General features: G+C 46.3%; 7 protein-coding genes and 1 long non-coding RNA gene across 16 annotated transcripts; 6 read left to right on the top strand and 2 right to left on the bottom strand.

Annotated features, from left to right (window-relative positions):
- Positions 1-7,258: 7,258 nt before the first annotated feature.
- Positions 7,259-10,182, bottom strand: LOC120684357 (zinc finger BED domain-containing protein RICESLEEPER 2-like). The gene is made up of 3 exons (XM_039966222.1): positions 8,307-10,182; positions 7,484-7,586; positions 7,259-7,381 (listed from the first exon to the last, which is right to left on the bottom strand). Exons 1-3 carry the CDS (start codon positions 8,640-8,642, stop codon positions 7,359-7,361), a joined length of 462 nt encoding a protein of 153 aa, XP_039822156.1. The 5' UTR covers positions 8,643-10,182; the 3' UTR covers positions 7,259-7,358.
- Positions 10,183-32,323: 22,141 nt separating this feature from the next.
- Positions 32,324-52,977, bottom strand: LOC120686489. 5 transcript variants are annotated; one of them, XR_005680210.1, is made up of 6 exons: positions 52,561-52,977; positions 35,301-35,434; positions 35,029-35,116; positions 33,759-33,829; positions 32,799-33,151; positions 32,324-32,610 (listed from the first exon to the last, which is right to left on the bottom strand). It is a non-coding gene; the product is annotated as an uncharacterized LOC120686489 (long non-coding RNA). The 5 variants fall into 5 exon arrangements; XR_005680209.1 differs by having other exon boundaries at positions 35,308-35,434; XR_005680208.1 differs by having other exon boundaries at positions 35,301-35,414.
- A 15,272-nt stretch (positions 52,978-68,249) lies between these two features.
- Positions 68,250-69,693, top strand: LOC120685920. Its single transcript, XM_039968057.1, has 3 exons — positions 68,250-68,817; positions 68,892-69,095; positions 69,171-69,693. The coding sequence occupies exons 1-3, from the start codon at positions 68,289-68,291 to the stop codon at positions 69,368-69,370; spliced, it is 933 nt and encodes a 310-aa protein (XP_039823991.1). The 5' UTR covers positions 68,250-68,288; the 3' UTR covers positions 69,371-69,693.
- Positions 69,694-79,317: 9,624 nt separating this feature from the next.
- Positions 79,318-81,750, top strand: LOC120686208 (UDP-glucosyltransferase UGT13248-like). Its single transcript, XM_039968385.1, has 3 exons — positions 79,318-80,347; positions 80,453-80,837; positions 81,169-81,750. The coding sequence occupies exons 1-3, from the start codon at positions 79,649-79,651 to the stop codon at positions 81,516-81,518; spliced, it is 1,434 nt and encodes a 477-aa protein (XP_039824319.1). The 5' UTR covers positions 79,318-79,648; the 3' UTR covers positions 81,519-81,750.
- Positions 81,751-83,359: 1,609 nt separating this feature from the next.
- LOC120686681 (senescence-specific cysteine protease SAG39-like) lies at positions 83,360-84,480 on the top strand. Its single transcript, XM_039968892.1, has 2 exons — positions 83,360-83,795; positions 83,897-84,480. Exons 1-2 carry the CDS (start codon positions 83,360-83,362, stop codon positions 84,478-84,480), a joined length of 1,020 nt encoding a protein of 339 aa, XP_039824826.1.
- Positions 84,481-88,771: 4,291 nt separating this feature from the next.
- Positions 88,772-93,508, top strand: LOC120686550 (putative protease Do-like 14). The gene is made up of 9 exons (XM_039968763.1): positions 88,772-89,080; positions 89,718-89,897; positions 89,987-90,114; positions 90,687-90,898; positions 91,038-91,119; positions 91,920-92,062; positions 92,437-92,557; positions 92,735-92,827; positions 93,111-93,508. Exons 1-9 carry the CDS (start codon positions 88,864-88,866, stop codon positions 93,225-93,227), a joined length of 1,293 nt encoding a protein of 430 aa, XP_039824697.1. The 5' UTR covers positions 88,772-88,863; the 3' UTR covers positions 93,228-93,508.
- A 4,351-nt stretch (positions 93,509-97,859) lies between these two features.
- Positions 97,860-101,477, top strand: LOC120685411 (cathepsin B-like protease 3). Of its 4 annotated transcripts, none has more exons than XM_039967330.1 (12): positions 97,860-98,025; positions 98,137-98,246; positions 98,743-98,838; positions 98,922-99,002; positions 99,075-99,231; positions 99,368-99,372; positions 99,470-99,544; positions 99,644-99,769; positions 100,155-100,373; positions 100,706-100,819; positions 100,914-100,949; positions 101,034-101,477. In XM_039967330.1, the coding sequence occupies exons 1-12, from the start codon at positions 97,971-97,973 to the stop codon at positions 101,160-101,162; spliced, it is 1,203 nt and encodes a 400-aa protein (XP_039823264.1). In that variant the 5' UTR covers positions 97,860-97,970; the 3' UTR covers positions 101,163-101,477. The 4 variants fall into 4 exon arrangements, with proteins under 4 accessions (XP_039823264.1, XP_039823266.1, XP_039823263.1 ...); XM_039967332.1 differs by having other exon boundaries at positions 97,861-98,025; positions 98,761-98,838; XM_039967329.1 differs by having other exon boundaries at positions 97,867-98,025; positions 98,131-98,246.
- Positions 101,478-111,126: 9,649 nt separating this feature from the next.
- On the top strand, positions 111,127-115,813 carry LOC120686933 (ankyrin repeat protein SKIP35-like). Of its 2 annotated transcripts, none has more exons than XM_039969134.1 (6): positions 111,127-111,460; positions 111,575-111,677; positions 111,769-111,818; positions 111,930-112,585; positions 112,734-113,166; positions 114,585-115,813. In XM_039969134.1, exons 3-6 carry the CDS (start codon positions 111,789-111,791, stop codon positions 115,377-115,379), a joined length of 1,914 nt encoding a protein of 637 aa, XP_039825068.1. In that variant the 5' UTR covers positions 111,127-111,460; positions 111,575-111,677; positions 111,769-111,788; the 3' UTR covers positions 115,380-115,813. The 2 variants fall into 2 exon arrangements, with proteins under 2 accessions (XP_039825068.1, XP_039825067.1); XM_039969133.1 differs by having other exon boundaries at positions 111,151-111,460; positions 111,927-112,585.
- Positions 115,814-143,186: the final 27,373 nt, after the last annotated feature.

Raw genomic sequence — 143,186 nt, 5'->3', positions numbered from 1 at the left:
CACGCAGTGTCCTTTTGTTTCTATACTATACGCTATTGTTTTGTAGCAGCATCGATCTCGTGCATCACCTGCGACGATGCGAGATCTCACTTGATTCTCTAGACTACCGGCACGTTCCCATGTGCGGCCAAGGCGTGGCGTGAGAAGGTTGAGGAAGAACCGGCAAGCCGGCGGCGGCGGTAGGGTAGTGGGCTAGTGGCGCAAGCAGGCCGGCCGTTGGAGTTGACCCTGGATGCCCGGCCGCGCGGACGGAATCCCTCCAAGAATCCGCCGGCCGTGGTGGTTTCTTCCTTGACGGTCGCCTCGCTCGCTCCCCGACTGCATAGGCTCTGTTTGCTTTGTGTTGTGCGAGTGAATAATGATATTTTGATTGTTAATTACGGTGTCAAATAAAGTCAATTTATAAAACCAACTTCAGAACCCTCGCGCTAGTGACCCTGACGAATCTAATGAGATCTTTGACCGCGCGATTAGAAAATGGTTATTGTAGTATCACTGTAGCAAATCATCGATTAATTACCGTCATTAGATTCGTCACGAAAAGTTACACCCATCCCTGAAAAGATTTTGAAAATAAACTTCATTTAATACACCATGCATGCGAGATTCTTTTGTAGAATGGAATAGAATGATGAAACAAAAAAGGCCATAATCTCACTCCACACATCACGCGCACGGCGCAAGGAATCGTATGAGGTTTTTTTTGATGAAACAGGAGGGGGTCCCACTACTGGTTAGATATATATATTAAAATGAGAAAAGTAATAGTTATTACAGCCCTGAATTACGAGACAAAAAAGGAAACAAAGAAAATCAGAGAAATTACAAATGATTGTTTATCCATTCATTCATTCAACTGTTCTTTGATTGAGTTCTTTGCTCTTTGCATAGCCAGAGCCACTCTTTCTTGAGGATGCTTCGACCTCGCTGCACAGAAGGAGATAACTGTCGAAAAATAAAATCATTGCGTGACATCCAAATGCCCCAGCATCCCAGAATTATAACCTCCATAAAGAATGGGATATTGACCTGTCGTCTGAAAGAAGCAACAACCTCTATGTGATCTTGAAACATCGGCACCGTGAACTCCAAGGATGCCGAGAACTGAGTGGCGAAAGGACAGACCAGAAACAGGTGCTCAAGAGTTTCTCTAGAGTTTTGATTGCAGAGGACACAATCATGTGACAGAAGGATCATCCCTTTCCTTTCCAACAAGATCAATAGGCATTGGGGATAAGACTTTTTGAATTGAGACATTCTTCAATTTGGCAAATGAGAAAAATTTAGGATAAACTTGTGCACAAACTTGGCTTTCCCACAAGTCCCACCAAAGTAAACAAGTCTTCCATCAGATGCACCCAAGGAATGTCCAGTCTATTGAAAAATTTATGTAGGTTCTTAAGTAGGAGGGCCTCATTCTGAGTTGTCAAGTTGATGACCCCAAAGCCACCTTGAGATTTTGGAAGACACACCATATGCCAGACAGCCTTTGGGGGTGTTCTAGCATTTAAATCAGCCCCTGTCCACAGACAATGTTTTCTGAATTTATCAATTTGCTTGATTTTTGTTTTATGCAGCTTGAAAGTGCACATATAAAATGTTGGCAAGGCAGAAAAAACTGCATTTATGAGTTGTAACTTTCCTGCCTGAGATAAAAAAAATTAAAGTGCTGGCCAATCTTCTTTCACATTTTGATATCAAAGGCCAAAAATCAGCCACCTTTGGTTTGCTCAGACATAGAGGAAGACCCAAATATGTGAAGGGAAGTGAGCCCAAAGCACATCCAACTGACTGGGCAAGTAGAAGAGCATTTTCTGAAGCCAAGTTTATGGGAACCAGCATTGATTTGGAAAAGTTAACCTTGAGACCAGTGGAAAGAGAGAAATATCTTGGAGAGCTGCCAGCTGATCAAGTTTTGCTTCCATAATAATCAGAGTGTCATCGGCATATTGCAAGATTGGAAAATCCTGAGAATGGTTGAGAGGTATGGGGAGAGAGAGCAAACCATTGTTCTTTGCAACATTTAGTGCAGATTGTAGTAAATCTGCAGCTAAGACAAAGAGGAGAGGTGAGAGTGGGTCCCCTTGCCTTACACCTCTTCTGCAATGAAAGGTTTTACCAGGCACACTGTTGAGAAGAACTGTTGAAGTCCCTGAAGAAAATATGGAATTTATCCAATGCAACCATTTTTCATCAAAACCCAAGTGTTGCATGATCTGAATAATAGCTGGATGCTCTACTTTATCAAATGCTTTTTCAAAGTCAAGTTTGAGAATGATTAATTCTTTCTTGGAATGATGACAAAGATGCAGGTATCCAAAAGCACAAGCAACACAATCTTAAATGGTTCTGGTTTGAATAAAGCCATACTGGTTTTTGTGAATAATATTTTGAATCACTGACTGCAACCGATTTGCTAGGAGCTTGGTGATTAATTTCATTGAAGTGTTGAGCAAAGAGATTGGCCTGAAGTCTGAAGCTGTGGAAGCATTATTCACTTTTGGAATAAGAGTTATGTATGAGCCATTGATGCTCTGCAGACAAATATCGCCATTATAAAAAGCTCAACAAAGAGCATAGAAGTCTTGCTTTATGATAGGCCAAGCTCTTTTAATAAAGTCACTATTAAAGCCATCCGGTCCTGGAGATTTGTCAGTTGGCAGATTTTGGACAACTAGGTCAATTTCCGCATGTGTAAAAGGCTTCTCCAAGAAACCCAGAAGATCTGAAGCTGACAAAAGTTCATCTAAGTTCATATGCATACCCTGAAACTCAGTTGTGCTGAGATGATCTTTGAATGCCTCCCAAAGAATATTTGCCTTTTCTGAATGAAGAGATTTTGGAATTCCAGGATTGTCATGGAGAGTAGTGATGAGATTCTTTCTACTCCTTAGTGTGGCATTTGCATGAAAGAATTTAGTACTTTCATCACCAAATTTGACCCACTTAATAGTGCCTCTTTGCTTCTAGTAAATTCTTTGTTGCCTAAGAAGGCTAAGCAGCTTGTCTTCTAGGATATGCTTGAAATTCCATTCCTCAATTGTAAGATCCCTGTGAAACTCTACAAGTTGAAAGAGCCAGAGTACTAATTTAATATTTTCAATGTTGCCTTTCAAATTGGAAAATTGTGCTTGCCAAGCTTTAAGCACTCTTCTCAAATTTTTAAACTTGGCAGTAATGACTTTAGCTGCATCAGAATGCTGAGTGGGGATACTACAACCATGTCGAACAACATCCATGAATACCTCATGTTCCATCCAGTAATTTTCAAAACGAAATTTTTTTCCTTTTGGTATATTAGTGGAAATATTGACAACACATGATGTATGATCAGAAATTTCCATGAGCATGGATGATACTTTTTGTTAGGATATGTGAGCGTCCAGCTGTTGGATGTGAAAAACCAGTCTAGACGTTTCAGAAGGGGCTCAAATTGCTTATTTGACCATGTGAATTGTTGGCCAAAAAGAGGCATTTCCACTAGACCTAATGCACTGATAGCTTCGTCAAACATTAGTATGTGAGTTACATCACCTCCAGGCTTATTCCTATTAGCAGGATTTCTCATTAGATTAAAATCCCCTACTAGGAGCCAATCTATCTCTTCGGGCATTGCAACGTTTTTCAACCACTCCACGAAGGAATGTTTACCATCATCAGGGCAAGGTCCATAAATATTTGTTAGCAACCATTCAGCATTATTGTGAAGAGAACGCAAATCCACCGAAAGGGAGAAAGAGTTATGAAAAGCAAGATGTCCTTCGAAATAGGCTGATTTCCAAATAGTGATCATACCACCTGAAGCCCCAACAGATGGGAGAAACTCAAAAGCATCAAAGGCAGGTGGGCAAATTTTTTGATATATTGTACTCTCTCTGTCCTGAAATGTAAGTCATTCAGGCATTTTACCAGATTCATTGAACATTCTCTGAATCTAAACAAAATGTATATCTAGATTCATTGAACATTCTATGAATCTGGACACAGTAAAACACTTCTATGATGACTTATATTTCAGGACGGAGGGAGTAAGTCAAAGGTTTCTCTCTTTGTTTCCTGAAGGCAAACAATATCACATCCACTTTCCACAACTTTATCTCTGATAGAATACCATTTGCTGACAGAATTAATCCCTCTAACATTCCAGCACAAGATTTTCCAATTCTTAATGTTACTGGTGTGAGCCTTTAATAAACCAAATGATGATGATGATGATACTGTGCTCCTGGTTTAATTGATTGGTCCCCAAGGCAAGGCAAGGCAGCAAGCGGATTCGGATTATTGCTGGCTGCTCGATCTATCGATCGTCTCCGTCAACGTCCGCAGCGAGGGAACCTTATCCGCTGATCCCACGGCCCGGACCGGCCGGTCCGGCAGCGACCCAAGCGACGACGGGGCGAGGGCGGCGAAGTACGTCGTTGACTCGTTGTCGCCGCCGGTTTCTCCGGACCGGCGGCGGTGACAGCAGTATCGGCCGTGAATCCTTATCGGTACCTAGTGGCTCGTTTTTTCGGCTGACTGGGACGGCGGCGGCAGGCAGGCAGGCCATGTTGCACGCCGCTCGCTGGCCGCGGCTGCGGTCTCCTGGATTTGGACGGGCTCGGGGACAAGAGGGCATCCCGGCCGGCCGGCCGCCAGCTTTTCCCGTGGAAAAAACCGGGCTATCCCATCCCGTCCACCGGCGTGGCCAGTCGTGCCACGGTGAGCGTTATCCGCTGTCTCGCTCGCTGGCCGCCTGGACCGTCAGCGCGCGATTGCAGGATGGGGCGACGGTGGCCTGGCAGCCGCGGGTCCGACGGGGCCGGCCGCCGTGTACGTCTACGTCCGTCGGCAGGAAGAGGATAAGGATCGAGGACGAGGGTGGGGTGCTAGCGCGCGGAGGGACAGCGGCGCATGTGGGGGTGGGGTGACCGGGTCCGGGCGAGCAAAGGCGGAGGCGGAGGCGGCGGAGGGAGAGGCGCCTGCCACGTCGTCTTCAGCGGTGGCGTGGCGGGGCGAGGTTGGGCGCCGGTGGCGGACTGGCGGTGGTCACCCATCCGAACGTCGTCGCGGGCAGGGCCTCTCGTACGGAATGCTTTGCAGAACGGGGGAAAGGTCGAAGCCGCCTGCGTGCCTGCTGCGCGACGGGGAGAAAAGAAACCTCGCCTGGGTTCCCATCCGTGGGCCGCGTGCAGGAATCGCTCACCCTGTTGTGCTGTCTGCTCCAAGTTAGCGGCTTGATGGCAAGCACAACTTCCTCTCTCCCTCTCTGTTTTCTTACCGAGAAAAATACCTCGTGCGGCATCTTTCATTTCCGATCCGTTCGTGGTGACCGCCGGAACTAAAATTAAAGTGCAACATGTGCCTCGCTGATCATCGTCGTCCGTTACAGCTGGCGAACGGGCATCCGGCTGCGTGCTCCATCGCGTTGCGCCAGCAGCTGAACAGAGGACGTTGACTCGCCGCAGCCGAGAGCGGAGCCGGCCGCCATGGCACAGGCGCCGCGGATGCAACGGCGCAATCCTGAATCCGTGCGGGGCGGGGTGGTGGCGAAGTAAAATAGCACTGGGTTAGGTGGGTTACCTTTTTTTTATCTTCAACCAAATAAGTACTACCAAGATTTATTAAGATCGTATTTAGATCACTTTGCCAATTTCTTTGATAAGGAATCTTGATAATTTGGAGTATTAAATAAAATCTATTTACAATTTTTTTTGCACGGATGAGTTGTAAATCGCGAGACGAATCTAATAAGTCTAATTAATTCATAATTAGCGGATGGTTAATGTATCATCACTGTTGCAAATCATGAATTAAGTAGAGGCTCGTTAGATTCATCTCGCGGTTTACAACTCAATCGTGCAAAAAATTTATAAATAGATTTTATTTAATACTCCATGCATGTGTCCCATCCTTGACATTGCATGTGTCCCATCCTGACATCTCACCTTACTGTTATCACCAGCTTCTGCTTCGTGATGATGACTCCCTCAGCTGGGGACATATATATATTACTGCTCAAAGATCTCTCTCCCCCTCGTTCGGCTTCTAGAACCATTATTCCAGTAGTAAAGTTGGCATAAAAAACACAGAGTAAAGGATACTGTATAATGGAAACATCTGTCATAGGACCCCGCAACTGACAGTTAAACTAACTATCAATCTAGTGCGCACTAGAAAATCCACAGAGAAAGGTCATCAGTTGGCTCATGAAATCTACAAGACAATGGAATGCCCCCCTAAGTGATTAAAATTTAAAAAAAGGCGACAACTTATTTTTGAAAGCTAAAGAAAAGGGTGACAACTTAGGTAGGCAACACATACAAGAGATACTACAAAATAAACCTAAAGATAGAGTCTTTTGCCGTCGAACAATCTGGTCGAGCTCGCATCACCATCAACGGCGAACTATTATATATGTATAAGTGGCGTCGCCTTGTCTTGTTTCAGGATAAGACAGATAACCCTGGCGATCTTGACTCTTCTTGGATCCATATGTATCCTTCTTAATATGCGGTGTAATCGGCATTGGGCTGACAGTGACGCGCAAGAATTCCATGAGAAGAAAAAGATAAAGATGCACAAGAAGAAAGTGCATCAGGGTGTCATTATGCAAATTTAAATGGTGGTATATTCTCTCACCCTGTTCATGGGTTGGTTATTGCGGGTTTGGCTGGGTTTTGGACCCAAGCCGCGTGAGCATAAATTGGTTTGGCTTGGTCTGGGTTTCACGGGTTGGTGGCTGATTTTTATGTCCGTTGGTTTGGTTTGTCTGGTCTGCCCGGTTTGACACGGGTTAACCCAAGTAGTCCGCATGAGCATAAATTTGAAGATCAGTAGGCCACATAATCTAACAAGATAAAATACATTGGTTTGACAAAGAACAAATAGGTTAAGATAGTTCATCATCATGCATATGAACAAAATGATTGGGTGCTTACTATTATTATTCTTCCCTCTGCAGGTTATGTGCACAGCCCACTCTATTGCTTATGTCTGCACAAAATCACATACCCAACACACAAATACAGCTAGGACTAACCCACACGTTTACTAAATAATTGAAGTATTTTTTATGAACCTTTACAAAATAACTGAAGTATTCAGTTCAGTATTTTTTATGACCCTTTACAAAATAACTGAAGTATTTCTCTGGTTGTTGCAACACTTGCGAAGTGAATCACACGTTTGTTGCAACACAAGTTACTCGAGAATCAGAAATGTGCCCTAAACTCAGGTTGCAAGTGTTCTGGTTGCAAGTGTTCAGGTTGCAAGTGCTAATTTAAAGATGCAAAACTATGTAACAGATGCAAAGGCAAGCAAAACTAAATAATCACCTAATTTCTCTGGTCTCTTTTCTTCATACTTCCATGAAATGACTATGCTTCAAACGTAGTGAAATCTGCAGCAAATAGGAAACACAGTTTCTTGTGGGACTTTTAAAGATAAATGAAAATAGATAGCAACATTCCTTTGAATGAAACATAGGGTGAAATGCACATACCGTGGTGTTGGCTATCTATACCTTCTCTAATCTCCTCGTATGCCTGGACCTCTTCAGCGGCTCCTCTTTCACTTAATTTGCTTTGTGATGTTCGAAGCCAACTCTGCGAACAAATTAAAGCTTCAACTATATCAGTTGATAGACTGCATCGGAGGAGATCGATAATCCTTCCATCTGTGCTAAAAGCAGACTCTGAAGGCACTGTAAAAGCAGGAACAGCAAGCACGTCCTTTGCTAAAAGCGATAATATTGGATACTTATTGGAGTTCACTTTCCAATATTCCAATATATCAAATTCTTTAGTTATCTTCTCACGTTTATCAGCGAGATACCTTGATAATTCTGACTGACTTGATTCATTTTCAATCTCCTCCATATGTTGTTCAAATTGAGCTGCTAGCATATCCCACGGATTCTCTTCGTACTCTTCATTTACATTCATCTGAATTGGAACTTGATTTGAACCTCTATTGATAGAAGAAGAAGAGGCATTGACAATTTTCACATAGAAACCAAATAATTCATTCAGAACTGATTCAATTTTCTCAGCAAATTTTTTGCCCCCAGTTGATCCATACAAAAGTTCTAAGCAATATGCCAAATATTTAAGCTTGTATCTCAGATCCAATATGAACAATAAGTAGTTCAGATTGCCTTCTGTTTCCCAATACTTTTCAAATTTTAGTTTCATGAGATATGCCATCGAAGATAATGTTGGATCTTCTCCACCAGCAAATTCACTTAATTTTGCACGCATCAACATTATGTCATGAAAAACTATACTTGACGTTACATGTAAAGAAGCTGAGAGGCGAGTTGTGACCTTTTCAAATAGTTTCAAGAAACACAATATGTGCCTTGCAGTTTGCCAATCATCTGCAGTGGGAGGATCGTTGTTGGCAAAATAAGCTCTGAAAGGTCTGTGAACTTTATCCAGTCTTGCAAAAGCCTTCTCGAACTTTTCTGCATTTTCCAACATAAGGTAGGTAGCATTCGACCTCGTCTCCAGATCTAAGGACAAAAGACTTCTGGTTGATATCTTTTCTAATTCTGCACATTTCTTGAAAATCTTCAATCTTGATGGTGAAGACCTCACAAATTTTACTGCTGTTCTTATTCTTTCGACAGAGTCATTGTGTTCTTCCAGTCCACTCTTCATAACTAGGTTGACTATATGAGCGCAACACCTCACATGAAGAAATTTGTTTTTAACACAACTCCATTCCAATCTTTGTATACTCCCTTCATGTATTCAATTAACTTGTCATTGGAAGATGCATTGTCAACCGTGATCGTGAATATTCGATCAATACCCCAGTCCAACAAACATTCTTCAACCCTTTTCCCTAGAGTTTCTCCTTTATGATCTGCAACCCTTCTTCCTTTGCAAGTCCTGGCCCTTGAGTGGGTCTTGCGGGCATAAGAACCTTAGATGGTGACATAGGGTGCTGGTTCCATGAGTTGATCTATCACAAGCATATACTTGCCCGCAATATTTGCATGTTGCAATAGGATCCTGGCCCCTCAATCCTGTATCAAAATGCTTCCAAACAAGTGATTTTTTGACCCAACTCTTTTGCTTCTCTTTTGAACTGGAGAGATCGGAGTGGGAGAGCTAGTTAACTGCTGAAGTTGATCTGCTGCAGTTGAGATGGCATTAACTGCTGAAGTTGACCTCTTTTGCTTCTCCACTTGGCACGACAATGATGCCTTATTTGCTTCTGATAACATTTTGTGCATGGCAATTAACCTATTGATTCTTTGATTGCTCTCTTCTAAGGACATTGCAGTAGGTACTTGTAAAGATTGCTCTTCACCATCCAGGTTATCCTGAAATAGAGAATGATGACATCATTTGCAATGTTAAACAATGCATATATTTTAAAGGTGCAAATTCAGATAAATTCAGATCAGATGCTGCAACTCCAGATAGCACATTAGTTATGGAATGATGTAGAGGAAATAAACTATTGCTAGAAGCATTGAAAAATGATAAACACCGTCCTGCACTGCTATGCCCATTTAGAACTCAAGCTCAGATTCAGGTTACATGAGATTAGTTCAACAGCTTCTTGCAATCTCCATGGCATGCATTCTGAATGCATTCTGACTTTATCTATTGACTAATCTCTTCACAAGCATGCGACAAACATTTCCATCGATATAAACATGGAGTCACGGTTACAAAATTTTGGGTAATGGAGATGGAGTATGAACACTCTGGCAAGAAAAATGCAGATCAAAATGAAAAGGCGTAACGGAAAGAAAATCCTGCCCGCACCGAGCTACGAGCTCCCAGCACACCATTCTGTAACCTCCATTTCTGAGATTCCCACTAGCCGGACAAGTCTTGGTCCTCTAAAAAACTACAGATAGCTAACTAGCTCCAAGAACACCAGGTGACCATCCGCCAAAAGCGTGGCCGTGGACGCTTGCTGCTGCTGAGTGAGAATCAATAATTGTGCTGCTGCATTCTGAATGCATTCTTGACAGTTGTTTCCTGAATTGAAACTTGCAATTATTCAGAGTTTCAGACTAACAATAACAAGAGACCACTGCAAATGGATTGAAACTTGCAACCATCCCTTTCTTTGCAAACTAAATCTAATCTCGATCTGAGCTAGGGTTTATGGCTGAATACAATCCAAGAAACAAGGAACAAATATGAAAAGAGTAGTCGAACCAGCGACACAGGACGGTTAGAAGGGAAACCTTGTTAGCAGGGGTCTCTACCGGAAGATGCGGCGGCGAGTCCATCTCTAGGCCTTAAACCGACGTCATCCACGGACTGGCCTTAAACGGTCCAAGCGGACTATACCCATGTGACTTCATTCTCTAGGCCCTACCATTCCGCTCGAACCTCGATACTACAAAACCCTTACCACCAAACCGAACCAGTGCGATCAAGGGTAACCGGTAAGTGTAATACTCCAAACTATTCTTTCTAGTAAACAATATGAGTATTCTAAGCAGAGCTAAGTATCTAGTCAAATTAAGTAATTAGCTGTCTAACTGGTGCCAAGGACATGAATAAACGAATCACGGAAGGATAATGCATGAAAATAGGTATAAGAATGCAATACGTACATAGTATATATATATAACCCAACAATACCCAAGTGAGATAACTAAACTAATCAAATTAAATAGGTGCAAGGAATTATACTTAGCTGCTTGCCTTGGTTAACTTCGGGCTCGACCACGAACTGAACTCCGGTTTCAGGCTCAACGGACTCTGCAGGCTCAGCGGACTCGTTCTCCGGCGGTTCAGTCACTATAATGCATGAAGTGATGCGTACGCATTAGTGTGATGCTATGGATTATGCAAGAGTGATATGACATGCCTAATGAATGGCACACATATGATGATGCACAAACGTAACGCACGCGACGACAAACAATCACTATCGTACACGCGAACAGAAAAGCTAGAGCAAGATTTAGCAAATAAACTTATACATCAAGCATAAATCATAAATTAAATTAAGCATGCATAGGATATTACAAGGAACTCACGAAAATTGTATTTGCATCAAAAGCATTTTCCTAGAATTAACTATTAATGTTACAAGTTTCAGCTATCCTATACAAGTAAATTCAGAAAAGACATGCAAACTTAACTGAACAAATCTAGGAAAATTACTACAGATGCTAGAGAAGAACACAAAGCTAACAAAATTAGTTTCACCATTTTATCATTTTTATACAAAGAGTTGTGCAATACACAACATTTCAGACAGAAAACATGAAAACACACTAAAACCTTAACAAACTGTAGGGAAACATATGAGCAAGTTGCACCACTGGAAACTAAACTTCACAAGGAGTCTAGAAAATTTGCTTTGATATTTTTAGAGCAATATACAATTAACTAAGTATTTAACTAACTTTAGAAACAATAAATCATAAATAAATCTACAGCAAGCTAACATGCAAAACAATATTTTTCAAGAGTAGATCTAATCTAGGGGAAGATAACAAAACAAGTTTCATATTTTTCGGAGCTATACACAAATTTACACACATTTTACAAATTTACAGACATATAAAATATCACAAAAGCCTAGCAAAATGCTAGATCCACTCGGATCTGGCCAGCCCACTGCTGACGAGCAGGCCCCACAGGCAGTGGCCCTCCCAGGCCGGGTCAAGGCATGGCCAAGGGCCTTGACTTGCGCGGGAGCGCAGCCATGGTGCGCTTGGCGTGCTAGCGTGCGCGCGCACGCGTCGCGTTGTGTGCGGCGGCGACGGGCGGCAGCGGACGCGAGGCGGCGCGGTGAGGCAGGGCTAGAGAGGGGCAGGGGGCGCGCGCATGGCATATCCCACGGGGCGGCGAAGCTCACTGGTGGCTTGGGCAGCGCAGAACGGCGACGAGACAGCGGCGCGACGGTGGCGGGCGGCGGCGGCACAGAGCTCCGCCGGGGTGCCCTGCAGAGGGGAAGAAGGGAGGGGGTGAGCTGTAGGAATATGGGGTAGCAAAAACAAAAATTTTCTACCGCATAAACCAGGATTATTGCAGTTATAGATCACGGGGTTACCACTAGACGCGCGGTTGCGGAACTTCTGCAGCGCGTCGGTGTAGTGCAGATGGAAGCCGGCAGTGCAGTTGCGTGAATCACCTCACGAACGGCTCGTCCATGTGCAGCAAGCGTAGCACCTCCACGAAGTCCACACGTACGGGAAAAAGCGCTGCAATCCGGACTGCTAGGTCTGCGAGGGCGACCTAGGGCTTGGCGCACAGGAGGGGCGGCCAGAAAAGGGGACGGCTACTGTAGCAGGGACTATTCACGTGCGTGAACAGTAGCTAGGGTTAGGGTTTTTAGGCGCCCCCTCTGTTTATATAGCCCCTTAGGTGGGCTGCCTTGGGCCCCACCTTGGGCGCCCCCTTTTGGGCCTAAAAGGATCATTAGTGCACTTAAACCCAGTCTAATTCGGATCTCATCCTTATCAGACTTCTTTCCCTTAAGTGTGTGACCCTATGGGCTCACATGCGAATAGACATGGCCCGAGTACTCTTACTCGGCCCAATAGTAGACAGTGGCCTCTAGCAAGACATGTCAACTCCTATATGCACACAAAGATCATATCCGATGAGCCGCCATAATATCATATACATGTTGTTCCCTTTGCCTCACGATATTTGGTCTAGCTTAAAGCCAACCACTCTTTCTCGATCCTGTGATTCGGAATCCTTGGTTAACTTTTAACCCCAGCATAGCCATGCATTTCCTGATCCAAATCACTCGAGGGGCCCAGAGATATCTCTCTCTTGTAGAGAGGGGCAAATCCCATCTTGACCGACTATGTCTCATAGCATGCTTCTTGACAGACCCGAAAGTCACCTTTATGACTACCCTATTATGGTGCAGCGTTTGATGGCTCCTAAGTAAGTCGGTTCACATCTTGAGTACATACGATGATCTCAGGTCTTAGGACACAACGTACATATTGTGTAATGAGAAGTCATCATCTCGTGTTGGGTCAGTTCAATCTCATGTCTCACATGAGCCCACATTATTAGTTTGACATCACCATGTCCATGACTTGTGAAACGTAGTCAATCAACTAATACATCTGCTAGTCTAATATTCATGTGTGTCCTCACATGAACTCCGACTAGGAACACTTTAGAATATTCATACAAGTAAAGAGTTTCACAAATACTTCACATAAGTATTAATCAATGCAAGTTGTCATCCATGAATATTCAAGGAACACTTTATTAACCATGAATACAAGGAAATATGATTGCCTCTAGGGCATATTTCCAATATGAGCGCCCAAACCAGTCGAGGAGGGGGAGGGCTAGGTGGCACGCGCGCTAGATTAGGGAGGACCTCACCGGCGGCGGTGAGTCGGCGGCGGCGACGAAGCTCCCGGCAGCGGCAATGGAGATGGGGGAAGCTAGGGTTTGGAGGAAGAAGGAGACCGGTCAGTCTAGAAGGACGGGGAAAGGGCGAGCGGGTGAATGAGGACGCACGCAAAATGAGGATTGCCGGCATGTGGCACGAGGTTGGTCAGCGATGAGGCTGACACGCGGCACCCGCGATGCATGCACTGCCCACCAGAAAGGGGAACGGCGAACCGTCCGGGCATGAAACCGGACCGTCCGGTTTAAACTTGGGGTCGTGACAGCCGCGGGCCTGAAGGGCGGCGGTAGCTGCGGCCGCAGCGAGCATGAAGCTTGGTAGGTCAGGCGACACGTCGTGGATGGCTCTCTGGTCGGCCACTGCCTCGAGAACGGCTCCATCACGTGGGTGAAGAAATACCATGCTCGAGCGGCACAAAGAGGCTCTGATTGTGGATCCCACAAATCCGTCACATGGGGGAAGAAACAGCGTCCCCTCCCAGTGCGGGTCTCACGCGGTGTTTTAGTTCAGTATTGGTGGAGTGTCATCGCACGGTTATTTAGACCATCCCATGACACTCCCCCTTCTCTCTCTTCTGCCACATCAGCAAATTTAATGCTCATGACACTCTCATGACCCTTCCACTGAGATTGGCCTTACTCGTTGGAGATCGAGCTAAAACTGAGTCGAGCATGAGAAACCGTTTATACCAAATTTACCTTCTCTACTCATTAACTCTCATGCCATATCAATATTTTGTTTATGTGGCAGATAATTTAATGCTATAGAAACTATCTGAGCTGGAGGCACTACCGAAAACCCCAACAATGCCGATTGTTTACATGTTTGCCGAGTGTTTTATTTCGAGCACTCGGCAAAGAGCTCTTTGCCGTGTGTTTTTTTGCACTCGGCAAAGAGCTCTTTGCCGAGTGTATTATTTTTGGCACTCGGCAAAGATGAGAGTTTGCCGAGTGTTTTTTTGACACTCGGCAAAGAATTAAGATTTTTCCCTCTAACAACCTCAAAACTTTTCCTACTCTCCACATACATGTGTTACTCCATGTTAAAATTTGGTACATTTTTTTATTAGTTTGCTATAATTAATTAATTAATTAATTACATTTCAAGTATTTCTTGAATAAAGTCAAATTTAAACCGCAAGTTATTCAAATAATATAATACAATGAGTAGGAAATTTATATTTATGTTATTTAGCCCATTTTAAGGCCTTACTTGTGAAATGAAAATAAATTTCGAACATCTTGTTCAAGAAATATGACCACTAACATGTCCCAATAAATTTGAAATTTTAAAAAAAGTAAATAAAGTCTGAAAACTATAAGATTTGTTATGATGTAATGGTTTCACACATGAAGGCTGTGAAAAAAATTTGAGAAGGGTTTGCACATTTTGTCATAATAATGTTTAAAAAATTGAAACATCTCTCAAGAAGTATATGTGTGATTATATGTGAGAGAGTTAGTGCATGTATTTTTTGAATACAACTTTTTTTTGTATGATCCCATATGAAAAAAAACTTTATACCAAAGTCGTACACCTCGATGAAATATCAAACTTTGTTGTTGACAACTTTTGTAATTGAGATTGTTTAATATTTCAAAATATCTTTATAAGTTATCTAATTTGAAATCATAAATTTTAATACTTTAAATTGGCCTTGGGTGCAAATAAGTTATGTACCAAAGTTGTAGAGCTCGACGAGATTTAAGACTTTGTAGTTATACACTTTTTTATTTGACATTGTTTTATACTTCAAAATATAATTATAAGCTATTTGATGTCAAATTTTAAATTTTTAAAAAAATTTAATGACCTCAGATGTAAATAAATTCTATATCAAAGTTGTAGGGCTCGACGAGATCTAAAACTTGTAGTTGAGCATTTTTTACATTTTAGCTCATTAAGATGCCCAAAAATGAGTTAGAAACGTGTCATACAACACGTCATCAATCCAAACCACTAAAATAGAGCTCTCCCATTGGTCCAATCTCTATCACATGGATCCCTCTCTCCCTTCCCCGTTGGATAAGGCAGCCTCTCCCTCCCTCCGTCTCTCTCAATCCCCCCCTCTCTCTCTCACCGGGGAGCACAGCGAGCTCAGGCGCCGGCGGGGCGGTGCGCCAAGCTCGGCCTGCGGGACGGCCAATGGCGGCGAGCGGGCCACAGGCGGCGCGGCCTTGGGCTCCGGCCAGCGAGGCCACCTGCGGCGGCCGGTGGGGCCACCCGTGGCGCGGCCTTTGGCCGCGGCCGGCGAGCCCCCCCGCGGCGGCCGGCGGGGCCACCCGTGGTGCAGCCTTGGGCTGCGGCTGGCGAGGCCCCCTGCGGCGGCAGGTGGGCCACCGGCAGCGCGGCCTTGGGCTGCGGTCGGCGTGTCCACCTGCGGCGGCAGCGCGGAATCGGGCGGCCACGAGCGGTGGCGGGGGCGGCGAGCGGTGCGGCTGTAGGGTCGAGATGGCGGACTAGAGGGGGGTGAATAGTCCTTACTAAAACTAATTGCGCCAGCTAACTGAAACTTATACGGAATTGAAACTATTCGCTTAGCCAAGACTTCACCCCTCTAACTATGACTCTAAGGCACCTCCAAAAAGATCCTACACAGAGCAAATGGAGTGCCAAGCTAGTAAGAGCTCTCCTAACAATTCTAATGCCAAGTCACACAAGCCTAAGCACTAGTACTTCACAAACTGGGGGAGCTCCTACACAATTCTAATGAGCAAAAGTACAAAACCAAACGTAAGCTCACTAGATGCTCAAGGACAAGGATACACAATCCAAATCCAAGAGCTCAACATGCTTAGCTACACAATCTAAGCACGAGCAACTAATTAAGCTACACAAGCTAACTAGTGACACTAGAATCTCTACTTCTAGCTACACAAGCAAGAAGATGATTAGCAAGCTACACAAGCTAACTAATCACTAGAGAGCAACTACACAAGCACAAGATATAGATGAATGTAAATACAAGGCTTATGATTTGGAGAATGCAAACCACCGAGAAGAGTAGACAAGATTGACACGGTGATTTTTATCCCGAGGTTCACTTGGTTGCCACCAAGCTAATCCCCGTTGAGACAAGCTCCAAGGTTGCCGCCGATCCTCTTGCTAGTGGTGACTCTCAAGTCACACTCTCCCATGTGGAGTGCTCACACCTAGCTCTAGCACATGATCCAGCCGGACCACTTGTTGCTCTTCACGTCTCGCTCAACTAGAGTTGCTCTTCGCGGCTCCCGTAGGGTGTGCACAATACCCCTCACAATCTCTTCTCCGGAGCACCGCACAAACTTCTTGCGGGCTTCAACGGAGCCTCTTGCCACCAAGCCATATAGGAGGTGGCAACCTCCAAGAGTAACAAGCACACCGGCTTGCAACATGATCACCTAGTGCCACTCGATGCAATCTCTCAAAGCAATGGCACTAGAATCGCTCTCTCACTCGATCAGATGATTACTATCAAGTTATAGTGAGTAGAGGGCTCTCAAGCACTCTCACACATGGACACCAAGTCCCCAAGGTGCTCAGCCACCTCAAATGGCCGGCCACACCCTCTATTTATAGAGGGAGGCCCCAAACTAGCCGTTACACTCAAATCCCGTGAAAACAGAGTTTTCGCGGACTGTCCGCCTAACAGAGACCGGACCGTCCGCCATTCAAAACCAACGGCTAGAACTGCAATGATTATGTGTCAGAGTCGACCGTTAGAGCCCCGGGCGGACTGTCCGCACCCCTGGGGCGGGCCGTCCGCGGTTCAAAACTTCGAACCAACCGAATTGCAAACGTCTCTGACTAAATCTGGAAGTGACCGGCGTACTGTCCGCTCCCTAGGGGCGGACCGTCCGCCGTTCAATTTGGATACCCACGACAGAACAACCAAGTTTCTGCGCCCGTTTCAGCTTTTAAAGGCGGACCGTCCGCCCCCATGGACCGGACGGTCCGCAGTTCATTTTGGACCACCAACAGAGCCAAAAATGGTTCTGTTCGAGCACATTCGAGATAACGGCGGACCGTCCGCCCCCCAGGAGCAGACCGTCCGCAGGTCTCTTTCCAGCAGAAATGTACCTCGGTAAAATGGCCATAACTCTTAGCTCCAAAGTCCAAATTTAGTGATCTTGGACTCTATGGAAAGCTTATTCAGAGGGCTACACAACCCAACTGAATATTTGATCCAAAACACAATGGATCAAAGTAGTACTTCACTCCAAGAGCCAACCTAATCTCCGAAGAACACCGAAAAGCCTTTCTTGCTTCCCCAAGTTGATAAACATCAACTCCAACTCTTTCTCCTTTGCAAATGTGCCAACAACACCACGTGAACAACACCATGTGCATGTGTGTTAGCATTTCACAATCATTTTCAAATGATTTTCACTTGATCTCAACACGCTATTCGATCCTAGCAACATCGCAATGTTAGATCGCTCAAGTGGCACTAGATGACCGATATGCAAATAAGTTTGCCCCTCTTGATAGTACGGCCATCTATCCTAAATCCGGTCATGCACTTCTCTACACAACCTTTGACCGGTGAAATGAAATGCCCAACAAGTCATACCTTTGCCTTGCGCATTCCATTTCATCTTCCCAAATATTGATGCCACACAAGCACTAAACTCCATCAAGCCTTTTGATCATCATTATGAGTCAACACTTGGCTTGATCTTTCTTAAATGATATGATCCACTCCATATCATCACATGACCTCTTTGGTCCATCGATCTTGACCTTGCTCGCTCTTTTCCGTTGCCTCAGTCCATCGGCACCAAATCTTGCCCAAGCTTCACCGCCTCGCGGTCCCTCGCTTCAAAGCCTTGACTTGCCCTTCTCCATTGCAATCGGTCCATCAAGCCAAGTCTTGTCTTGATCTTCTCCACTTTGGTCACATAACTCCATGTCATGTCTCATATGCAATGAGCTCCTCGATTACACTATATGAGCATAGCATCAACCCTTAGCCATTTCTCCTACATGGCACATGTTGCTCATACTAGTGTCTTTTGTGTGGACTAATCTCCTGTGTATCTCAACATAAACACTTATTAGTCCACCTAAGTTGTCACTCAATTACCAAAACCAAACAAGAGTCTTTCAATCTCCCCCTTTTTGGTAATTGATGACAAGTCTACAAAGATATGGAAATTAAGCATATTCCAAGCTAGCACTTCACACACGTGTAAATAGCTAACTTGGTTTGGATTTTATGTTTCTTATCCACCATTAAGACCACTTGTAAAAGATTGGATAAGCACCATAAAAATCCAACTTGGTAGTGATAACTCCCCCTACATGTGTGCTCAAGAGATTTGGTTTTAAACTCACACACATGCATAAATATGAAATTTGTGGGATTGTTATCACTACTAAGTGATGCTAAGATATATAGGATAAACCTTTGAAGCGTGATACCAATTTGAGTTGCATCCTTGAAGTTCATTCCTTAGCATCAATGAGTAACTAGACATTCATCAAAAACTCAAGATACCTCAAGAGATCAAGAATATTAGCAAGGCTCTTGATTCACTTGAAAAAAATGTCTAGCTACAATCTATGCAAGCTAGTTATCAAATCATCAATCAATTTCTATGACTAGCATACATCACACACAAGCAATGCATATATAAATTTTAAAACTTATGCAAATGCAAGCAAGCACATGAATATACACATATCAAATGCAAACAACTAAGTTCATGAGCTTGCTCCCCCTACTTGTGTGCTCCTCTTGTCCAAGAATATTGATCCTTCTCAGTATTGCTCCTCTTGATCCATGTCCATGATCGCACTCTCATCTCATCTCCCCCTTTGTCATCCAAGGATAATTCATATCTTTGTTCATTCCTGTCCAAGAATATTGATCCTCCTCAATATTGCTCCGCTTGATCCATGTCCATGATCGCACTCTCATCTCATATCCCCTTTGTCATCCAAGGATAATTCATATCTTTGTTCATTCCTCTCTCCCTTTGTCATCAATGACCATAAAAAGGGCCGAAACCACATGAAATTTTCCATGTGAAGATCAATGGCTACCACTTGAAGTTGTACCTCTTGTATTTGTAGGGTTACCACTTGAATACCCTTTGTAGGCAATCATATGAAGCACTTGTGTTTTGATACAAATAGTTGGACTTGGATAGATGGTTGAGTCTTAAATCTTCATTTTTGATGGATACTTTCAAATTGATTGGAATTGACACCACTTGTAACAACAACATGTGGAAGCATGAAGACCACCTTGAAATGCCACATGTAGGACACTAGTAGGATTCTTGACCTTGATACCTTGTAGTGGGGCTCCTCCCCCTATGTCAAAGTGTTTGTCAATCTACTTGAATCTTGAGCTCTTCTTGATGAGGGTAGCTTTCTTGATTTGAATTGATCACTTAAAATTGAGGTTCACTTGTGGAACCACCATTGTTGCACTAGATCTGCTTGAATGAATACCACTTGTATGACCATGTATATCACTTGTAAAGACACAATGATATACCTTCTGTTGAATCTAGTATCACTTGTAAAATCATGATGGACCACTTTGTTGAATTTGACATTGATAACCAATTCTTGAACTAGATTGTTTCCATGAGCTTCTTTCTCTTTTGACTTGATTTAGACTACTTGCCCAAATAATTTAACTCGGTTTGAACCAATGACAAGCTTCTTCACACCTCATTCTAAGGGTTATCTTGACAATATTGAGTTAAACACTTGAAAGCTCATTTTCTAGATCAACTACTTGGGTTTACTAGCTCATGAACATGTCATATGTTACCACTAGATCATATCTAGCATAGAAGCAATATTGACATCATAAAATATTTAAAATTATTTTATTTTTCATGAATGATCACTATATATGACTATATGCACTAATCATGTCCGTAGCATCGTATGAATGCATATGTCAAGCAATTTCACTTTGCTATGTTGGAGTAGAGGATAGTCATTAGATTCCAATTTAGCTCTCCAACTAGCATCATGAAGTCCAATTATAATAGCTTGGTGAAGACAATGAATACCAATATGAAAACCATTCTTCACACATATGAAATGAATATCACTTATCATCAAATGCACTATCTTGTTGTGGTTGGCTTGCTTCATCTCTTTAATCCTTGCTTGCATGAGAGAAAACCATTTGAATATTTCTTGAATTTTCATGAATCTCTCTACTTTGGGTGTTGCTTTCTTTTCTTAATCAACCCATTTGATATCTTCAACTAAGCATCTCCAATGACTCTAGATCACCACTTCCATGTTGGCCTTCCAAGCACCTTGCTTGTCAATCCCACTCTTGGGCGGCTCGCCCCTCTCCAAAGAGAAGTGATCTCTCCAAGAACCATTCTTGACACTCACTTGAAATGAATTTAGTTGATTGATCAATAAATGGACTTGTCATGATGAGTAATTTTGGAGTCTGCTCTAAGTCCTTTTCTTTCTACTTGAGGTTGGTCTTGATTCTCAACTTGAATACCAAAAGTGTGCCAAAAATACTTCTCAATCAAATGGCCTTGTACCCAATACTCGTCATGCTTCTAGATCATTTCAAAACCAAACCTAGTTTCCTCAACCACTTGTAAAGATGATTCCAATTTGAGGACCTTTAAATTTAAGTGCTTCAAGATCAATCTAATATTTGTCACATTTCTGAGCAGATTCAACTTATCTCAGGCGAACAGTCCGTGGATACTTGGCGGACCGTCCGCGCTTGCATAGTGGACACATCATCGATGTAACCGAAACTTACCGGTGCATCTGGCGGACTGTCCGCGGTCCATGGGCGGACTGTCCGCGCTGCAATTTTCTGCTGATCAGAGCCTCTAGTGAAAAACTTCATGAATAGCGGACCGTCCGCCTCTTACACGCGGACCGTCCGCACTACCAAATTTCAGGCAGTCCAGAATTTTGCCAACTTTCACAATTTCAACTCTGAATTGGGATCATTGCTCAAATAAAAATCCAAAAATCTTAAAACTAGCATGAACACCATCCAAAGACTCATATGAGTGAGTAAGAACGAGAAATCAAAAATAAAACAAGTAAAATCAAGGAAACTCATAAATAGCCCTTAAAAGCTTTGAAAAAACAAAAATTTGAAGCAAAGAGTGCACATAAGAACCAAATGTCATATGTACTAGTTTTCAAGCCACATTTGAGAAGTAAATGACATTTAGCTCATTTTTTAATTTGTAAAAAGATTTTTCATCCAAAAGAAAGATTTAACACAAATAAGTTTGCAAGCCAATAAATATTTCCAATGAATTTCTCACAACTAGAATAAGATACTTGTATGTTGTAGCACTTGGACTTTATTATTTTGACTTGGCATTGGGTTGTATATATGCAAAGAAAACTTCAATTCCTTGATTCAATCATAAGATCAAAAATCTGAATTTTATTTGAATCAAGCCTCCAATGCCTTTGGTACCTACACACATTCATCCATGTTTTGATGGTACCCAAACTAGGTTGGGTCCTCTCAAGTTAGGAGCAACATACTTTGGCAATGCCTTAGTATGAATAGTGGGATGTTTTGCAATAGTAAGAAATGAGGTAACATTATCATTCTTTCTAAGCATAATATTTGCATCAATTGAAATAGGCTTAGAATTGTTACCTAAGGGACATGAATAAACCATGTGTCCCCTTTCCCGGCATAAGTAGCATCTTCTCTTTTGTTGAGCCTTTTTTTCCTTACTCATTTGATGCTTCTCATTGCCTTACTTCTCATAGTTTGCTTGAGCCTTCTTCTCAAGCATGTTTGGGCAACCCGAAGCTAGGTGACCCAATATTGCACAACTATGGCACTTGATATGAGCATGTGGATTCTTTTCTTGAATCTTGTTCTTGCTCAACATCTTGGCATCTTGAATGTGAGTTGGATGCCTTGCTCTTGCCTTGCCACCCCTTCTTATTCTCTTTTTCATCATCTTCAAGTCATCAACTTGATCATCATGGTTGATCTTGACTTAAGGTTGGGGTACCTTCTCTTGCTCAACTTGTGGCTTTGATTGAGGTTCTTGTTGCTTCACCAATTGCTTGGTTGGGCACATTGAGGTGAGGTGACCCCAAGTGCGGCACTTGAAGCATTTGATATGTTTAAACTTCTCTTCTTCCTTCTTCAACTTGAGCTTTTCTTTGTTGGGGCAACCATTTGCAAGATGTCCCATCTCATGGCATTGAAAGCACATGAAATGAGATAGCTTCATTTCTTCTTGCTTCTTCATCTTCCTATTATATTTATTTTTGCCCCATTTCTTGCCTTTGGCTTTGCTCTTGTTGGAACCAATGTCACTCATGTCACCGAAGCTTCTTTGATTTTTGATTATGCTCAAATACTTCACTTGACTTTGGAGCTCTTTGTTTTCTTCTACAAGGTTAGTCTCATATTGCATAGTAGAAGAAGAACAAGCATCTATATGTGAAGTACATGGCATAGACAATAAATCATCACATGAGGTGGATACATGTTTCTTGCCTACATCACAAGGGTTAGCAACATTTTGCAATTGATCCTTTGACCCATGTGATGAGCTCTCACTAGTTTTAATTACTTTACTAGAAAGCTTGTTAGTGAGTAATGTATGGTCTAGTACCAAATTCTCATGAGTAACACTAAGCTCCTCATGAGTCAATTTTAGCGTCTCATGTGAACAACTTATGACATAAAGTAGATGCTTTTGTTGTTCACATGTGTCTTTGAGAAAAGAGTTTTCTTTTTCAAATTTGATTGTTTTGGCTAACACTTCCTAAAATAATTTGGTCAAGCTAGCATATCTACTCAAGAGCTCATTATATGAATTAAGATCAATCACATTGCAATTTGATACCTTTGTGTCTCCTTGTGACATGAAGCAATGTGGAGATGGAGATGAGCTTGACGTAGCAATATCATCCGTACATGAGCCAACTTGATCATCAAGTATGCTTGGAGTATAATTATAATTTGCAACACTTGAATCATCATCATCAATCATGTCAAGTGAACTTGTTATAGATTGATTATCATCGTCATCACTTGACCATGAGGTGGAGCAATCTTCCACAACCACCATGTCATGGATGTGCTCATCATCCTCATCCACTTCCTCCTTGGTCTTATAATCATCATGATCATCGGAGGCCGCCCCATATTTCTCATTTAGATAACTCCAAATCTCATGGGCGGTTTCCTTGTCCATGATCTCACCAAGAATGCAATTATACAAAAATCTAAACAAGATGTTAGTAGCTTGGATGTCTAGATCTAGGCATTTCTCTTGTGTTGGAGTTATATTTCCTTCATCTAACACATGAGAAAAATCTACATCCACCATCCACAACATTCGAGGGCAAATAAATTTAAAATTGCATATCATTCAATTTTTCCACCGTGCAAAGTGTGTACCATCAAAAATATGTGGACACTCAAAATCTAGCACATAACTCGCCATCCTCTCGGGTCGGTAAGAACCACAAATGAGAGACCTCGGCTCTGATACCACTTGTAGGGTCGAGATAGCAGACTAGAGGGGGGTGAATAGTCCTTTCTAAAACTTATTGCGCCGGCTAACTGAAACTTATGCGGAATTTAAACTATTCGCTTAGCCAAGACTTCACCCCTCTAACTATGACTCTAAGGCACCTCCAAAAAAATCCTACACAAAGCAAATGGAGTGCCAAACTAGTAAGAGCTCTCCTAACAATTCTAATGCCAAGTCACACAAGCCTAAGCACTAGTACTTCACAAATCGGGGGAGCTCATACACAATTCTAATGAGCAAAAGCACAAAACCAAACATAAGCTCACTAGATGCTCAAGGACAAGGATACACAATCCAAATCCAAGAGCTCAACTTGCTTAGCTACACAATCTAAGCACGAGCAACTAATTAAGCTACACAAGCTAACTAGTTACACTAGAATCTCTACTTCTAGCTACACAAGCAAGAAGATGATTAGCAAGCTACACAAGCTAACTAATCACTAGAGAGCAACTACACAAGCACAAGATATAGATGAATGTAAATACAAGGCTTATGATTTGGGGAATGCAAACCACCGAGAAGAGTAGACAAGATTGACACGGTGATTTTTATCCCGAGGTTCACTTGGTTGCCACCAAGCTAATCCCCATTGAGACAAGCTCCAAGGTTGCCACCGATCCTCTTGCTAGTGGTGACTCTCAAGTCACACTCTCCCACGTGGAGTGCTCACACCGAGCTCTAGCACATGATCCGGCCGGACCACTTGTTGCTCTTCACGTCTCGCTCAACTAGAGTTGCTCTTCGCAGCTCCCGCGGGGTGAGCACAATACCCCTCACAATCTCTTCTCCGGAGCACCGTACAAACTTCTTGCGGGCTTCAACGGAGCCTCTTGCCACCAAGTCGTCTAGGAGGAGGCAACCTCCAAGAGTAACAAGCACACCGGCTTGCAACACGATCACCTAGTGCCACTCGATGCAATCTCTCAAAGCAATCGCACTAGAATCACTCTCTCACTCTATCGGATGATTACTATCAAGTTAGAGTGAGTAGAGGGCTCTCAAGCACTCTCACACATGGTCACCAAGTCCCCAAGGTGCTCAGCCACCTCAAATGGCCGGCCACACCCTCTATTTATATAGGGAGGCCCCAAACTAGCCGTTACACTCAAATCCCGTGAAAATAGAGTCTTCGCGGACTGTCCGCCTCACAGAGACCGGACCGTCCGCCATTCAAAACCAACGGCTAGAACTGCAATGATTATGTGCCAGAGTCGATCGTTAGAGCCCCGGGCGGACTGTCTGCACCCCTGGGGCGGACCGTCCGCGGTTCAAAACTTCGAACCAACCGAATTGCAAACGTCTATGACTAAATCTGGAAGTGACCGGCGGACTGTCCGCTCCCCAAGGGTGGACCGTCCGCCGTTCAATTTGGATACCCAAAACAGAACAACCAAGTTTTTGCGCCCGTTTCAGCTTTTAAAGACGGACCGTCCGCCCCCATGGACCGGATGGTCCGCAGTTCATTTTGGACCACCAACAGAGCCAAAAACGGTTCTGTTTGAGCACATCCGAGATAACGGCGGACCGTCCGCCCGCCAGGAGCAGACCATCCGCAGGTCTCTTTCGAGCAAAAATGTACCTCGGTAAAACGGTCATAACTCTTAGCTCCAAAGTCCAAATTTGGTGATCTTCGACTCTATGGAAAGCTTATTCAGAGGGCTACAGAACCCAATTGAATATTTGATCCAAAACACAATGGATCAAAGCAGTACTTCACTCCAAGAGCCAACCTAATCTCCGAAGAACACCGAAAAGCCTTTCTTGCTTCCCCAAGTTGATAAACATCAACTCCAACTCTTTCTCCTTTGCAAATGTGCCAACAACACCACGTGAACAACACCATGTGCATGTGTGTTAGCATTTCATAATCATTTTCAAATGATTTTCACTTGATCTCACCACGCCATTCGATCCTAGCAACATCGCAATGTTAGATCGCTCAAGTGGCACTAGATGACCGATATGCAAATAAGTTTGCCCCTCTTGATAGTACGGCCATCTATCCTAAATCCAGTCATGCACTTCTCTACACAACCTTTGACCGGTGAAATGAAATGTCCTACATGTCATACCTTTGCCTTACGCATTCCATTTCATCTTCCCAAATATTAATGCCACACAAGCACCAAACTCCATCAAGCCTTTTGATCATCATTATGAGTCAACACTTGGCTTGATCTTTCTTAAATGATATGATCCACTCCATATCATCACATGACCTCTTTGGTCCATCGATCTTGACCTTGCTCGCTCTTCTCCGTTGCCTCGGTCTATCGGCGCCAAATCTTGTCCAGCCTTGACTTGCCCTTCTCCATTGCAACCGGTCCATCAAGCCAAGACTTGTCTTGATCTTCTCCACTTTGGTCACATAACTCCATGTCATGTCTCATATGCAATGAGCTCCTCGATCACACTATATGAGCATAGCATCAACCCTTAGCCATTTCTCTTCCATGGCACATGTTGCTCATACTAGTGTCTTTTGTGTGGACTAATCTCCTGTGTATCTCAACATAAACACTTATTAGTCCACCTAAATTGTCACTCAATTACTAAAACCAAACAAGGGCCTTTCAGCGGCCACGAGCGGCGAAGGGGGCGGCGGGCGGCGCGGCCAAGAGCGGCGGCGGGGGCGGCCACGGGGGGCGGCGGCAGCACGGCCACGGGCGGCGGCGGCATTGCCACGAGCGGCGGCCAGCGAGGCCATGGGATGGTGCGTGCAGTGGCCGCAGGCTGGTGGCGGCAGCGGCGCGGGCGTGGTGGTGGTGCGACGGCAGCGGCGGCGGCGTGGTGGTTGCCGTGACCAGCGGTGGGGCGGCTTTTTTTATTTCTCGGTTATTTTTTTTGCCGAGTGTCAAAAAAGACACACAGCAAAAGCTTCGCCAAGTGCCTGACAAAAAAACACTCGGCAAAGCCGACTTTGTCGTCACTTTGTTTGCCGAGTACTCTTTGCCGAGTGCGACACTCAGCAAACCTTATGCCGGGTGCAATATGGTCTTTGCCGAGTGACACTCGGCAAACAGCCCGAGTCCGGTAGTGAGGGTGTTGGGATTAGTCTAAGACGCACACGATTGGAACAGGTGGGCCCAGCTGACCGAGAGGTCAATGTTCGCATCTGGCTAGGTGTGCTGCTCTACACCGATTTTTTCACCGATGTAACTATCTTTTGATTATCAGTAAATTAAAGTCATCGTCGCGATGGCTTTGTAAAAGAAAAGTGGTATGCCCGATGCTTCGCTGATTTATCTCGCGTTCGACGGTGACCCACCGTGCGCACACTTTTTTCCAAGCATGCAGCCATCGCATGCGCCATCTTCGGACGGACTGTTCGTCTGCTCGACTGTTCAGGATTGGAGACACCGGACCGGAGCAACGCATGAAGGGGACAACACCATGCGCGTAGCGCGAAAGGATCGATGAACTTTGACTCTTCTGGCCATTAGCGGACAAGCAAGCTTCAAGAGGTAGGCTTGAGTATTCCCCTCGGCACTGCCCATCCCCACACTAACACACCACTGTCCGCATGCGGCACCCCGCACTTTTTATTTTTTAACCTTTTTTTCAAAAAAGTTCTCACATTTAGGATTTTACAGAAACATTTTGCGTTAACACCACAATTCATAGTGCCGAACCCTAGACAGCCGTCCACAACGGATTGCTACGAGGCGCTCATGTGGCAGCCGGCTCGGCGCCACAGAGCTTGGCGCTGAAATCAGCGCCATAGGTCATGGAGCCGAGCTTGGTGCCACAGATCTTGGCGCCGAGCTAGTAGTTTTAACCCCATGCCCAGCTCTCTTTTCCGAGCCTGCTTCTCAAAAATAGATGTTCAGATATCCATATATTACTAACTGAAGTACTAACTAATTTGCTAAATTGATAGCAAAAGTAAATTGGTAACTACAAATCTACCTAAATTGCTAAAGTGCTAACTACATTGCTAAATTGCTAACTACCAGTGATAAATGAATTTCTAACGGCATTGATAAAGTGCTAACTAAATTACTACCGAATTTGCTATTTTACTAAAATTCGAAACTACACTAAATTTACTAACTCAATTGATAACTTTGTACACTAAATTCATAACTACATAACTACGTAACCTAACTATGCTACTAAAACTAAAAACTACCCTAAAATTTTAAATACCTAAAAAAATTATACCTCAATGTGCAGGGCGCAGAAGTTGGGCGTGGCCGGATGCGCCGCCGCAGGTGGAATCGACGCGGTGATGGAGGGGCAGAGACGGAGGCGGCAGCGCGGTCCGTGCTGGGGGAATGGTCGCACGGCCAAGGTCGGGCGGCGGCGGCGGCGCGGGTACGACATCTGAGGCAGGGGAGCCACCTCCGCGCGATGGCTACTTAATCCGAGCTCAGCATCAAGATCTGTAGCGTCGAGCTCGGGCGCCATGACCTGTGGCGCTAACCTTGGCGCAAGATCTTTAGCACCGAGCCGGCTGCCACGTAAGCGCCACATAGCAAGCCGCGGTGGATGGCTGCATAGGGCTCAGCCCACGGATTATGGCATCAAGATGTCTCGGCGTCACAGATTCTGGCGTCAAGATGTATTACCTCGGCATCATGAATTGTGGCGCCGAGGCCCTAGGTCCAGAAATGCAAAACGTTTTTATAAGGGCCTAAATGTAAGAACTTTTCACAAAAACAACTAAAAAGCAAGAAGTGGGGCACCACTGTCCCTCTGCGATGACCAAGTCGTGGATGAAGAAGAGTAGGGATCTTCAGGAGTTTTATTTACTTTTCTAATGAAGCGCCAAATTAACACACAAGGCGACGGCGTTCACCGTCCAGGGAACATCATTTGTGGCCCGCTGCCGGCCGGCTGCCGTCGTCGTTTCGATCACAATTCACATACTGACGATGGCAGATCGAGTTAGTCTCCCGTCGTCCCTGCCATCGATCACGCCCTGGACGACGTGCTCCACCCACCACACAACGCGACGATGGTTCGCCATCAGATGGATCATCACGCGTCGCCGGCCGCTCTCTGATTCAATCCGCACGTCGTTCTCGCGGATTAATCCCGTTTCTTTGACTATTCTGTTGTTCTGCGGCTATGGCAGGAGGGAGCATTGATCTCTGGGCGCGTTTACACAGGAGGTGGCGGAGGAGGTCAGCGACGTCGGTATCCACCATCGGCGGTGGATGTGATGGATCGGATCCTTGAGCGCCCGGCATCTTCGTTCCGAGTGCTTCCATGTGTCTTCTTCACGAGAACGAAGAACTCGATCGGAAGAGCAGCCGCGTCGTCTACTAGTCGAACGTGCCATGGTCGCACTTCGTCGATTCTTTCCACGGAACAAGAAGAATCAATTCCATCCGATCTGCTGCTGCCTTTAATGAGAGGAGCGTCGCCTGTCCAAGCATCTAGCTACGACCTATAGTAGTAGCACTTCGTCGATTCATTATGCATTCCGATGTAACTTTTCAACGGCTAAAAGTAGTAGCAAGCTTCGAGCAGGCAATGCATGGCGCATCCTGAACGGTGCACAGGCCGTACCCCACCACTAAAGCTGAGCTGAGCTGAACCAAACCAAACCAAACAAGCCGATGTAGAGCAGTAGAGCTAATGAAGATTATTAATCATATACTAATGAAAGCAGCCTGCTAGCGTTATCTATATATAAGCAAATGTGGGTTGTTGTAGGACCCTCGATCCAGCACAAGCTCCATCATCTCTCTCGGTCTGCTCTCCTGTCCCTTTCCTGCTGGCATGCATGCGTCTCTTTCAGATCGCTCCATCTCCTGCTTTTATTTGCTTCTAGAACCATATGCTCGATCTCTAGCACTACAGGTGCATCGGAAGTCAATGGCATGTGGACCCGCTGCTTTACGATCCGTGTCAGGGAGCTGCGGCTTGCTTGCTTGCTTTCTTAACTGAACAGAATCCTGTTCAAGAACAGTCGTATAATCGTGCTCTTGACTCAACCGTCCACGTTAGTATTATTAGCTGGTAAAAGGGACCATCAGTTCCTGGATTGCTTGCTTTGCTTCTAGAAGCTAGCACTTCGACGGCAACTTTCTTTTTTTTTAACGAATACTTACTTTGGACATCAAAGTTAGAGCAAATGCATCCTGCTGAAAGGTACGTGCACTGTCTATCTTATCTTGATCCAGACACAAACACAAGGGCCTGCATCACAGCCGAATCAGAGAAGCTACACAATGCATGCATGGGCCACGCACTTGATCAGAGAAAAGGAGAAATGAAAAGCTTTTTTTTTTCCAGACGTACGTACGCTGAGATGTAATCTAAAGCAAAGCAACACTACTCCAAGGGCAGGATCAGGACATGCAGTTTTAAAAAAAAAAGGATCAGGACATGCATATGTAGCAACACAACCAAGTTCCTGATCATCAACCCAGCCAGATTAAGACCTCCCTTTTGTGATGCATGAGCATGACTCCTGATCCAGTGACATCTCAGCAGCTTATTAGCCTTATCCCGAAGCCCCGGTCTTGTGTTCTGCTTCTAGAACCAATTCAGCAGCACAGTTGAAATATCCAAAGAGAAAGATCGATCATCCGTTAGCTCTTATCATGGAATTGTATTCATGCATCACCATCACTCAGGAAAAAAAAAGATCTGCAAATTAAGAAATGAATTATTGTATGTATGAGCAGAGCAGCGTCGTCTCCTTCTTTCACGATAAGCCAAATGACCTGGCAACTTTGATTATTTCTTTCATCTATCCATCAATCCATTATCTTCTTCGGCGGCGTAATTCTTCGACATCTGACAGTGATCCACAGGATGCGCACTTTCTGTTATTTTTACATATATATCCTGTGCAGAACTTGTGTAAATTTCTACTGGTCGCTTTCGTTTTTCAGGCGACGCCAAGGATCGATCACTCAGCTAGCTGCTTGCACTCTCAAAGGGTCGCCTCCTCGCTAGCGGCTAGCTAGCTCCTTGACGATCCTGTGTCTATCACTGCCCATCTATCCAAACATCGACGTCGTCGTGACTACAAGTCTGTGCATTATGGAGTGGCTGATGCAACAAACTCGTTTGCCTGCCCTGCCCTATGCAGAGACTGCGCATTATATGATACTGTACATTTCTGATGAAGCATCAGGTTCTTCAGACTTTAAGAGGACGGATATAGAACACAGCATCGCTGAGAGAGGATCTGATCATTTCCAGTTCTTTTTTTAGAGGAATCCGATTTCCAGCTTAGAGACCCTAATTTTTCTCTCTCTTTATTTTTTACGATTTTGTAGAATTATACATTGATGTGAAAAATTAGCAGGAATATGCTCGCGCCGTCGGTTGAAATGGCTACAGCCATTTGAACCGGCTGTAGGAGTAAATTCGGCTGGACAATCTGGGGATTTATTTTATCTCCATTTTAACCGGTGGTAGGACAAAAGTAGCCAATTGAAACGGTGGTAGGGTCTGACCTCACAACTGCCGGCCTGCCACAGCCAATGGGAGGTAGAACAATTGCACCGGAGAGCAAATCGTCCGCTTTCAGCCGGCGTTTGCCGAGACGCTCACCTCCTTTTCTCTCTTCGTTCTCTCACTGCCAGCGATGCTTTTTTTTTTCCTACATGTCCAGCAAACCGCCTTGCTGATGTAGATTTATAATGCTTACTCTTAGCGGTAGTACATTCGGCCAATTCGAGTGGCGGTACAGGCCTGCTACTACGATCGAGTCTATCCGGTGGGGTGGGTCCCAGCCCTACAAGAGGCAAAAAAATGGCTGTAAATGCCATTTTAATTCTGAGAAAGGGAGAGGGAGAGGGAGAGGGAGAGGGAGAGGGAGGGGAGGGGAGGCACTAACGAAGCCTTGCCGGATCTAGGCTTGGCTTCAGTGTTTTTTTTCAAAATCTCGATTTTTTTGCACATCTTAGTTGATGTAGATATTTTATTATTTGTGATTTCTGTATATTAATTTTACAATGACACATAATACACTAGATGAGATATAGTAATTTACTTTACACTTAGATAATATTAGTTAGATGATAGTTTATTACATAATATTAGTCAGTACTACGTAATATATTTAATACTAATATGTATATCTTATAAATTGTGGGCATATATCACAACTCAAGATTCAATGTCTCCATAAGTAAATTTGGTATACAAATAATTAGGTTGTGAGGACTAAATAATGTAGTTTTTTTCTAAAAAAATATTTAGTAATTAAGCAGTGCTAATTAAAGTATGGATGTGTCTCCTTGTCAATCGATTGACAAATAGCTTATCCATCAATCACCTATTCCAGTCATCCAACATCCACCTATTGCCCCCTGTGTTCTTCGCTGTTAATGGTCCCGGTAGTTTATTGTTGCATGACTGTTGTTAATTTTTTTTATCAAAGACACACGGGCGCACTAATGGTCTGCTGACAAGTTAGTTTAGGGCTATTTTTTTGTTCTGTTGGAGGCCTGCTAATGTTGCCGGCCCAATACATCACATTTGAGCCAAAGAACTACATATTTTTATCAACTGGAGTGTAAATAAAGCATCCCAGAAAAAATTACAAGTTTTTTTTTGCTAGAAAATAAATTTACACTATTTTTTTTTCAAAACTACTTTGATGTCAACACAAAAGTCAATAATTACAACAAACCAAATAGTTACAATCTTTTTGGGCTTACAAGAAAGTTACAATTACAAATTTCTCCTGATCCATCTTCATACCAAACATGAAAATAAAACCGATGCTCCAGCTATCTAGTCTCACATTCTCTTTGTCCCCACCCTGAGCACATAATAAAAAAACAAACTGATGTGTTAGTGTGGAGAACAAAGAAACCAAATATTTCCAGCTTTATTTTGGTATATTGCATGAATATGCACAGAAATAACAATCTACCCCGAATTAAACATACATTTCTGTTTAAAGAACACATTGAAAAGGGCTCAAGGGGAAAAAACTACACATTGTACCTTGTTTTGTTGTTAAGATATGAGAGACAATCTCTTATCAGCTCTGCCTTGTAGCCGGCGAATGCACTCTGCATATTCACACAATATACCAGAAGAGATTGATCTTGTAGCAAAGTTGTGTTCCCCTAAGAAGTTTAAGACTTTTAATAACCTCATCTGACTCACCAAATTAATGATAAAGGCACATGGTAAGCTCAAAACTGGAATAATATATTTTTTTACACTATAACCATCTTGGTAAAAAGAAAAATAGAATTCCAACTAAAGATATCTTCTTCTATTCAACAGCAGGTGGTGCTTGGTTTCATGCTGTTGGATCTCTCTGGTGGAAATCCTAATTGCCTCCTTTCAGCCTACAAAAGGATAAAAAATATTTGTGAAACTACAGTAGATGTACACAGCAATAAAGTTATATTTTAAGTTTTTAACTAGTTGTCAAATGACTCAAAGCGGTAGTTTTGTCAAATGACCCAATGCATCACATTTGAGCTGAAAAACTGCATATTTCTATCAACTGCAGTGTAAACAAAGCATCCCAAAAAAAAAGTTACAAATTTTTTTTGGCTTGACAATAAATTTACAATAACATTTTTTCAAACCCATTTTGATGCCAACATAAAAGCTAAAAATTACAACAAACCAAACAGTTACAATTTTTTTGGGGGCTTACAAGAAAGTTACAATTTCAAATTTCTCCTGATCCATCTTTACATCAAACATGAAAATAAAATTGATGCTCCAGCTATCTAGTCGTCACATTCTCTTTGTCCCCACCCCGAATACATAATCAAAAAATAAACTGATATGTTGGTGTGGAGAACAAAGAAAGCAAATATTTACTGCTTTATTTCTGTATATTGCATGAAAATACACAGAAATGACAATCTACCCCAAGTTAAACATACATTTCTGGATAAAAAACACATTGAAAAGGGCACAAGGAAAAAATACACATTGTACCTTGTTTGTTGTTTAAGATCTAAGAGACAATCCCTTATTAGCTCTGCCTTTGTAGCTGGCGAATATGCACTCTACATACAGTGGCGGAGCGTGAGATAAAATTAAGGGGGGGCCAATTTGTGAAGGCTCAAGCTCAAAGAGCCAACATGCCGCACCGCAGGCAAGCTTTAAGTGTCACATGTCATGGCGCCCTAGAGCGCAATGGAGAGAAAGCTTGGCGATGGTATTAGATAAGTATGCGTGAGGCATCAAATAATATAAACCTAGCTACCTAAGCTTTTGAGGGTAGCAATTAGCATAAAAATCAAGTTATCACCAAAAACTATGAATCTATGAACTTGCAAGGTTAAGTTTTAGAAAAGAATCAACAAAGGGACTAGTTGTAGCCCCTTAGGAGCCCTGTGCTCTTCTTCCTATGTCCAGGCGACAGTGCCCAGCAAGCTCCGCAGCCGGTGAGGTAGCAACAGCTAGCGAATACAATAAAAAGAGAGCGTCGCGACACATTATCCAGCAATCACAGTCAAACGATGCAAAATGCAAGAAAAGCAATAGACATGATTGCACGTGGTCCTCTCTGGATAGTCCTGCAAGATCCATGAATGAACTCGGATACGTGAGTTGCTTGTAATAAGCGGACTACCAAAATAAACCAAAGCCTCGTAAATTCTTTGGGAGGAAGGGTAGCCGGGGCCCAGGTTGGCCTCCAAGAGGCTCCGCCAGTGCTACATATTCATGTAGAGGTGCAAATGGGTCCCCCTTAGGGTATCCACTGCCCCTCTTTAGTATAAAAATTTGTTATAGTTTCTCAAAATGAACTTCCACTTTGAAAAAACTAGTACAAACTTTTTAACTAAAGAGGGAAGGTGGATACCCATAGGGGCGCCTATTTGCACCCATATATTCATGCAATATACCAGAAAATATTGATCTTATAGCAAAGTTATGTTCCCAAGATTCAAAAAAATGTTATTAAACTTTATTTAGTCGAGATTAAACTCTAAACAAAAGCCTAACGTCTATGTTTAATCTACGTTGACCCTACGTTTAACCTTCCTAGCACTAGTCAAAAGGCTAGCGCCTGCCTGGTGCCTAGCGTTTACTTGAACATTGTATCTTCCCCTAATAAATTTAGTTCTTTTAGTAACCTCATCTCACTCACCAAATTAATGATAAAGACGCATGGTGAGCTCAAAAGTGGAACAAATTATTTTTTTACACTATAGCCATCATGGTAAAGAAAAAAAAATCGAATTCCAACTAAAAAAAAAACCTTCTTCTATTCAATAGAAGGTTGTGCACTTGGTTTGTTGCTACTGGGTCTCTCTGGTAGTAATCCTAGACAGTTTCCTCCTTTCAGCCTACAAAAGGATAAAAAATGTGAAATTACAGTAGATGTTTTCAACAATAAATTTACATTTTAACTGCTTCTTGTCAAATGACTCAAAGCGGTAGTTTTGAATGGGATAACTGAAAGAGAAGATGTATAAATTCATGACACACTAGTATGCAACAGAATGCAAATTTCAAGAGGCAGCCACATACCAATTACCTCTCATAGGAACAGGACTAAGAAGAGCACCGAGAAGAAGGGCTCCATAGCCTTGATGGTCTATGTGAAGGAGACAACCACGTGCCCCAAACTCACATTGGTGAAAACTGAAAACATTTGCCATCATCTGGATCAAAGCAGGATCCGGCTTTGTATTAAACGAAAACAACAGAAGTTCACCATTAATTCACACCAAACTAAAAAAATCCTAGCATCAGTCAAATATAAATCAAGTCTGACACTAACACACCATCAATGCTTGGAACAAACAATTTTTACTGTTCATTTGTGCATAGTGTCGGGTATCACGATTAGGGACACCCTAATCGGGGTACTAAGATCGCCTTAAAACGCAAAACACAAAGGCCCACGGCCTCCTTCCAATCTGAAGGAAAGGATTCAAAGAAGTACAGCGTGCGGCCCATTCGCATCCCCCTCGAACCCGCGGGACGATCTCCGCCTCGCTCGAGGGTCCCCGTCGAGACCCCTCGGCTGCGTCCCGCATCTCCGACTCGCTCGAGGGTAGCGCACCTACCCTCGAGCGGGCAAAACATCTCCGCCTCGCTCGAGGGTAGCAAACCTACCCTCGAGGGTGTAATTCATCTCCGCCTCGCTCGAGGCCACCTCTCGGCATAAGGGACAAACGGCCCCGCCACTCAACCACTCGCCGTACGGAGGCATTAAAAGCCAGCCACTCCTCCACGGCTCCCAGGACGGGCGGCGTCGGGCCGCCATTCCCACAGTGGATGTGACCGGGGTGTCATCCGCCGACTTCAGTCACCGCTCCGCCATCCCGGATGCTATAGCAGCACTGTTGGACCTGCGACGCGAGACAAGACAGGCTCTGCACTGCATCCGTTACTATTCTGCCTACACTGACCAACCGGACCTGCCTCCCGCTGAGGAAGGGGTCCGGCGACGTCACGTGCCCTTCAGAGAGGGGCGCTCAGTACACACGCGCGGAGTCCCGGACCTCCCCCCTTAAGGGGCCCGGGACCTCCACGTGTCCCCCGGACCTTCTAGTGCGCGTGACCGCGCTCCGACCAAGGGGTCCGGGACCGTGCACCCCGCTACCGCTACTGCTGGTGCGTGCAGGACCCAAGTCCGCAGGGCCCACCGAACGCCACCGCGCCGTATAAAGAAGACCATACACCAGCGACGACCACGCCGCCCGCAAGGACGGGCAGGACGCCGGCACGATCTCCGCAAGACCAAGGACGATACGCACGCCCAACGCCATGCCCCACAGTGTACTTTCTACAGTATCCGACCAGTGTACCCCGCGATTCGGGGAAAACGACGACTTCCACGCCCACTCATGTGCGCCGCCCCTCCTTGTGACTATAAAAGGAGGAGGCGGGCCCTCGGACTCTCGCTCTGACGCTCAGAGGCTCAGACACACACTCTCTCTCGAAGGACGCTCAGACGCTCCCAGACGAGATCCATCATTTCCTACGCTCCGGCATCCCTATTCGCCACGTTCAACCCCTCTTCTAGCAGAGACCGGGGAGCCTTCCTCCCTCTCTCGCCTCGCTTGTACCCCCTACTACAAACACATCGGGTGCAAGATAATACAGTGCTCTCGCACACCCCTTTTGCTGGACGTACGGCCCCGCGGCCGGAACCAGGATAAACCGTGCGTTACTGTGTTGCCTCTTGCATCATCATCTGGGACGAGGAAATACGCAGCATTTACTAGTTGGGATCCAGGCCCCCGGATCGGGACACCGACAGTTGGCGCGCCAGGTAGGGGCTCTGCGTGACATTTTCTCTCTTGTTCCCATTTTGATCTCCAGGGATGGCAGGCAGATCCAGCCCATACCCTATGGGCGTTTCGGATCCGCTCCCAGCGGGATTCGTGATCTGGTTCGGGAGTCTCGAGTTCAGAGCGACCGGCAACGGTTACCTCATGCAGCTCCTCTCGCCCAGACGCAACCTCGTCGCTCCGACACCACCAGCCCAGCGCAACGGGCTTTCGGGCCACCGTTCGCGACAAGCACGCGCGGAGCGGCGCCATGCGGCACGCCACAGCTCCCCCACGTGGGTTGAGGCTGGCATGTCGCAACCCAGCATCGTGCCCAACGGGGCCATCGCCTCATCATCACGTGCCTCGGCGTCATCTGCGCCGACACTGTTATCTGCTGCAGCGCCGGCGCCTCCCAGGGGGGGCTCGACCTCGCCTTCGCCCTTCCCCTTTGGGATGCGCAGCACTGCCGCTCACACCTACGCCTCTTCGATCAGCACTATCTTCACCAAGCATGAGGATCTGCCGGGTCATCATCTTCTGTCGATCCGCAGCCTCATCGCATCGTCTCCTGACGAACTCTATCCCGAAACGGCGAGCTCGATCGCCGACGACGTCAACTTCTTCATGAACAACTTCACGGCCAAGGAGGCCGAGGACTACTCCGGGGTTTGCGACCCCGACGCTCTCCCCTCTTTCCAGCTGGTGACGGCTTACTGTCTCGCTTGCTCTGAAGACTCCAGCGAGGGGGATTTCGATCCTTCCCGGGAGTGCTTCATGGTCCAGCTTGCGGACGGGCAGGACGACAACACTCCGGGTGATGACGGGAATGGCGGGGCAGACGCGCAGGCGATCCAACCGGCGGTCCCGCCTGCAGCCCCCTCTTCTTCGTCAAGCTCGGCGGCGCGGCAAGCACAGCTGGCACAGCTCAAGGAGCTTCAAGCCAAGCTTGACGAGCAGCGTCAGCAAACCCAGGAGCTGCGCACCGCACTCGAGCAGCAGCGTACCGCGCGCGGCGCACACGCCCAGGCGGCGGGACGTGTTGCCCGGGAGCGCATCCTGGCCGACGACAACATCGATAAACCCCTAGAACTGAAGACGGCCAGCGAAAAACTCGTCGCTGCGGCCTATCTGCTCCAAGCTATGCCCGAGCCATCGACGCCTTCGGGCCGCAACCTGCACCGTGAGGCACAGGAGCTCATCGAGCAAGCTGCCGTGCAGCAGGCCGAGAGTTCTGCGTCTCGTATGCGCTCGAAAGCCCCGGAGCAGCCTGGCGGGACTGCGCACCAGGACCGCGAGGTTTCTGTGCACACGCCACCAGCAGGGAAGGGCAAGGCAGCCGTGGCGCCCGGTGCGAAGGCACCCTCGGTGCACGAGAGCGTCGGCAGAGTTTCCGTAAGGGAGCAAATCCGTGACACGCGCGGGCATGTCGGTGACAGCGACGCCCGCAACATCATTGACGGTAGGAGGTACACCCCTCGACGGGGTGGACGCTTCGACCCTGAGCACGACAGGGGTGAGTCACCGGAGCCTCCGGGCACCCGGGTGTTCAGCCGGGAAATCCGAATATCTTTTCCCCCGCGTTTTCGACAACCCAACACCCTCGTCAAGTACTCGGGCGAGACTGACCCTGCAATCTGGCTCAACGACTACCGCCTAGCGTGCCAGCTAGGCGCCGCGACGGAGGACGCGGTCATCATCCGCAACCTTCCTCTTCACCTTACTAACGCCACACGAACGTGGCTTGAGCATCTGCCTGCGGATCAGATCCACAACTAGGCCGACTTAGTCCAGATCTTCGTGGGAAATTAATAGGGCACATACGTGCGCCCTGGGAACTCCTTGGACCTCAAAGGGTGCCGCCAAAAGCCCAACGAGTCCCTGCGCAACTACGTGCGGCGCTTCTCCAAGCGATGCACCGAGCTCCCCAGCGTCACCCACGTCGAGGTCATCAACGCCTTCCTCGAGGGTACGACGTGCAGGAACCTGGTGCATGAGCTCGCGAGAAGCCGTCCGACCAACACCAACGAGCTGTTCGACGCTGCCACCAACTACACCGCCGGTGAGGAGGCTGTTGGTGCCATCTTCGACGACAAGTCGAGCAAGCGCAAGGACGATGCGCCCGCGGAGGGCAGCAACGTCAAACCCAACGCCCCCGCCAAGAAACAGAAGTGGGGGAGGAAGGGAAAGAAGTCGGTCCCACCAAACCAGCGCGAGTCGAGGCAGGCAGAGGACTCCGAGGAGGCCTTCGCTGCCGCCCCGGACCGCAAAGGACCTCGAGGCCCCCCTCGAGGCGGTGGTGGCCAGTTCGACGACATGCTTAAGAAGCCGTGCCCTTACCACAAGGGCCTGATCAACCACACTCTTGAGCAGTGCGAGATGCTCAAGAAATACTACAACCGCGTCGCGCATCGTGACGAAGATAAGAAGAAGGATGCGGACGACAAAGGTGGAGATGACGAGTTCCCCCCAGTGGAGAACGTCTTCTTCATCTTTGGAGGAGCAACGACAAACATGACATCTCGGCAACGCAACCGTGAGCGCCGGGAGGTCTTCTCCGTCACCAAAGCCACGCCATCCTACCTCGACTGGTCGAAGGACACTATTTCCTTTGGCCGCGAGGACCACCCCGACTACGTCCCGCATCCGGGACGGTATCCACCCGTTGTCGATCCCATCATCGGCAACACCCGCTTCTCCAAGGTGCTCGTGGACGGAGGAAGCAGCCTCAACATCATGTACGCCCACACCTTGGAGCTCATGGGGATCGGACTGGACAAGCTTCGCCCCAGCAAGTCGCCATTCCATGGCGTTGCACCGGGGAAGCGCGTCCAACCCCTCGGCCAGATCGATCTGCCTGTATGCTTCGGCACAGCAGCCAACTTCCGCAAGGAGTTACTCACTTTTGAGGTGGTGGGGTTTCGAGGATCCTATCATGCCATCCTTGGCCGTCCTTGCTACGCCAAGTTCATGGCCGTCCCCAACTACACCTACCTCAAGCTAAAGATGCTGGGTCCAAAGGGCGTCATTACCATCGGCTCTTCGTTCGAGCACGCCTACGAGTGCGACGTCGAGTGCGTGGAGTGCGCGGAGGCTCAAGCAGAGGACGAGGCCCTCGCAGCCACCCTCGACAAAATGGCAAGCGAGGCCTTGGACTCCACGCACCGACACACCGGGAGCTTCGAACCCGCCGAGGGTATCAAGAAGGTGCCCCTTGACCCGAGCCACCCCAACGACAAGGCGTTGCAGATCAGCGCCACCCTTGACGGCAAATAGGAAGTGGTGCTCGTCGATTTTCTCCGCGCCAACGCTGACATCTTCGCGTGGAGCCCCTCGGATATGCCTGGCATACCGAGGGAGGTCGCCGAGCACTCCCTTGATGTCTGACCAAACTCCAAGCCGGTGAAGCAGCGCCTGCGACGCTTCGACGAGCTCAAGCGCCGTGCGATCGGCGAGGAGTTGCAGAAACTTTTGGCGGCCGGATTCATCAAGGAGGTATTCCATCCCGAATGGCTAGCTAATCCCGTATTAGTATAGAAAAAGACTGGAAACTGGAGGATGTGTGTAGATTACACTAGTTTAAATAAGACATGTCCGAAGGTTCTCTTTGCCACAAATTGATCAGATTGTAGATTCTACTGCGGGATGCAAACTTCTATCATTTCTTGATGCTTACTCCGGTTACCACCAAATCAAGATGAAAGAGTCCGACCAGCTCGCGACTTCTTTTATCACACCTTTCGGCATGTACTGCTACGTTACGATGCCCTTTGGCCTCAGAAACGCCGGAGCCACATACCAGCGATGTATGCTCCACGTTTTCGGAGACCATCTCGGGCGCAGCATAGAGGCATATGTCGACGACATCGTTGTAAAAACTAGGAAGGCGGACGACCTGGTTGCCGATCTCAGGGTCGCATTCGATTGCCTACGGGCCAAGGGGGTAACACTCAACCCCGAGAAGTGCGTGTTCGGGGTGCCTCGAGGCATGCTCTTGGACTTCATCGTCTCCCAGCAGGGCATCAAACCCAACCCTGACAAAGTCTCGGCCATCACTCGGATGGGACCGATCCGAGACCTAAAGGGGGTGTAGAGGGTCATGGGATGCCTAGCGTCCCTTAGCCGGTTCATCTCGCGTCTCGGCGAGAAAGGCTTACCCCTGTATCGACTCTTGAGGAAAACCGAACGCTTCACGTGGACCCCCGAAGCCCAAGAAGCCCTCAAAGGGCTGAAGGCGTCGCTCACTCGCGCCCCCATACTCACGCCACCCACGGACGGCGAGCCCCTCTATTTGTACGTAGCTGCGACTACCCAAGTGGTCAGCGCGGTGATCGTGGTCGAAAGACAAGAGGAGGGCCATGCTCTGCCCGTCCAACGGCCGGTGTACTACATCAGCGAGGTGTTGTCTGAAACTAAGACACGCTATCCGCAGATTCAGAAGCTGCTCTACACAGTGGTTTTGGCTCGGCGTAGGTTACGCCACTACTTCGAGGCCCATCCCGTCACCGTGGTCTCGCCTTTCCCTTTGGGAGAGATAGTCCGCAACCGGGAAGCCGAGGGTAGGATTGCCAAATGGTCCGTGGAGCTGATGGGAGAAACCCTTACCTACGCTCCCCGCAAAGCGATCAAGTCCCAAATTTTGGCCGACTTCGTGGCTAAATGGACGGACATTCAGCTACCCCCACCACAAATCCAGGGCGAATGCTGGACTATGTACTTCGACAGGTCGGTGATGAAAACCGGCGCCAGTGCCGGCCTCCTCTTCATCTCACCCCTCGGAGAACACATGCGGTACGTGATACGCTTGCATTTCCCTGCATCGAACAACATGGCGGAGTACGAGGCCCTCCTCAGCGGCCTCTGCATCGCCATCGAGCTTGGCGTCAAACGCCTCGACGCGCACGGCGACTCTCAACTCGTCGTCGACCAAGTGATGAAAAAATCTAGCTGCCACGACCCAAAGATGGAGGCATACTGCAATGCAGTGCGCCACCTCGAAGACAAGTTCGATTGCCTAGAGCTCAATCATGTCCCGCGCAAGTACAACGAGGACGCCGACGAATTAGCCAAGATCGCGTCGGGGCGAACCACTGTCCCCCCGAACATCTTCGCTCGCGACATCACCAAACCCTCCGTCGAGTTCAAGGATCCGACGGAGCCAGGCCCCTCGTCCGCTGGGCCCTCCGGCGGGAAACCCCCCGGCGGACAAGGTCGAGCCCATGGACATTGACTTCAGGACTACCTCCGCAGACGAGGCCGAGGCAATGGAAGTTGACGAGGCCCCCACTCCGCATGATTGGCGCGTCCAGTATCTCGACTGGATGATTCGAGGGACCCTACCCTCGAACCGTGCTCAGGCACGGCGCCTTGCCAGGAGGGCCAAGTCCTTCGTTCTAATCGACGACGTGCTATACAAGCGCAGTCCCTCGGGCGTCATGCAGCGATGCATCCCCGTCCCCGAGGGTAAGGAGCTGATCCGCGACATCCACGCCGGCATCTGCGGCCATCACGCTGCGCCACGCACCCTCGTGGGTAACGCGTTTCGGCAAGGTTTCTATTGGCCCACCGCGGTCGCCGACGCCACAGACGTCGTGCGGACCTGCGAGGGTTGCCAGTTCTACGCTCGAAAGATACACCTCCCGGCCCATGCACTGCAGACTATCCCTATCACGTGGCCGTTCGCCGTGTGGGGACTGGACCTCGTCGGTCCGCTGCAGAAGGCGCCCGGGGGCTTCACACACTTGCTGGTGGCGGTTGACAAATTCTCCAAGTGGATCGAGGCTCGACCCATCGGCAAGATCAAATCCGAGCAAGCAGTTCTATTCTTCAACGACATCGTCTTCAGGTTCGGGGTCCCGAACTCGATCATCACCGACAACGGCACCCAGTTCACAGGCAAGAAGTTCTTGGTGTTCTGCGACAGTTTCCACATACGCGTGGACTGGTCGGCTGTGGCACACCCACAAACGAACGGGCAAGTGGAGCGTGCCAATGGCATGATCCTCCAAGGATTGAAGCCAAGGATCTTCAACAAGCTGAACAAATTTGGCCGGAGGTGGCTCACGGAGCTACCCTCGGTCATCTGGAGCCTGAGGATGACCCCAAGCAGAGCCATGGGCTTTTCCCCGTTTTTCCTCGTCTATGGTGCCGAGGCCATACTCCCCACTGACTTGGAGTACGGATCGCCAAGGCTCAAGGCATACCAAGATCAACAAAACCAGCGAGCTCGCGAAGACTCGCTGGACCAAGTGGACGAGGCTCGAGACGTGGCGCTCCTCCACTCTGCGCACTACCAGCAGTCTTTGCGAAGGTATCAAGCGCAGAGGGTCCGGCGCCGAGATCTCAACGAAGGGGGCTTGGTGCTGAGGCTTCGACAGGACAATAGGGGCCGCCACAAGCTCTCACCTCCATGGGAAGGACCGTACATAATCGCCGAGGTGTTAAAACCCGGCACGTACAAGCTGGCGAACGACAAAGAAGTCCTCACCAACGCTTGGAACATACAACAGCTACGTCGCTTCTATCCTTAGAATTTCGAACTTTTCGTACATTGTTTGTGTCCGCATTTTCAATTTCCCGAAAATAATAAAGAAGCACGCTTTGCTTGTATATTTTTGGGAACCTTCCGAACCCTCGAGGGCTCAGATGCGCACGAACATTGAGGTACGCTTGGCTTTACCCTCGGCAAAGCCAAACCTCCCTCGGGGGCTACTACGGGGGGAACCCCCGAACGTCCCCAAAAATCGCCAATGTTTTTTCGAAATACTTCCGTCTCGACCCTTAGCTTCTCATATCCTTGGAAAAAATGGACGCGAGGCGTAAGCAATTACGGTACGGGGCTGGCCGAGTCGTGGGGCCGCCAACGCCTCCGGGATACGGCACCCCCCTCACCACCCTACGCCTACGTTGCTTATGAACGTGAAATTCCTCACAGACGTTTATCTAAGTCGCATACGAGAACACGGAAATAAAGTAAAGAAAACATAGGCTCGAACGCACAAGGCCTCGACGGGCCACACAATCGATTTAACGAATTTCTCATATATTCATAAAATGCGATTACAAAAGCGCGACTATGATATGTTCACTAATCTATTTACATGGGCTTCGAGGCCCAAATTTTCTACAGGCTACCATCCCCCCTTGCTGGTCTTCAGTGGCGTCGAATTCGGCGATGGGAGGGATGTCTGCCTCGAGCTTCTCGGTGAGGACGGTGGCGAACTCCTCCGCGGCTGCGTCGGCTTCGTCCATGACGGCCGACGCGGCGTCCGCATCAGCATCATCGGGAACGACGTACCCCGACGACACTCTCTGGAGATCCATGAGGTAGTGTGTCGAGGCCACGGCGAGGGCCCGCAGGACACCGAGACAGAAGGTGCTCTTGGCGTGTTCGGCAATCCGGCCGCCTAGAGCGCACAGGCGGCTGAACACCGAACTACCCGAGACGGCACCCTCCCCCTCGAGCTCTTGACACACGCTCACGGCGATTTGCTCCAGCTCAGCAAACTCCATCTGTGATGCCGTGAGCGCAGTGTGGACTGCTTCCTTTGCCGCGGACTCGTCCGCCACTTTCTGCCTCAGCTCTGGACAAAGGAAATCAATGTAAGCTACGAAAAGAAACAAATCGACGAAAACTCGAAGATACTCACCCGTGATGTTCCTCTGCGGCCTCTTCGAGCGAGGACAAGGAGGTCTCCTTCTCCCTAAGAGCGGCCCCCATGTTCTGGAGGGCCACCTCCTTCCCCTCGAGGGCCTCGCCCATTTCCCGGAGGGTCCCGGTGAGCGCAGCTATGGCCACCTCCTTGTGGAGGAGCTCGGTCTTTTGCGGCTCGAGCGATGTTCCGAGGCGCTGTAGCTCGGCGCTCTGCGCCTCGGCTTCCCGAGCCTTCTCCTCGAGCGCCGTCCGGAGGCGTTGCAGCTCGGCAGCTTGCGCCTCGACCTCCTGGGCCTTCTGCTCCGCTGCCGCCCTCTGGATGTCCCGCTCACCGGCAACCCGCGCTAGATCCTCCTCCAGCGCCTGCTGACGCGCCCCCAGATCCGCCATTTTGGTGTCGGCTTCGATATTCTTGAGCACTAGCTTGGCATTGTGCTGCCCAAGCTGGCTCATCTAGGAGTACATCCGGGTCATCTCGGCGCTCTTCTCGCGCGAGAATTCCCTCAGCCGCTGCAAGAGGAAAGACGTGGGTAAAGACACGTTAAAGTTAGACCGAATCCGAGCAATTTTCGGGGGGAAATATTTACCTGGCTGACCTGGTAATCCGCATTCTGATGGAGCTGGAAGGCGCGGTCGAGGGCTTGCAAGATCTCACGACCAACGCTCATCTGCGCGTTCCAGGCCTCCTCCTCCTCTTGCTCCTTGCGGAGAAACTCCGAGGGGGCCCAAACAGGACGATCGCCCCGTGATGGGGCCCCTCGGATGTCCCTGCCTCGAGCACACTCGCGCTGGCCAATGCGAACTCGGCAATGTGCGCGGCGGCGCTTGCCGCAGCATCGGGGTCGATGTCCATCGAGTCCCCGTACTCCTCGCTGCTGTCCGGCAGCTCCACCACCACCGCCGCGCACCCTTGCGGCGTTGGCGCGGGCACCACCGCGACGGTGCCCTCCTCCCGGGCCTCGGTGGGCTCCGAGACGGGGGCTCCCTCTGCCCCCGGCGCCCTTGGCGCCGTCTCCTCCTCTGTGACGCCCTCGCCCTCGGCCCTCGGGGGCTCGAGGATGAGGGTCTCCTCCTCTGCTTGGTCGGCGGGGCGCTCCTGCGCGCCCCCGCCGGTCTCTCCTCCTGTGTCCGGTCGGGCGGCGCTAACCGCATCGCCCGGACCGGCCTCGACTTCAGTGACTGCCAGGACGGCGTCATCCACGCCGCCCCCGACCAGTCTCCTCGGTGTCGGCAGCCTGAGCGGCTGTTTCGGCACCGCTCTGGCCGTCGTCGCCCTCCTCCTCCTGTGCCCGAGCTTGCTGCGCCGCCTGGGCCCCTCGAGCCATGGCCTCCCGTAGCTTCGCGGCTGCCGCCTCGAGGTCCACGGCAAGCAGGGGCTGCGGCGCCGTGTGCGGCGTGCTGCGTGCCCCGGTCTTGAGGGCCTTAGCCGGGGCGAGCTGCACCGCATCCTTGGGGCCGGCCCCGGGGCTGGAAATCAAGGAACACGAGTTGGGGACAATAGGATCAAGAAATCCACCAAACACACAACAAAAACGAAACCCAAGTTTACTTACCCTGATCGAGCGCTCAGGCTTCGCTTCCTCGTGGCGCTTCTTCGAGCCCGCGGCACCATGCCGCCCCTCGAAGACTGCCCCGAGGGCGCCCCCCTCGTGTCGGCCTGGTGACTCGAGTCTGCCAGCACGGACGGCTCCGCGCCGCTGTAGCCTCGCCGCCACGGATCAGCACCTGGGACGGGGGCGTCTCCTCACCGGCTGCCGGAGGCGACGGCTCCCGCTCCGCACCCTCGAGGGATGGGCCCGCCGATGGCTCCGCCACGACCCTTGTCACCTCCGGCGCCGCCGGCTCCCCCTCGTCATCGTCCCACAGGTAGAACGGTGGGGGACTCGCAACCTCCGCCGCCTCATCGCCCCTCAGAGCATGGTCCTCGGCGCCCGAGGCCTCCTCCTCGTCCTCCTCCGAGGACTCGGGCGTGGCGGGCCGCGTCTTCCCCTCCGCGCGAGCAATCTTGCACGCCTTGTCGTGCTTCGCTTTCCTTTTTCTCCTCCTCTCAACCTTCGCCTCTGACGCGTCCTTCCACCTTTTCATCTTCTCCGCGTGGAGACGGTTGATCAGGCGTTGTTCCAGGACCGGGGGCTTCAAGGTGCCGCACCACAACCCCTGCAAAGCACGTCCGAGATGGAGTCAGGAAAAGGGGGCTACACAACACACAGCGGGCTCGAAATTAAAACTTACTAGAGAAATGTACCCCGTCTCGGGGCGCATCTTGATCCTCCAAAGATCCTCGGGATTTTGGGGGAACTCCGCCACCGCATACTTTGCCCTCCGGGCGGCGGTGGTGCGGGAGAGCAGCTTGAACGATGTCCTCGAGCCCTCCACCTAGCTCCCGGGGGTGAGCTGGAAAATCGGCAGGGCCCTCTCCACGAGAGGGATCACCCTCTGCCGGTGGAAGTTCGCGATGACGGCTGCCGCCGTCAACCCCTTCCTCGCCAGGTGCGCCAGCGCGTTGGTGAGGACTTCGAGCTTGTCCTGTTGCGCTGGGGTGACACCCCCCAATCCCACTTCGCTGGTCGCTCCCGGAGCACCCTGTTGGTGAACGCCGGGAGCGCGCCACGGTAGTTCCAAAGGTAGAACCACCCTCGGCTCCACCCGACGTTGTTTGTCGTCATCTTGCTGTGGATGTAGAGGTTCCTCCGGGAGTGACGCACGTGGAACGTCAGGCCGCCGGCGCGCGCGAACCGCCTCGGTTGGCCCCGCCCGCTCTCGACGAAGAGTTCGCCGCGGAACAGGTGGATCCAGAGATCCCAGTGCACCTCTATCCCAAGGTACCCCTCGCAGACGGCGACGAAGACCGCCGCCTGCGAGATGGCGTTGGGGCTGAAGTTGTGCAGCTCCACTCCGTAATAGTCGCACAACACCCTCATGAATCTGCTGACGGGGACGCCGAAGCCTCGCTCGTGAAGGCGCACGAAGCTCACGACGTAGCCTTGCGGGGGCTTCGGCTCGGTCACGTCCGGATGCGGGGAAATCCACGCCGGCGCCCCCGAGTCGGTGATCCGCGGCAGCAGCCGGTCGGCGACCAACTGCTCCAGGACCGCCACGGTGGCGGAGGACTTCCCCCACGGCAAAGGCTCCTGGATGTCCGACATTCCTTCGATTCGAGGGGGAATGTGGGAGCGAAGGCTCTGGGATGGCTAAGGTGCGCTTTCTCTCCCTCTCCTTCCTCTTCCTCCTTTCGCTCTTGGCTACGGGCTCAGGATGCAGGGGAGGCGGGGAAGGTAAAGTGGGATGGAGGCAAATAGCCAGGTGAGCCCAAACAACCCCCTTCTCTCTTCGTTTTTATCCACCACGACGGGCGGACTTTCCGCCACGACCCAAATCTACCGCATTGAATATGGTAGAGTTCGCTATCGCTGACGGCTGGGCCCCGCGACCGCGGAATCTCCCACGCGCGCACGCAACAATAATTGCGGCACGGTAACCGGCGGGCGCGGCGCGACTGTCGCACTGACCCATCCTCCAGCCGCCACCCATGCCGCTTCACCTACCCGAGGCTGTCGCCTGAACCGGGCCACGCCGCCCACCACCAGCGGGAGACCCGCGCGCGTGACTCGCGACTCTGCGTCGTTTTCGAATCAAGACGGAATATTCCTTCAGGGGTCCCTTTACAATCGAAGGAATCGCATTTCGAGGCCTTACTGATCAGGGGTTCGAAGTTTGGCCTTTCGGAGGTTCGACAGGCGCCCCAGATCACCAGAGTCAGGGACTGCAGGGATGTGCCATACAAGCTACCCTCGAACGCGGAGTTCGAGACATCCTGCGCAGTGTTCAAGGCCAGTCGAGGGTGCCTAGAAGGGGGATCCCATCGAGGGAGAGCATCGAGCCCTCGGACCCTATCGAATGGGTCCGAGCCCTGCCTAGCGAACCCTCGCGAGCGCTCTATGAGACGTGTCCATGGACCACGAGCCGACCCCTATCGAACGGGGCACGGACGTCCGCTTGAACTTCCCGCTAATAGCTCACCGAAGCAGCCAATGCTCGCGGCCCGGGCATGGGTAGCATGGTGCGCTTCACCCCTCCTCCCTACGGAAGGGCGACGAGGGTCGTAATCAAAGCCGATGGTTCCCCTGAACGCCTTCACGTGGGCCTGGGCTCGGGGGCTCCTCGCACACCACGGTTTCGATCGCACCCTCGAATAAGTCGACGACTCCCAACTACGAAGCTCCACGTGTGTAACCAAATCCTCCGCTATTTACGTGCGCTCTCCCGACGGATATGCTGAACGTCGGGTCGTCGTTCCAGCACTGAGAATGCCGAGGCCGGCTGAAAGAGTGCCGATGCCGGCTGAAAAAGACGCTGGACGGCCACCCCGGTGGGGCAACCCAGCGGGACAATGTTTATAGCCCTTGGACGAGCAGAAACTCTCCTACAAGGCCTCGGGGGCTACAACCGCGGGTGCACTGACGCGCCCCCGCGAAGGAGACTTCACACATATTCGAGGGTCGTAACTCTCTGTACTCCCCTATATCCTCGGTCATCCTCCCCGTAGAGGAGAAATGGGACTTTATTGTTCAAATACAAATAAAGATTACAAAGGGTTACCGGCGCGAAGCCATCGAAAGATACAAACACATTGCCACCTACGTGGCAATTTTCCCTGTCTTGGGGAGGAACGAGTGACGAAGAAAGGACACCGAGCCCCTGGCTGACTCAACGGCCAGGCTGCTAGGGATGCGAGGAGTAGCCCCCAGGCCGCACGGGTCCAGCGGGATACTCTCCTCGCAAGCTTTCTTCTAGCGTCTCCTCCATCAAAGACTCCGCGGGGGGTCGAGCTGGCGGACAGCGCCCTCCGCGCCGTCTCCCCAAGAGCAACCTTGTTGCCGGGGGGGACGATGCGAAGAACAGTCGCCGGACCTGGCGCCAGCACCACGGTCAGGCGTCTCCATCCCCCTTCAGGCTAAGGGACATCGCAGAAGCAGGACCCCACGGGCCCAATGCTCTTCTGCTAGTCCCACTGAAGCAGAGGGATGGTGCGCACGCCCTCTCTGGTCTTCCCCCACCGCTCGCAAGCATTCTTCTGGAGCCAAGGCCTGAAAAAGCTAGGCCACCCCATCTAGGGGCCGGCCACGAAAGGCAAAGGAAAACATTAAGACTTGGGTAATGCTAGAAGACAGAGCTGGGAGGTTGGAGAGGAAAGGGAACCCCATGACCCCTATTTATAGCTGCGCCGGGCACCAAGCTTCAAGCCTATCGAAGGGTGGAGGCTTAGATCGCCCGTGACAGCGCGGCACTCCACGAAGGAAAGATGCCTTCGGTCACCACGCCAAGACGCGACCAAACGAAATAAAGCGGAGCTGAGTCCCTGGACGCTTAGCGGAGCAGCATCAGCCTAGGCCGACCGCCCTCGAACGGCGCACCGCCAGGCAACCAGGGAAGGCAGGGCCAAGGCCCTGAGTGCGGGACAGTGCGACGGAAGTGCCAGCTGCCAAGCAGCAGACGCCGTCGTCACCCTGACCCCCCTCAGCACGCGGACACGTCTTGTCCTTGAAACAAACAAACAAAGAGGCGCGCGCCTCAAAGTACTCCCACGGGCGCACTACCCCGACCAGCGTGTTGTCACATCCTCCGGGCTGGCGCTCAGGCGCGTCTGGCGGGTGTGCGACCTTGACTGATCACGTCAAGGGGGGTAGTCGCCGAATCACCCTTTGGCCGAATCCCCTGACTCGACCAAAGCCTCGGGGGTTACTGTCGGGTACCACGATTAGGGACACCCTAATCGGGGTACTAAGATCGCCTTAAAACGCAAAACACAAAGGCCCACGGCCTCCTTCCAATCTGAAGGAAAGGACTCAAAGAAGCACAGCGTGCGGCCCATTCGCATCCCCCTCGAACCCGCGGGACGATCTCCGCCTCGCTCGAGGGTCCCCGTCGAGACCCCTCGGCTGCGTCCCACATCTCCGACTCACTCGAGGGTAGCGCACCTACCCTCGAGCGGGCAAAACATCTCCGCCTCGCTCGAGGGTAGCAAACCTACCCTCGAGGGTGTAATTAATCTCCGCCTCGCTCGAGGCCACCTCTCGGCATAAGGGACAAACGGCCCCGCCACTCAACCACTCGCCGTACGGAGGCATTAAAAGCCAGCCACTCCTCCACGGCTCCCAGGACGGGTGGCGTCGGGCCGCCATTCCCACAGTGGATGTGACCGGGGTCTCATCCGCCGACTTCAGTCACCGCTCTGCCATCTCGGATGCTGTAGCAGCACTGTGGGACCTGCGACGCGAGACAAGACAGGCTCTGCACTGCACCCATTACTATTCTGCCTACACCGACCAACCGGACCCGCCTCCCGCTGAGGAAGGGGTTCGGCGACGTCACGTGCCCTTCAGAGAGGGGCGCTCAGTACACACGCGCGGAGTCCCGGACCTCCCCCCTCAAGGGGCCCGGGACCTCCACATGTCCCCCGGACCTTCTAGTGCGCGTGACCGCGCTCCTACCAGGGGGTCCGGGACCGTGCACCCCACTACCGCTACTGCTGGTGCGTGCAGGACCCAAGTCCGCAGGGCCCACCGAACTCCACCGTGTCGTATATAGAAGACCATACACCAACGACGACCACGCCACCCGCAAGGACGGGCAGGACGCCGGCACGATCTCCGCAAGACCAAGGACGATACGCATGCCCAACGTCATGCCCCACAGTGTACTTTCTACAGTATCCGACCACTGTACCCCGCGATTCGGGAAAAACGACGACTTCCACGCCCACTCATGTGCCCCCCCCTTGTGACTATAAAAGGAGGAGGCGGGCCCTCGGACTCTCGCTCTGATGCTCAGAGGCTCAGACACACTCTCTCTCGAAGGACGCTCAGACGCTCCCAGATGAGATCCATCATTTCCTACGCTCCGGCATCCCTATTTGCCACGTTCAACCCCTCTTCACGCAGAGACCGGGGAGCCTTCCTCCCTCTCTCGCCTCGCTTGTACCCCCTACTACAAGCACATCGGGTGCAAGATAATATAGTGCCCTCGCACACCCCCTTTGCTGGACATACGGCCCCGCGGCCGGAACCAAGATAAACCGTGCGTTACTGTGTTGCCTCTTGCATCATCATCTGGGACGAGGAAACACGCAGCATTTACTAGTTGGGATCCAGGCCCCCGGGTCGGGACACCGACACATAGCGAAAGGCTCCACTAATCCTAAAAGTGACATTATCTTAGCATAGAAAATATTTTAGGACTAACATCTATATCATGTTAAATCCCACACTGTGCAAAAAAGATACAAGCTCGTACAGTAGAATCTACAAGGTCTCTACCCTTGTTTGGTAGAAAAAATTTGTAGTAAGTAGATCTAAATTACACAAGTTTCAATGTTATAATGTTGCCTAAATATTGTAAACAATAATTAATAATTAAGCTAATGACGTGCTACAATCCCAAACGATTACTAATTAAATCACACAACACATGCATCTCTGAACTGGCAAACAGTGAGAAAGACATAAATTCGAGTGTCAGACATATGAAAGGCTAATGTCTTATTGATTTTCTTATTAAAATGAGGGCTGAGGGATCTCACAACCCTATAGTCAATCAAAATTTATCCTTAGCAAAAACATATAAGGTTGCATATCAAGTGAAATCTAGGAATTAAGCTCAACAATGCAAGTAACGTAACTAGGTACCCCGCATGGACAAGACAAAGAATACTGTCAAAAATCATGCAAACAAGATATTGTTAACTAGTAAATTTAGTACAGACAGTTTGTTTCGGTCATGTCATTCCTAATCCCAAAGAGGAGGTACTAATAAAAAAGTATATCAGGTGGTATCATTTCAACAATTGTTAACTTACACAGTGGTCCACAGCAACAGCTACCTCCAAGCACCTTGCGAATGGTTGGATTCCATCAAACACCTGGTGCTAATCTGACACTCTTAGTCACCTCCAGATGCATTTCCTAGCTTTACTAACCGATGACACAAGTAAGAAAACATAGAAATTGATGAACACACAAATACACAAAATTTACACACCCCAAATCGAGAGGAATACCAGGCAACCTATAGAAACATAGTTCAGGCACCTCTCATTAGATCCCCAATTTTTTAGACCCTACAGAACTAGGTCGAACACAAACAAATTCCCTAATCCATCCCCACAAATCTAAACCTGAACACAAACCTACCTCAAATCCTCAAATTCAAACCACGTACTACCCCAATCGAACAATTGCAGACCTCAAATCAGACAAAGACCTACAACGAAGAGCGAACTAGAGAGATTGATGAGGGCAAAATAAACCATGACATGGTTGAATATTTTCATAGGGAGAACGAAGACCACATCAATGTTATGAATGATGACTCCTCAGATGATTAGCAAGAGCAGGGGAAGACTAATTTACGGGCACCCGTTAGTTGGCGTCCGTACGGTCGATTTTCCGACCAGATAAAATATTTCCATTTTTGGTAATTTTTTTGTTCTTTTCTGAAAAAGTTTTCCAGAGAAATTCTTCAGAGAGAGAAAAAATTGATGAGAAAAATTTTGAAAGAGAAATTTTGAGAACAAATTTCAAAAAGAAAATTTCATCCAAAATAAAAAAGTCAGGTAAAAAAACTTATGCATCCCCAGAAAAAATCTCGAGTAAAAAAAGTTTTGTAAAAAAATTTGAGAAAATTTGAAAAAAAATTGCATCCAGAACAAAAAATTTAGTTCGCCACTCGCCGGAGGGGACCGCGCCGCCGCCGTCGCGGAGCTCACCGGCGGAAGGGTCACCACTGCTCCACTCGTGGAGCGCGCCGTCACCGCCGGGGAGGTCGCTGATGCTAGTCGCTGCCCCCTGCAGCGGCGCCGGTTGAGCTCCCCCGCTTGGATCTATTCGGAGGAAAACGAAGGGCAAGGAGAAAGGGGAAGGAGCTCCGCCGCGCACCAGCTCCGCCGCGCCGCCCCTCCCTGCCGCATGCCGCGCTGCTCCTCCCCTTCCGCCGCCATGGAGCCGAGAGAGGTGTGGACAGCGATGAAGGAAAAAAGTAAAGGAAACAGAGATAGAGAAAAAGGAAGATAGTAGAGGGAGATGCGGAGTGAGTGCGGTAGAGTGGGGCCCTCCATGTGCGCATCGACCGCGCCGAGCGCAGCGCACGGTCGACCATAAAAGCAACATTGGGGGAAGAGCATCCTATCCCACATGACAAGACAACCTATGACTTTTCAAACCTTTTGGATATAGTAGTAACAAATGAATAGTAGTAACAATTACCCATGCTCAAGGGCATTTGAAGAAATGACAAGCTCCATCCATCCTCTTAGTGCACATCCGCACTGAGCAGTCTTCACCATACATGCATTTTGACAAATCTTCTTTGGGTTATCATATCTTCTGAGAGGAGACTCATGGGTGAAATCACTCTTACTCTCAACTGGAAACTCATACACCGCTTTCTGAAAAAAAATAGGACTAAGAGATGCCTCCCACACAATGGGAGGTCCCTTCCTTCTCCCCTTTCCTATCCAAGTGCCGAAACTCTTTCCACTAGATGACCCTCCAGACATTACTACTCTAGAGAATTTCTCGTTTTGAAGTTAATTGCAATGCATCCAGCAATGCGTAAATATAAACAGAGGTAGATTTAGTACCCGTTGTGTTGAGGAATAAATGCATCTGAAGAGTCTACGCCCCTATCATTGAAAGACCTATTTCAAAGGACACTGAAAAATCTATTCAAAATCAGACTGCAAAAGGCTATTTTAAATAGGACTGAAAAGCCTATTTGAAATCACTCTGAAAAGGCTAGATTCTTATATCACTAATTTGGTACGTGCAATTAATTCATCTGCAAAAGTCTGCGCACCATACAATGAATGAATCACGAAAAAGAAATTTCAAAATTTTGTTGCTGGATTAGCTTTTGAAAATATGGAAATTTACCATCGTTTCAAACGGCAATAACTTATGTTATTGGATTAGCTTTTGAAAATTATGTTATTGATACATTTTTTGGATAATTTTTGTCAAAGTTCAAACTGTTTTGACTCATCATCAAAAAGTGAGAATTTTTGCGGATGGAAGAAGTATACGCAGACGTGGGTTGGAGTAGGACCCTTGACCCAAGCAAGCTCCATCATGTTTCTCGGTCTACTCTCCTGTCCCTTTCCTGCTGGCATGCATGCATCTCTGTGAGATGAATCCATCCCTTGCTTTGCTTCAAAAACCAAGTCTGTGTGCTAAATGAGCATGTTCACACTTGTCATACTCTATTTTCATTCTCTAAAAGGTACTATATTATATGCTAATCATCGAGATTCTCTTCTCTATACCTAGTTCTAATACTCTATATCTCATCCTCTATACCAACTACCATTGATGGATTCTGTGTGACCAATGTGCTCGATCTATAGCACTATAAGTGCATCTGAAGTCAATGGCATGTGGACCCACTGCTGTACGATCTAAAGTCAATAACAGTTGTGGGTTCATCTCATGCGATTTAGTTTCCTAGCTCATACGGTTTGTGTATCGATGCGTGAGTAAAGAGGTGCCGAGGTCGATACCCGGCGGCCACAATAAATACTTTTTTGCTGCTGGCTACATTTGCATGGCGCGCTGTCATTTTTTTCGCTTGGCGCGGCGGAAGCTGCTACATGGCGCGTTGTCATTTTTTTGCGAGTCCGGCGTCACCACTGAATTAGGCGAGTCCTCCATGCCACGAGCGAGCTTCAAGCCGTCTCCATGGCGTCGTTGTTGGCGTGGGACTGGGAGCTCCAGGTGAGAAACTGGTGCTTGCTGCATGCGTGGGAGATGCAAGAAAGGAACTGCTGGCCTGCTGCATGCGAGTCGCAATTAAGAGAGGCCAGCGGCGCGGACGGGAAACGAAGAAGCGCAGGGCGGGGCGGACGGGAAACGAGGCACGGAGCCGCTGCGTAAATGTGAAGAACGGTGCAGACGGCAATCGAGGCAGGGGCAAACACGTCCAGCTACGCGGCCGCGAGCGCGAAACGACTTACTTTGTGAAAATGGAGTCATCGCCCAGGACGACTTGCTTTCTGGGTACGGAGGGAGTATATACAATTTTGTAGTGAATTATTGTATGTATGACCAGAGCAGCGTCGTCTCCTTTCACGATAAGCCAAATGACCTGGCAATCTTGATCTTTGATCTATCCTTCCATGCATCCATCTATCTTCAGACTTCAGTGGCGTAATTGACATCTGACAGTGATCCACACGGGACGCGCCCTTTCTGTTATTTTTATAAATATGGTGTGCAGAACTTTTGTAAAGTTTTACTGGTCGCTTTCGTACGTTCCAGGCGACACAAAGGATCGATCACTCTCGCTCGCAAGGGTCGCCTCCCCGCTAGCTAGTAGCGAGCTAGCTAGCTCCTTGCTCCCTATAGTTGGCCAAATGGGCCAGACCCGATGGGCCAGCACGGGCACGATCCGAAAAAGCACGACACTAGCACGGCACGGCACGACAACATAGTGCCAGTGCCGGCACGAGGCACGGTCTATATAGTGCCTGGGCCGCAAGTCCAGCCCGCGGCACTAGCACGGGCACGGCACGACTAATGGGCCGGCACGATGCCGGCCCGATAACACTAACAGAGATGGCCCAATTTGCAAATCTAGGTATAAAATCAAATCATTTTTCCTTCCCACATGCCACAGCCCCATCGTCCTCCTTCAGCCGCCGCCTCCCTCCCTCAACCTCCCGACGCCTCTATCCTCCTCTCCGCGCCCCTCTCTCTCGCCCTCTCGCACCGCGCCGCCGGCCAGCCGCCGCGCCTCCCTCTCACACCGCGCCGCCGGCCCGCTGCCGTGCCTCCTCTCGCGCCGCACCGGGCCGCCTCCATCGCCCCCTGTCCTCGCCTCCCCGGCCAGCGGCCACCGCCGCCGCTCCCACGCAGGCCGCCGCCGCCGCCGGCCTGGCGTGCTGGCGTGCCCAACGGCATGGCACGGCACCCCGGCGCCCTCGCCGGGCCGTGCCTGAGCCGGGATGGCGGCACGGCGGCACTGCACAGCACGGCACGGCGGAGCCGCCGTGCCCCGGCGTGCCGTGCCCCGGCGTGCCCGTGCTGGCCGTGCTCGGGCCGTGCCCGTGCCGTGCGGCCGGTTGGCCACCTATATTGATCCCTGTCTCTATCACTGCCCATCCATCCAAACACATCGACGTCGTGACTACAAGTCTCTGCATTATGGAGCGGCTGATGCCATGTGCAGAGACTGCGCATTTCTGATAAAGCATCAGGCAAGGTGCATGCGTGGCATCGGATCGGATCCACGTGGATGGTCAGTTGGTCACGCTAGCTGGACACTCTGCTGGTGTATATATATATAGGTCGTTTTATCTTTCAGGTACATAATATTTCTTGTGTATTTAGATATAGGCATATGGAGGTGCATAGTAAATATCATGCATCTAAAACAATCTAAAACGATCTGATTTGTACTTTTGTTTGTTTGCATGTCTAGCTCTAGCAATAGCCTCTAAATCACAATCCTCATATAGCTTTTGAGGGTTGCTCCTCTTCTCACAGTCTTTTCAAATAATGCATCTAAATCTAGCAAAAGTCCCCATATTTCAACCTCCATCCTCCATCCTCTCTCCACCGCCTCCTCCTCCCTTCTTCTAGGCGGTTGGGACGAGCTGAGTTCGGTGGCGATGGCCGAGCAAGGGAAGCAACAGTGGTGGTACACCTCGATGGGGTTGTTGGGCGGAGGTCGATCAGAGCTCAGTACATGCGGCCGCTCGGCCCCGCCTTCCCCCTCCTCCCCCGGCTCCGGTGCCGCCGCCGCCTCCCTCCGCTGCCGCCGATGCTAATCAGCTCGGATCCACACTCCCAGGCCCGGTGCCTGGCCCACCGCACGTCTTCCCGCCGCCCCCGGCCGGCGGCGTCCCCGCCACCGACTGCCGCCGCCCGCAACCCGCCTCCGCCGCCGGGCTTCCCTGCCCCCCCTCCATTCCTCTTCTAAGGCCGCCAGAGGCCACGGGACCGGCAACCCGAACCCCGAAGAGCCCTAACCCAGCCGGAGCTCACCGGGGAAGATGAACAGGGTGTCGCGGCGCTTCTGCGACGGCTTGACTGCCACTCACGCGCGATGAATAGCTTTCGCGGAGGAAACAGCGTCGTTGAGAGAGATCCAATTTCCAGTTTTTTTTCCAAACAGAGGAATCCGATTTCCAGTTTAGAGCTCGATATTAAAATTATCCGAATCTGCTGCCAAGTTCGACGGGCCGGCCCAGTTCATCATGGCCCGCGGGAACGGCGCTGTGTTTGGGGCGTACATAATTGTGGCGTTTTTTTCATTTTTATATTTTTCAAAATCATTTTTTACAAAAATATATTTTCGGTTTTACAATTTACCGGTTTATACCCCTACTGCCCGGCAGGGGGGCGGCAGGGGGCTTATCGCCCGTCTGCGGGGCGGCGGCCTCCTGCCGCCCCCCTGCCGGGCGGTAGGGGCCTATATGTAATTAAAATTTGTGTTTTATCGCATGGAGGCCCCTACCGCCCGGCAGGGGGCGGCAGGCTCCCCCCAATATAAAAGCCGAGGTCCCCTCCACATACATTTGCAGCAAACAACATCCATAGAGGGAAAAAGAAGAGACATGCACTACTACAGAACAGCTCAATAGTCCCGGTTAGGAAACCTCTTTTATCCCGATTTCTCACCCGGGATCTCCAATCCGGGACAAAAGATAGGGGTCTTTAGTCCCGGGTGTGGCAACCGGGACTAAAGAGTAGTTTTAGTCCCAGGTCATGCTACCAACCAGGACAAATAGAATTTTCACGAATAAAAAAAATGAACCCTGACCGCTCGGCGGCTTCGCCGGCCGGCGGCCGTCGCTGGCCCCAGTGCCCTCTTCTTCTACCTCTGCTTGTTCTAGTTCTACTCAGCATATGTCTCATTTCTCAAATTCCCTAATCAATAACAACATCATGAAATCTCCCGTTCAATTACAACAATGAAACCAGTATCAATCCTCAAATTAAAAATATGTTCAATCTACCCCAAATTTCTCCAATTACAACAATTAAACCAGCAACAATCCTCAAATTAAAAATATATTCAATCTTCCTTTTTCCGAACAACAGCAGCTAGAACAAGTTCATCAATAGAAAAATAAAAATACTATGGATCTCCACCTCCAATCTTGCGCTTGCGCTTGCCGTTGAGCCGGCGCACGCCGGTCCCGCCCCTCGCCGGCCCCGCACTGGGGCCTGGCCGAGCTCCCACCCACGCGGAGGCGCACCGGCTCCGCCCGCACCGGCGGCCCCGGCCTTGACGCGCTGCGGCCGGAGGCGTTCCTCGGCCCGCTCCTCCCGCGCCGGTGCCCGCCGGTCTGGGCGCGCGGCAGGCGGCGGCGGCGCCCCACCCGCGCCGGCGGCCCCCGGCCTGGACGCGCGGCGGCCGGAGGCGTCGCCCGGCCCGCTCCTCCCGCGCTGCTGGGCGCCTGTCCGGACGCGCGGCAGTCGATGGCGGCCGCCCGCGCCGGCGGCCCCCGGCCTCCTCCCGCCTGCGCCTCCCCGGGCCGAGCGCTAGATCTAGTACTCCCCTGAGAGAAAAGATGAGAGTGAGAGGAGTTGAGGTGAGAGACAGCTCGAGGAGTACGAAATGATAAGGCACCGGTACACAGGGATATAAAGAAAAGGATAGCTTCTCGAAATCACCGAGCGAGGGACATGCATTTGTCCTGGTTGGAGACACCAACCGGGATAAAAGGCCACCCTTTTGTCCCGGTTGGTGCCTCCAACCGGGACAAAAGCCACCTATTGTCCCGGGCCCAAAGGCTGCCGGGACAAATGGCCTGGAACAAAGGCATATTCTGTAGTAGTGGTGGGGTGAGGGAGGGAGTTGCAACAGCGAAGCCCTGCCGGATTTTGGATCCGAACTGCAGGTAACCAATATTTCTCAACTTTGTCATTCTAAATTTTTTGTATTTAATTTAACCAATGTAAAGATCACCGGGGTGTCCGACCCTAGAGGGGGAGGGGGTGAATAGGGTCGCTAATCGTTTTCTATCCTAGGGCTCAATCTGTTTGCATAAGATAAACCTAACACGTCCTACACATGCTAGTTATGACTAAGGTTTATCTATGCTACTCTCTATTTACCCCTAAAAGACTTGCAACCTATAGCCAATCCTAATCAAACTAACTAGGAAAGTAAAGGTACGCAAGATAGAGTAAATGCGGAAACGTAATACGATAAGTAAAGAGGTAAGGGAGAGAATATGCAAACTCCCGTGAAGACACCAAGACACACGATTTAACGTGGTTCGGTTAGGACACCAAGTCCCTCCCTACGTCCACGGCCACTTGTCCAACAAGAACAAGTGTGATGCCAAGTCTCTCCGCTTGATCACCGTCTTGCGTTCGCCACCAAGGCTCCCGGCAAGCAAAGGCTAAGCGACCCCAAGTCACCAAGATAAGGCCACCGGCACCGTCTCTCTCGAAGCGTCACCAACGGCACCGTCTTCACTATTTGGAGCTTCTCACCAAGAGGGGTCTCCTTCCCCGCACAAAGTGTCGTTGCCGCTCCACACCAAGTCGGGGGGTCACACGACGAGTACACAAGATGCTTGCCGTAGAAAGACTTTCACTCAAGCTAGTTCTCTCAAGAACTAAGCCTAATCAAGCACTAAGCACTCTCACAAGCGTGCTTAAGCCTATATGATGTACAATGAAACTCTAAGGTGGTTGGAGGTGTTCTTCAAGTGTAGTAAGCTTTCAGCAACTCCAGCACCCTCAAATGACCCGGCCTTGGGGGTATATATAGGCAGCACAAGCAAATATAGCCGTTGGAGAAAAGCTGCCAGAAAAATACTTAACACTGGTTAATCTGACGTACCTCCAATAGCCATCGTCGGTTCAACCGGTGATACTAAACTGCCCGCCTCAAAAACTAGCCGTTGCGTGTACGGGCAATCAACCGATGCTGAGTCGGTTTAACCGGTGAGTGTAGTTGTCCTGTAAACTCTGAAAAACAAACTCTCTGGACAACTGCACCGACGTTCACCAAGACCCGATCGTCGGTTCAATCGGTGTATAGACCTTGCCTCAGCTTCTGGATCCATTGCACCGATGTTCTCAACTTTCCTGACGTCGGTTCAACTGGTGATACTAAACTTCCTGGTGTGCTCCAAGTCAATGCACCGACGTATGTGATTTTCTCAGCGTCGGTTCAACCGGTGATACTAAAGTATCTCTGTCTTGATTTATTTGACTTGGATTTCTTTACGGTCTCTTCAATTCTTGGCATGAGAGGCCATTTTCGCTACAACCAATATTGTAAAGCAATTTAATTTAATTAATGCTATAGTATTAAAATTTCAGTTCAGTATTAAAATTTAAGTTTATTACAGACTTGTTTCTAAATGAATTATAAATTAAAATAGAACTAAGTTTTGAATAGTGAAATATAGTATTAAACTTGTTTCTAAATATTGCAGCATAAGGCAATGGCTGCCTCCAATTTTGGAGGATTTTCATGGACCGAAGAAAAATCTAGTATAATACTTGAGATCATGACACATCTTGTAATCCGTAAGAAGTTGGATGTATTAGCGTATGGTACGATAGAGATTGTGTTGTCAAAATTAGTTCAGTTTAAAGATTTCACATTGTTTCGAAGTATTACAATGCAAGATGTAAAGGAACACCTACTAGAACGTCGGAAGATATACATGAGGGTATGTGAACTAGCGAATCATCCTAATGTTATTGGATTCTTACAAAGTACTTGTAAGATATGGATGCGGTCAGAGGTGTATGAGATGCACATTAAGGTAACTCTTATTCAGTTCTAATCCCGTCCGTCATTTGTAATCCATATTTACGAAATAGTAAAATTATTGTGTAATTATAGGCTAGGATTACCCCGAGGACACGGAGTTGATTAACAAATCGATACCAAATTTCCGTAAATTGGTATGTACCTTCGGTGGAGTTATGCCGCAAACTAGACGAAGGAGGTGGAAAAGATCTTCGAGTGATAGTTCTTGGCCTCCGCAAGAACAGATGACCGGAGATTCGTCAAATCATGCTGCACCACCTCAAGCACCAACTTGTGTTAACTGGGATGACGATATGGATGACTTCATGCCCCCAAAACCATGGCCTCCAACACATAATGTTTGTCCCCCTGTACATGAATCTAGAACCAGAAAAGAGAGAAAGGGAAAGTCGAGAGGTTCGTCAAGTCATGCTACACCACCTGCAGCACCACCATCTGTCAACTGGGATGACGACCTAGATGATTTCATGACATGATCTATAACATATGATGTTCATCGGTTTTAGATTGTGATGTAAATTGTGATGGGACAGCAGACCTCCTGTACCTTTAATTGAAATACTTATATGTTTGCTATGTTTGATTGCAATGATTATATTTATTTATGAATCTTGAACCTCGTGTGGCTCTATGATACAATACCACATAAGATACAATGAACGAAATATAAATAGAATGTTAAACAAAATACTACATAACATATTACATTGAATGTTTCATTCGTTACAACCAAATTCGAGAGAAATACGCACTGCCAACTAATTAAACAAGACATCTAGATAGTATATACATAATATAATTAGTTTCGTACACACAAATACATTGCAAGATGTTACGTGCACAACTAGATGCGGTGAATTCTTGTAGGTGGAGCCGATCCATCCGTCGGATTTCCGGAAGGTCCAGCCTCGGCAGCAGCAGTGGGTACTGAAAGCTGTGGGCACTTCTTGTAAGTGTGACCGTCTGCTCCACACAAGTTGCAACGTTTTTTCTTCTTTCCAACCTCGGATTCGTCCATTCCATTATGGATACGACGCGTCTGCCGTCGGCCTATGCCCCTCTTCATAGATGGATCTGGGATGAGCATTGGATGAGAATTTTTTTGAGTGAATGGTCCTAGAATACCGATGTCGTATATCTCATGACACCAAGTCTGTGCAGCGGCTTTCTTTGTGAAATAGTGAGAAACATACGACGCAGCATCTAACCCAGATACAGAACAAGCCGCGATGACATGGGAGCATGGTAAGTGATGCACCTTTGGCTTCTGACATCTGCAGAACACCCTCCCGTCAATGGTTATCAAAACTTCTTGAACTACCCTTTGTCTGCGGACACCCTGTCCGGTCTTTTCCCTGCATGATACCTCAAGCCTTTGCTCTTTTGTGCCCATCGATATAACTGAGTGAAATCGAGCCTTTTCCATCTTTTTTTCTTTGTACTCATTGACCCTTCCGCAAAAACGTACGCCTGGATCATGAAGTAAGGAAGCGGTTGATGCGTACCGCTCCCTAAAATACCTTACACATCCATACATGATGAACTCAACAATGCCAACAAGAGGAAATCCACGAACACGACGCATTACCATATTGTAACACTCAGCATGGTTGGTCGTCTCGATCCCGTAACGCCTCCCATCTGTGTCATACAAAAGTGACCACTTCTCTTTAGGTGCACCATCAATCCACTGTGTAAATGGTTTGGCACCTCGAACTAATAAATCTGTAGAACATCTCCTGTTGGTTGATGTGGCCTGGCTCTTAAGCAATTCAGCGCTCATGTCATCAATTATACCCCACAAAGCATCGAACTTCCTCTGCCGATTCTGAGTGCACAATCGCTTGAACAAAGTTAGCAGCCATATGCCTCACACACCACCTATTGACAACATCTGGCCATATAGGAGGTGAAAATTGACTACCTTCTTGGAGCTGCCTTATAGCTGCAAGTAGACCTGCATGCCTATCATTGATAAGGCAAACATTAGGCCTTCCAGCAACAACGTGATTCTTCAAACGTTCAAGAAACCAGTACCAGCTTTCTGTGTTCTCATTCTCAACAAAGGCAAAGGCGATGGGAACTATCTTCTTGTTGCAATCAATTCCGATCGCCGTCAATATTGTTCCCTTATATTTCCCTGTCAGAAAAGTGCAGTCAATACACAAAACAGGAAGGGAGTAAATGAAGGCCCTCACACATGCACCAATGCAGAAGAAAGCTCGCAGCAAAATGCTTGGGCCCCCTGACAAGCTCGGTACACTGTATGTATCATAAGCACTTCCAGAATTTCTGTGCACAATTGCTTCAAGCATACGCGGTAGGTTGTCATATGAAGCCTCATAAGTGCCAAACCGCATCTCAAACACTTTTTGTTTAGCCCGCCAAGCCTTTGCATAGCTGATCACATACTGGAAATTCTATTCAATGTCCCTAATTATCAATGCAGTCTCGTAATCCATTTTCTCAAGAATCACCCCATACATCTTTTTGGCCACGAAAGTAGATGTGATATTACGGTGATGTCCCGCAACACCTGTCAATCTACAAGTATGTGGTGTAACAATTGAACATTCACAGTGTGTTTTGAACTTCTCCTTGTAGGCATGCACTCGCCATGTACAGTCTCTATCTGCACACCTCACCTCGTATTCTTTGCTGCTAGACTTCAACACTCTGAATTCCTTCCTCAGAGATATAGCCCAGACCTTCAAAGCATCCTTCACATCTTCAATGGTACGATACTTTGCCCCTTGTATGACCTCATTCACTCTGTATTCAAACTCCGGACATCTAATATCTTGTACCACTGGATTCCCAAAACCCTCTTCACGACATTCACCTAGCACTGGGAAGCGCTCATCGTTCTCATCGTCCGATGAGTCCCCACATTGCTCCATTATTTGTGCATCCTGGTCTTCTTTCTCCATGTCCTCCACAATTCCAGGTATCCGCTCGCCTTCATCTGCTAAACCTTGTGGTTCTGGTTCTATAGCTTGTACGTTCTCTTCTTCTTTATCCTCTTTGAATGTTGTGTGTGTTGATCCTTCATCATATGTTGTGTGTGTTGATCCTTCACCTAAATGACCGACCTTCTGGTGAATCTGAATTACCATTGCGAGAGGCCACCATCTTTGAAGAGCTGCGTGCATGTAATGTTTACATTCTTCCGTACTACTTATAAGCGTCAACTCCCAGAAATCCACATTTGTTTCACAGGAAGTCACGGTATGAACCGTAAGCAAATGAGTCTTTGGATTCACATTGAACTTCCCGTGAAGCCATTTGCGTATGGAACCAAAACTCCTCTCTAGGGGTTTATCTAGACTGCACTGTCTTCGTTCCAACGATGATATATTTACTCCATAGGAATCACGAGTAATTCTATAGAAATCACCATAATGAACTTGAAACGCCACCTTGCTCGACATATCTGGCCATCCAAAGACTTAATTTTAATTAAACCAGTTTCTAAAACCATGGTACGACTTCAATTATAACTACTAATCCGAACCCTAAGCGGTTACAATTATAAAAAACACTAATTATAGAATTAAAAATACAAAAAAATTAGAATGACAAAGTTGAGAAATATTGGTTACCTGCGGTTCAGATCCAAAATCCGGCAGGGCTTCGCTGTTGCAACTCCCTCCCTCACCCCACGTCTCTCCTTTTTCCCTCTATGGATGTTGTTTGCTGCAAATGCAGGTGGAGGGGGGGGGACCTCGGCTTTTATACGGGGGGAGCCTGCCGCCCCCCTACCGGGCGGCCGGCCCCCTGCCGGGCGGTAGGGGTATAAACCTGTAAATTGTGAAACCGAAAATATATTTCTATAAAAAACGATTTTGAAAAATATAAAATTGAAAAAAACGACATGATTGTGGATGGTACGCCGCTGATCCGGATAAGTAGATATGGACGAAAACGGTTGGGAAAATGCCTTAAGCATTGCTGCTCCTGAATTTTTTAGCTAGGAAAGAAACCGAGAACGGAAAAGTCGGACGAGAAAATAAATTTGATATACGGGATATCAGAAACGGAATATTTCGATCGGTAACATGTCAAATACGATTGGGAATCAATAACACGAAACGGGAACATCGACACATGCAACCCCTTAACACGGTTAGCTCGACGCAACAATTGCAACCGTGCACAATTCATATGCAAACAAATGAACAATAGGCATATAAGATCATAAGAATGTAGATCATATAATCTGTTAACAGGTTTCTCCTACTAGGCTACAACACAAGCTCCTCGCTCTGAACGAGGAACGAATCCATGAGCCCTTGGAGCCAATTGCTCCTACGCACAACACTAGATATCAGCACATGCACATACATACCGATAACCAGAAATTCAGAACAACAGAACCGAGAACCAGAAATTCAGAACAGCATAATGGCCTTGTTTGGTTTGTTTCTTGCTAGGGAATAGTAACATTTTGACTGCTAATTACGGTGTCAAACAAAGCCAGTTTACAAAACCAACTTCAGAACTCCCGCGCTAGGAACCCTGAAGAATCTAATGAGGCCTTTGACTGCGCGATTAGAGGACGGTTACTGTAGCATCACCATAGGCAATCACCGATTAATTACCGTCATTAGATTCGTTGCGAAAAGTTACACCCATCTCTGAAAAAGTTTTGCAAATAGACTTCATGTAGACCACCATGCATACAAGATTCTCTTCTCGAAAAACGTGCGCGCTAGGAAAGAGAGATACCAAATAAGACCATTCACGACCAGGGTTTGCGAAACCGTTGGGAACCGGTCCGGTTTGACCGGTTACCGGACCGGCCCGGTTTGTGAACCGGCCGGTATCAAACCGGCTATAATTCAAAATTCAAATTTGAATTCAAAAAAATGAAAAAATCCCAGAAAATTCCTAAAAATACTACACGGTGCAAAGAATCTAATGATGTAAAACATTCTCAAAAATTCGTTCATTTAGACTAGTTTGAGGAATTTTGAAGTAAATTCAAAAAAGAAAAAGAAAAAACACGAAGGCCCATTGTGGTCTGTATGCTTAGATAGGGTTCGGTGTCATCGGGGGGGGGGGGGTCGCGCACCACATTCGGTCCCTATCCGCCCGAAGCCGCTATCTGTCCGCCACCCCACCATCCCCCAGGAGGCGACCGGCGCCGGCGACCAGTTAGCCGTGCTCCGCGCCCGGTTTGGCCGGCTTACCGGCGCCCCCCCCCCCCCCCCCCCGGATCCGGCGCATACCAGTGCGCATGGCCAGCTTACCGGCCGGGCGGAGCGGTTTACCGGTCGGTGTCGCCGGTTACCGACCCGACCGGGAGAGAAGGTAAGAGCTCAAAATATTTGAGTAGAATGCTTGGTTAGGGCATATTTAGGTGTATGATTTAGAATATTAGATGATTTGTTTTAGGATTTAGGTTACATTTCGGTGTATGGCTGAAAAGTTATAGGTTTTAGGTAGGATTTAAGTGTACTAATTTAGGATTTAGGTAAAATTTAGGTGTAGGATTTAGGATTCTATTTATCTGATTGAGATGTTTTTGTTGTCCATTTATGCAGGTAGAAAATGTCTGGGAGAGATAGAGATGTTGTATGGCAACATGGTGAAAATCTTTATCCCAGATGGCGATGCAACTATTGTCGTACGCAGAAAGGAGGAGGTGGTGCAACAAGATTGAAGCAACATTTAGCTCACCGCGGGGCGGAGGTGGTCCATTGCAGGAATGTGCCACCTGATGTGCGGGACTTCTTTCAGCGTGAGTTGGATAGGGCAAAGAAGGCAACTGCTGACCGGGCCCGAGAGAGGTTGAGACGGGAGAAGGCTGCAGCGGAGGGAAACTATCCCGGTGATGAAGAAGATGAGGAGGCTCAGGTGCAACGTGCCATGGATCTATCGAGAGCGGAAGCAGAGTTCCGACGGGGGGTTGAACAGAGAGGAGGTGCATATGAGCGTGGAGGGGGTAGTGGTTCGACGAGGGGGAATGTTATGCAGAGGATGTTTCGAAGGTCCACTTCGCAGAGGGAGAGTCCTGTGGTGGAGGACTATAACTTGGCAGCTGGTGGGAGAAGAGGAATGACGCAACCAAGGATTGATACAGGCTCCTGGACGCAGAAGGGTAAGAACGCAAAGGAAGCTATTGGTAAAGCTTGGTCAAAGTTTTTCCATATTGCAGGAGTACCTAGAAGACAGGCTGACAGTCCATACGTTATCAGCGCGGTCAGGGAGACACAGAAGTGGGGTAAGTTTTCTTTCATTGCAATGATACCTATGAGCTTACATTCTTGTATCTCATGATTTTTATATTGTTACAGGTGAAGGTATCGCATCACCCACTGGACGGGATATTGATGGCAAGTACCTTGATCAGAATGAACAAGACTTGAAGACGAGGTACATAAAGTTTCAGAAAGACTGGCCCTTATTTAGCATCACGTTGATGTGTGATTCAAGGACTGGTCCGACGAGGATGAGTGTTATCAACTTTTTGATATATTGCAATGGGGTCATATGGTTCCATAAGTCTATTGATGCGACTGGAAGAACTCAAGATGCTGCATATTTGTTCAAGGTAGTCCCTAAATATGTTCCATTCACATTGTGTATGTTATGTCATGTTACTAAACAATCTGTCTTCCATTGCAGGAGATTCGAAAGGTGGTGGAAGAGATTGGACCGGAGAATGTCGTGCACGTAGTCACCGACAACGGCTCGAACTACAAAAAAGCATGCAAGGAACTACTAAGTGACGTGTAAGACCACATAGCTTGGACACCTTGTCTAGCACACACCGTCAATTTGATGTTGAAGGATATAGCTCGAAGGCCTGAACATGGTGTTATCATCAAGCAGTGTAAGCGAATTTCAAATTGGTTACACAATCATGGTCAGTTGAATACAATGATGAGGAACGCAATTGGTGGTGAGTTGGTCAAGTGGAATGCCACTCGATTTGGAACCAACTACATGTTCCTAGAGAGCATCTATCGGAAACGTGATCGTTTCATGCAGTGGATGGCATCTACTGAGTTCCAACACAGCAAATGTGCGAATACCGAAGAAGGTAGATATACTCATGCAAGTTTTTCAAGTATGGAGTGGTGGGATGCAATGAAATATATCATCGACACGGTTCAACCAATATACAAGTTCCTTCGCTTCGCTGATCAGGACAAGAAGCCGAACATGTGCGAAGTCGTGATGGCATACCAGACTATGAAACAGGAGTTGCAGTCTTTCTTTGGAACAAATGTTTCCACACTGAAAGAGTATATTGAGGTGGTAGACGAGAGGTTGGGTGACGTGTTCATAGGCACGTATGTGGGTCCAGGTAACCACACACGAGTCGTCTATTTTTAAACTCTATTGACATAATGCTTATTTGAAGTGACTTATATTTTGCAGCTGCTGTCCTAAATCCGAGGTATGCATATACGATGGATCCAACTCAACAAATGTTTTGTGGACTCAAAGATACATTTCAGCGCATGACGGATCTCCAGAGCGCCGTCCAGGCATTGCAGGAGTTTGACGTGTTTCGGCAGAAAGTTGGCGAGTATAGCAGTGAAATGGCAATGCGGATGGCGATGGACCCAAAGACATCCCCATGTAAGAGTTATTCCATATGAAATTGTTGTTTTCTCTATTCGAATATATTGCTTACATACTCGGTTGCACATGCAGCGTCCTGGTGGATGATGTTCGGATCAAGTACTCCAAAACTGCAGTACCTTGCTATGAGGCTTGTTTCACAATGTTGTTCGTCCAGTGGATGCGAGCGGAACTGGAGTACTTTTGCCTTGCTGCATACAAAGGTTCGCAATCGGTTGTCTCACAAGAAACTTAATAAGCTTGTCTATGTCAAGTACAACCTTCGTCTCTGACTTGAGGAGGTCTCCGGCCCACTGATGCGTGAAGAAGGTGATTTCATTGACCAGCTAGCCCATCTTTCTTTCTATGATGAGAAAAATCCGGTGCGGGAATGGATGGAATATGGTAGATCTAACCGGGCTCCAGTTCTGGACGAGGATGATGATGACGGCGACATCCCTCTCCCGTCCCATATTGTCAGAGATCAAATAAACGTGTCAGATCTACGTGAGGCTACGGGGAATGATTCCATCAGCAATTGGGCACGTCAAAATATAGGTGACACTCACCTAGGAAAGAGAAAGTTGCAGAAGGGGCCTAAGAAGGGTGACCCGAAGCGTCGAAAAGGCAAAGAAACAGCAAAACCAGTTAGCAGCGACACCGAGACTGATGATGGCGAAGGTGAGCGTAGTCCTCCGTATCAGGAGTCCGCGGATAGCAGCTCGGCCGATGAAGGTGATGATGGTGACGGTGCTGATCCTGATGCTGGAGGTGGTGGTAGTGGTGCTCATGCTGCTACTGGTAGTGGTGGTGTTCGTTTCACATGTATACATTGCATATATAAATAGACACATATTTCTGACCATGAGTATTCACTACTAATTATGAAATTTGGTTGATTGCAGGGGAGACTCAGTTCACACATGCTACTCAGGACACCGACCATGGAGTACCGCACTCGCAGAGGAGAACAGGTGGACCGACGAACTATGACAGTCCACAGCACTCTTCTTCCTCCTACAGCGATTCCAGGCAATCTTTTCACTACCCCATTTCTGACATCAGCATGCAGCCACCGACGAGATGGGTGTACGAATGGGAAGACCCCCATTTTTATACTATGTTAGTTCAGGAATGGCAGACAACATCGACGTGGACGGGCCAAACTTGCAACACTACAAGGCTGAGCTGCTTAGAGTGCGAGGTATCGCTTTGATGTCCACCGCCGAATACCAAACCGCGTCCCAAATGGGGGTCTTCCCATTCCTACGTTGAACTTTCATTTCATGTGTATATGTGTATGACTCCGTATTTGTATGCACGCTTTATTACTATTGTATTTGTATGCATGATTATAAATTATTGCTTTGGTAAGATCATTTACATTAAAACGTGCATAGCTAATATCGAAATTTCCTTTTATTTCACACTAGGGATCCATTTTTTAAGCGTTGGAAAACTGCTCGAAACCACCGATATACCGGCCAAACCGGCCGGTAAACCGGAATAATCGGCCGTTATGCCGATTATTAACCGGACCGTCCAAGTTGCCGGTATACCGATTAGAACCGTTTCAACGGGGAAATTTGAATTCGAATTTGCGTTTGACCGGTATAAACCGGTTACCGGTCCAACCGGTCCGGTAGACCGGAACCGGAGGCCGGCAGTTTGGGTCAACCGGTCGGGGAAAAAAACCTTAATCACGACACGCATACGCGACATGCTCATGACACATCAACACAGCAGTACATCACACACAGCATGTGCATCCTTCTCCCTACACGCCTTTCCGAGATGCAGAGATCCCATCCAGGGCAGAGTGGACGGGAGCAGCACGCGACGGAAGGGGACGGAGCAGCTTGTGCCGGCCACTGCGGAATGCAGAGGAGGGGAGCCAGGGTTAGAAGAGGAAGCGGATGGGGGACTGATTTTCTGGGGCGGCTGCTAGTGGGTGTGTGTGACGGGCTGCCAGATTGGGCTGAATGCAGATGTAGGCTGAATATGAGGTTTTCGTGTTAAAAAAACAAGAATACCTACGCGAATTTTCTCGATCAAATACAGTAATCGTGAATACCGTCAGGAAACGCCACCAACTGCTTCCGCTTCTGTTTCTGTCGGATTTTCCTGATTTTTTTCCGTTTCCGGTCGAGACGGGATTTTCTCATCCCGCTTTCATCTCTATGAGTAGATGGCCGAGTGGAGTGGCGCGCAAGCTATGCTTAGTCTTCCACTTTGGAGTCAAGGAGGGGAGGGTAGAAGACGACTAGTAGACGAGTCCTGCCGGCGGACTATCAGCCGAGCTGCGAACAGCAAGACAAGTTGGAATTTGGTAGCTTTATTTTGATAATGGGTGCACGTGACCCCTTGGTGGATTAATCATTGGGTTGCTCGATCTGGGGAGTCTAATCTACAGTAATAATTAATCGAAACAGTACAAATAAAGAGTTGGACGTCGTTCAAATTTCAGAAATGCAGGTTTTTCAGACGGTTAGCCCGTTTTCGCAGACTGGATATTCGTGTCAGTCGCCATTCTTGGTTCCTCCCGCTGCTGTTCCAATCCTTGCCATAAATTAGAACAAAAAATTAAAACAGTAAAGGGGCTATTTGGAAGTCCGTTTTTTTAGAAAAAAATTGGTACTAAATACCAAACCTATAATGTACTTACAGGCGCAAATAAAAATTCCACCTTAGTTTGAGTTGAGGACTATATATTTTATTTTCTAACGAACTAGCATGGGTTCATGCCAACTACGTATATACATTAATAAGAAAGGAAAACAGATCGAGCGGCTAACCGGTAAAAGTCTAACAAAAGAAAATAAACAACAAACTCCATAAGAGCATCTCCGATCCAACAGCCTCAGTAAAACTGGTTGACTAGGTAAATATAGCAAAATTGAGCTCAAAATTGGACTCAACAGACTCTCTTTTTCCTCCTCACACTATCTCACTAAACAAATCCCCCCTCCGCTCGCTTTCTTTGTCGAGCAAGCGTGGCTCGCCATCCCTCTTCGCGGGCCCTGCGCTCCCTCCCACCGCTCCGCTCCCTAGCTCGCTGCCCCTGCACCGCTCCCGCCCCTCCGCTCCCTGCATCGCCGCAGCCAACTCCCTTATCTCCAGCGCTGAGGTGAGGAAGAACCGGGAAAGGGATAGGTTCGCACCGGCGCCTGTGAGTCGCAGGAACGAGCAGAGGTCGGCGTAGGAACCGGCACAGGTCGGCGCCTCTTGCTTGCTCCACACTGTTGTTGTGCCGCTGCTCTGCCATGCACTACTTCGTTGCCATCCACTCGCATCGTCGGCCGCCTCCGCCCCCTCCGGCCGTCAGCCACCTCGCGCACCTCGCCGCTGGTGGTCTCCACCTCCCCTCGCGAGGAGGTGCAACCCGGCCTCTCTCCCCGCCCCACCCCGCTGCGCCTCGGCTCCCACCGCCGCCTCCTAGCCTCCTGCAGCCGATGAGGCTGGCCGTGGAGTAGCGGCGGCCGGCCGCTGCGAGAAGGCACAACGTGCGTGAGTGGAGTTGAGGATGAGCAGGATGAGGCAGAGGCCATGCTCGTCGGAGCGGATCTCCCGCAACAACTATGGCGACGGGGAAGGAGGGCATGGAGAGTTAGAATTTACCTAGTCTGATGTATTTCCTATCCTTTAGATGGCTAAATGGCAAGCTAAATAGAATTTAGTAAGTGTGATTTGAAAAAATTCTTGAAGATGCTCTATAAGGACCTCCACCAATCTACCAATCTGGCAACGATAAGCTTAGCTAGCAGCCAACCTAAGGCAGTGGCAGCGATCCCATCGTTGGCTGCGATCTAATCGGTGGTACCCATCACGACTCGTGAACCCGCAAGGGAGGCAAGTGAGGTCGTCCGTGAACCCGTGTGGTCATTTTTGATTTTGCGTTTTTTTTTATGAAACCACTAGAATCTGCAAAAAAAGGCAGCAGCTAAGAGGCAAAGCATCCTTTTAGATTGCTCCGTTGCACATGCTTTGATGGTACATCTTGTGTAATATTGAATCCTGAATTTGTTGTATGCTAGGATGGTCCAGCAGCTCCGGCTATTCTTGCTGACCTTCTAGAGCGCTTTCAATAACCGCTTTGTTTGTATGGTTACTTTCTTCTACCCTAATTATAAAGATGCGCAAATTTTTTGCGTATTCAATAAAAGGACCTGCAATAAAATGATCTACTTACGGGTTCGGAGGCAAGCCCGCACGCATCCTACCAGCCAGCAACAAAGCCATTCTACAATTGCATGGACTTGAAACCAACCGTACTTTGTATGAATTCCCTTCTAATTTTGATGTAAGAACTGTTGGAAATATGCACATTATTCTATTATTAGATTTTAGTTTGAGGCATATTTCATAAACAATTAATTACATAATGCGTACTAGTCCTAGCAACAGATAGACAAACACAATTAAAATTAGATGCAACTTTAGATGTGACCTGGACTCACTGTGGAGTTGATGTTGCTGCAGTGACGATTCGTCGCTGTGCAAGTCGATGATGAGGTAGCGTAGAGAGAAGACGAACGGTTTCTTAGAATATGAAGACATGCACAGTAATTTTAAAATTTCTTAGAAAGCTATTATAGAGACTAGATATGAAACCAAAGCTAACAGAAGTAGTTTTACTATTTTTTTATAAATAAGTTATGAAATAAACAAGCTTTCAGGCAGCTGGCAAGAAATCAGTTTAAATCAGTTGCACCATTTGATGGATCTATTAGCTAGAAACCTATCAAATTAAGTTTGCCATTTTTATAGCAGCAGAGAATTTAGCAAGTATTTAAATCAATTTTAAATAAAATAAAGAATAACTAATTCATTTTAATTTTTGCATGCAACACAATATTTTTACGGTGTACATCAAAATCTCAGGAATCTAACAAAACAAATTTAGTATTTCCAGATATTTGTACAATTTTACATGCATTTTACGAGATCTCAGATTTACAAACTACCCACATTAATGTTCAAAACTACTAGAACCCCACAACAGACACCACCCAAACCGCCAATAGGTGGGCCCAACGGCCAGGCGGCTCCCCTAGGCCTTGTCAAGGCGAACCACCTGCCTTGGCCCACGGCTAGGGCGCGGCACGCACACCCTCGGCGCGACGCTGCCGCGGCCTGGTGCAGCGGCCAGCGGGAAATGTGGCCGGGGAAGCTGGCGAGCGCACATAGGGTGTGGTCCAAGGCAAGGCGAAGCTGATCACAGCAGCTCGGACGGGTAGGGAGCGGCGGTGAGGAGGCAGCCCGACAAGCAACGACAGCGGTTGGCAGAGGCCGATGATGCCGATGATGGGGAGGCTCTGCAGGAGGGGAATAGGCCGGGTGAGCGCACAGGTCAGAGGAGGGAAGAGAGGAGGAGTTGCAGCCACTAGAAATTGGAGTAGCGCTCACCGGAGGAAGCTTGGGGGCGGCGGCAATGGAGGAGCAAGAAATGGGGCTAGGGTTTGGGGGCAAAAGGGAGGCTGACACTTTAAAGGCGAGGAGGAGGTTGATGGGGTGTGGCGCCCCGACTAGCCGCAGATCAATCTGATAACGGTTTGGGTCAAATCCGGTGTGTACAGTTCGGTTTCTTCTTTTGGGCCGTTACGGTTCGGGCTGAAATGCTATTGGGCTGGTTCGGTTTGGGTTTAGGATTAGAATGGGTTAGTCTGGTCCGGTCTGGTTGCCCTCGCCCTTGGCGGCGGAGGCAAGAGCGGCACCGGCGCCCGCTCCCTCCGTGGCTGTCTCCGTTCCCTGCGGCTGCAGGGGATCGACACCAAGCTACAGGGGATCGATACTCCGTGCCCGTCTCCGCTCCCGGCGGCTGCAGGGGATCGACACCAAGCGGCGCCGGCGGCTGCGACGAAGCCCGCGCCGACGCGGGGTCGATCAGCCGCACCGCCACCAGGTTGCAATGCTTCATCCATGGCGGCTGCTGAAAAATGTGATTCTGTTCCGCAACAAAGCTTGAACATGCGGCCTTAAATCACTCCTTTTCTAGGTCGAGTACTGAGGTTTCAAGCCATTAGTGCGGATTCAAAATGCATAACTTCATGCGTTGGTATGGCACAATCGCAAGGTCCTTTTCTTGATCAGGAGCCGCCCAATTTGCTGTTTTCCAACCAACTGAAGTGATCCTTCCTCCAAGAAAATTGGATGCTCTGTAGCCCAGCATCAACGAGCACATTAACTGAAAGTTGCAATCTGAAGCATGGGTAATCTTGACCTCATATCTGACCTGAATTAATCTTGTTGACCTGCATCAATCAGTGAAATTTAAACCTAAGCAGTAAGTGTGCTTCTCAATTCTCATGGCATGGTGGTGGGTCAGTCTCAGTCAAGTCATCCTGTCATGTCCACATTGCATTTCACGCCCATCTTCATGTTTCTGCAACGAAATATGTCAAACATCATAGGCTGCTTTCAGGACCTTGCATATATCTGACAGAAGCACACTTCACATTAGTAATAAGCAGTAAGCACCACAGTTTATGGCAGTAATATTTGTCGAACAAATAGTTTTCTGATGAGCATAGCAGTAAGATTTGAAATTTCGCTGCATGAACAAATGTGTCCAAGCAAGACTAGTAATATTGAACAGGGAAATTCGGAATGGTCCAAGAGACCTTATACAAGTACTACACATCAGTATGAATGTGATCAGCAATTCGGCGTGGCTATTGAATATTAATAGCGCACAAAATGTCTGTTAATACCAACAATAGAAGCGTGTACCCGCTGGCCAGAAATTCTATGAAATCTAGCCATAAATTGTGCCTCTGTAGGGGAATAGTATTTTTGTCATGGTTAATGAACTGACAAACTTTTGGAACAAGTTAACAACCCTATCATGTTGCAAGAACTACTGATCTTATCAAGCTTCTCTTGTTCTTTTGACTTACCCCTTGTTTAGACATAAAATTTAAAATTTCAAAACTATCACATCGAATGAGAATCTTACATGCATGGAGTATTAAATCTAGACGAAATAAAAAACCAATTGCATAGTTTACTTGTAAATTACGAGACGGATCTAATGAGCCTAATTAGGCCATGATTAGACACTAAAGTACTACAGTAACTGATACAGTAGCCATGTACTAATGATATATTAATTAGTCTTAATAAATTTGTCTCGTAGTTTATAGACGAGTTCTGTGATTAGTCTATGTTTAATACTTTAAATGTAAAAAGATTCTCTTTCAAAAAGTTTACTGCATGCATCTAAACGAGGGCTTAATAACAAAGGGACCGATGGAAGGCACACAATGGTTGCCAAGCAGTAATGTACAGTTCAGCATGTTAAATCTGATGTTTATGGCAAAAAGAAAACATTGTCCATCATCATACGCCTAATAGATGATGACATGGCAGAACCGAGGATGTTTGCAATATTATACAATGCCCTACTTTCAATATTATTCTTGTTTGCAATTTTTAGTATGAGTTATTTTATTCTTGCATATTTCTAAGTATTTCTCTAGGAGTAGCTTTCATATATTTGTGCACAGTTTTCATTTTGGTGACAATAATATTTTATTATTAGGTAGGTAGGTAAACATGTCATCCACCGCTTCTGGTAGTTCAATAAGTCATGATTCTATGGAGTTATCCACGTCCCAAACACCACGTCGTACTAGGTCTAGTGTTTGGGAACACTATGAGAAGAACTTAGTCGATGTGGATGGTGATCTGAAGGCTGTTTGCAAGTACTGCGGAATACACTTGAACACTAAGTCTGGAACTAGTAGTCTAAGAGGTCACATTGCTATTGCTTGCCCAGCAATTAGTACTCCTATCAGACAAAAAAATTCAAAGCCGCTCTCAGTAAGCAACCCTCAGCATAACCTTTTTGTATTTGACCCCCAAATTTGTCATAGAGAGATGATTAAGTACATTATTCATGCTGAAATTCCTTTTCTAAAGTTTGAATACCCTTACGTCCATTCATGGATCAAGACCTTGCAACCAACTTTTAAAGTTAGGGATCGTCAAACAATCCGTAATGATTGCTTGAAGAAGTATCTAGAGATGAAAAGAGAGCTTCAAGTTGAACTCCGGAATTTGGATTCTCATGTTTGCTTGACATCGGATATTTGGACATTGTCACAGAACTTAGGATACATGGTAGTGACCGCTCACTACATTGATGCAGAGTTCAGGATTAAGAAAAAAATCATATGGTTCAAAGAACTAGAATATCCTCACTCGGGCTATGCAATTGAAGAGGAGTTGTTGAAATGTCTAGCTGACTGGGAAATTATTTGTACGTTGACTTATGGGAGTTAGTACGATGGGAGTTACGTTGACTGATCTCTCTAAATTTGGATTATTTTAGTTGCCGCTCTTAAACACTGGAGCATACTCACTTGTAGTGAAATATTTTATGTATTATTTACACTGATTTAGTGTTTTTTCCCTTTGGTTTATTGAAAAATTTAGTGACTTGAATTAACTTGTGATAGTAATCATTATATGGTTGATAGAAATGCCTAGAAAGAGATGTCTACAGCTACTGTGACAATATGCATTTTTATGACTATATATATTTTTGGGGAATTTTGATATTTAAATTTATGAAATTTCATAGCATATTGTGAATTTTTTTATTTTCCAACTATTTTTCAAAAACTTCTGAATTTTCTTTGCGTAATTCCCCTCGTCACCCAACACTCGGCGGCCTACCGCATGCCCGAGCTAGGCCAGCGCGAAGGCGCCGAACGGCCCCAACTCCAGCCTAGGCCTAGTGTGCAACCAATTTAGGTCTATTGGGTTCAAACCGTTAGCAACTTTAGTTTTGCCATATGGTTTGGTTTGGGTTGGGTTGCTTTTTGCTCCGGTTTGGATTGGTTCAGCTGGAGAAACATATTAGTGGGTTGAAATTGGTTGGTGTTGAATGCACCATTGCATTAGTTTAAGGTGGGCTTGATTTCGGTTGTTGGCCCATTAACAGGTTGAGCCGCAGACCAGCCGGCCCAGCCACCGGCTGCCGCCCCCACAGCCCACCAACAGCGTGTGAGGAGGTGCAGAGAGACAGGAGATGGGGGCTGACATGTGGGCCCAAGGTGGAAGGGAATAGGTGAAACACTGATTGTAATTCAAAATTTGGAAACAAAGGCTTCCCGGGCTCCAAAAATTACCAAAATAAAACTGGAGCAAGACAAAGGCACCTAGATCACATTGCAATAAAAAACACTCAAAAAGCTATTCGCTGTGTTCGCTTGGTTGTGACTGATGGCTGATGCTGATTTGTTATGAGAGAATAGTACTGCTGACTGGCTGGCTGACAAGCCAAGCGAACACAGCGATTATTGCTCACAGTAAAATAAACAACACAACAACTTTTAAACTTTCCAAGAATTTTGTGCTCGGGTTAGTTGTAGAAACATTATGCAAAAATGTTGCAAAATCATAAATTTTGGTCTAGTATTTGAATACAATTTTTCACCGTACAGTTGCATAACAAAACTAGAACTTCCTACACAAGCATTCATTCACACAAGGCAAAATAATTAAACAAACTTATGCAAACATATGCACATGATGCCTCAATATGCTTTAATGATGTTCATGATGCTGTTATTAAATGTTAATTATGATTATCAAGTTTGGGTCATGACATCCAATTTGGGGTTCAATTTTGATTTAATCCGAAGCGCTCGCAGCATTCATCAACCTTGCTCTGGGACTAATTTTTGAGGTAATAATGCTCCTGATCTTCCGCTGCTGCAGCTTGTTAGCTTTCTTATATTTGTTTCATTTATTTTTTTTCTTTTTGACTCAGTTGAATGAACCATCGCATAGTAGTAACCAAACAACATTTACACAAGGACATTAATTACAAGGTTTTTTTGCACTACAAAGTACACCTAGAAGCTGTTTATAGGTGAAAAAAATACTATTCTTCCAAACAAACCCTGAGGATCTTTTTCGTCCATTCTCGTCCATTTTCATCCGTGGCGCTGCAATAGTCCCCGCATCTACGACAAGAACAAGCCAAAAAAAAGCTAAAGAAAAAACTTGGCCGGGAGGGGGAAACAGCTCACACCCGTTCTTCATTAAGAGGAAGCCTTTCGGCGCCCGATCGAGAAAATCCCCCGAACCATGGCCCATGCCCACTTGGGCCATGACCCTTGCGGGTTGAGCACGGAGAGGGAGATTTTTTTATCCCGCACGGGAAAATTCTCGAAAACTCCGCCAAGAGTGCGCTGACTGGGGCTCGAACTCTGGCTGCGGGGTGCCGCCGGCGCGCTTCGATTATTCTTGTTGGATGGAGAGAGTAGAGCCAAAGAATCTGCATCAAAGTTCTGAATTATGTTGCACAAGGAAATTCATAGTTTTTCTCCTGGAACAAAACTTGCCTGTCACTCAATCACTTGCGGTCAGTTTCTACTCTGCTCCAAAGTCTAGCTAGAGTCTATACATGACGAAAAGCCAGGAGGAACCTTCTTCTGACCACGTAGAGGATCGGAGTGCAGCACTTTATCACTACAGCAACTTCCAAGTCCATAAATGATCAGCAAGCTATCTTCCCCAAAGATAGTACAGCAACCACAGAAAATACAAGAGTGAGGAAGATGGAGAGCTCGAGCTCGGCAACGACCATCACGGCGACCCCCTGCTCCGGCAGCCAACAGCGTGGCGGCGGCGCCCACGTCCTCCTGGTGCCGCTGCCGGCGCAGGGCCACATGAATCCGATGCTCCAGTTCGGGCGCCGCCTGGCCTACCACGGCCTCCGTCCCACGCTGGTCACCACCCGGTACGTGCTGTCCACTTCCCCGACAGCCGGCGAGCCCTTCCCCGTGGCCGCCATCTCCGACGGCTTTGACGATGGCGGCATGGCCGGCACCGACCCCGTGGAGTACTGCCGCCGGCTGGAGGCGGTGGGGTCGGCGACGCTGGCGCGGGTCATCGACGCCGAGGCGCGCGCGGGCCGCCCCGCCGCCGTGGTGGTGTACGACCCGCACATGGCGTGGGCGCGCCGCGTAGCGAGCGCCGCCGGCGTCCCGACCGCGGCGTTCCTGTCGCAGGCGTGCGCCGTGGACCTCGTCTACGGGGAGGTGTGGGCGGGGCGGGCGCCGCTGCCGATGAGGAACGGGAGCGCGCTGCGGCGGCGCGGGCTGACCAGCGTGGACCTCGGAGCGGAGGACCTGCCGCCGTTCGTTGTGGCGCCGGAGCTCTACCCCCAGTACCTCAAGGTCTCGATCGGGCAGTTCGAGGGCATCGAGCACGCCGCCGACGTGTTCATCAACTCATTCCGAGACCTGGAGCCACAGGTGCGCGAATGACCATCAACAGTAATCGATCACGTTCGGCGCGCTTTTCATTAATCCTTTTGAACTCGATCTCATATAATTTTGACCTGCTAACTGATCGAGCAGGAGGCAGAGTACATGGAGGCGACATGGCGGGCAAAGACGATCGGCCCAACCTTGCCGTCGTTCTACCTCGGCGACGGCCGCCTGCCGTCCAACAGGACCTATGGTGTCAGCTTCTTTAGCAGCAGCGCACCATCAATGGAATGGCTGGATAAGCAAACCCCTCGCTCTGTTGTCCTTGCTTCTTACGGGACCGTGTTCAACCTGGACGCCGGGCAGCTGGCTGAGCTTGGCAATGGACTCTGCAATTCCGGCAAGCCTTTCCTCTGGGTCGTGAGACCCAACGAGGCGCAAAAGTTGCCCGGTGATCTTCACGACAAGTGCAGCGAGAAGGGCCTCATTGTGTCCTGGTGCCCCCAGCTTGAAGTCTTGGCACATAAGGCCACAGGTACGAAACATGACAACTTTTTCTGTACCCTGAAATGAATGTGGACCTTTTATTTTACTCCGTTTAACGGTCTAGATTGATCTAATGATACTACTTTTTTTCCACTAGTATCATAGTATCAGTTGAATGTATCATTAGTATCATACTACTAATTAAGTTAATTACAAAACTGCCATAATAAATAAATAATTGAATTTAATCAGTGATCCCCTGGCCAGGCAGTATCAAAAGAAACTCTGTAAAGGCTCTCTTTACCCCTGGCCAGGTAGTATCAAAAGAAACTCTGTAAAGGCTCTCTTAACATTTTTGCACACCTGCTTGAAACATGTAGGATGTTTCTTGACGCACTGCGGATGGAACTCTACAACGGAGGCGATTGTTGCAGGTGTACCAGTAGTGGCAATGCCGCAATCTGCAGACCAGATGACCATAGCAAAATACGTGGAGAGTGCATGGGGAATTGGTGTGCGGATCCGTTTGGATGACAAGGGCGCCCTGTCAAGGGGGGAGGTGGAGAGGTGCATCAGGGAGGTGATGGATGGTGAGAGGAAGGGCGAGTACAGGCGGAATGTGGAAAAATGGATGGACAAGGCCAAGGCGGCTATGCAGGAAGGAGGGAGTTCAGACAAGAACATTGCTGAGTTTGCAGCCAAATATTTATCTAACCTAGAGTTGTTATGATTACATGCTTTATTTTTGGCTGTTGGTGCTGATCGTCAATTTTGTAGTATATATTCTCTTCGTTGTCTTGATCTAGAATTTATATTTTCTCTGGACATGTGACAGCACAACAACAAGAATAAACTAGCATCATAACATCCGCAGACATCAAGAGCATCATGGTTGCACCAACATTCCAAAGTTTATTTGTATTTGAGTTTAAATTCATATTGAAGAATTCTGTTCCGGTGAATCTGTATACATTGTGAAGGAAACAAGAATTTCAACTGAATACACCTGAGGCATGGAATCGATCGAATCAATATCATAACCATATCTTCATGGTTTTTCTCAAAGAACCTTCGAAAAAGGGCAGGAAGTTCCTGCAATTCACTCAAAGAAGAATAGAATTGATCCGGTTTATAAGGAAAACTTGACCTGAAAATCTCACAATTGTACAGTTTAACTAACAGGGAAACCGGCAAAAACCCACCACTCGACAAGCCCAAAACTCCACATGAACTGTGGTGACCGCCTAACATCGTCCTTGCCAAGCTTTATCAAGAAAGACAAAGCAGCTCCGATTTCACACAGCGAACCTTAGCGACTACCGCAAAGTCAACACCAAGCGCACTGCAACTGCCGAAATTCCAAGAGAGATCCTACCGAGAGTCATCGTTGCCGATAGCTTCGTGTCCCCTAGACGAAGCAGCTCCGACTTCGCCATAGCGAGCTCAATCCTAGTGCCTCAACAATTAAAGTGAACACGAGGCGACTCCAGAGCAGGGTAAGGTCTCACCAACCCAGCGCCCACCACCAAGCAGCACAAGCACCATTGACCAAAAACAACTTGTAGACATTGCCATTGTTAGCACCTGCGCCGCTGAGATCAACATTGTTCCACACCGAGCCAACCGCTACCAAGCAGAGGGTTAGTCGCTACAGACCGCTGCATCTCACGGCACACACCGTAGACCCAACAACCACATAGCACAACGAAACCACAAAGTTTGAGCACACAATGTTCAATGTAAACCAATCCTAAACGGAGATAACCATCCTTAAGATGAGAGCAGCAGTAGAAAGGATGTCATGAGAACTCGACAGGCGTCGATTAACTCTTGTCGCTGGTCTTCATGGCGTTGTCATTGAGCCAATTGCTGGAGCCAACAAGTACCAAAAACTATATGTGTGCAACCGTCCACAATTTGGCATATAAGCACATCGAAAGAATAGATGACGGATTGTTTCCGGAAGGTTGCAAAAAGTGTTGTGAAACATTTCATTAATGATCAATTATTTTATTTAGTACTTGAACGAGATCTTTTACAATGCTTGTCAATGGCATAACAAGGAACTGTCATAGGAAGGCCGTCACCAAATAAAGAATTCCTGATACGGTATCAGGAGGAGGCCTACGGCATACGACCCTGGTCCCACATGAACTACTGCTAGCACATTGGACTCTCCATAAAGCTATCAGAATGTTATAAAAAAACTCCACTGGATAACTTGCTTGGCTATTTAATATTAGGTTGCAATAAAGTTTGCCATTTGGTACGAAACATCTTGTGGAAACTCCCAAGAAAGTTCCCTTGAACTAAAAGCTTTTTGTGTACGTATATGATCATCTATCTCAGCTGTGCAGCAAAGGATACGTCTCATGTACAAGAATTTTATACCTTCAGGATGAACTTGATGGCTACGCACACCACCAATTAAACTAATAAGCATGTTGTATAAGCTCCGTTACCTCTTATTTAAATGCACAAAATCAACTATAAATGCACCCATACAGTCCAATACCCAGTCACCAAACTTCAAGCAGCAGCACTATAGTTATTTGTTAAAGCTGATTGATCATGGCCACCCCTAAGGCTTTGCTTCTTGCTGTCCTCGGTTGTGCCTGCTTTTTCAGTGCCATCCTTGCAGCTCGTGAGCTGAGTGATGACTCAGCCATGGTGGTGAAGCATGAGCGGTGGATGGCCCAGTACAACCGTGTTTACATGAACGACGTTGAGAAGGCTCAGCGGTTTGAGGTGTTCAAGGCCAACGTCAAGTTCATTGAGTCGTTCAACGCGGCTAGCAACCGCAAATTCTGGCTTGGCATCAACCAGTTTGCTGACCTCACCAATGATGAGTTCAGGGCAACCAAGACTAACAAGGGCTTCCATCCAAGCATGGCAAGAGGCCCTACTGGATTCAGGTATGAGAATGTCAGCATCGATGCACTTCCAATGACTGTTGATTGGAGGGCAAAGGGCGCCGTTACTCCCATAAAGAACCAAGGCCAGTGTGGTAAGTTCACTGCATTAGAAAATCAAACTTTCATGTGCAAATCTTACGAATGACATTAGTGTATTTACAGCATTTTCAATTCGGAATAAAATTAATTGCAGGCTGTTGTTGGGCATTCTCGGCTGTGGCTGCGATGGAGGGTATTGTCAAGATAAGCACCGGCAAGCTCTTCTCACTTTCTGAGCAAGAGTTGGTGGACTGTGATATCAATGGTGAGTCCCAGGGCTGCGACGGTGGTGAGATGGATGACGCCTTCAAGTTCATCATCAAGAATGGTGGCCTGGCCAATGAGTCCAGCTATCCTTACATAGCACAAGACGGCAAGTGCAAGAGGTACAAGAATGTTGCAACCATCAAGGGCTACGAGGATGTGCCGGCTAATGATGAGGCTGCCCTCATGAAGGCGGTAGCCAACCAGCCAGTCTCGGTGGCAGTAGATGGTGGTGACAGGACATTCCAATTCTACTCCGGTGGTGTCATGTCTGGTTCCTGTGGCACTGACCTTGATCATGGTATTGCAGCCATTGGTTACGGAACAGCCAGTGATGGCACCAAATATTGGCTGATGAAGAACTCCTGGGGCACCACATGGGGTGAGAATGGGTTCTTGAGAATGGAGAAGGGTATTCCGGATAAGAGTGGGATGTGTGGCCTCGCCATGCAGCCATCCTACCCTACTGAGTAGGCGCAACTTCAAAAGCTGCTCCAGATTCGTATCCATATACCATACGCAGCTTGTGATTGTTGTTTCATGACGGGTTTGTATATTGTGTCACAACAGTGTGTTGTATAAATGAATATGTTGTAAATATTCTGGCTAATGTGGAAAGATTTTACTTCAGTATCCATGCTGGTTATTTGCCCTGGAGCTTTAGAGTTCTATTGGAGCGTCTCCAAGAGTCTTTCTAAATTTCACTCTCTAAATTATCATTTGGAGTGTCTTCTGCATAAAATTTTTTTACTATATAATTTTTTTACTATATACTTTCACTCTTCAACATCTTTTCTATATCTTGTGTGTACTCTAGAAAGCTATTTTCATTATATATCTTTGGCTAACGAGAAATGCGGAATGGAGAATGGCTACATTTGGATATTTAGTTTCATTTGCGACCCTCGAAATTTGACAAGGATCTTCCGTTTCATTATACTTTAAGAGGGCAGAGACAGAAAGCAGCATCGTTTAGAGAAGATATGGTTTCCATCTTTTCAGAGAAATCCAGTTTCCAGTTTTTTTTTGAGAGGAAGGTAGAAATTCTTTATTCATGATTCATGACAATGTTTACACTAGCAAATACAGGAGGGGAGCCCAACCATACATGATGACTATATTCTAAAGAACATGCTAACTTTGCTATAACGTTGGCATGGGCGGAGCTAGGGGTATGCCCCTGTATTCCTTGGCATACCCAAGATTTGGGAGAAAATACTAATAATTATACACAGATTTAAAGTATCTCTAAGAGTCTTCCTAAATTACACTCTCTAAATTATTATTTGGATAGTCTTCTGCACAAAAATCGTATTCTATATGTTTTCACTCTCTAAAAGTTTTTCTATATCTTGTGTACACTCTAGAAAGTTATTTTCATTACCTATCTTTGACTAGCGAGAAACGCGGAATGGAGGATGGCTACATTTGGATAACCACTTAGAGAAGCTGTTGGAGGATTTTTTTTTTCCATCAAAATCTCTATTCCTAGCTACGAAGAAAGATATAGAGAGTCTTGCTCTGCGTGTCACGTCCGCCCCTGATGGCCTGACCTCCGTATCCCGTCCATTTAGCGTTCAGTGAGATGGTGGCTCCCCGCTCAGGTGCTACTCCCCCCCACTCCGGCAACCTGACAGCCTCGTGACCTCGGGTCCTTACCCCCATCAGCTATCACTCATGAATCATGTCCTCTCCTCCTAACGCGAGTTGCGGCGAAGGACGGAAGGTGCCGACCACCGGCCCGTTGGGCACTGGGCACTGTCGGCCTTGCAGTGGCGGCCAAGATGCCAGCAAGCGGCGCACCTTCTGCGACCCTTCTTCGACCGGTGGCCCTACTCGGACCACTATTTTATAATATTATTTAATTATTCATGTTTACAACTTATACTTGGATCACTATTGTGAATTTGTTATTATTATTATAACTTTTTGTCCATTATATTTCGTATTTGATTTTGATTTTTTTTACATATGGCATACCCAGTCATAAATTTCTGGCTCCGTCACTGACGTATGGGATTCCCTGTTTGATTTTCTACCTTCATGTGCAAACTGTGCATAGTCAAATAATTTTGTTCTCTCTTGGATATCTTGAAGAATCATCATGTAAGAGCATCTGTGTTTGTCTCTAATATTCTTGATACATAGTCAAATAATTTTGTTCTCTCTTGGATATCTTGAAGAATTATCATGTAAGAGCATCTGGGTTTGTCTAATATTCTTGATAACACATAAGCAATGCGAAGCGACTTTCACCTGTCGAATCCCAGTCCTCAGCAAGCGCTAGAGCCTCAACACATACCATTGCTTCAAGGGTTTCAGTATCAGCCAGTCGGCATGCCGTAGCACTAGCTGCTACAAATACACTTTGATCATTACGGCACACAGCTGCTACCGCACCTATTGATCCTTTCGTGGAAACAGCTGCATCAACATTCAATTTGTGCAAACTTGGTTCAGGGGGATGTTGACAGCCAATTCTGGCAGATCAGAGGCCGACCGGTCTGACCGGTCTGTCCAGTTGTAATCCGAGTAGGCTTCGTTTTATTTTGGAAATTCTTGTATAAATCGACTTGGAGAGGGGTACGACTTCCCCGGCCTATAAATATAAAGGCTAAGGCCGATTGAGGTATTCCCAATCGAATCAATAAAAAATATCGCATTACATTTTGTCTCTCAAACCCTAGCCTTTTCCAACCCTAGATTGCTATCTTCCTTCGTCTCTACAGCGTTTGAAGACGTTCTGAGTGGAACCGGTCAGACCGGTCCGCCAGGGTTCTGCTGGTTCAGATCGTTTTGACGATCTACTGCGCGTTCTAGCGCATTCGAGTGTGTTGGCGCAATTCTGTGTCAACAGGGGAATCCATGTATGAGTCCTCTTTCCGATGTCTCTTTTACTAGAGTTCCATCCCTTCAACTCATTTGAAATTTGCAGCTCATTAATTAGCCGGTTAATTGCTCCCATAGTTGCCAATGGGCTCTGAAATTTTCCTTCATGTATAGCTTTCCTTCTTGCATGCCATATTGCCCAACAAGTAATTAGGATTCTAATGCCATCTTCCTCTGGTATATTGGTACACATATGGAAAGCCCACTGTTTCGAGTCAGAGATGCTTAATTATGATAATAATTCTGTAACATCTGCATCCATCAAGGCCCAAACACAGCTCGACATGGTACAGTACAGTGTAGCAATGCATGCTCCCATGTATCTTCATCAACACCACAAATTTTACATTCAGCTGAGTCTCATATTTCTTCAATTGAGAACACTTGTAGTGGGTACCCTTAATCTTTGATGGCACCTTTAAATTCCACAAACTTTTCCATTCCTTTTTCCTAGAAAGCTCATTTGAACACATTGCCCTTCCCTCAAAGTAATATTCTCGTGCTTTCTTTAACAATACTAACATCCTGTAAGCTGATCGGACTGAAATAATACCATTTTTCTCATGATGCCATGCCCATCAATCATCTTGCATCCTTAAGCTCAGTGGGATCTGTAAGATAGCTTCACTATCCATTTGACTTAAGTAACGTTGTACCACTTCCTTTCTCCTTGTCAGTGTGGTATGGTCAATAAGCTAACATACTAGACTGGGAGCATGGAAACAGAGGTTTAAACATCCCAGTCCTTGGTATCCAGTTACAGCCCCATATGCTTGTGGTTTTTCCATCTCATATGCGCTTTATTAGACCGTGATTAAGAACTTCCACACCATCACAAATTGCTCTCCATGTCTTAGAAGGATTGTTTGCAATTATTGCATTAAGAACATCATTTGTTCGATAGTATCTTGATTTAAGAAGTCGTGCACACAGAGAATTTGGCCTAACTAGTCAGCGCCAAGCGTATCTAGCGAGCAAGGCCAAGTTGAACATCTCAAAGTCTCGAACACCTATGCCACCCAAAAATTTTGGTAGTGTTATTTTCTCCCATGCTACCCAGCTTGTTTTCCTTTTACCATGTTCACTTCCCCACCAGAATTTCCTTATCAAGGAATTGACATGGTCACATAACCCTCTTGGTATTCTAAAACATCCCATTGTGTAAGTAGGTATTGCCTGCCACTGCCTTTATGAAAACTTCCTTCCCTCCAGCTGATAAAGTTTTTTCAAGCCAACCTTGGACTTTGTTCCATACCCTGTCCTTAAGATACTTAAAAGCACCATTAGACATTCTACCAACATCCGTAGGCAATCCCAAATATTTTTCATTCAACGACTCATTTTCCACCTTGGTAATTAGTCTCATCTCATCACAAACAGTCTGCGGGCATGCTTTACAAAAGAAAATTGATGATTTTACAAGATTTACCAATTGCCGGGATGCTTCACAATATTCAGACAATATTTGTTGCGTCACAGTAGCATTGTTTTTTGTTGCTTTCAAGAACAAAATGCTATCATCAGCAAGCAGGAGATGTATGTGAGACTTGGATACCTTGAATATTTCCATTCTTTTCTGCTGCCTTAAGCATACTTTTTTTTTAGCATACATAAAAGACCCTCTGCACAAAGTAAAAAGCCATGTTCGACGGGCCGGCCCGGTTCATCTTGGCACGGCGTTCCCCCTGGGCCGTTTTGTTCTCCTTTCGGTTCCTCTGCTGCACTGCATCATCAATTTTGTTACTAGGGCTGGGCCTAGTTCACGCCACACTCACAAAACAAAGCACAAAGGAAAAAAGCCCAATACTGTACAAGCCAGCGACCTCAAGAAAGAGCGGCCCATTTTCCTCCTTGTCTTCTCCCTTCCCACAGGACGCTTCGCGACTTCTGCTCCAGGGCTCCTCCTGCCTGCTCTCTCCTCGTGTGCGCCACCGCCGAGCCAGCCCACCGCCCCGCGATCCTTCCGGAATGCTCCTCCGCGGCGGCCGCCGCGCCGCGCTCCTCCTCGCCGCCGCCGCCGGCGTCGCGGACGCCGGGGTCCTCACGCGTCGCGACCCCGACACTGCCGTCTACGCCTCGGCCTCCCCGCCGCTCCGCCAGGCCCTCTCCGCCGCCGCCGCCGAGGGGCTCCGCTCCGGCGCCCGCCTCTTCTCCCCGTGGCTGCTTCCTCCTCCTCCTCACCAAGGTCCGTTTATTCCCGCCCCCTCTTCCTTCAGTTCAGCCTGGTGTGCGCGAGAACCTCTTTTGACGCCGGGCACATTTCGGGTCTCATGAGAGGGTTTTCAGGGTTTTTAACGGGTGGACGATTTCGTCTCAGTGAGCGCCCGCCTGTTTGCCTGGGATAGTGTTTCTGGATTGCGGTACGCACTGAAGCGAACAGCATTGTGCGTCAGTGGGGATAGGGTCTTCTCTGGTAGCTCAGTTCAGAAGTAGAGACATGCGGTTGGGTTCTGATTTTTCCTGAGCTTTACTAAATAGTCGACGGACCAATGTATGTCGACATGGGTACGAATCCATATATCATGATGTCTTCCATGGTTGAATCATGAAGGTAGTGGCAAATTTGCACCTATCATCTGCCCTTGCCCTCAGAATATTTGATTTGATTCAGCCAGTCGGGAAATAACCTGTTTTAAAATTATGTTCACAAATGTCTTGTGATTGCTGCAGTTAAGATTTCTAGATTTCTATCATGTCAACAAGAGGCTAGGGAGTGGTTACAGTTAGTAGCTTTAATATGCCCTAATTAACTATTAGAACTTAGAAGCGATGTAGATTCCCCCCCCCCCAATACAGTTCTGAATGTTGGAATGTGTTTGTAGGGTTCCCAATACTAAATTCCTTTGCTTCGGCATCGGTTTCACCTGCTGACTTGAGGGGCCAAGGTTCTGCTGGAAGCTCAGATGATTCAAGATGTTGCCCAGGGTGTCTAGGCAGGAATTCGATTGCCAAAGCAGCATCTGCAGTTGGTCCTGCTGTTGTAAACATTTCTTGTATGCAAGGTGACAACATTCTTGTCTGATGGAATCTGTCGAATTCGTGATTGGTGTTGTAGCTATGTGCAGTAAACTTTTGGACTTGCTTTTTGTAGATGCTCATGGATGGCGCCTAGGGGAGAGCATTGGGTCGGGAACTATAATAGATCCCGATGGGACGATATTGACATGTGCGCATGTTGTTGCAGATTTTCAGAGCACAAAAGCAGTTGTGAGGGGAAAGGTTGCTAACTTGGCACTACCTTATCTGTTTATCTTGAAGTGCCTCCTACATGCTGACTCTGTAAATACTGTCAACCACTAATCTTCAGCACCTGGGGATAATGTCGAGCTTGATTCATGAATTTGGTGCTCAATACCTTGAACAACTAGTTTTCTAAATGTTGTATCTCATACTTAGTAAATTTTGGACACTAGATAAAGTCTGGTTATGTCTAAATTTATCATTGTAGGCAGTAGTGGATCGTACTATTTTCTTATTTATTACCTAGTTAGGACAGTTGTGATCTAAATTTAATTCAAAGTTGTCTTGTGATTGTAATTGAGCTAACTTAATCTCCTTAATCCTTTACCTTTCGTCTTACCATAGATTAATTAGCAATAGTTTATCTACTAAGTACTAGGCTTAGTGTTCTAAAAGCTACAGCAGAATGGATAATTACAGCACTTTCTATTCTTGCAGAATATGATTTGTTTCTGTGCTTGAGATCATTAATTATGATTTGATCCAGGTGATTATTTCTTACATGCATACGTTTCCCCATCTCTTTCTCAAAAGGTTGAATATTGTAACAGGTTAGTGTGACTTTACAAGATGGCCGTGAATTTGAAGGTGTTGTCCTTAATGCTGACCGCCACTCTGACATCGCTGTTGTGAAGATTAAATCTAAGACCCCATTACCGGCTGCCAGGCTTGGATCATCATCAAGACTTCAACCAGGTGATTGGGTTGTTGCTTTGGGCTGTCCACTTTCTCTTCAGAACACAGTTACAGCTGGTATTGTCAGGTTAAGACCTAAATCCTTTTTATTTAACTTAGTCTGGTTACTTATCATAAAGACTGTTAATTTCTCTTTCATTTGCAAGTATAGAGTTTATCTTTATCGACTAATATCCTCTGCATTGACTTTGTTTTCCTTATTTTAGCTGTGTTGACCGGAAAAGCAGTGATCTGGGTCTTGGAGGATTACGAAGGGAGTATCTGCAAACAGATTGCGCCATTAATCAGGCAAAAACATTTTTCTTTGTGTTGCTAAGATGTGAAAGTAGTATGCAAAGTATTTAGCGAGTCCAAGTTCGTGGAGAGTTGCTTGATCATGGCAGCGAGCTCGGCCATGGTGGGTTCGGCCATGGGGGGCGGCGGTGGTGGCGCAGTAGGGTTTTGCGGCGGGCTAGGGTCTGGCGGCGGCGGCGTGGAAGGGTTTGGAGATGGTGTGATCGACGAGGAACGCCTGGAAGCTGATACCAGGTTCTCAAAGGCCTCGGCGCCCAAGACAGCGGGTCCTCGACTACGTAGCTCGTAGTCTCGGCGGGTAGGAGCGCTAGGGTTTTTGCCTAACTGCTCAATGGTGAAGGAGGTGAGATTAAGAGTAGAGAGAGGGAGGTTGGGGATAGGTGTTCATTGCTTGATCCAAAAGAGTGCTGATTACACGATATATGAAGGCCCCATGGGCTGCTAACAAATTGGAAACTAACTCCTCTAATCTAGGAAACCTCTGCATGCGGCTGCATGCCCTTGCCGCAGATCGCGCCTAGCCACTTGTGGCCGTCGGTTGCTGCCCCTGGCCGCGCGGCCTGCGCCGGTACTGGATGCCCCACATGACAGTTTAACTATGCCTCATCAGTTGACACCTTATCATCTCCTGAGAAATTGAAAAGATTACGTAGATTCGAATCCAAAACTATTAAAATTTTGCAGTGATGGCATGCGTACATACATTGTTTATAATTTCTCACTTTTCTTACATCATCTGTTTTGGCTTTTTAATATCTTTCGAACAAGCACTTTGACACATTTGTGTGCTGCAGGGGAATTCTGGAGGCCCTCTTGTGAACCTCGATGGTGAGATTATTGGAGTTAATGTGATGAAAGTCAGGAATGCTGATGGTTTGAGCTTCGCAGTACCAATTGACTCTGTCATTAAAATAGTAGATAACTTCAAGAGAAATGGGTATGCCTTATAGCAATATGTTGCATGTAATTTATTATTATCATGGTTAGCTTGTTTTTTTCTTCTCTTTGAAAATTATCTGTATACTTTGGGTATGATGTCTCTTGGAAAGTTGGACCAGTCAGGTGATTGGAAGTTCAAAACATGTAATTCATTTGCTAAGCTATCTGTTTGAACAAGTGGCAATAAAAAATGCAAGACATGTGGGTTTGCAACTTGTGTTCCATCTGATAAAAAGAATAATTACTTGCGGAAGTAAGCCTGGGTATACTAACCCTCTGTGTGTAGATTTATTTTGGATGTGTTAATTTGCAATATATGTTTCTTACCTTCATATCTGGGAGCTACTTATGCTTGTCTATTATGCAATGCAGGAGAGTTGTGAGGCCATGGCTTGGTTTAAAGATGCTAGACCTGAATCCCATGATCATTTCACAGCTCAAAGAAAAATCAAGTACTTTTCCAGACGTAAGAAAAGGAGTGCTTGTTCCTATGGTAAGTCTAATAAAATAATTTGAAATTGTTTGTTATAGAAGAGATGTTGATTTCTTATGACCTATTGTGCTCTTTGAAGGAATTATGACTCTTTGTTGACATGCTTCTCTTTGTTGAAATGATCCTGATAACTCCTGAACTATGCTGAGTTTGCTGATACTATGAATTTTCAATCAGGTTACACCAGGATCTCCAGCTGAGCAGGCAGGATTTCGACCTGGGGATGTGGTGGTTGAATTTGGTGGCAGACCAGTTGAAAGCATCAAAGAGGTAACTGAGATAACTACTGCTAATGTGTGCTTATACGATTTTCTATACTTGCAACAGTACTTTTCTATTTTCATTTCCCTGAAAGTATTAATCATATAATTAGGTTCTAATATCTTATTTGAATTTTTATTAAAAAAAACTGGTTATGCTGAGTGCTAATAGTGGACTGGCTTTACTTTATTTTTATTTCTTGTTCTTCTCCTTTCAAATCCTTGGTTATAGAGCAAGATTATATACTTTTTCTATATTTGTACAAACATGCTAATAAAGTGTTTACGGGCAGATCATTGATATCATGGGGGACAAGGTGGGAGTGCCATTTAAAGTTCTTGTTAAAAGAGCAAACAATGTGACAGCGACATTAACTGTGATACCAGAGGAGGCAGATGCCAGCAGATGACCCCAAATTGATCTGCTGGGAAGCAGAGATAATACCTAATAGGAGGATTTTTTCCATTGGACCTCCAATTTTCATTACATATACTTTCCATCCGAATTTTGTATGTAACTAAGCATGGGTGACAGGACCACCCAAAAGGAAAGAACAAGAGAATACATGGGAAATAGAGATATTGGCGCAATGTTCAGTCATGGACTCATGGTATGTACTGGCTTTTAATTTGTTCTCTGTAGCATGTCTTCAAATCGATAATCATAGTGCCTCATCTTATTTCTTTGGAATTGCGATGTTGGTAGTTGGTTCATGAGAAATCTCCAGTTCTTTATTTTCTTGAAAGAATCTTAATGTTTCCGCCTATGCAGATGTCCGTTAATTTCCATTCTGTCATAGCTTCCTTACCTATGCAAACTGCATAGTAAACGAACAGCAACTGGATAAGCTCAAACTGTAATTGTCAGTCTACTTCATCGAGGCTAAGAGATTTCATGGCATCTGTGAATTCAGCTAGTCTTGCACTCGACGCAGCGAGGACTTCAACGGCCAAATGATCAGCCTGTATCTGTACGGAGCGCGTTTGCTCGTTGGTTTTCTTCTCTCTTCAGGTTGGTCATTGTTGTGGCCGCACACACTCTGAGGCACACACGGAGATCTGCTGCTTTGTGCTGTGCAGCACCCAAAGCCCTGCCCCCCCCCCCCCCCTACTCAATGGGGTTTTTTTTAAGCCTCGGTACAGTTGTATCAGCCTACTAACGGTCTGGTGTGAACCGGTTTATATGGTTTGGGTTTTTAGTTGGTTTATGTTGGTTTGGTGGATAATAGAGCTGGGATATATAATGGTTTGCTTTGGTTTGGTCTAGTTTGGATTGGTTGAGATTCGTTTGGAGAATCAAAAGATTTAATAATAAAATAATAATTTATGGCTATATAGTATGTTACTAAGTTAAAAGCCGGACCCTAAAATTAACAACTCGAATTCACACCTTAAAATTAAAACGGATTTGACCGAAGTTTATGTTGGTGCTCAAAATGATAGTTAGCAACTTTGTGCAACAAAATTAATGTGGGCCCCACATCACGCTGTAACTAAAAGCTCGCATTCACACTATAAAATTTTAACGAATTTGACTGACTTTGTTGAAGAATAACGATAAGCTATTTTATGCAAATTGGTGCGGCCAGATCTATATATGGACCCCATATTGAAAGTTGGATTCTAGAATTAAAAGCTCGTGTTAACACCTTAAAATGTTAGTGAATCTGAGTGAAATTTGTTGGAGATGTCTCGTAAATAGTTATGTCTAGATTCATATATGGACCATCACATCGGAAGCAATATATTAAAACTGGTTGGACATGATTTGACCTAATAGTTCGAAACCGGTTTTAAGATTTGGGTTAAAACTAGAGGCGGATCCAGCACGAGGTCTAGGGGGGCTCAATGTAGCCCCCCCTTGAGCCCCTACTTCATTTTTTAAAGAAAGGAGGAAGAAGAAAAGTGAAGGGGAGGAAAGAGAAAGATCAACCCCTCCTTTAATTATTTCTGGATCCGCCACTAGTTAAAACTATTGGTTTGGTTTACTTCTGGGATAAAAGAGGAAGCAGTTTGTGATTTGGGTGGAATAGCAAGTGGAGGTGTGTTAATAATAAAATAGTTTGATGTGGTTTTGATTTGGTTTCCAAGCCATTAGTAGAGTTTTGTAGCATTTGTTCATATATGCACGCACGCCCATCCTACATATATACAAACAAATCTACAACTGCACTAAAATAAAAATCGCGTCGGGTGCGTCGCAATACCTCGCAGAACACGTGAGAGGCTGCAGACTTTTATTTATTAAGAGTGAGCACCCAAGCGGTGCTCGAACGCCGGCGAGCTTGCCAACGGAGCTACGGCTCGTTCTCATCACCATTGATTGTTGGATGACAGCATCATGGGTTTTTTTTTTTTTGGACGTCCCTCGTGGGCAGCTATTATATTGTTCTCTAGTCCATGTACACTTTTGCCTACCTGTATGGCGTACCAGCAGCAGCTGATCGGGGCGCTGCGTCTCGCAGGGAATCTCTCTACTATACTACTTGCTATAATAAATATATAAAATACTACCAAAATTTTCTATTAATTGTTTTTGTGCTAATCATGCAGCGCTATTGGTAGACTCGCCTAGTTTTAGGGGCTGTCATGTCAATTGTCATGTGTGGTGTACACGTAAACCCGGAGAGCTTTAATTTGCGTGCTGATGCTGTCCCTTTTTATTTTAATCAGTGCGGTGTGTGTATGTTGTCATGCTAAAGAGTCTAGATGAAGCCAGCGAGCTGAAAACGGCTCGTGGTTGGGATCGCCGTGACGTGCAGGTGCATGATTGGCAGCGACCATTGAGAGAAATAGCTTTAGCAGCACCAGTCGCTGTTGTAGCCGAGCCGAGGTGACATCGGCCAGTTTTCCTTATTTCCCTGAAAAATCATTCAGAAACGAAATCTTCAGCTTAGACCGGCTGATTTCTTCCGAAATCCGAACTCTTTTGGTGCACCTGTTTTCTGACCAAGAACACACCGCACGGCACTGACGACCCGCTGTAATCAAGATCAAGAGTTTTAGTGGGCATCTTTTTCTTTTGCCCACCACAACACAACTCGAGTTGTAACGAAAGGATCTTAGCCTAGTGGCTACAGAAGAGTCTTAGCAGCATCTTTTTCTTTTGCCCACCACAACACAACTCGAGTTGTAGCGTGAGTTCCTATGGAAATTAATATTTTAAGATTTAATAGTGTTGTGCCATGTTAGGGAAGCGTCTGTAGTGAATTCGTTAATCTCGAGGATTTATCGGCTCAGTCTTCGAGAAGTCGCATAAGAGTAGAGTTTGTGTACGTATGTTCATAGTGGTAGGTGTATGCGCGATGTGAGCATCTCAGTTGTACCGTGTAATTGAAAAAACACAACTCGAGTTGTATGTTCGTTCAGCTTCAGCCTTCATCTCACAGGGCAGCGCTAGTTTTCCCACTCAAAGGTCTGAAGCTAAGGCCATGTTTAGTTCGCGAAATTTTTTTGGATTTTGGTACCGTAGCATTTTTGTTGATATTTAGCAATTAATATCTAATTATGGACTAATTAGTCTTAAAAGATTCATCTTGTCATTTACATGCAAACTGTGTAATTAGTTAGTTTTTCTACTACATTTAATGCTCATGAGATTCGATGTGATGGGTACCAAAAAAATTATGAAAACTAAACATGGCCAAAACCAGGGGTTAAGAGAGAAAACCGAAGCTTATTAAGCTATAGTTGGCCATATGGCCCACAGCCCATGGGCCAACCCGAAGCACGAGATAGTGGCATGTTACCGGTACGACCTGACCCGAAGGTGAATCGTGCCCGGGCTGGCCCGAGCACGAGTGGAGTGCGGCCTGGGCCGCCACCTCAGCCCATGGGTCGATGGCGCAGCACAAAATTGTTTTGGCCCGATTGGCCCGAGGTGCGGCACGGCGGCCCATAGACCCGACAGCTCAACAATTGGCCCGTTCCCTCGGCGGCCCACCCCAACGTTCACCTGGACCCCCCGCCCAACGGCTAGTTGCGGCCCAGCCCGACAGCCTTATAAAGCCCGTCGTAGCTCCCTCTTCCATGTAAACCCTAGCCCCTCGCTGCTCCCTCGGCCCCTGGCCGCCGCCGCCCCATCCCGACGACCCCCGACCTGGCGAGTCGCGACCTCCACGCCTACACAGAGCATTGGCGCTGCAGCCCCTCCCATCTCGCCCGCCGGCCGGTGGCCGCCACGCCGCGGTCGCCCCCTCCCCCTCCCTCTCCACTGTAAACCCTACTCTCTCAACCCTGCGCTAGCCGCTGGCCGCCGCCGCCCCATCCCGACAACCCGCTCTCTGCACCTCCACGGCGGAGCACCGACCGCCGCGCCGCGGTCGCAGCCCCCCTCCCATCTCGACCGCACGGCCCTCGTCGGGCTTGTGGGTTGGCGGGCCTGACCAGGCCCAACTGGCCATCGTGCTGGCCCGACACGAGAAAATGGCCGCTGTGCCGTGCTGGGCTCTGATATCTGCCCATGGGCCAGCACGGCACGGTACAAATGCTTCTCGGGCTGGGCCGACTCGTGCCGGGTCGCGGTCGTGCTCGGGCTGTGTCGGGCCGGGCGGCCCACATGGCCAACTATAAATTAAGCTGCCACCGCCGTGGGGCCCACGTGTCGGCGAGCCATGGCGAGTGTGGCTAACTAGCATCAACGGGACAAGGAGGCGGCCGGACAGACCTGACCCGAGGCCTGCGTTTTAATTAGTTTTCTCCCTCACCGCCGTTTCGCCGTCGCGGCGGCGGCGGCGGCGGCCTAGTGCGCAGTTCGTCGGCCGCCGGTCGAGCATCTCCTCGCCTTTTTGCAGAACCAGGGGGGAGAACAGCGGCGCGGGGTGGCACAGGGGTGGAGCTAGGTAGAGTTTGGGGGGTGCCCGGGCACCCACGCCGAAACAAAAACTCAATGGTGCCCGGGCACCCACGCCGAAACGAAAACTCAATGCTAATCATTAAATTTCCACATTATAAATTAGAACCATGGACAAGTCACCCCGCTCGATTCAGCTCTACCTTGGCGGGCAGCGCAGCGCAGCGCGCGGGGGCGTGGCCGTCGTGGGTGACGTCGGGAGGGAGGGCGACGCCGCGACGGCGACGCGGACGGGCGCTAGTAAAAAAAAAAATCCTTCCAGCCTTGCTAGTGATAGTATAAAAATAACCACAGGGCTGAGATGCCGGGGATGAGCAGGAGTCGCGGGGAAGGAGGAGCAGCAAGCAAGCAACAAGGTACTCATCCAAGATGGGATCCCATCCAAGATCCGAGCTCCTCGTCCTGTTTCAATCCGATCCAATTCCTTCCTACAATCCTACTTCATCTCTCGTTTATGCAAGCTGCAGGGAGAGTCGGTCAACTCAAGAGGATGGTCAAGAGCAAGAAGATGGGAAACACACAGCAGCAGCTGTTCGTACTCTTCGTAGTCTTCCTCCTATCTCCGGTCGCCCCGCAGGTCCGAGCCTCTTCCTTTTTCCCTTCCTCGGCTCTCTCCGTGTCTAATCCATCTCCATCTGCAACATACCACTGCACAACACCAGCAAGGCAATAACCGAACGCTAAAAAGCACCCAGTTAGAGACTCTATCCTTTGTTTCTGAAACAGATATGTTTCACATATTGAGGCCCTTTCCCAAAAAATTATCCGACAATACCTATCATATCGAATCTTCGAACACATGCATAGAGCGTTAAATGTAGTTGAAAAAATAATTAATTATACAGTTTAACTGTAAATGACGAGATAAATTTTTTAAGTTTAATTAGTCTATGATTGGACATTAATTGCAAATAACAACGCAAGTGCTACAGTACCCAAATCCAAAACTTTTCGCAAACTAAACACCCCCTGAATAACTGATCGTGCACTGAAATACCAAACCGTACTTTAAGACGACCTGGACTCGCTGCAGCCAGCAAGATCGAAAGTTTTATTTACTTCTGAGATTTCAGGAACTTATGGGCGTGCAGGTAGTCAGAGCAGTGAAACCAATCCCAAATTCCATTCTCGGGGTTGAGGAGGGAGACAATTCCAGAGGAATCATCCAGGTCATTCTGTTAATCCTTCTTCCTCCTCCCCTTGAACCCACCTCATCTTCTCTTGTAGTTGCTCATGGTGTTGCATGTCGCAGAAGGACATCATAGAGACGGTCAACAACCATCCCAATGCTGGGTGGACGGCTGCACACAATCCTTACTTTGCAAACTATACTGTAAGTGAAATAGCATTCATACTTTTATCTTTTTCCCGCTTGTTGACCTTGAAACCATGACTGTTTCTGCAGATTGCACAATTTAAACGTATCCTTGGAGTGAAGCCTACACCACAGAATGTGCTGACTGATGTTCCTACCAAAACTTATTCAAGATCACTGAAACTTCCAAAGGAGTTCGATGCCAGATCTAAGTGGTCTCATTGCAGCACAATTGGGAACATACTTGGTAAGTTTACTTGATAACTTACTGCAAACACCCTTTCAGCCTGAAATCAATTTTGGTTCCCTGGTGAATGTACTGACACACTTCATTTCATCTTTATTAATTTGTAAATCCTGTATGATACTGGTCTTCACGGCAGATCAAGTAAGTTTATCAAAATAACTTATACTGTTAGACACTGTATGGAACAATGCAAAGTGCTCAAGTTTTTTCCTTTCTTGTCTTTGGTGAATGGTGATAGGGTCATTGTGGCTCCTGTTGGGCTTTTGGTGCCGTGGAGTGCCTCCAGGATCGTTTTTGCATTCATATGAACATGGTGACTGATATAACCGTCATGGATATACTCATACTGTTTTTAACTGGCATTGTTGGTCCTTTTCTTGCATGAATAATCTATTGTTTCTTTTCCTTGCAGAACATTTCACTATCAGTCAATGACCTACTGGCATGCTGTGGTTTTATGTGCGGTGATGGTTGTGATGGAGGCTATCCTATCATGGCATGGCGCTACTTTGTTCAAAATGGTGTTGTCACAGAGGAGGTATCAGCCTATTTTCTATAACTTGACTGCCTCTATATGCTCCATCAGTACTTTCAAGAAATTTTCTTTTTGATGGTTCATCAACTGCTAATGCAAGCTTTGACTAAATATCAAATGAGTGTATCTATCATTGAATCGATCATGCTAAAATATTACTGCATAAATTTAAAGTGCGATAACCCTTTTCCTCCCAAGACAGCAAAGCGGTAGTATAAGCAGATTGTCATGATCCATTGTCCATGGTTAATTTAAAATTTTCCCGGCATGGTTGAGTAAAGAACAATTACTCCCTTTGAGTTAAAAAATATAATGATTTAATTTTGAATTCATAGCATCGCATATTAGTATATACACAGAGAAGGCCAACACCTACACTCTTTTGCAGTGCGATCCATATTTCGATCAGGTTGGTTGCAAGCATCCTGGATGCGAACCTGCTTATCCTACACCAGTGTGTGAAAAGAAATGCAAGGTGCAGAACCAAGTTTGGGCGGAAAAAAAGCATTTCAGTGTCAATGCGTACAGAATAAATTCTAACCCAGATGACATAATGGCAGAGGTCTACGAAAATGGCCCTGTAGAAGTTGCTTTCACAGTTTATGAGGTAATGTCTAGTCTTTGTCTCAAGTTTTCCGTGCATTATAACCAGGTTGTCAACAAATTTTGTCCAGCAGTTATCAAGGACTATGGTGTGTATTACATTGGAAGGACAAATACAAAAACTTAAAAAGGCTATCTAAATAAAAGCTCAGGAAGAACAGGACAAAAGCAGAACATGGAAAATAGTACAGACGAAATAAATGAATCGAGTATAGACAGTACTGTGCTTTGAGATCATTTTTATCATTTTTAGTCTTTGAAACTATATCATCTGAGCAAAAAGTGGTTTAGAGTCACTTTTATTTTTCTGATTTGACAATTAAAAAAAATCTCAAGGATTTTGCCCACTACAAATCTGGAGTATACAAGCACATTACTGGTGGCATGATGGGTGGCCATGCCGTCAAGTTGATTGGATGGGGAACCAGTGATGCTGGAGAGGATTACTGGGTATGTTGTTCAATCTCCGTATTATTATATGCATTGTTAAAAGATGAGGCCAGTCCCTAAGTTGTTTTGCTCCATCCTCCTCTCTCCTTTTCAGCTTCTTGCAAATCAGTGGAACAGAGGCTGGGGTGATGTAAGTTTGTGGCAAATACCTAATATACCAACTAATTCTTTGAAATTCAGTATCATGTGCTGAACAATTGGTAATGCTCTGCAGGACGGGTACTTCAAGATCATACGAGGCAGAAACGAATGTGGCATCGAAGAGGACGTTGTTGCTGGAATGCCATCCACAAAGAATATGGTCAGAAACTACGGTGATTCCTTTGGAACAGCTGTAGTTTGATCACTGCCCTAGGCCTGAAATACTATTGGACAGGACAACCATGTACTTGTATCGCTGAATGCTGATGAGCTTTGTAAAGTAGCCTTGATGGTGTATGAATTTTATATACCAGCACGTTGGCAAGGCTGGAAGGTTGCTGAGATATGGCAACTTCTGTTCTGAAACATATATGACAGTGGATCTCGCTCTCAGCCAGCAGATCCGGGTTCGAGCCCTGCCTTCTTCTAAGTGCAATGCCGGGAGGCGGTCTGTCTCTTCCCGTCTCGTTTTTTTTTCTGTTCTGAGACATAAATGACAGTTGTGGCTGTTGCATTCTAAGATTCAGCTATGTAACAGAAAGACAAACACATGATAAGAAGCCTGCTGCATATGTGAGTGCAAATTGATACAGATGTCGTCAGCTTGGAACTCCCAATACATGACATTGCAATGGATGGGGTGGTTTCTCAGAAAGCGGGCAGGGAAGCTCCAACTGCTCCTGCTGCTGCGACCTCTGCCTCCATAGCAGTAGGAGTAGCCTGCGCAACAAGGGTCTGGACAGGGACCTTCAATTCACATCACGGCGGACACCGGTATTCGAGACATAAGGCCGACGCAGTGCATGCCGGTGGTGACAAGGGTGAGGCCGCCGGTGCTAGTGGTGAGGAAACACAGCGGCCAGCGCGCTGAAGGCGGCCGTGAGGGATGCGAGCTGGCTGCTGCGGCCAACATTGAAAGCGGTCTCGACGAGCAGCCCCGTATTGCAGTAGATCCATACCACGACTACAAATATCAACCACTGTCTTTGAACTATCAACTTGCGAGTCTTCCACCAGCTCTTTGTAAAACAACCAATCATCCTCCAATGCAATTGGTATCACCACGTAGTGAGACCTTCTCTCGCCGGCATTAAACCTTCCACGAAGTCTTAACTTCAATTGCTTGATTTCTACTTTGAACAATGAATTTACTCAACGTATTATATCATTAAAAGGTGAAATAGCGAATCTGGCTACTTCTCCCCTGTTGCTTGCAAACTCTATATTTTCATTGACCGTCCCGCCAAAGAATAAATGAACTAAATGATCCATCTACACATGTATATACACAAAATGGCTAAAACAAAAATTGACTAAGGTTACTACACACTTTATTACTTAATATAATAATATGACAATATAACTATAACATAGAACATGAAACATTACCAACAATAAGAAATTGGATTTACTATTATGGATTTTTCCATCTTAGTTCTTTGTGCATATACACTACACAAATCTACACAGCAATATCACATCCAAATCCATAGCAAAAATTTCTACATAATAGAAAGGTGCTAACGACCAATTGCACGATACAACACAACACAACTAATTGTACCTAATTCGTACTCAATCTTCTAATTTCAACTCAAACCCTAACTAAATCCTAACCAACTCAAATCCTAGTGAATCCATGAAATGGAGGAAAACCAATTGGTTAGAATGGAGGAGTTACGTTCAAGGATCGATTTCCCTTCGTTTCCCCATCAAAACGAGGTGGAGGATGGAGTGGATCTAGAGGGGAGGAAGAGGGGTGACGCCATGAAGCTCGGGTCGGGTGGGGAGTCAAGGAAAAAAAGAAAGGGAGGAGGAAAAAGAAAGAGCCGGCTAGGTGGGCCTATATTATGTAGAGTTGCGCCACGCCACATGGCACGACAGAGCTGCGGCAAAGCATGTGCCACACCTAAGTAGCGCGTGTGCGCGTCTTCCTACATAGCCAAAGTATGTGTGTGACACTTTAGGGAGTTGCGGCGTGAGTTCTAACGTGATCAAAAGGGCTGGGTCTTAGAAATTTAGATCTACATAGGTAATTATTAAAATATTTAATTAAAAAAGTTTAATATAGAAAATCCTAAAGTGAACAACAACTGGATAAAGTCACACTGTAATTGTCATTCTACTTCCAGCCCGTTCGGAAGCTCTGGCTGGGCTGGAATCGCTGGGCTGGGCAGCCCAGCCGTTTGGCAGCCAAACAACTGAACGCGGCTGGCAGCCCTTTAGCCTAGCTTCCTTCCCGCATCGCTGGGATGCTGACACCAGCCAGCCACCGCCGTATCCAGCATAAACAGTGAATAGCAGCCCAGCCAGCGCTTTTCAGGTGATCCGAAAAGGCTGTTCATCGAGGTCAAGTGATTTCATGGCATCTGTGAATTCAGCTAGTCTCGCACTCGACACTGCGAGGACTTCAACGGCCAAATGATCAGCTTGTATGTCTGTTTGGGAGAGTGCTGTACGGAGCACGTCTGCTCGTTGGTTTTCTTTTTTCTTCAGGTTGGTCATTGTTGTGGGCGCACACTCTGAGGCACAGACGGAGATGAGATCTGCTGCCTTGCGCTGTGCAGCACCCAAAGCTCTAGGCCCGTGCCCATTGGTTGTTGGATGACAGCATCATGGCCTTGTTGTTGGGACATCCCTCTCCCGCTTCGGCCCTGTTTATCACAACCCGTAAACCCCGTGACCGTAAAAAAAAACATCATATCGAATGTTTGAACACATGCATAGAGTACTAAATGAAGTCTATTTACAAAATTTTTTGCATGGATGAGTTGTAAATCGAGAGACGAATCTAATGAGTCTACTTATTCCATGATTTGCAACAGTGATGCTACAGTAACCATCCACTAATTATGTATTAATCATGGATTAATTAGCATCGTTAGATTCGTCTCGCAATTTACAACTCATCTGTGCAAAAAGTTTTATAAATAGACTTCATTTAATACTTCAAATTAGTAAGATTCTATTGCAAATTTTTTTTGCGTTTCATCTAAACACGGCCTTCATCATTGGGCTAGCTATATTGTTCTCTGGTCGATGTACACTTTTGCCTACCTGTATGGCGTGCCAGCAGGGAATCTCTCTACTACTATACTTGATAGTAAATCTATTTTTTTAAGTACATGATAATAAGTTTATACGATTCTACCAAAAATTTTCCGTCGTTTTTTGTGCTAATGATGCAGCTCTGTTATTTGGTAGACTTAATCACCTAGTTTTATGTTGTGTCATTGTGTGGGGGGCTGTCATGTCATGTCATGTGTGGTGTACACGTAAACGGGAGATTTGTGTGCTGATGAATCAGGAAGGTTATGTTGGTTTTCCCCTTTCATGCTGATGAATCGTGCTAAAGCGTCAAGATGAAGCGAGCTGAAAACGGCTCGTGGTTGGGATCGCCGTGACATGTAGGTAGGTGCATGATTGGCAGCAATGATTGAGAGAAGTAACCAGCAGCACCAGTCGCTGTTGTAACCGAGCCGAGGTGGCATCGGCCAGTTTTCCTTTTTCCCCCCTGAAACATTCATTCAGAAACGAAATCTTCAGCTGGGAACGGCTGAATTGTGCTTACACTTGGTTTCGACTGCATCTGTTTTCTGACCAAGAGCACAGCGCACCGCACACCCGTTGCGATCGAGATCGAGAGTTTGAGAGCAATGGCGTGAGGGTTTTCAGAGCAGGAAGAAAACAATTGCAGTCGAAATCAAGTGTAAGCAGAATTCAGCCTAAACAGTTGCAGGATGAAACCAAGATTTGTCTTGATCGAGAGTTTTTTTTTGTAGGCTGTGAAATTACAGTTGTGAAGAAAGAAAATAGTACTAGACAGGAAATGGTGCGAGAAGGACAGCTGAAAAGTGAAAACACCTGACCTGAGCTCATGGCAGCCTAAACAGTAGTGGCATCGACAGAGGGAACCAGTTCGATCCATTAGCAGGAATGGGATTCTTTTTTTTTTTCGTTTTCTTTTGCCACCACAACACAACTCGATCGAGTGGTATCGTAGCATGGCCTGCTACCCATGGTTTGCTACCCAGGGGGGAGAACAACGGCAGGGAGGCGGGCAGCGCCGCACACAGGGGAGGAGTGGCCGTCGGGAGGGCGACGCTGGATCCTCGGCGCGGCAGGCGGAAGCGCACCGGGAGCAGAGCAGAATCTACAGCGTCGCGCACTCACGCCACCAGCACACACACCACCTGCGCTCCTCTGATTCCCTCCTCTTCCTTTCCTTTTTCTTTTCCCCATCTTCTCCTCCCTTTGTTGCATCACCCCCTTCCGGCCATCCATTTTCACTCTTGCTTCACCCTCTTCCGTCCTTGCAGTCTACACAAAGGAGAAGATGGGAGAGCCAAATGAGGTTTGCAGCTAACCGTGCTTGCTAAAAAAGGACGGCGCGGTACGGACTAACCGCCACTGACGGCCGCGCAAACGCTTGCAAAAGGACGGCCAAGAGCAAGAGTTGTTGCCAACGGGCGTCACACGGGAATCTCGTTCAACACTTCAGTGGATCCGTCCGCCTACCTCCGCTAAAAAGAATACAACTCTCGTTTCCTAATGAGTTAAACAATTTAAAGTTCATCCAAATATATAAATAATAGTAATATTTACGTTACAAAATAACTATTACTACCTTCGTTCTAGAACATAGCTATTTTTAGATTTTGTTGTAGTCAAATCTTTTAAACTTTGATCATAGATGGTAAAAAAATATAAAGATTGGCAACATAAAAATGATATCAATTTATTTATATTGGAACCAACAATTATAACATATAATATTTCTATTTAAAAGTTATTGAAAATATTATATGTTAAAGACGAAAAGGTTTGATCTCGACCAAATAAAAAAATTATTATATTTTTTGGACAGAGAAAAGAGTAAAAGTTCATGCAACTAGTTCGATACCCTTCCTCCTCGTACACACTCTTAACCAACGACTCTCTTGTGTTTACATGGGCTGGGTTCAATACGTGCACGCAGACACATCTAGCAAACTCATTTGTTACCGCGGTCACTAGGGTTTCTGATGTGGCGGCCCATAGTAGTAGATGCTTCCTCCAGTTCATGGGTGCTGATAATGTCCCCCGTTCTCAAATCCAGTAGGGTTCATGATGGCGCGGCGGCGCTCCCCGAACGAGAGGACGATGATCGTCTGCTGCCGAGAGTTGTGAGACTCAGATTGGGCCATTGGAGCATAGGGCAAGAGGACTTCATGACCTCGTGGGCCGTCTGGTCGAGTGGGCCGTGGCCTCTTAAGCGGTTCAACCTAGCCCCCCGAGCCCAGCTCTGCATCTTCTTGCCACCAGACGCTTCTGCCGACTTCGGCAGTTCACCATCCACCCTCCGCTGCAGTCCCGCTCAAGGGGCTCACACCGGTGCGTCGCTGCCATTGCGCGACGGCGCCACGCGCCCCTATGTCCAGCAGTCCCGCCTCGGCAACCGCCGGCCGCGCTAGTAGATGTGTGCTGCCTCGGCGCCTCTCTCCGGCCGTGCAAAAGTTTTATTGTAGAACTCAACCCTAGATTATTTCTTGAGCTGGCTTCGCCACTGGTCGTATTAGATTAACTATGTAATGTATTTTCATACTAAATTTTTTAGAGAAATAAATATTAACGAAAATAATATAATTGTAGTATGCGCCTATTCTGTGTGAGCCACATGCTCCGACAAAAGATGAATCGCGAGGGCCGCTTTAAAATACTAGGCCGAGCTGCGCGCTCCGCTGCGCTCAAAGGGCCAGGCCACACTGCCTCCCGGACAGCGACGGCAGCGGCCTCTCCAGCAACGGCAACAGGAAAAAATAGCAGCAGCACAAAAGAAAAGAAAATGAAAATGAAAAGAAGGGAAAAAAAGAGGCCCAACCCAACATACGGCTCAGCCCATAGAAACCCTACCCACGCCTTCTCCTCCCATCCCCTACGCCCACACGCCGCCGCCACCAGCGCCGCCGAAGCCGCGTAGGACGGGGATGTTCGGGCGCGATGGGTAGGTGAAGTCAACGCTCCTGAGATCCAGGTGCCCCTTCACGGCAAATGGATAGGCACAAGAACACAGTGAGCATCGAAAGAGAAGACCAGGAAGCATAGGGGAAGAAGAATAGTGAGCATCGTAGACCCAGACCCAAGGCAGAATGTAATGAAGGCAGCGCATATTCATGGGAGAAGAAGGGAGCAGGAGTGTGTCATCCCTGTCTAGCTAGCTTCTCTCTGCCGAGTCTTCGAGAGGAAAGGGCGAACGAAAGTGCCAAATTCCATGGAGCGGCGTTGTCGCGTCTGTCGAGGGGATGTGGAAGCGGAGTGGGAGTTGGAGGTACGGTGGAGCCACCGACGGGGACGGGATCGCGGAGCCACCCGCTTTGGGCCGGCCACGCCGCCGCGCCATCAAGTGGAGGGGGAGGGGGAAGTGGAGGGGCAGATTGAGGGGAACATGGAGGTGGAACCAGCTACAGAGAGGGGAGGGAGGGGGAGGGCAGAGGCGGATGGGGAGCGGGGAGGGGAGCTGCGGAGTGGGAGGCTGAGAGGGTTCTTTTTGCAAAAGGACAGGACCGTGGGTTCAATATCTTGAAAAGTGAGGGACTATTTTTTGAAAAACAACCAAAACAGACACGCAGTGACACGGCTCAACGCTCTGCGCCACAAGCGAGGGCCAACGACGCACGGCTCGGCAAAACCAAGGGCCGCGCCGTGCGTCTCTCTCCGAGGGGCACGTGTCACTCTGTGGACAGCCGAGCGCTCCCAGGCTTCCCACCCCACGGCGTATATGATATAGAGTATGCCTCGGCAGCGAGCGGCACGGCAGGCCCCACGCCAGCGCACGCAGAGAATCAGAGTCTGCAGGGTACGAGTAGGCATCAGCAATAGTTCGGGGGAAACAAGATTTTTTATTTACTGAGGCCTTGCATTTTCGCAGATTTCCGGATCCATCCCGCAGCAGACCAAAAGCTAGAGATTTTCGCAGATTTCTCTGTGGCGCCCGGGTGACGCTGCCCAAGTGGACCCAATCCCCCCTTCTCTCTCTAGTTTCTCTGGCCTTATTTAGATCCCAAAACGTAAAATATAAAATTTTTGTAAATCACTTGTATGTTGTATTAAATGTAGTCGAAAAATAAATCGCATTACATAAATGAATTGTAAATCGCGAGGCGAATCTAATGAGCCTAATTAGAACGTGATTAGACACTAAATTGCTATAGTAATGCTACAGTAAACATGCTCTAATGATGAATTAATTAGACTCATTAGATTCGTCTCGTAGCTTATAGACGAGATCTGTAATTAGTTTTGTGATTAGTCTATATTTAATACTTCAAATGTTGAAGATTCCTTTCTAAAAATGCAAAAATGCAAAATGATCTAAACAAGCCCTCTGTCCCGTGTTGCCAGCTCTGCTGATGTTTTGTAGCGTTAGTGTGTAAAAGCATTTATGCAAAATGGAAAACATGTACCAGTATGTAAGGGATAAAAACAACTGTACTGACAATGAAATCGAGAAAATATTGGAAAGGAAAAATACACATGCATTTCTAGGAATTAGATTAGGGTACTTGAAACTTAGTTTTGCTTACAGGGAAAAGGGTGTCTTGTTTAACAGGTATATCATTGTACTAAAAAATAGATTATTTCCAAATAACTTTATCAAGTAAAAAAGTGACACTTTTTGGATGATGGAGTTAAACTTTATCATCTTCCCTATTGATATACTGGAAACATTTGGGTGCATCATATGAAAAAAAAATATGTATGAAGATTGCTCCTGGAAAGTATACTAGAACTTCTATCAAAACCACACAATTTTTGTGTAGGTTATCGACATTACAACATATAAAATAAGATTGCATTAGCATTTCTCCCTCCAAATTATCAAATATCAACTGTTGGCTTGACCGAGAGTTAGTACCAACTTTTAGCAATAGAGTTTTATACAGTACATATTACAAACTGAGAAGACACTTGTAAATACCAAGTTAAGAGTTCTAGGTGATGTGTCCAATTTTGTAACACTTGCATGATGCTAGTTGTTGAAAACATCCCCCCAATTTTGCTTTATTTGCACCCTTTGATTTTGACTGCAGGATGCGCCATTGCAGCTCGGCCGTAGACGATGACAGGCTCTGAAAGAGGGGCCATATAATTATTGGAGTGGGCCCGGAGGGAACCTAAAGAAAGGAGGGCCCCACATGCGAGAGGGACGTATGTTTGGTGCCCGCCTGTGATGGGATGCGACTCTCGCTTTTCTCGAGCCCAATGAGAGTGAAATAAAAAAAAGCAGGAAAACGCCTCCTCCCTCCCATTTCCACTTTTTTTTTCCACTAAAAAACTGCACATTTGTCCATTTAATTTTATTTTTCGTTCTGCTGAAATATTCCACACCCATCACTGCCTCCAAGTCTCTCAATGCCCCCCAAATTGCCAGAGAAATGCAAGCACAAACCGATGGGTCACCACCTCGTGTTATTATGCCATTGGATGCTATTTGGCGACAATACTTTATGAGATTCGTGTATCTAACCACAATATTAAAGTGATGGACACCAGATCTGATGATTGGATGCTTCTGCTTTCCTATGAAAAAAATATTAATATAAGTTGGTAAACACAATTAATTTATATTTTTGTAACCTTGATTTTAATGATTATTTCTTCTAGGTGGAGACTTCGACGGAAAACATACCGCAAATTGCTTAGAACAATGCATACGTTGGTTAACCAAATTGGGAAACTTTAGACGCTGGCCAGTTGCTTTGGAGTATATGGAACCTAGGATTGTGATAGATGCCATTCTTAATTACAACTTAATAATTAACAACAACCACGCTAATGAAAACTTTATATTTTACAGGCGCGCGGAACAACTCGAATCATGGAAAAAGTAAATTATTCCAACCTCCAGCAAAAACAAAAAGGAAGAACAGATGCACCTCAAAATAAGTGTGGCCAAAGTTGCCGTCCGTGTTATAAGAGTAAAGTGCACAACATGTTCTTAGACTTGTCTAGTTGTGTACACAACCAGACAAGTTTATTAAAGGCCAACGATAAACTTTATTTGTGCTATAATACAAGAATTTGTTGTGATAATAAAATGAACAATTGATAATTTTTTGATATGAACTTTTATGGGAAAGTTCAATTTCAGATTTTGTAGTAGAAAACAGTGCCAACCGAGAATAACAAATCGATGCAGATGTGATAGAAACGGTGGTAATTTCAAATAGAATATCAAAATTTGACAGAATGTTAAACCACATAAATAGATTTTTTGTGCCTCAAATCACATGTGTTGGACAACATATATCAATTAAAATAGCACTTTTTTCCTTCTTAATGAAATGCTTCCCCATGCAAGTTTTCGAAAAAATAGCACTTTTTTCTTTGCGAAATACAGTAATTAAAATAGCACTTGAAGTAGCCACACACAAGCAATTGGTAGAAACTAGCAAACAAGTAACAGCAACAAGGACATTCTTGATGCGAATGAAATGGAACAAGCATCCAGTTAGCAACTCCTCAGACAACCTAGGTACCTTGGAAGGGCCGATCTTGATAAAAAATAATATGCATTGTTATTGAGATCAGCATTGATTGATTCAAGCCATGTGAGGGTGAACTCACTCACACCGTCACACACAAAAAACTAATCTTGAATAACCTTCGAAATAGATGCATCTACGCTTGGAGTCTTATGTACACATTCATTTCTGCAATTTAGGTTGACACCATAATTGCAGTATAAGCATAATAATAAGGTGCTGTACCTCTATGATTAAGGGAGCTTTCAACTATCTAGAAAGTACTCCACTTTTCAGTGGGTTTTAAAAAAGTTGAAACCGGGCCTGCAATGCAATGTCACACAAGCTGTGTTTAGATGGAGGGAAAAGGGGATACGAAAAGGCACATCGGACACTGTAGCATACTATAGTATTTTTCGTTTGTTTGTGTTAATTGTTGTCCTACCATGATCTAACTAGGCTCAAAAGATTCGTCTCGTCGTGTACATCAAAATTATGCAATTAGTTTTTTTATTTACCTACATTTAATGCTCCATGCATACGTCATTTGCTATATTTAATGTTTCGATGTGATGGAAAATTTGGAATTGGGGGGAGTTTTTTTTGGAACTAAACACAGCCACAGAAAAAAAATTGCAGAGTAGCCGAATCCAACACCAGGGAGAGGGAGAGGGAGAGGGAGGGAGGGAGCGAGAGAGAGAGTGGTGGTGCTGTGTCTTTGTGCGCGAGCGCGACAGAGAGCTTATTTCTTCCTCCTCCTCCCCCTCAAGGAGAGAGAGGGAGCTCCGGACTCGCAGGGGCTCGAGCGAGGCAGAGGCAGGCAGGCGGGCGGTGGCTCCTCCCCCTCCTTTCGATATCAGCTCGTCAATTCGTCCTATCACACTTGCTATCATCATCATCCCCACACCGCTACCCTTTTCTTTCTCTCCGCTGCTTCTCCTCTAATTCATCTAGAAAAAAAGAACAAAAAAAAAGGTTCTTGGTGTCTCGGTTTCTGGTATGGTTACGAATCCGCGCGGCTTGTTTTCGATTGGTTCTTCCCTTTTCGTTGCCCGCCTGGAATCCAATTCTTCCGCCCGCTAATTCGTTTGGTTTCGATCTGTTCTTGCAGGTGGCGGCTGTTGCTGGGTGGTTCTTGATTCAGGCCGAGACGGATTTGCTTTCCGTTCGGGGTCTCCGCCGCGCGGCGCTGAATCCGCCTGGTGCTCCCTGAAGTGGGTTTGATCTGTTTCGTTCTCATTCATTGGCTCCGACTATTTGGTTTCCTCGATCCGTTTGCGTGATTTTCTGGAGGAATTTCCTCAGGGTTGGATCGGGGGTAGGAGATGGAAGTGGAGAGGAAGAAGAATTCGCAGGTGAGTAGTTATTCGATTCGTAGCTAGATATTCGAGTTATTTCCATTTTCTTCGGTTCCCCAATAATTTTCATTTGGAAGCCTGATGGGTTGGCTTCTTCATTGCAAGAAGATTGGATCCAAGGGCAAGGAGGTTCAGAGCAAGAATCCGAGGAGGGAGGAGCAAGAATCCGGGGTTCAGAGCAAGAATCCGAGGCGGGAGGAGCCACTAACATCTTCAGAGGTGGATGTGGATGAGCCAGCCGTTGCCGAGCAAGGCGCCATGGTTGATGGTGTCAGTAATGGCAGCTCCAAGGAGAGCCCCTTGCAACCCAAGGATTCCAAGAACTCCAAGGGTTGTGTGGGCAAGAAGTCGAGATCGGTGAGCTCCGACTTTGGGGAGGAGTTGGATTTGGAGCTTGGGAACGGTGACAAAGAGAATGAGAGGCAGCAGGAGAGGAAGCTCTCGAGGCAAGACCGCGTTGAGCTTTGCCGATTGTTCCAGCACGCGGTGAGCTCACAAGACTGGGAGAGTGCTGAGGGGCTGGTAGGGAAGGCTGATACACAGGGGCTCAACGACGTGCTCTGTGTGGCAGTGGATGCAATTTGGTTCTTGAGCGACAGAGATGAGCTGTATGCTGTTGTGGGGTTGATCAAGAGGATTGTGTCCGAGGGCGCGAAGGATTTCACACGTGCTGCACTCCGGACTTCGTTCCTCGCATCGTGTGTATCAGCATGCAGGGGACGGTCGACTAGCCTTGCTGATGCTGTGAGCTTCATGGGTCAAAAGTAAGTTTGTCGGAAGCACCTTCAATTGTTACATGTTCACAATAATATCATGCTTTAGAATTACAGGAGACTTGTTGAATTCAATAATTCCACTTGAATTCACACCTTACATGTTTGGGCAACTGTGAAAACTTGTTCTGTGTTGCAGATTGCATGAACGACTTCAAGAATCCCAAGGCGACGAGGTATTGAAGGCAGAAGCTAGTGCAAAGGTGCACAAGTTTACAGAATGGGCTCTAAAGTGCATAGGGCTACATTCACGTGTGCGAGAGAACAAGGGCAAAGGAAACCATGACACTGTCATTGAGGTTCAGCTTCAGTTGTCTGCTTTCAAGACATTTCTGGATCTTGTTGATAATGAGCTTACTGGGAAGGATTTTACAGAGGCGTTTGATGCTGCATGCTTCCCTCTTACACTCTTCTCAACCACCTTTGACCAAGGATGGGCATCAGGAATATCGGCAGCTGCAATACAAGGGCTATTAGAGTTGTTGGTAGAGGGTGGTGCAGACAATGTGAACCAATGCTTTCTTGAAGCTGCGCGCTATGGAAGCACTGAACTCGTGCGGATATTGCTTCAGGTAATAATGAAAGAATACTCATACAGTTTAACATAATACTCCTTCCATCGTGCGGATCTTTCCTGGTCGGAGTTTTGGAATTTTGACCATCAATATATAGTTAATTATACAGATTGAGAGCCTAAAGTCGATATATTTCCAGATTCATCAATTGAAATGAATTTCACAATAACAACTTTACTACTCCCTTTGATTGTAAGTCATGTTTGCATATACTTCTTTAGATTTCAAATAACATAGTTTTATGGACATCACTTGTACAATGAACGACCATGTCAATGTCTTAAACGAATATCGTTTGCAACCAGAGGCACTAATCTTAATCTCTTTTGAACACACAGTATACATGCAGCCTAATAAATGGTTTTAATTGCTTACACCACACAATGGTCCCATGTCACCAGGTCACAGTTGGATAAACTTCTTTGCAGCATATATGTTATATCCTCTACGCTAGTAATTCAGACTTTTTTTTTCTTCTCTTTTATATTGGCTGAAACTACTTTTGGACAACTACGTTGCATCATACATGGCACATAACATGCTCCAGTGTTCATGCATGTTCTATTCTAAACTATGAACCTTCCAAAATCGTGGGAATTTTTTTTACATACATTTATGGGATGCAGGAATAGTTGGTAGGATGCTAAGTAAGGACTGACCTGATCCATATTCTTGGTGACCATCAATATGCTGGTAATCACATTGGGAAATCTGGTGCAGAGTCTTATGCTTACTTCAGAGAACATCTGAAATTTAATGAATAAATGCCATCACCTGTAATCGTGATTCAGGATATTATCACTCTGATTGGAATTTTTTTCGTTGGATAGGTACACCAACCAATTTTTTGTTGTGCAAGCGTATTAGTCCCATGATGGAAGGTGCTCTTGAATGGAGCTGACTACCATTGACACATGATATGGTTCCAAACAAATTAGAATCATGTATTGTTATCCTAAATGCTAAACGTAAACAGACGGCCACCTATCGTTTAGCCAATTATTGGGCTAGAAGGCCATTTGAACGGGCTAAACAGCTGATTAAACGGAAATAGCTAGCTAGTATGTAGTGTTTAAAGACTGTTTAAACAGGCTAAACGACCATTTAGGCGAAGTACAACTAACATAGAAGTGGAGTATCCTTTTCTCTCATCGCATGGCAAATTTAATACACTGATGCACGTGCATTATATGAGAATCTAATAAAACTTTGCAATGCAGTTTAGCGTGGTACATGAAAACCAAAATTTTATATAGTAGGTGATGTCCTCCTTTCCTTTCTTGTGTAAGCATAAGCACTAACATTATGTACGCCCTAATTTAGAAGTTATTTCTACACATTATGTTCTTAATTTCATCCTGTACTTAGTGCAAATATATATTCAAGATGCGTTAACTGTTTGTTTTTCTGTTCAGATTGCTCAAAGGAACAGCTTGGACATTGATGTGGATCTAGCCCTTGGCTTTGCCGCTCACTATGGGAAGATTGAAACCATGGGATGCTTGGTGGAAGAAGGTAATGCTGTTGGCTTTCTTGGCCCTTTAATGCGGGCTGCTGAACGTGGATGCCTCCAAGTTGTGGAATGGTTTGTTAACCACGGGTGTCGAGAAATGGAGCTTTGCTTAGCCCTTACTGCTGCCACCTCAAGTAGCCAGATTGCAGTGGCTGCTTATCTTCTGCCTCTTGTCCCGCAACATGTTCTTGCCCCCCTCAGCATTGAAATCATCAAGGCTGCTGGTGAGAGGACCACAGGTTCCCTGCATGGTGTGGATTTTCTTCTTTGCTCGGACTTCCTCAATGACCCAGCTGCCACATATGCTGTGGCAGATAGTATCGCAAAATCCGCAGATGAGGCTGTGGATGCAAGGCTTAGATCTTTCATGAACGAGCACTGGAGTGAGGCAGCTTTTTCTGCAGGATTCGAATTTGCGCAACAGCACTTTGTTAACTTCACGAGGATAATGGAAAGGGGTGAATCACCAATCTGCCTAAGGGATCTCCCAGTTGAGCTGGTGATAGCCATGGCCTACCTGCCACTCTATAAGGAATGCATCAATTCCAGTGGGCTACTTTTGCCGCAAAGGCTTAGAGGTCAGCTTGTGGAGGCTGCAAGCAGGCTTGAGGGCCGGCAAATGGACAGGGGTAGCCAAAGCAGAGAGCTCTTGGCCATCTTGGAACACCACATCCCACATTTCATGACTCAAACTTGAAGGCAGGCGGGCTTCCTTTCGAACCTCATCTGTTGATGCCAGCAAAAATCAAGTATCAAGGTCAGTGCACCGTCTTAAGTGCCGCCACCATGTTTCTGCTTGGGGACATCTGAAAACGTTAGCACCCTGAGAGATCCTCTTGAGTTGGCTCTCCTGGAGGCGCTCTTCGGAGAGTATATAATTTTGGTAAATGGTGTGTGCACTTTCTTGTCGAGGCATGTTTCGAGTGTTTTACTGGGATTATAATCGTCGATGAAAAATGATATAAGCCTTGAGCAAGTAATCCTGAGTTTTCAATGTTGTACACCACTTGTCTACTCTTATGGCGCCATGCCGCTAGTTTTGACTAACGACTCATTTTTATATCATGGACTGGCCATCTGTCCTGGCTCTATAAACATAAACAAAGAGACAGTAAGTACATTTCTTGTGTGGATGTTGCCTTGGTCGCGTGATGTGAAACTTAGTTCTGATGGACAAGTTTGATAGCTTCAAAATTGTGTCTCTTGTGCGTTCTATTTTTTGTCTTGTTTTTCTTAGAAAATGAAATGGCTTGGCTCGACTATGTTTAAATAGGAGAAATAAGTATCAAGGAATCCGTCTCCCACTTGATTTTTATCTCCTTTCCCCATTCGCTGTTTTAGGAATTCCGTGATACTAAACCTTCCGTGGGTGGATTTGTCTTGAAATCTTGTTTTTGTTTGAGAAAATGTCATGAAATCTTGTTTTGCATCTCGAATTGATAGGCTGGGCTGATCAAAGGTGGGCCGATTGGCACAGGCAACTTGGGCCGGTCGGTCCAAGACCTCTTTTGGCCTTATAAAGCTCCTAGAATGTGGAAATTAATTTGGGTGCAAGTCCATAGAATTAGCTTGTACTCCGTATCAAGTATTACTATAATGATTTTATTATGGCTGGCCGTGTGTTTGCGCTATTGCATGGCGGCCTAAATTTATCCTTCACCCCGTGCGCAGCGGCACGCCAGCACGTGCAAAGCAATTTTAAAACTCAAAAAAGTTTTAGTTTTTAAACCATCCATCAAATTTAAATTCCGATTGTGCAATTGTATTTTCTTTTCAAGAGACCTTCAAAACAACACATCACTTGTATAAATTTCGACAATATTTTTTAAAGACACATAAATTGCTTTTATATATAATTTAAAAATATCAAAATAAGTTAGTTAGAATTCTCAACCGATTTGCTAAAGTTGTTTATTATTGATTATGCAATAACCATTCATCTAAATAGTAGAGTTATTTATCCTTATCCACTAATGACACCAAAAAATCTATGTTCACAATGTGAACTCCAATATCCACTTATTTGGACTTAGGCATGCGAAACACTTTCAAGTGCCAATCTTGAGGTGCTTCACAACGTGCTCTCGAGGTGCTTCAAGTGCTAATCTTGTTCAAAAGAATAATTCCCACAAGAATACGAAAAAACCACTGCTGAACCAATCAAAGGCTAAGCAGACAACCACTTTCAAGAAGAAGAAGAAGGGAGCTTGCTATGTGTGCGCGAGTAAGGAACACTTTGCTGCTGAGTGTCTAGAGCGCAAAGGCAAGAAGTCCGCCAACATGGTAATTAGCGAGCCTAGAGGAACATCTGAGTACGGTAATTCATTACCTACAGTTCTTTCAGTTTTTTGTTCACCCAAGTGGTGGGTTGACACTAGTGCTAATATTCATGTTTGTGCTGATGCTTCTTTATTTCTTCTTACCAGGTCGGAGGGACTTCCTCCTTGCTGATGGGGAACGGATCGCATGCGCTTGTTCTTGGTGTTGGTACGGTAAATCTGAAGTTTACTTCAGGGAAGACCGTGCAGCTGAAGAACGTGCAGCATGTCCCCACCATTAAGAAGAATCTAGTCAGCGGCTCTCTACTGTGTAGAGATGGTTTTAAGTTAGTCTTTGAGTCCAATAAATATATCTTGTCCAAGTTTGGTACTTTCATTAGAAAAGGTTATGAAAGCGGAGGCTTGTTCCGTCTTTTTTTGTCAGATGTTTGTAATAAAATTGCGTACAATGTTATTAACGTTGATGAATCAAATGTTTGACATTCGAGACTTTGTCACATTAATTTTGGTTGTATGATGCGTTTAGCTAATTTGAGTTTAATTCCAAAATTTATTTTTGTTAAAAATTCTAAGTGCCATGTATGTGTTGAATCAAAACAAACTCGCAAGCCTCATAAGGCCGCGGAGGCGAGGAGTTTGGCACCCTTAGAATTAATTCATTCCAATTTGTGCGAAATGAATGGAGTGTTGACAAAAGGTGGTAAATGATATTTCATGATTTTGATCGATGACTGCACTAGATTTTGTTACATCTATTTGTTGAAGTCAAAAGATGAAGCTTTACACTACTTTAAAATCTATAAAGCTGAAGTAGAAAACCAACATGAGAGAAAGATCAAAAGAGTTAGGTCAGACCGTGGTGGCGAGTACTTCTCAAATTTATTCACTTCATTATGCGAGGAACATGGTATCATTCATGAGAGGACGCCTCCCTATTCACCTCAGTTAAATGAGGTTGCCGAAAGAAAGAACCGCACTCTAACTGATTTGGTTAACGCCATGTTAGAAACAGCGGGACTTTCTAAGGAATGGTGGGGTGAGGCTATATTGACTGCATGTCATATCCTAAACCGTGTTCCTACAAAGAATAAAGAGATAACACCATTCGAGGAATAGGAGAAGAAAAGACCAACACTTTTGTAAGCATCTAGACACTCAAGGTATGTTTCGGTGATTAATGACAACCATTATTGTGACTAATGAGTTTGTGCAGCTTAATAGATCATTATCGCTCATTTGGTCATATGTCAAAAGAGGCCCCTCAATTTCGGTCATTCAAAAAGGCGATCTCGGCTTTTAACTTATATTTGTCAAGGCTAAGGATCTTTCTAGTCCTAAGTGTCACAAGGTTGAGAAGGACACTTAGGTTAGTATAGGTTTTATAGTTTTGTAGTGATCGCACTATTAAGAGGGGTTCATGAGTTAGTAGCTTGATCAAACTTGAGTTGGCCCTAGAAATATTACACACTCACTCAAAAACAGCAAAAGATGGTCAATAGAAGTCGACACAACTCTTGGAAGAAGAAACAATCAAAGTCACATTCGAATCCAAGTCAAAACGGCTGAAAACAAAGAAAATCAACAGCACCGGTTGAACCGATGCTATAGCATCGGAGCATCCGATGCATGGTGGAAGGACCGATGCCCTGTCGGTCTATCTTCTCTGGATGAAGGCAGAAATCAAGTTAAGCACCGGTTGAACCGACGGTTCAGAATCAGAGCACCGGTGCAATGAAAGTCCTTTGTTCCAGAGAGCATGTTTTGGTGGACTTCAACATCTCTTCAGCACCGGTTGAACCGACGGTTCAGAATCAAAGCACCGGTGCAATGAAAGTCTTTTGTTCCAGAGAGCATGTTTGGTTGACTCCAATTTCTCTTCAGCACCGGTTGAACCGACGGTTCAGAAACAAAGCACCGGTGCATTGGATGTACTTTGTTCCAGAACGCTTGTTTGAGTTGATCAGCGAACCTCTTCAGCACCGGTTGAACCGATGCCCCTACGGAGCATGCACCGGTGCAATGACGCAAGCGTGGATACTGTGTCAGAACTCCAACGGCTACTTCTTTGACACAGAGAGACCGGTTGAACCGATGCCCATATTTTCTATACCGTCGGTTCTTCCGGTGGTCACGGTTTTTCTGCAGAAAACTTCCAACGGCTATGTGACCTCCTCCACTCTATATAAGGGTATCCCCTGGTTCATTTCAGTTGCCTTTGACACCTTGAAAACCTGATGCCACCCTTGAGAAGAAGAGATAAGAGCTTTGAGCAAAAGAGAGAAGATCTAGTGCTTAGTTTGTGCTTCAACTTTGAAGAACTCATCCTTTGCAAGTGTAGCAAGTGTGCTTGAGCTAGGGCCAACTGAGTGTAGGTCAAGTGAAGGCTTAGAATCTTGTTACTCTTGGTGTTTGGCAGCACCTAGACGATCTTGGTGATCGAAGTGTTTCTCGCGGAGCTTGCCAAGAATTGTGGGAGCCCGGAGAAGAAGATTGTACGTGGCTTGAGCTCCACCACGCCGGGATGCTGAACAGAGACTCTTAGTGAGCGCCCAAGTCTCGGTGACATGGGAGGTGCCAAGACTCTTAGTGAGTGTCACAACGTGGATTAGGGGTGTGTGCCAACACATCGACACCACGGGAAAAAATCCGGTTGTCTCTTGCACTCTCTTTCATTTCGAGCACTTACTTTCATGCTTTCTTTCATGTGCTTGACCTTAGAGATCATAGCTTAGCTCTACCTTGCTTAGTTTCATATCTTTGTTAGCTTGTGTAGTTTGCTTTGTTTAGCCGGTTGGTGAATTGAGCCTTACTAGCTTTGCATAGGTTAAGGTTGTTTTATTGCTTTAGAATTTTGAAAAAGGCCCAATTCACCCCCCCTCTTGGTCCATCGATCCTTACAACTTTCATACTTACGTACATGGAGTTGTTTGGCCAAAATGAGTGTGCCAATAACTAAGAAACGTAAGTTTGGACATAAAACTGTGGATTGTGTCTTTCTAGGTTAGATATTCACATCGTTGGGTATAGATTTTTAATAGTGAAATTTAGAGTACCTGACATGCATGTTGGTACAATAATGGAGTCCAGAGATGCTACATGTTTTGAAAATATTTTTCTCATGAGAGATGAAACAAGTTCATCTAGGCAAGAGTTTATCGAGGATGATAGCTCTGCTGAGCCGATAAAACACAATGAGCCTACACTTGTGGAAAATTCTGAGGAGGATAACAATGATGCTCTTAGATAGAGCAAGATACAAAGGACTATAAAATCTTTTGGTGATAATTTCATTGTATACCTTATGGATGATACACCCAGAACCATTGAAGAGGATATTCATCTCCTGATGCTGACTATTAGAAGGAAACAGTGAGGAGTGAGATGGATTCTATTATGTCTAATGGAACCTGGGAGGTTGTTGAACGTCCTTATGGATGTAAACCTGTTAGATGCAAGTGGGTGTTCAAGAAAAAACTTAGGCCAGATGGTACTATTAAAAAGTACAAGGCTAGGCTTGTGGCCAAGGGTTATACCCAAAAAGAAGGAGAAGATTTCTTTGATACTTATTCACCATGTCCGATTGACCACAATTTGAGTGTTACTTTCCTTGGCAGCCTCTTATGGTCTTCTCGTTCATCAGATGGACGTTAAGACGGCTTTCCTCAATGGAGAGTTGGAAGAGGAGATCTATATAGATCAGCCAGATGTGTTTGTATCAAAAGGTCAAGAAGGAATGATTTATAAGTTGTTAAAATCTTTATATGGTCTCCAGCAAGCGTCTAAGCAGTGGCATGAAAAATTCGACAGAACTTTGACGTCTGCTGGTTTTGTTGTGAACGAAGCTGACAAATGTGTGTACTATTGCTATGGTGGGGGCTGAAGGAGTGATTTTGTGCTTGTATGTGGATGACATACTGATCTTTGACACTAGCCTTAATGTGATTAAAGAAGTCAAAGATTTTTTATCTCAAATTTTTGAGATGAAGGATCTGTGAGAAGCTGATGTTATCCTTAATATAAAGCTGGTAAAAGAAAGCAATGGTGGGGTGATTCTTATACAGTCTCACTATGTAGAGAAGGTGTTAAGTCGCTTTGGTTATAGCGACTATAAACCTATCTCAACACCATATGATGCCCACTTAATTCTAAGGAAGAACAAAAGGATAATGCGAGAATAGCTGAGATATTCTCAGATCATTGGATCATTGATGTATTTAGCTATTGCAACAAGACCTGACATTTCGTTTGCTATGAGCAAACTGAGCCGGTTTGTTTCAAACCCGAGAGATGATCATTGGAAGGCTCTTGAAAGAGTATTGCGCTATCTAAAGGGCACAACGGACTATGGAATTCACTACACCGAATACCCTAGGGTATTGGAAGGGTATAGTGATTCAAATTGGATTTCTGATGCTGATGAGATAAAGGCCACAAGTGGATATGTGTTTACACTTGGTGGTGAAGCTGTTTCCTGAAAGTCTTGCAAGCAGACCATCTTAACGAGGTCAACTATGGAAGCAGAACTCACAGCATTAGATACACTTGTTGAGGCTGAGTGGCTTCGTGAGCTCCTTATGGACTTGCCGATAGTTGAAAAACCGATACCGGCAATTCTAATAAATTGTGACAATCAAACGGTGATTGTCAAGGTGAACAGTTTAAAGGATAACATGAAGTCATCAAGACATGTGAAAAGACCGTTGAAATCTGTCAGAAAATTGAGAAACTCCGGAGTAATAGCCTTGGACTATGTTCAGACGGCTAAAAATCTGGCAGATCAGTTTACAAAGGGTCTTTCACGGAATGTGATAGGTAATGCATCTATGGAATTGGGCTTGAAACCCACGTGAGTCATTCTAAAGTGGTAACCTGTCCTACGTGATCAGAGATCCCGTTAAGTAGGATGGTGAAACCAACTAAATTCTGTCTGAGAGAAGAGAATCTTTGTAAAAAGGCTCATTCCGTGTATAAGGTGCATTTCTCTTCTAATCTGTATGGCAGGTTGGTCTATACCTTAATGTGTTCCAGGTGGTTTCTTTAAAACAAATGAGTTGTTTTCTTGAAACAAATATGTTGTCCTACAGAACATCTGAAAGGAACACACCTATATGAGTCTGACTACTGGTCATAGTCTATGAGAACTGGGTACTCTCTAGAAACTCATGAAAGGCCTGGAGTATGACTTATAAGCTCCAAACCGCGGGGATGCTTATGCAGCCTAGTACCAGTGTAGGGCTCTGGTCAAACTTAGTTGCACAAGACTGGCAATTCAAGGCATAGTCCATTGTACAGTTGTGAATAAGTATAGCCTTTGTCCTAGATGGAAATTCAACTTAACAGTTTCTGTCAAATACTGGTATATCAATGAGGGAATGAGAGCATTTCTAGTATGGCTTGAAATTCTTGGTGGGGATTGTTGGAATTATGGGCTTGGCCCATTTATTTTCATCAATACAATTAAAAGAATTCAAAACCCACTATTAAATGCTAGGGAATCAATTGCTTAATTCCGTATCGGGATTTGAGGAGGATCTCAACCGACTTAAAGGGTGGACTCTGTGTATACCACTTGTGAAGCCGGTAAGAGGAGGTTGGTGAACCACACGCGCACGCGCTCGCTCACCTTGCCGAGCCGGGCCGAGGGCGCGGCGCGGACGGACGGCGGTGCAGTGCTCATGCGTCGGGATGAGCTGAGATGAGAACGTTTTTGCTGTTGAATGCGGACAATAAAACGTTGACAGTTACAGGTGAATGATGACACAGAATAAAACCTTGGCTGTTAATGAGATTCCTGTGATTCAATTGCACCATTAACAGCCGCTCATCAAAGCCCATTGCAGCGTTCAGATTCGTTGAATCTGAGGGACCTCCACACCTATATAAACCAGCCCCACCTGCACTCATCCACACACTACAAGCACTTGATTCAGGTACTCCTCTTAGGAGACCTCTCCCTTCTCCCTCAGCTGCTTTCTGCAATCCCCATCGCTAGCACTGCGCGCACAGTTCTAGCGAGAGCAGGCCTTCGGAACCTCTGCTCGTTGAAGGTCCTGCACGGGATAGCGGACAATCAGGTTTTTGGGGAGCGTCTTGACGCGACTGCTCGCTCCCTGAACGACTATATCGTCTCTCGTCTACTTCCTGACGGCGTGAACGACTACTTCGTCTACATCCCGACGACCAGAACAACTATTTCGTCTACTTTCTGGTGATCATTCGTGGGATTGCACTGCGAACATCATCCTGCATCGACGTCGTTCAGCTACATCAAGCAAGGCCAGTCGAATAGAATGACTATTCCAGCTGGTAACGACGCAACCGGTGCCTCCGGCATTGGTCCCGTCTTGGGGTACAATATGAAACTCATATGTTTCATTTTGTTCAATTTTGTATAAATCTTGAACATTTGCACATGCTTGGTTTCACTCACTATAGTCATGGAAATATTGTTTATTTACATTGTTAATTTTAGAATTAAAATATACCGGAAAATGCCTAGAGTTCTAACAGGAGAACCTATCATCATCTCCCACATCAGATATGTAGAGGCTAAGGTCCCTCAAATCCACATAATCAAAATCACATGAATAAAGCTTTGCTAAGCTCATCAATTTTTTCATATCAAAATCATGAAATGAGTCTTTCTAAAAGCTGCCGAGTAAAGAAGAAAGCTTGTCTCATTGAAACGGCTTTCAAGCTCTTGAAGTAGACAATCAATAACACCACTAAAACAATTGACAATCCGACTGAGCTTACTGCTATTTCCTAGTTGCTTAGTTTAAGAATCAACAATATAAATTTCATAAGCAAAGAGATCGGATGACATGACATACATCTTAAGTTCTTATTAATAGATAAATAAATAGATAAATTGAACAAGATTTAAGCACGTAGTTCCAATCTTGACTGATGCTTGCTGGCTTGCTGCGTGATCACTGCGTGAGGGCTCACAGAAGACAGCAGTCGACGACGAGCGAGAGGACGAGCGATTGAGCAAGGGCGGAGGACTGGCCGCTATAGCTGCGAGCCTGGGACCTGCGGCTTGCCGCTTGCCGTCCTTCGTCGCATCTGTCGTGGCCGGCACCCGACGAGACGGCGACTGAAAAAGTGGAGGGAGACGGCGGAGACGGAACGGCGGCACAAAGCAAACACGAATATGAGTAGTCATCGTACAGAATACGTGAAAATAGATACACTCTAATCTTTTAAGGCTACTGTTGATGGGCTCAATTGGGCTGCCAAGGCTACTTTTTTTTTTTTGTTGAGGGGATGCCAAGGCTACTGCTGGGCTGCCAAGCTCGTGGGGGTGAAGAATATTAGGCCGAGGGGGTGCTTATAAAGCCCAAATATAGGTGCAATAACTGTTTTTTCTTTTCTTGTGGGTGCAGCTGTAGTTTGGTCATTCAGGAAAAGCATTCAGGAAATATTGTAGATCTAGTAGTGAAAGTAGTAGTAAGTGCGCGCTCATCTGGGCTAACCTAAAAATAGTAGTAGAACAAATGACAATCAACTACTCCAAGAAATTAAAATGGATATCTTTTAGGATTTTGTGAATGAAAGATTGATATCTCTGATGGAAAGCCTACCCAATCTGTCATCATAATGGATAGTATATATACTTGCACATTAGGTCATTTACTAAAAAAAGCACTCAGGAAATATTGTAAATCTAGTATAGTAGTGCCTGAAGTAATAAATGTGTGATCATTTTGGCTCCACCTAAATAGTAGTAGTGGGATAAAGGACGAACAATATTCCAAGAAATTAAAAATGGATACTTTTAGGTAGGGATGTAAATAGTATGGATATTTTCCGACCGTATTGGAATTCGATCCGGTTTGAAAGGGTTTTTCTCCGTTCGTATCCGATTCCGGATATTCAATATCTGTAACTGATCCATATCCGGATACTAAAAGTTCACTACTAGAGAAAAGACTTTTGATACCGGATGACAATAGCTTTAGGCACCGGTTCTAGAACCGGTACCTGGAAACCGAGACTAAAAGTTTCAGTCATCAACACCGGGTAAAAGAACCGGTGCCTAAAGCTCTCTTTGGTACCGGGTGAAACCTTCACCCGGTATTTTGTCAAAAATGGTTGGCCGGGATTCAAACTCAGGATCTCTTGCCTCGTGTGTATCTTTCTTACCATCTCACCTACACATCACTTCTGATAGGAAGATAGATATTTTTCTTTTGAAGTAACCCATGGATGAGACTAAGGAACCGGTTGGTAACACCAACTGGTACCTAAAACTCTTAAGGTACCGGTTGATAACATCAACTGGTACATAAGACTCATCCATAGGCACCAGTTGGTGGTACCACCAGACACTATTGTAAAAGTTACACCCGGTACCTATGGAGAACTTTAGCTACCGGTTGGTGTTACGAACCGGTACCTATGGCTCATCCATAGGTTCCATCCACCCAAAAAATATATGTATGAAGATAAACCGGTACCTATGCTAGTAGTGGTTATTTTTTTATGATGTCCGTATCTATTACAATTTTATCCGACAAAAACTAACACTATCCGTATCTAATCCGTATTCGAATAAAAATATAAAAACAAATACGATATCGGTAATATTCATCTGTATTCACTCCGTTTACATCCCTACTTTTAGGATATTTGAGAAATGTAAGATGGATATCTTTGACATAAATAGTAGTTAAAGCCTGTACAATCTGTCATCGTAAATGGTAACATATACTTGCATGTAGTTAGATCATTTTAGAAAAGCAGTTAATTAGAACATATTTATTATATATATAACAAATGAGGGGCAAGAATCCCAAGAAACAAAAATTTTGTATCTTTCAAGATTCTGTGAAATGAGAGATGATGGATATATCTTTGAAATAAACACCAGTCCAACTGTTAAAACCTATATAAAAAAAATCTGATATCATAAATGGCAGCATATATAGCTCCATGCACAGGAGTATCCATCTTGCACTATATCTAGTCAAGGGTTTTTTTAGCATCCCAAGCGTTCAATTTGTGTGTGTGGATTCTCCCTAAGTTCCCTTCCTATATATAAGAGGAGAAACAGTGGAGTTCTTGATAGACCATCACCCGGAGTGTCACCTAGTCGTGTATCACTCACCACCTGCTATCTAGTAGAACCAGCCAAGATGAAGCCCCAGACAGTAGCAGCCCTCCTCTTGCTTCTCGTGTGTGCAATGGTCACTCTCCACCCGGTGGTTAGTGGCAAGAGGCCACGGTGCACCGAAGAGGACAAGGCTCACGTCCTGAAAGAGTGTGGACACTACACCAGGCACGGCCATCCCAAGGAGCTTCCCCACAAGCACAGCCCCTGCTGCAAGGCGGCAGAAGGTCATGACATGCAGTGCATCGTGGATCTGCTCACCAATGACGAGAGGAGGGAATATGAGCAGGCTGCCATCATAGCGCTTGAAGAAGCCTGCGACTAGCATTCTGGTAAAACTCATAAATGAAATGATTACGCATTTCTTGCTCCGACAGCAGTTGAAATTGATTGATCTTTGTATTAACACTAATCGTTTAAACTTTTTCCCTGCCAGGTCATGCATGGTGTAGGGATGGCCGTCTTGCATGTTTAATGAAGCGCATGGCTGCAATAGGGAGTTTGAATAAGATAGACTCTCTGATTAATAAATTGATCATTGCTGTAACATAATAATGACATGGGTATATCTTTCGCAAAAAAAGGAGAAGGCATGTGTCTTCGCCTTTTAATTTTGAGGGGAAGTAGATAAGTTTAAATTAACTTGAACTAATAAATTGTTGGGATATGGTTAACAAAAATAAAATTTTTCTACCACATAAACTAGGATCACTGCTGTAATAGATCACGGGATTACCACTAGATGTGCGGGTGCGGAACTTTTTGCGCATTGGTGTAGTTGATTGAATCCTCACAGCCCGTAGTGGATCCATCCAAGTGCTACAGATGCAACACCTCCAAGGTATCCACACATACAGGGAGAAAGCGTCTGTTGGCATTTCTTAGCGTCGCCACTAGGAGTGGTTAGTTCCTAGCAACGCCGCCAGAAATGCTGGTGTTGGTATGTCTTAACGTTTACAGAAAGATCCGCAAGCGCACGGATATATCGTTGTAGCATTTCACCCGGAAGTATTTAGGGTATCGTTATTTATATTTTCCCAAGGGATGGCTAGGTTGTGTAAAGTGTATTTACTTAGTTGCATAACCATGACACGTATGAAACAAGATGAAGACCACTGACTATACAGGGGTAAGTGACATATAAAGGATAATCAGGGGTAATGTGACACACACAGAACAGCCAACTCTCATGAATAAAGAATAAACAAGCAATTCTAAGGTTAGTGGGAGCATAGGCAAAGATTTCTAGTATACTATTCATGTTAGCAGATTAGTTACGTTAGCCACATTGCTTAGAGCTGCAGGTGCCAGAAAATTAGGGACATCGGGGAGAATGACCCGCACTGGAGGACATCCAGTCCCGTTTCATATTTGCATGAACTCCTACACTGTACTCGAACGTCGGGGAGTACGCTAACCGAGAAGCAGCTTCCCGGCGGATCGACAGGGCTGTCACCACCTGCGGTCTACCCCAGTCACACCGTGGAGCACCATCATATCCGAAGGATCCCGCAGACCCGGGCACCATGCCAGCATATGAGGTCACTACCCTAGCACCCCCGGGTCCCCCACACTTCGGATGGACAGATAAGATGCTAAGGCAAGCCCGAAAGCACAACAAACCGATATCCTTACCCAGATCATCTGGTCTAAGCAAGCAACTACTATAACTTGAGTAAGCACTAATCAAGGCTAAGCAAGCTACGAACATAGCAAGATAACAAAAAATGAACTCAATATGAATAGCATAAAGAAAGTCGGAATACAAAGCCATACCAGAGGCCGAGGATGGCTCGCCGACCCCGAGGACGACTGGATTCGCTAAAAAGATGAAGTACTAGCCTAGCTCCACTACCCTAAGGAGTACAAGTCACAAGAGAGTGTAGAGAGAGAGACCTTCAAGTGGTGTGTGTTTGAGAGAGTGGTGGGAGGCCCCTTATATATTGCTTGAGGTCGGTTCCCGCCAAATCTATACATGGAAACATGCCTAACCGACCTCCAGAGGATAGGATCAAGCTTCCCGCCAAAACTCAGCCTCAGTGGCTGCCAGGTGGGGTCGGCCGACCCCCCCTTGGCACTATTTGCCACCGACCTTCTCTGGTACACTGCCTGGTGGGTCCTGATGTCAGATGGTCGGTGTTGGGGCTTGGTTGGTCGGTTTGGTCTGGTTTGTGGGCCTCCTTTGCTCATGTTACGCAGGACACGATCGTCTATGTCTTCTGTCTGCGTATTCGTCGTGTTTTCGTCTTATTCCGGACTTGTGCTCCTGAAAACATAAATTCTCGAAAACAACTGTAGAGCTAGGTTAGTGATACAAATATGCGAGTAAGAGGTATAATTTTTCTTCTTTAATGAGTATAGTTGACAATCATATTTCGCACTTAATGACCGTCAACAGCGTCCCATGCCAAACTGCTAGGTTCGCGGGTGCAACACGATGAGGGCGTGCGAGGGAGGCGCAACTGCTTGTCGATCGGGATTGGCTTGACCTAATCCGCACGTCTCACCCCTCATTATATAGGCGCCCCTGATGGGCTTCTGGGTCCGAGGCCTATTAGTGCTCCTAAGCCTTATCTAATTCGAATCCAATCCTTATTAGGCTTCCAGCCCTTTAAGTGTGCGATCACATAGGTTCACATGCGCACAGACATGGTCCCAGTACTACTCGACCCAATAGTTGGCAGCGGCCTCTAGTAAGACGTGCCAACTCCTATGCACACATAAAAATTGTATGGGACGAACCATCACAATATCATGTACATGCTATTCCCTTTGCTTCACGATATTTGGTCTAGCTCCAAGCTGACCTCGCTTTCTCGATCCTGTGATCCAGAATCCCTGAGTAGGTTAACTCTTAACCTATGTCACCTGGCCATGCATTCCTGGACTCGATCATTCGAGGGGCCTAAAGATATCTCTGTCATGTAGAGAGGAGAAAATTCCATCTTGATTAACCATACCTCACAGCATGATTCCTAACAAACCTGAAAATTATCTTTATGACTACCCAGTTACGGAGTAGCGTTTGATAGCCTCTAGGTAGGTCGATTCACATCATGAGAACATGCGTCGATCTTAGGTCTAAGAACAAAGCGTACAATTTGTGTAAAGAAAGAACCACGTCTCATGTTAGGTCAGTCCAGCCACATGTCATACATGTGCCCACATTATTGGTTTGATATCTCTACATTCATGACTTTTGAAATATAGTCATCAACCAATACATGTGCTAGTCTAATATTCATGTGTGTCCTCACATGAACTCTGGCTAGAGGCAACTTTTAGAATAACCAAACAAGTAAAGAGTATCACAAACAATTCACATAATTGCCAATCAATACAAGTAGCCACTGTTGGATATTCAACGAACACAATATAAATCATGGATACAATGAAATACAATCATCTCTATGATTGCCTCTAGGGCATATCTCCAACATAAAGAACATAGAGTTACAATAATTTTGGCTATGGTTGCAACATATTTGTTTACCTCTGCCACCCCCTCCCCCCTCCAAACCTTGTAGACCAGGGAAATATCCATCAAGCGACATCCTGGCAGAGGAAATGCAGGAGCCGATACGCTTACTGCTCCTGACATACATAGTATCTACAAAGGATTACAGTGTGAAGATACCTCCTGTCCTTCCTTCATGAGTGCCAAACTGCCAACTAACAAACCACGGAAAGTTCAGGTAACTGATCTGTTTTTTTTAATGAAACAGGAGGGGTGGTAGTTGATCTGGTTCACACACCACAAAAGAAAGATGCTGATCTTAAGAGATGTCGCAAGCATCATCAGTACCTAGATTAGGCCATGCTAGGACGACATGTTGTTCTTTCGCGAGTGCCTATAAACCATAGGAAGGCTGAGCTCACCTTCCAAATAAGAATTAAAGATGATGCAGCCATAGGGCGTGCACCTACCAAATTAAGAGCCAACCATACATGGCACTAAGATTCAGTCTTACGTATTTTCTTACTGTTGGATCATGTGTGAAAGTGTTGACGCAAATCTGGTCAACACACGAAAGCACTAGCACGTGCGGATCGCAAATGATCCTCACCAGCGAGGTCCTGCGCAGGCCAGTCAGACCGGTTCTTCAGACCGGTCAGACCGCTTGAGGCAGAGACGCCGCGAAAACCTAAAACCACGAGCTCGGGAGGGACCCCGTCGGAGCTCGCAGATCTGGGGTTGTCCTGGAGTCGGCATGCCACCCAGAACGCCCTCGAACGCCGTAGAGACGAGCGAAGAACAGTAAAGGGTTGGAAAAGCTAGGGTTTGGAGATAAAAAGTAAAGGGTAAATATGTTGATTTGATTGGGATTACCTCAATCGGCCGTGGCCCTTCATATATATAGAGTGGGGAGGTCTGTACCCATTATGAGTCGTAACTCTAACAAATTCCGTGTCAAAACACAACTCCTAACTCGGATTGGCTGTTTCGGACTGGTCTGACCCGGTCTGACCGCCTTGGACCGGTCAGACCAGGGTGCAGGTCTTCCGGGAGGCATAATTTCCTCATCCGGACTTCAAATTGGACGTTCTATATATGCATTTCGATTGTATCGACGAGATCTACGCAATGGTGTAGTCCAATTGGTATTTTGACAAAGTTACCCAGACCGGTTTGACTGGTTTATAGGACCGGTATGACCGGTTCGCCTAGGTTGACCATCACATTCGGTATTTGCCAATTTTGGATGTCAACAAAAAGATGATATTTCTTTAGGAGCAAAAGTGTGGAAGATGCCATTGATGGCCAGCATCCACGCTAGCATACATGGAACTGCCGTCTCCAGGTTTCCTGTTTCATATGCCGGCAGCGAGGCCCTGCAAAAAAAGGTCCAGTTTCATTTGTGTTGATACTCATTTCTGAACTATTTTGTGTTGATCCATCGTAATCAACCTAAATAGCTTAGCTATGCATATGCTGTCATAGACAAGGCATGTTGTCACGACTGTAATAATTGAAATAGCCATGGACCCTACCCCTGGTGCAAAATTCTGGATGGCCCAACCAAACAGCCAGCAAGCTGGTGAAATAGATTAAAGGAAAAAAGTTCAATTTTTGGCCATAAACTATGGACTGCGTCCAGATTTGACAACGCAACTCTAAAACCAGACATCCACAGTCATCCAACTGTTAATACCGGACACGTTTGACCTTGGAAACCATTTTATCCTGATTTCGGCCCAATCAGCCTGCCACGTCATCACAAGTGACTTACATCGGCCATTTACCTTGACCATGGACAAGTCCTCTGTTCGGTCTCCCGCAGATGAAACCCTCCACCTCCAACTAGGGCTAGGGTTTTGTTCGGCTTCGTTTAGCTGATGGAGTCGTGTAAAGCCTGTAGAAACTGAAGACAAGCAGGTCTTGATTGTGGTGTTGCCTGGCAATGGTAGGATTACTGGAACAAGATAGGGAGGACGAAGCCACTCTATCCGTCCTGATTGACACACCAAATTCAATGTTGAGCCAAGAGGAGGCAAGGAGATTGAGCATCTGTTTTGTGCAGTTGAGGCACACCAACTCAGGCCTGATGCTTAGCGGCAACCACCACGGGGTTATTACCTGACAGCAATTGTTGATGGAGCTTGCAGATCAGGGGACATGAAGGGCGGCTAGGGAGTGATCATCAGAGACTGGAATGGCTAGCTTGTGGCAGCTAAGGTGGAAAGACTTAATATGCAGCAGACCCTGCTGCAAGTGAACTATGGGTTGCCTTTGGAGGCGAATAGGGCTTATACAGATGTCCAATGTTCAATGACGGCATTGTCAAAAGTCCAAGTGTTATCTAAAAAAGGATACCTTATTTTAAAAATAGAAAAATGATACCTTTGTTATGAAATAGCAACTAAAACCTATACAGATCTACTGATGATAAATGATAGCATATATTGGACTATCTATTTTTTACTACATTTCCGGCAGGGACCCTATTTTCATGATGTTGTGTATCAGTCTCTAAAGAATGTATGCTCATATTTCCTTGCCAAAAAAAAAATGTATGCTGATAGATTTTTTATAAGGATGTATGTTGATTGATTGATGTTGATCATCGATACATAGGGCGGAGCTGGCACAGGCCCAGTTGACACTTGAAAGCCCAACACTTCTCTTGGGCCTGCTGCTAACCCATGTAATGCCCAAACTGCATTCCTGCAGGCCTCAGCCCATTGGCGAGGTCAGGAAACCCTGCTATGTTTAGGGTAGCAAAAAATAATTTATACTCTAGCAAAGACAGAAGCTAAAAAGGATTCTAGTTTCTAGTATTGTAGCAGAAAGACTCCTATGAGCCGTCCCCAACTCTGTAGCATGCTGTAGCAAACGACTCTGAAGAGCCCTTTCCGATTTGAAGAAGCATGAGCCCTCCTAAACGGAGCCTTATAATGTGACACTACTAGAAAAAGGCTATTTGTCAACGTTCAATTAATACTGGTTGCTTTTGAGCCGGTACTAATGTCAATTTAGTACCGTTGTATAGCATAGTGCTCTCTGGGACAATTTAGTATCGGTTTGTAACACCACCCGGTACTAAATGCCATCATTTAGTATCGGCTCGTGTTACAACCCGGTACTAAATAGCTCCCGGGCCTCCCTAGCCATTTAGTACCAGACTATAACACCACCCAGTACTAAATGGTGGCATTTAGTACCGGTTGGTATTATGACTCGGTATTAAATGGTTATGGCCCGGTACTAAATGGTCCGTTCTAGTTACTTCAAAAGGATAACATCTACAATACACTCATATGTGCTGTGTGGGTGGGATGGTAGGGGAGACAATACCTGAGGCTACAGGTCACGAGTTCGAACCCTGACACAAGCATATTTATCTACACATAATTTTGCTAAGTGATGGTGCAGTTAGCTGGTACCGCTGTTAGAACCGGTACTAAAGCCACTTTTTGTGGTAGTGTGACCATATCCAATTAATTATCTAGTATCCACACTTACTACCAATATAAATCTGTTAATAAATGTGAACTCATTTGGGATCCACCTACATAGTAGTAGAATAAACTACGAGAAAAATGGAAAATCAATATCTTTTATGATTATGTGAAATAGAAGATGGTTATCTTTGGCATAAATAGTTGTTACAGCTATACAATCTGCCATAATAATGATAGGATATACTTGCATGTAGTTACGCCATTCACGAAAAGCACTCGGGAAATATTGTAGATCTAGTAGTGTCTGAAGTAAATAGTGCGCGCTCATCTGGGCTCAACCTAAATAGTACTCTATCCGTTTTAAATTATTAGTCATTTTGATTTTTCTAGATTTATAAACTTTACTACGCATCTAAATATGTATCATGTCTAGGTACATGGCAAAGTCTATGAATCTAGAAAAACCAAAGCGAATAATATTTTGGCAGGGGGGGAGTAGTACAATAAATGACAAACAACTATTCCAAGAAATTGAAAATGGATATCTTTCACGATTATGTGAAATGAAAGATAGATATCCCTGATGTAAAGCCTACACAATCTGTCGTCCTAATGGATAGTATATACTAGGCAAAAAGCGCGCTGCGCCGCGCCAGGCGGTGCGGGGCTCTAGGTGCAAACGGGCTGTGGAGCCGTTTTTTGAAGACCGCTGCATGCATCGGAGGCCAGCTGCCCCCACCCGGCAGCGAGGCGTGGCGGCGAACCGACGCAGACACCCACTGGACCCGTTGTTGGTCGGCCGAGACGCGACGACCCTAGCGAGGGCCCACGGCAGGGGACGACGCCCAATCCAGGGGCCACGTCGCGCCTCTCGCCGCGGCACAGTAATTTTTTTCGCCAGCCACGCGTCACTCCGCGGAGACACAGTTGCTCCCAGAGGTTCAACTCCAGGGTTTATAGCATATACAGTACTTGCATGTAGTTAGGTCATTTACTAAAAAAGCACTCGGAAAAAATTGTAAATCTAGTAGTGCCGGAAATAATAAATGTGTGCTCATTTTGGTTGTGTGTGTGTGTGTGTATATATATATATAGAGAGAGATAATAAATGAGGGGTTCCCTCGAAGCGAAAAATTTCTATATTTCAAGATTCTGTGAAATAAAAGATGGATATCTTTGATATAAACAAAGTGCAACTGTTAAAGCCTATAGAAAAGATCTGTTATCATAACTGGCAGTATACATAGCCCCATGTACATGAGTATCCATCTTGCCCTATATCAAGTTCAGGTCTTGATCTTCTTAGCATCCCAAGCATTAAATTAATACGTGTGTGCGTTATCCCTAAGTTCCCTTCCTATATATAAGAGGTGATAGCCTCACCTAGTCGTGTATCAATCGCTCACCACCTGCTATGTAGTACTAGTAGAACTAATTAGCCAAGATGAAGCCCCAGACAGTAGCAGCCCTCCTCTTGCTTCTCGTGTGTGCAATGGTCTCTCTCCATCCGGTGGTTGGTGGCAAGAGGCCACGGTGCACCGAAGAGGACAAAGATCACGTCCTGAAAGAGTGTGGACACTACACCAGGCACGGCCATCCCAAGGAGCTTCCCCTAAACACAGTCCCTGCTGCAAGGCGGCGGAAAGCCATGACATGAGTGCATCGTGGATCTGCTCACCAATGACGAGAGGAGGGACTATGAGCAGGCTGCCATCATAGCGCTTAAACAAGCCTGCGACTAGCAATCTGGTAAAATTCATTAATGAAATGATTACTCATTTCATGCTACGACAGCAGTTGAAATTAATTGATCTTTGTATCTAACACTAATCTTTTAACTTTTTTCCCTGCCAGGTCATGTATGGTGTAGCAAGGGTTGGCCGTCTTGCATGTTTAATGAAGCGCATGGCTGTAATAGGGAGTTTGAATAAGATAGGCTCTCGGATTAATAAATTGATCATTGTTGTAACATAATCATGACATGGGTGTCTCTTTCGCAAAAGAGAGAGAGAGAGAGAGAGAGAGAGAGAGAGAGAGAGAGGAGAAGGCATGTGTCTTCTCCTTTCAATATTGGGGGGAAGTAGATAAGTTTAAGTTAATTTGAACAAATAAAGTGTCGGGATATGGCTAACAAAAACAAAAATTTTCTACCGCATAAACTAGGATCACTGCTGTTATAGATCAAAGGATTACCACTCGACGCACGGGTGCGGAACTTCTTGCGCGTCGGTGTAGTCGATCGAATCCTCACAGCCCGTAGTAGATTGACTCCTTGCTGCCTCGTCCCACGAACAGCCTCGTGAGATCCGTTCAAGTGCTACAGATGCAGCACTTCCAAGGTATCCACACGCACAGGGAGCACTACTAGAAAACACGCCAAAGGTCCACCCAAAAATACCGGAATGAAAATGAACCGGTACCTATGCTAGTTTTGGGATTGATGGAACCTATAGATGAGCCTTAGTACCTAAGGCTCTCCATAGGTACCGGGTGGTAATTTTTCCATTAGTACCGGGTGGTACCACCAACCGGTGCCTATGCCTATGGAGAGCCTTAGGTACCGGTTGGTGTTACCAACCGGTACCTTAGGGTCCTTCACAAGCTATTTGAAAAGGAAAATATCTCTCTTTCTATCACATGTGTTGTATAGATGAGATGGTAAGAGAGGTACGTGCGAGGCAAGAGATCGCTGGTTCGAATCCTAGCTACACCGCGTTAATATTTTTGTTTGACAAGAGCCTTAGGCACCAGTTGTTTTACCTGATGCCTAAGGCCCAGACTTTTGGTCTCGGCTACGGAGTACCGGTTTGAAAAACCGGTACCCAAGAGCCTCAACAACCGGTACAATAAGCCTATTTTCCAGTAGTGGAGGAAGCATTGTATGCCGGACTGCTAGGTCCGCGGGTGCAACACGGCGAGGGCGAGGGAGGCGCGGCTGCTGGTTGAGTGGGATTGGCTTGACCTAATCCGCATGCCCCACCCCTCATTATATAGGTGCCCACGATAGGCCTCTGGGTCTGAGGCCCATTAGTGCTCCTAAGCTTTGTCTAATTTGGATCCAATCCTCACTAGGCTTCCAGCCGTTTAAGTGTGCGACCTCATTGGTTCATATGCGCACAGACATGGTCCGAGTACTCCTACTCGGCCCAATAGTTGGCAGCGGCCTCTAACAAGATGTGCCAACTCCTATGTGCACATAAAGATCATATCAGACGAACCATCACAACATCATGTACATGAGTAGGTTAACTCTTAACATATGTCACATGGCCATGCATTCTCGGATTCGATCCCTCTAGGGGCCTAGAGATATCTCTCTGATGTAGAGAGGGGCAAATCCCATCTTGATTAACCATGCCTCGCAGCTTGCTTCCTAACAAACCCGAAAGCTACATTTATAACTACCTAGTTACGGAGTAGCATTTGATCGTCCCTAGGTAGGTCGATTCACATCTTGAGAACATCTGTCAATCTTAGGTCTAAGGACAAACCGTACAATTTGTGTACAGAGAGAACCACGTCTAATGTTGGGTCAGTCCAGCTACATGTCACATATGCCCACATTATTGGTTTGACATCTCCATGTTCATGACTAGTGAAATATAGTCATCAACCAATACATGTGCTAATCTGATATTCATATGTGTTCTCGCATGAACTCCGACTAGAGACAACTTTTAGAATAACCAAACAAGTAAAGAGTCTCACAAACAATTCACAAAATTGTCAATCAATACAAGTAGCCACTGCTGGATATTCAATGAACACAATATAAATCATGAATACAATGAAATACAATCATCTCTATGATTGTCTCTAGGACATATCTCCAACATAAAGAACATAAAGTTACAATAATTTTGGCTATGGTTGCAAGTGATCAGTACATGCAGTTCCATATTTGTTTATCTCTGTCCCCCCTCCAAGTCGTGTAGACCAGACAAATATCCGATCAAGAGGCCATCCTGGCAAAGGAAATGCAGGTACCGGTACGCTTACTGCTTCTGACATACGGAATATCTACTCAAGATTATTGTGTGAATATACCTCCTGTCCCTACCCTTTTAATCTGCCGGTGTCATCCGCCCTGCCACTGTTTCTGAATGGTCTGCATCACTGCTACCTGTTTATGCATGTAGTCACGACATGCTACTAAGATGTACATCAGTACAGGTAGTACTGGCTAAGGCATAAATGTTTTTTTCTTCCTTCTTACAAATCACAGAAAATTCAGGTAACTGATCTGGTTCACATTCCACAAATGAAATTCGTCGCAAGCATCACCAGTAGTTATATTAGGCCCTCGTTGGGACGACATAGATGTTGTTCTTGTTGGGATAAAGGCAATAGCATTGCACTAATTAATCATCATCTTGTGATGAACATTGAGAAGAACATCTACCAATAGAGATGCAGTTGAATAATAATGATCACCTGGACAAAATATACAATGATGGAAAATCTCCTCAAGGTGAGGAGTAAACTAAAAACCCATGGGACCAATCGGTCCACTCCAAGCTTTCACTATAATCAACAAATGATTACAAGGAGCCTTCTCTAGGATCTCTAGAGGATTACACCAGGAGTGTTGATGGTCTATTTCGACACATATTGACAATCAACTATCGAGCAAAATAAGAGCATCAGAGGGAATGAATATTAGGATAGGATGATATATTAACAAATTCCACAAATGCTGGTCTGGAAATGTGTGTAGGTGAATTTGGGCCAAAAATGCAGGAAACTAGCAAGAATGATCCAAGGTAAAGATGTTCAACCAAGCACAAGGATCAAAAAGGCTCACTTGACAGCCACACATGAGAAGAAACACAATCATAAGCAACGTGACACATCATCAATCCATGGGAACATCTTCTCGACCAATTAGGCACGATTACAAGGATCCATGGGCCCACCAGAGCATCTAAACTGACTTAAGACAAGGCCAATCACTCATATATGACATGTGGGACCTTAGGAGGGCCTAACCGCCAAAGGGGAGGCCGAGTGGGCCTGGCCCATACTCGGCCGACCACCATGGTCGGCCGGACATGGGTCAGCTCCACCGACCTATGCCTTGAGCTTGAAGCATCCTGGAAGTTCCCTTAAGTCGGTTCACGGTGCCTCCCTGCCATTCCACCACGTGAAGGCCTCCTTTCCCCTCTCTATAAATATGAGGGGAGGGGGTAAGAATAGGGACACACAACAATTGCACCTCTCTCTCACTTTTAGAGTTAAGGGAAGGCTAGGGGGTAGAAGGTATGCAGGAAGGGCACCGGAATGTCGGAGCTCTTCTCCAATTAGTACCTCTACGAGAGTAAGGAGGAGTCGGGGGAAGGGCCAGACTTGTCGGCACTCTTCTCCGCTTATACCTCGACGGATGCTTATCGATCTGTAAGTGTTCATGACTTACTCAGTTTCATAATTTACCTTACAAGTTTGTGTTAGTAGTTTCAAGCTGTTTACTGGATTGAGTGTCTACTAGTATATAGTAGTTAGCTCTAGTCTAAGGCTCCTGATAGAGACAGATGTTCTTGCATGAGACTAGACATAGTAAACGATAGTGTAGACGTGGTGCCTAGGCTAGACTTTACCATTTTATTGTTGTACCTCCCACGGTTTGTAGAGGTAGCCTGCAGGTGGTGACATCCTTGTTTAGTGCCATTGTAATCCTCCACGTTCGGTTGCATGATAGAAGCCTTATGACAAAATTTCTAGTCTGATCTGGTGAAGCCGTCGCTCGATGTTTATAGCTGATTCTTAGTCTGATCTTACCTTGATTCTGAGTAGTCCTCTCTACCCCTTTGATCCTATCGGTGCTATGTCCTTGGTTGAGCCTGAACCTTAGATATCGTACTCATGTTCCCTTGGATTCGATAACCCTTGGAATACTCTAAGGTGAAAGCTACAGCGGTATCCGTACGCTTGCGGATTCTTTTGTGAGGTTTTGTTACCCGTGGGCTCCTTTCTAGTGCTGTTGCTGGTTAATCTAGTAGCGATGTTAGGAAGTGCCAACAAGGAGCAACACATTCACCATGATACAAACTTGGCATGAATAACAACCACAACTATCTAGCAAGAGATGTGACAACTATCAAATAGAGAAGTCACAGATTCTGCCCCATTTGGTAATTAGTTCATATCTCACAAACCACAGTTCTACTATGCACAAATTTTGGTAGGCAAATAGATCCAGAGTCCCCTAACCACTAACAAAGTTTCAGCTCAATCAGACACTATTTCACTACCCAAAGTGATCATCTACTGAAACTTCTCAGTGCTAAAACTGCAGTCATGGAACTGACGGAACCCAGGGGCGTAGCTAGGGGGGCGGGCAAGGGCCTGGCCCCCCCTATGGTTCCCAATTTTGCATTATAAATTTGAAATTTGATTAAATTTTTATATAAATTAATATGGTTGGCCCCCCTAATAATGAAAAAAAACAAATTCCTGGCTCCGCCCCTGACGGAACCCCTCTCAAATTTGATGCTCTGCTCAACCAATCCTCAAACCAACTTATTACATGATTAAAGTAATCTAAGTTTAGAACAAGCTCACAAATTTTGGCGCAAATCCAAGCACGTTTGGACCTCCAATCACTAACTTGAAGCAGATCGGTTCAGAGCTATCAAATCTGGGCAGATCTCCTTCTCCTTTTTCCTCTCTTCTCTCTAGTTGTATTGTGTGTGTTCTATTATCCCCTCTCTCAAATGACGTCCAGGGATGGGCTTGGATGCTAGAGTTTTCTTGTACTTTTTACTTCCCTTTGAAGTAACTTGGAGGATCGAGCACCAAATCAATATTGCACAAGCACTGGGTTAGTGGCTATCTTGATGAGTTTTCTAGTCCCCTAATCATCCTCCTAGTGGACGGATAGTCTAACAAAACTCCCCATCCCGATATCATGGAAGATCTCACTGTCTTTCACTCTTTTGGTAGCCGTGCCAATGAGGTGGGCAAACATTAAGCTTATCCTTCGTTACCACCTTAATCAACATATCAGCCGTGTTATCGTTGGTATGGTCGGTCTCAAGCTGCATTTGCTTACACATCTCAGATTCAATAGTAATGCACATCAATATGCTTTGACCTAGAGTGAAAAATTGCATTCTTACTCAAGTGGATGGCACTTTGGTTGTCACAAAACAGCACATACTTTTATTGATTAAACCCAAGTTCATTAACAAATTTTTTTAGTCACAATAGCTTTTTGCTTGCCTCTGTCGCTGCAACAAATTCAGCTTCGGTTACAGGCAATGCAACACATTTTTGTAACTTGCTAATACCCTGAAGTAGACTTTCGGCTATCAATTGCAATTGTCATGTCTCAGATGGATTATTAAGAGCCGGAACACATATACATCACGCGGGATACAATTGTATTTATCACCCACACCCGACGTCATGCGGCCCTTTCCATGTGGCCTATATGAAGGGCCCACTAGGCATAGGCTAACCAGCTAGGAAGAGGGAACCCTCGGTCAAGTGACAGGTGGAAATTATGATTGCGCAGGTCGGTCCCGAGTTCACAGCCTGATGAATCCGGCGCAAGTGGGGTTGGTCAGGCCCCAATAAATTAAGGTTACCTGATTCCCAATAGTTCTAAGGCACACCCACTCGGGGAAAGACCCAATCTCTCTAAAAGACTAGTCAAATAGGGGAAGGATGGCTCTCCCTTTTAAGGTGGCTTCCTCCTTTCAAGCTAAGCAAGATGGGATTATTCAAAGACTCACACGGTCGCTGTCCGACTACAATTGGGCCACTTGGCCTCTTTGTTGCATCTTTGCCAGCGGTTAATAATGGAGGATATCCTCATCATTCCCACTACCTTAAACAAGGGCCTAGTTCTGATACCAAATGATGAATCCGGCTTAGGTGGGGTTGGCCGAGGCCCAATAAATTAAGGTTGCCCGGTCCCCAATAGTTTTTAGACACACCCACTCGGGAAAAGGCCCAATCTCCCTAAAAGACTAGTCCAATAGCTGAAGGGTGGCTCTCCCTTTTAAGGTGGCTTCCATTCATCATCTGGATGTTTGTTCACTTTTGTTGGGTCGACCTTGGGAATTTGATAATGATGCTTTACACTATGGTAGAAGTAATACTTACACCTTCATGCATAAGGGAAAAAAGTTACTTTGCTTCCTATGACCCCTGCTGAAATTGTACTAGCTGATAAGGCACGAGCTGCTAGTTTGCATGATACTAAATCTGAAAATCAGCAAGTTGCAAATTCTGTTTACCCACCTAAAATGTATAAGTCCGCACCTAATTCCAAGGCCGTGGGGATTAAATTGAAGGGTGGAGTTTTACTTGCTAGAAAATGTGACCTTGCTGAAATTTCTGATGATGATGTTTGCTACAAATTGGTGTGCAAACAAATGTTGTTTTCCCTTGATGATGATGTTGCTAGCTCGATACCTCTTGCTATCACTAACCTTTTGCAGGAGTTTGAGGACATTTTTCCAGCTGAGATACCTCCCGGGTTGCCACCTATGAGGGGGATTGAGCATCAAATTGACTTGGTTCTGGGAGCGACATTGCCAAACCGAGCTGCTTATCGAACCAAATCCGACGAGATTAAGAAAATTCAGCGCCAAGTCCAAGAGCTTTTGGACCATGGGTATGTACATAAAAGCCTTAGTCCTTGTGCCGTTCCTATAATTTTGGTTCCTAAGAAAGATGGTACTTGACGTATATGTGTTGATTGTAGAGTCATTAATAACATTAGCATTCGACATCGTCATCCTATTCCTAGACTTGATGACATGCTTGATCACATGCTTGATGAAACTTGGAGATGAATGGAAAATAGCTTTTAAGATTACATTCGGCTTGTATGAGTGGTTAGTAATGCCTTTTGGTTTGACTAAAGCACCAAGTACTTTCATGCGCTTAATGAATGGAGTTTTAAGAGCTTTCATTAGACGATTTTGTGGTAGTTTACTTTGATGTATCTTGATTTACAACAAGTCTTTGGATGAACATATGGATCACTTACGTGCTGTTTTTAATGCTTTACGTGATGCATGTTTATTTGGTAACCTTGACAAGTGCATCTTTTGCACGGGTCGAGCCTCTTTTCTTGGCTGTGTTGCTACTCCATAGGGAATTGAGGTGGATGAGATGAAAATTGAAGCCATAAAGAGCTGGCCGGTTCCCCAGTCCATCACACTTGCGGAGTTTTCTTGGTCTTGCAGGATTTTATCGCCGCTTTGTGAAATATTTCAGCACCATTGCACGAGTTGACGAAGAAAGGTGTGGTGTTCCATTGGGGAAAAGCACAAAAGGAGTCCTTTCGCACTTTGAAGGACAAGCTTACACATGCTCTATTGCTGCAACTTCCAAACTTCGGTAAGACTTTTGAGCTCGAATGTGATGCTAGTGGAGTTGGTATTGAAGGTGTTTTGATGCAAAATAGTAAACCCGTTGCTTATTTTAGCGAGAAATTGCATGGTCCTATTATGAATTACTCTACATATGATAAAAATTTGTAGGCACTAGTATGTTTTTTATAGACGTGGTGTCATTATTTATGGCCTAAGTAATTTGTTATTCACTCGGATCATGAATCTCTTAAGTATCTTCGTTCTCAAAATAATATGAATCATAGACATGCTAAGTGGGTTGAGTTTATTGAATCTTTTGCTTATGTTATCAAACACAAGAAAGGGAAGGATAAAGTGATTGCTGATGCTTTGTCTAGACATTATACTATGCTGTCCCAATTGGATTGTCAGATTTTTGGGCTTGAATCAATAAAAGACCAATATGCACTGGACCCTGATTTTAAAGATGTGTTGCTGAATTGTAAAGAGGGACGTACATGAAACAAGTTTGTGCATAACAGATTTGTGTTTAAAGCTAACCGTATATGCATTCTAGTTGGTTCCATTCATTTTTTGTTGATGCAGCAAGCGCATGGAGGAGGATTGATGGGACATTTTTGTGGGAAGAAGACGGAGAATGTTTTGGTCACACACTTCTTTTGGCCAAAGATGAGGAGAGATGTTGAGTGGTTCGTGGCTCGCTGCACTACATGTAAGAAAGCTAAGTCGCGCTTGAATCCACATAGTTTGTATATGCCTCTTTCTATTCCTTCTATCCCTTGGGTGGATATTTCGATGGACTTCGTTTTGGGATTGCCTAGGACTAAGAGGGGGAGGGATAGCATTTTTGTTGTGGTGGATCGATTTTTTAAGATGGCACA

The sequence above is a fragment of the Panicum virgatum genome, chromosome 8N, assembly GCF_016808335.1.
Source record: "Panicum virgatum strain AP13 chromosome 8N, P.virgatum_v5, whole genome shotgun sequence".
NCBI classification, from domain to species: domain Eukaryota; kingdom Viridiplantae; phylum Streptophyta; class Magnoliopsida; order Poales; family Poaceae; genus Panicum; species Panicum virgatum.
The sequence above is the reverse complement of the archived record's forward strand: the minus strand, read 5'-3'. Positions and strand labels throughout refer to the sequence as shown.

Excerpts from the sequence above, each read along its gene's own strand:
- LOC120684357 (XM_039966222.1), bottom strand. The coding sequence starts at position 8,642 with ATGAAGAGTGGACTGGAAGAACACAATGACTCTGTCGAAAGAATAAGA. Across the intron at positions 7,587-8,306 it reads TCTTGAAACTATTTGAAAAG|AGTTGGCTTCGAACATCACA; the intron begins GTCACAACTCGC and ends ATTTGTTCGCAG. Across the intron at positions 7,382-7,483 it reads TATAGATAGCCAACACCACG|ATTTCACTACGTTTGAAGCA; the intron begins GTATGTGCATTT and ends TATTTGCTGCAG.
- LOC120685920 (XM_039968057.1), top strand. The coding sequence starts at position 68,289 with ATGTTGAAGGATATAGCTCGAAGGCCTGAACATGGTGTTATCATCAAG. Across the intron at positions 68,818-68,891 it reads AGGCACGTATGTGGGTCCAG|CTGCTGTCCTAAATCCGAGG; the intron begins GTAACCACACAC and ends TATATTTTGCAG. Across the intron at positions 69,096-69,170 it reads GGACCCAAAGACATCCCCAT|CGTCCTGGTGGATGATGTTC; the intron begins GTAAGAGTTATT and ends TTGCACATGCAG.
- LOC120686208 (XM_039968385.1), top strand. The coding sequence starts at position 79,649 with ATGGAGAGCTCGAGCTCGGCAACGACCATCACGGCGACCCCCTGCTCC. Across the intron at positions 80,348-80,452 it reads TCCGAGACCTGGAGCCACAG|GAGGCAGAGTACATGGAGGC; the intron begins GTGCGCGAATGA and ends CTGATCGAGCAG. Across the intron at positions 80,838-81,168 it reads CTTGGCACATAAGGCCACAG|GATGTTTCTTGACGCACTGC; the intron begins GTACGAAACATG and ends TGAAACATGTAG.
- LOC120686681 (XM_039968892.1), top strand. The coding sequence starts at position 83,360 with ATGGCCACCCCTAAGGCTTTGCTTCTTGCTGTCCTCGGTTGTGCCTGC. Across the intron at positions 83,796-83,896 it reads AAAGAACCAAGGCCAGTGTG|GCTGTTGTTGGGCATTCTCG; the intron begins GTAAGTTCACTG and ends AATTAATTGCAG.
- LOC120686550 (XM_039968763.1), top strand. The coding sequence starts at position 88,864 with ATGCTCCTCCGCGGCGGCCGCCGCGCCGCGCTCCTCCTCGCCGCCGCC. Across the intron at positions 92,063-92,436 it reads GATAACTTCAAGAGAAATGG|GAGAGTTGTGAGGCCATGGC; the intron begins GTATGCCTTATA and ends TATGCAATGCAG. Across the intron at positions 92,558-92,734 it reads AAGGAGTGCTTGTTCCTATG|GTTACACCAGGATCTCCAGC; the intron begins GTAAGTCTAATA and ends ATTTTCAATCAG.
- LOC120685411 (XM_039967329.1), top strand. The coding sequence starts at position 97,971 with ATGCCGGGGATGAGCAGGAGTCGCGGGGAAGGAGGAGCAGCAAGCAAG. Across the intron at positions 100,820-100,913 it reads ATGCTGGAGAGGATTACTGG|CTTCTTGCAAATCAGTGGAA; the intron begins GTATGTTGTTCA and ends TCTCCTTTTCAG. Across the intron at positions 100,950-101,033 it reads GGAACAGAGGCTGGGGTGAT|GACGGGTACTTCAAGATCAT; the intron begins GTAAGTTTGTGG and ends AATGCTCTGCAG.
- LOC120686933 (XM_039969133.1), top strand. The coding sequence starts at position 111,789 with ATGGAAGTGGAGAGGAAGAAGAATTCGCAG. Across the intron at positions 112,586-112,733 it reads GTGAGCTTCATGGGTCAAAA|ATTGCATGAACGACTTCAAG; the intron begins GTAAGTTTGTCG and ends TCTGTGTTGCAG. Across the intron at positions 113,167-114,584 it reads TCGTGCGGATATTGCTTCAG|ATTGCTCAAAGGAACAGCTT; the intron begins GTAATAATGAAA and ends TTTTCTGTTCAG.